This window comes from Macrotis lagotis, chromosome X, assembly GCF_037893015.1.
Source record: "Macrotis lagotis isolate mMagLag1 chromosome X, bilby.v1.9.chrom.fasta, whole genome shotgun sequence".
NCBI classification, from domain to species: Eukaryota; Metazoa; Chordata; class Mammalia; order Peramelemorphia; family Peramelidae; genus Macrotis; species Macrotis lagotis.
This window is the reverse complement of record NC_133666.1, coordinates 276,698,696-276,842,874: the sequence shown is the minus strand read 5'-3', so window position 1 is coordinate 276,842,874 and position 144,179 is coordinate 276,698,696.

Here is a 144,179-nt window from a genome sequence, read left to right as displayed (position 1 = left end):
ATATCAAGATTAAGGATCATTAAGTGAAATACTGGTGCAGAGGTAAAGATTTTCTCATAGATTTTGAGCTACAAAGACTTAAAATCTATCCAGTCTAAACCCCTAGTGCTCTCTTTCTTTCTTTCTTTCTTTCCTTCTTTCTTTCTTTCTTTCTTTCTTTCTTTCTCTTTACCCTTCTTTCTTTCTTTCTTTCTTTCTTTCTTTCTTTCTCTCTCTCTCTCTCTCTCTCTCTCTTTCTTTCTTTCTTTCTTTCTTTCTTTCTCTTTCCTTCTTCTTTCTCTTCTTCCTTTCCTTCCTTCCTTCCTTCCTTCCTTCCTTCCTTCCTTCCTTCCTTCCTTCCTTCCTTCCTTCCTTTCTTCCTTCCTTCCTTCCTTCTTTCTGGTTCCTTCCTTTCTTCTTTTCTGGTTCTTTCCTTCCAATCTATTTTAAGATTTTCTCTTTCCTGTATAACTACTTTTTCTCGGTTTTCCTTGCTGGAATTTCAATTTTGTTCTATCCACTAGCCATGAGTATCCTCCAAGGCTCTAGACTAGACCCTCCCTTTTTATTATTTCTATGTAGATAATTCCTAGATTTAAATATTTCTAGTCTCTCTCCTGAGCTTGTCTCAATAAACTACGGCCTTTTTCAGAATCCCAATCAATCTGTTAAATTTTAAATATCTGCAGTAAAATTAATCTTCCTCTGCCCCCCTCCCAGCTCAAACCATTATGCTTTCTAATTTTTTTTATTACTATTAAGAAAACTACTATCCTCCTAATTTACTAAAATCTACAATCTCTGGATTATCATCTGATCTTCATTCTTATTCACCACAGAAATCCTAACTATTGTCAAATTGTTTCTGCCTTAAAACATCTCTCATAGATGTCTCCTCTCTTCTTATAGGACCACTTCCCAATGAAGATTTTCCCTTCTTTATATTTTCTTTTTTAATATTTTGTTTTTCCCAATTATATAGTGAAACAATTTTGGCATTCATTTTTGCAAGATTTTGCCTTTGAAATTTTATTCACTCCCTCTCTCACTTTCCCTCTTCCAAAAATGGTAGGCAGTTAGATATAGATAATGCATATTCTGTCATCTAAAACATTTTCATAATAGTCACAGTTGTGAAAGAGCAAAATGGGGGAAAAACAATAAAAGAATAAATGCATTCAGAGTCCATTAATTTTTTTATCTGGATGTGGATGGCAATTTCCTGGATAAGTCCTTTGTGCTTGTCCTGAATCATTGTGGTTGCTAAGAAAAACTGAGTCTTTTGTAGTTAATCATGACACAATGTTTCTGGTCTCTGTACAATGTTTTCCTGGTTTTGCTAATTTCACCTTGAATTAGTTCATACAAATCTTTCTAGTATTTTCTGAAATCTACCTGTTCACCATTTCTTATAGCACAATAGTATACAAATATATTCATATGTAGCTTTTTCAACCACGAATGGGTATTCCCTTAATTTCCAATATTTTGCCATTACAAAAAGAGAGATGCACATGTAGGTCCTTTTTCCTTTTTATGACCTCTTTGGGGTATAAACCTAGTAGTGGTATTGTTTGATCCAAGAATATGCACAGTTTTATAGACCTTTGGCCATAATTCTAAATTGCTCTTCAGAATGGCTGGATCAGTTCACAACTTCACCAATACTGTACTAGTGTTTGTGATAGTGATAGATATGAGGTAGCACTTCAGAGTTGTTTTTAGTTTGCATTTTTCTAATCAAAAGTTATTTAAAATCTTTCTTCATATGCCTATAGATAGATTAGATTTATTCATCTGAAAAATGCCTTTTGATACTCTTTCCTTTAATCTTGGTTATATTGGTTTTGTTTGTGCAAAAGCTTTTTAATTTCATATAATCAAAATTATGTATTTTACATTTCATAATGCTTTCTATCTCTTTTTTGGTCAAGATGGTATATCTGTCATATAAAAGAAGCATATCTATATTTATTTATATCTATATTCATATCTACATCTTTATCTATATCTTCATATTTTTTGGACAATTTCCTAAGAATAGGAACCCAAATGTAGGCTTTCAAACTACTGTGCTATTCTAGAATGAAGTGGATTGTGTTGTAAGCTAGAGGGCTTTCCAGTACTGATGATGCAAAAGCAGAAACTGAATGTCTACCTAGTGAGAATGTTGAAAAAGATTCCTCCATGAAGTGAGACATAAAATATATATGAGTTTAAAGATCATTTCTAATACTGAGACCATAATTTTATAATACAGAATATAAAATAGTCACTTGGTTTGTGAGTTGATTTTTTTGTTTTAAAACATAAATGTACAAAAAACAAAATGTTTTCTCATATTATGAAAAATTCCTTTTTCCAAACATTAATACATCCCTGCATACCTAAATCATGCAGTATATTATGCTATCATTAACATAACTTTACTTCATCTTTAATCTCTGCTTTTTTGCCCAGCTCATTTCTAAAATAACAAACAGCTGTTTCTCCTCTCTTTTACTTAAGAGTCTGTCAGGTTTACAATGCTGCATGAAAGAAAGTCAAACCATTAAGAAGAGGGGAAATTGAATTGTACCAAGACAAAATATATGTATGTTTCTACTACAAATCTAGTTGCTAACAATGTAATTCTTTGCTACTTTGAAGAAAATATCAGTAATCTCCTAAAGCTCTTATTCTTCCTTTAGACAAAAGGCATAGGAAGTCACATCATTAGAAAACAACTATAGAATGGACAAATAGAGGGATATCTCATCAGAAATTAAAATTGTTATGGCTTTTTGAAAAGGAAAGTTCAGTAATCACAGCAATGACAATTCTGTTTCACAGTTTAATTACATACACTGCCCGAGTATCATCTTCTTCCTTGTTTACTTTTATTTTCAGGCTGAGGAAGGTCACACAAGTCTCCAGACAGTCAACCCTCTGAAGGTTTATTCATTTAAAATTTTGGCTTTCATGGTGGTGAAAATGAATGCACTATCTGTCATATCTCAGGCACTAAACAAGACCCTGATTACCTATTCGGGGGGGGGGGGGGGGGAAGCAAAGAGGCCAAAGAGTAGAGTTACATAATCACTTATATAATATATTTGTGGAACAGAAACAAAGTAGCCAAAGGGGAGTGGAGAAGGACATCTCCTCAAGGACAAGAACCCATGAAATCATTATAAAGTAATTTAGACACTATTAAGATATTATATACATTGGGCATCGTTTTTTCAATCATCAGGATAATTTTGATAGCATTTTTTTCTGGACATTTTTATAAAACTTTTTCTAATTTGAGTCATTTATGTATTCACCTAAAGATTCATTTCCTATAAGCTTAGATGATTAAAATGTCTTCCTTTCAGATAGTAAACATTTGAAGCCATTAAGAATGATTTAACACATTCCAAAATCCTGTCACTCTCTCTTAGCTCAGATGAACAGACCTCTAACATGGGGAAGCTCGTGTGTGTGTGTGTGTGTGTGTGTGTGTGTGTGTGTGTGTGTGTTTGTGTGTGTGTGTTTGTGTGTGTGTGTGTGTGTATTTTAGCCTTTATTTTTAAAGGGGAAGGTATAGCTTATTAATGCAAGATCAGTATGGAGGGTTAAAAAGACCAAAGGTGCATCATAATCTTCACCATATTCAGCCTAAGTGAAATACATCTTTGGATTAGCAATTAAAAGACTTGTTAATTTTGGTGTCTATCTCAAGATGGGCACAATGTTCTGGAACAGTTTCTTTCTTTGTAGTGGCAAGATAGACTGCTTAGAAACCTATAATCCCAATCATCCATGTCAACTAAATTATCCTGTTTCATTGAATGTTTTTTTAATTATATTTAAGGCAATGGGGTTAAGTGAGTTTTCAAAGGTCACACAGCTAGGCAATTATTAAATGTCTGAGGCTGGATTTGAACTCGGGACCTCCTGAGTTCAGGACCTCCAGGGCAGTTCTCTATCTACTGGGCCACCTAGCTGTCCCTTAATTGAATCTTTTTCTTTTTTTTTTCTTTTTTTTTTTTTAGTTTTTACAAGGCAATAGGGTTAACTGACTTACCCAAGGTTACACAGCTAGGTAATTATTATGTGCCCTTCATTGAATCTTAAGGAATTTCTTGTACCCCTCCTCATTGCAATCATGCTACTTCATTTTGTTTTTACACAGCTTTATGCATTCTACACATGAGCCTTCTTGGTGGTCCTTGTACATGAAGCTATTTTTCCCATTTCTGTGCATTTGTACTCACTGGAACCTGCTTTTTCTTTATTTATCCATCTCATTGTCCCTAGTTTTAGTTAAAACACATCTAAATTATCATCATAAGCATTTGGTTTTGTTGATTCTTACCTTATTTCTGCCTGTTAATTCACTACCACCAACTACCACCGACATATATTTTATATTTTATATGTGTGTGTATGTTATTTCCTTCAATAGAAAATAGGCACATTGAAGGCAGAGAAAATTTCATATTTATCTTTGAATCCTTAGTAGTTCACACAGTAATCAATATATAACAAGTACTTAAAATCTTGATTGCTCATTTTTTACATACATTCATCTCAGAATAGTTGTTTCTTGTTATGTATTACTTCAGTGCCAATAGGCTGGATATCTCCTGTGGTTAAATAATTCATCTTATTATAACATTTATATGTTCTATCAAGTGTGACATAGCACTGAAACAAAATGCAGAAGGAACTGAATGAATTTGTTTAACTTATAATGCTTTGGATTTGGGACAGTTTCTAAATTTTGTGAAACTTCATTTTATAAATGAGGAGATTGAGCCTTAGAGAAATTAACAGATTTAACTAATATTTTAGCAGGAGGATAGACTATGATAACTATTTTCTAAAACATCTTTAATTTTATTTAGAAATTATTACTATAGCAAATCCAATTTCCATTAGTCTCCTGAAGTCTCTTGGTATAGAAGAGAAGACTGGGGGGACTAGAATAAGGAGTAAAATGACTTTTCCAGGTAGATACCAATAATTAATTAATGACTTTTCTTTGTTTAAGTCTCAGGGTTCAAGACTTCAGAAGCCATTGATTGTGAGAACTTGAGAATAGTTTTGTTTATCTTTATTGAGTCTCAAATGATGATATGAATTATGTTGTTCATTCCCTCAAATCACTATCCAATAGATTGTCAACAAAAAATCATTACCAAAAAAAGTCAATTTGTGAATGAAATTATACAGATGGAAAAAACAGAATGTATACTGATTCATTAGAGAAATTAGGATGACTCCTCAGGTTATCTTTAGAGGGTAAATACTTTTCTCAGTAATATCTATAACCTCACTCTGATGCTAAGGAAGATTCTTTTATTGAGATTTTTATGCTCTCTAGACTGGATATACATTTATTTACAAGGATTTATTTGCAAAGGAGGCTTTACTACTGATCCTCCTTTGTAAGAAAAAATAAATCTTTCCATCAATGTTGATGTTTTCTCAATCCCCATTTCCTAAAAGGTAGATGTCTCTCTTATGGTTAAATCTTTGAAATGCAGCTCCAGTTTCCCTACGAAATAATAATTATTAGTTTTTTATTATTAGATGCTAGGGGAGGCTAGGTGGTGCAGTGGATAGAGTACCAGTCCTGAAGTCAGGAGGACCCGAGTCCAATTCCAGCCTTAGACACTTAATAATTACCTAGCTGTGTGACCTTGGGCAAGCCACTTCACCCATTGCCTTGCAAAAACCTAAAATATAATAATAAAATAAATAAATACAGAGGCTAAAATTCAGATATGAATTCATAAACTAAAAGTGCTGAGAACAGAGGCAAGATAAATTTTTGATTCATTTTAGGATATATATATATATATTATATATATTATCTTAATATCTGTTGCTAATACTTTCCCTAACAGAAAACATGTAAATAGTTTTAGTGTATGTTTCTTAAAATCATATAACTAATTGACCCATCTTCAAAATTTAAAGTTTGAGGAGAATCCATTTCAGAAATTTATTTTATTAAATAGGCATGTATACATATATAGGTGTGACACCCATTATTTTCTCTCTTTTACACATGACTGGACTAAGGGTGACAGAGGAGTAAAAATATTTGTCTGGATTTGTGCAATTATTAAATGATTGTGTGGGGGGGGATTCAGATCCATGTCCTTCTGAGCCAGTCCATTCACATTCTACTAGCTATCTGTCTCTACAACTTCTAAAAAAGGAAGACTCTTCTCAAATGGAATTCCAAATCAGATTTGATCTTTTTGCTGATAGATCTGGATATTCTGAGTGCTGCAACTAGAAAGTTGCAAGGATCATCATCCAATTTTTGGAGAGCTGAAATTTGAAATCATTTTTAGCTCATTTTATAGACATGGGTCAGAGCCTAATTGAAGCAAACGAATGTCTAAATATGTCACATTTAACTCAGAAATATTGCTGTTTTATAACAGTCTATGCATAAAATGACTCTTCATGGATTGGAGATTTTATTACTGTATTTGGGTGGTGGGGCACTTCTCTCATAGCAGACAGTTTTAATTATATGATCATAAAACACACAGTAGGCATTTTTGTTGCCACCAAGAAGGGGAAGTTCTCAGACTTTGTTCAAAGTCAAGAAATAAGATATAAAATAGCTAAATGTCCCTGATTGCAATGTCAGCTACTGCGCTTAGGTAATATGTACTTAATCCATTTAAGAAAAGACACTAATCATCTTTAAAAAACACCAAAAACTCTACACGTCTGACTGGAGTAAGTAACCAATATTTTATTCAGGAACACACGGTTCTCTTTTCAGTAGAATTAAATTGAATACACTAAGCATTTATACGATTGAGCATTCAGATTCTGAGGTTTTCTGGGATCCTTTTATTCAGTCACTCAAAAAAAGCATTTATGACATGTTTGCTATGTAGCAGTCACTGTGTTAAGGACTAAAGATATAAGCCATTTTTACAGAATGCAAAAGATAGTCTCTTCTGTCAAGATCGTTGCTTAATAGGAAGGATAATATGCAAGCAGCTATATACAAATGAAATAGATAAAAGATAAATTGGAAATAATCAACAGAGGAATGGAGCTAGAATCAAAGAGGATCACAAAAGGCTCCCTAGCAGTTGGAATTTTAGCTGAGACTTGATGTAAACCCGGAGACAATGATAAGGAAGGAAAGCTTACCAAGATGCCCTGAATGGAGACTAGATTTTCTTGTTTGAGAAACAAAAAGTAAACAAATATAATTTGATGTCAGAATTTGCAGAGGATGTTGGGGAGGGATCAGAGTGTAAAGTATACAGATATTGGAAAGGAGAGGCAAGTAAGGTTGCCCCCTGAATGCCAAATATAGAATTTTATAATTTATTCTCTAGGTGATGGTTAGCTTATGGGGATTATTGAAGAGATCAATGACATGTTTAGAGATTCAGAAAGAGCATTTTGATGATCGAGTGAAGGATATGGGTATAGGCTTGTAGGCAAAAGAAATAGTTATCTATTTCAATATTTGAGATATGCTGTGATGAGCACTTGCACCAGGATGGTGGCAGTGGCCGAAGATAGAATAGAGAATGTATGACATGTTCAAAGGGCGAGGTTCATAGGCCTTAGCAACAGATTAGTTATGTTGAATGATAGAGAGAGGGGAGTCAAAGATGTCCTAGGTAGAATGCTGGTTGACTAGAAGGAGGAAAGTCTTCTGAACAGAAGCAGGTAGTTCTGGGTCATGTGATCAACAAAGATGAAGGACTAATTTTCTCTAATCCTCAGAGATTACCTCTCCAAAGTAGAAATTATTTTCCAAAGATAATACAGCTTCAGCTATCTCCATGATCTAGAAAACCAAGAACCTAAAAGAAGGTTAAAAACACATGTATAAACTCAAACTAATACCTACTTTGAGCTTACTTGGTATTCAAGTGGGTTAATAGAGAAATGAAAATTGTGGGAGAATTTGTGGCCTGTACAGCAGAAATAATTAATAGGACATGATCTTAAATCTTAAATAGCAAGTCTCATCAAAGAAATAAGAAATTTTAGCTAGTTATAAATACAAATACATAAACATGTAAAACAGTCTAGATTTTTAAAAAAATCAAAATAACAAATGAAAACACTCTCAAATCAAGTAAAATGCATTGGTCTTATAGACAGTATTAGTAGAAATAACTCAAGAATTGTAGGTCTCCAAGAATATCATAATAGGAAAAAAAACAGAACACTGCAATGTAAGAAATAACACAATAAGACTGCCCAGAACTTTTGAACATTAAAAGGAATTACCTATTAAAAGAATGCATAGATTGCCTCCAGGAAAAAAAAAAGACCTATGCTATAAAGTCCAAGACACATAATGATTAAACTTGACAATTCAATTTAGAAACTCCAATTTTTTCTAAGTATTAGAGAAAGACCTTCAAATACAGAGGAAATTGTAATTTTATGAGATCATCCTGTACTTACTAGAAAATGAAATAATGTGTTTTGAAGAGCAATCCATGGTGATCTACCTTGTAAATCTGAAGTTAAGCATACATGAAAAAGATAAATGCTGAACAATAAAAAAGATATTCAAAACACTCTTCGAAAGAAAACCAGAGCTAAAGAGATTATTTACTTCTCAAATACCCTCAGTGTGGGAGTGAATGGATACAACAATCAAGGATAGCAAAAGCAAAAGAATGAAAGTAGAGAGATTATTTAAGAGACTTCTTTCTAAATTACATAAGGTAACAGGAGTTAGAAGTCAGAAGTCAGAGAGATGGGTCTGAAGTTTTAGGGATGAAATCTAATTACATCCAGGCTACAGATATTTTGTGAGACTACATTTTAAAATGGGAAGATACAAGCAGGGAGATTTGGAACAGAATAGAAGAAATGTCTGATGTGCTTGAGTTGAATCTAGGACTAGCAATATGTGTAATTCTCTCAGGAGAGGAAAACATAGGAAGATAGGGGAAAGGGTTAAAAGGAGGGAAAGGATGAAACAGATTTTCTTTTTGGTGATGTGATGAGAAATTCCTAAAGCTGGAGATGGAGTGTCTTATACTTGGAACAGCCAGAGGCTAGTGTTACTGGATCAAAGAGTACCTATTGGGTAGTAAAGTTAAAAAAAAACTGAAAAGGTAGAAGATAGCTACTTTATGGGAGCCTTTGAAAAGACTCAATTAGTGGGTTTATAACCCAAGGAAAGCACTGATTGGATGAAAATCTCCTTATAAACTAACAAATTTATAGCAGCACTTTTTGTGATAGCAAAGATTTAGGAAAACAAAGTAAATTCCTGGGTACATGACTAAACATATTGTGCTCTACACACACACACACACACACACACACACACACATACACACACATATGTGTAAAGGGATATTTCTATTCTATAAAGAATGATGTTGGGGCAGCTAGGTGGTACAGTGAATAGAGCACCGGCTTTGGAGTCAGGAGTACCTGGGTTCAAATCCGACCTCAGACACTTGATAATTACCTAGCCATGTGGCCTTAGGCAAGCCACTTAACCCCATTGCCTTGAAAAATCTAAAAAAAAAAAATGAAATGATGCTATTAATTCAAATAAGCATAGAAAGATTTGCAAGAAGTGAAGCAAAACCAAGAAAATAATACACATAATTAATCCAACAACGTAAATTGAAAGCACAGCCATATGCCAAAAATATTTGAATATAAGAAAATTATAAAGATCAAGAGAGCAAATGACAAATATAAGAAGATATCAGCAACCAACCCCTTCATTGAAGGTGGAAGATCCATAGGTGGTACACATTGGATATATATTTTTAGACGTTTTAAATGGAGAGTTCCTTTGTGCTGATTTTTTTTCCTTCTTCTTTTTGGATTAAAATATTAGTTTTCCTGATGACTCCTTGAGGAGGAGAAAGGAAAAAGATATTGGCAATAACAATGATGATACTAGAGAAGACCCCAAACTACATCAACAATCTTATTTAAAATAGTAAAACAAAAGTTAGAAAGTGGTGGGGGGAGATTTAGGGTGAAACATAATGAGCTTAGTTTGACATGTTGAAACAGTTTAAGATTTCTATGGTATATCCAATATGTAGTTAAAGATGAAATACTAGAAGTCAGCAGAGAGGTTAGGACTAAATGAGTAGTTGGAGGATCATCAGCAACTATATGTTGATATAAAATCTATGGAAGATGAAATCATTTAGAGAAATAATATGTAAAGAGAAGAGAAAATGAAACAGAGGCCTATGGGAAACTCACAGTTAATAAATATCAACTGGATGGTAATCCAACATAAAAGACAGAAATTATCAAATAGGTAGAAAAACAAGGAAAGAGTAAAGTCACAAAAACCTAGAGAGAAGAATGTATCAAGGAGAATGTGATTGATAATGATAACAAGAAAGATGAGAATTCAGAAAAACTATTGCATTTGAAAATTAACAGAGCCTTAGTAGTTTTGGTGTAAGCAATTTTGATTGAATGATAGAGACTGAAGTCATACTATACGGAGATAATAAAGAAGTGATAGGAAAGAAAGTCAGCATACCTTTTACAGATGACCTTCTCAATTCATTTAGCCACAAAATAGAGGAAAGAAATTAGGTGATATTTTTCAAGAACTGATGAATCAAATGAAGTTTATGAGAAGATTGAGGAGAGGACATGAACATTTTTTATTTTTAGTAAGGAAACAGTAAGCAGGACAAAATTGAAAATAAATGAGGGAGTAGAGATACTGAAGTTGTCAATCTACTGGAGACAAAGGGATGGATTGGATTCCCTTATGCCTGTAAAAAGAGGTTCACCTTTTCTTGATATAACTATTACAATAATCTCCTTTTTGATATCCCTGCTCCAAACTGTTTTCTATTCAGGTCATTTCCACTGTCCCCTTTATGAGTTCTAGGTTCTCCCTACTACCTCTAGGATTAAAATAACTTTCTATCTTTTTTTAATTTTAGAAGCAATTTGGAATTGCTATAGAAATTTGGGAAAAGAAATTATCTAATTATAATGATTGTCAATAAAAGATGATTCCAAGAAAAGAATGGAAAGGGCCCTATAACAAGGAAACTAATACAGAATTATTAGTGTAATTTGAGATGTTAATATCTACATTATAGCAATGGTTGTGATAATTGGGAGAGTTAAGATTAACAAAGTAAATCAATCCTACTGAAGGCCTTACAAAGCCCAAAGTACTTCTGTACTAATAAAATAATAAATTCAAAGAGGAATAAAATTGATCTAGAAATAAAGGTTGAACAAAATTCACTTCAGGTTACTAGTGGAGAAAGTAGAACAATGTCTCTGAAACTGAAACAAATGAGGAATTCTTCAATGTAACATACTATTCCTTTTATTTGATTACCTTTTAAATTTATAAAACTTTCCATTAGGGAAAGGCACTTTGTTCCTTCCCTCAAATAGATCATCAAAGACTTCACTCTTGAATAAATACAGATGCTCAAACTGATTATATCTAAACTCCAATAATGTTACTGATTACCTTTGTTTCTTGGAGGATAACATATCTGGTTCATATTTTATGAATGCTCGTTATTGTTGTTGCTAACTTATAAAAAGAACTCACTGCTGTCTCTTTGAGCATGTGTTTATTAGATATATGCCTAGAGTCTATTTATATCTTGCTTTGTATCCTGCCAGCATGATCAAAAAATGCAGAGCTCTTTCTAACGTCATCAAATCAGCTCTATGGAGACAAGAAGAAAAGCAAGTAGCAAGTTCTTCCTTTCCTTTCTAGAATTCTTTTTTTCCTGACCTGATGCCTCCCTCTCTGAAATTGTAGATTGGAAACTTCTGGAGAACTAAAAGAAAATTTGGGTTTCAAACAGAACTTCTCTACCCAATCCACTCTCATGGTATAGATGGAATTTTTTCGCATTCATGATGCATATTGATTTATATATGTTTTTAATTTGTGATTTCTGTTAGTAAAGGAACTCCCTCCTAAAAAGCAGAATATCATGTTAATTAAGATAAATGGTGGTTGTGTCATATCCAGAGTCATAGAGCAAGTAAGTATGAGAAATGGACTTGTGATCACATGTTTCTGACTCCAAGAATAATGCTGTATCTACTAGGTCAAGCTGCTTCTCCCTCATTTATTGAGCCAAATATTGGGAACAACAAAGGCTGAAAAATTGACATTCATCATGATGTACGATAGAGGTCAGGCTTAGTAGTCAGAAAGATTAACTTTCAAATTGTGCCTCTGATTCATCCTTGTTTTGTGTTTATCATCAAATCACTTATTCTTTCAGTGCTCCCAAACAATTCTCTAAAACTATATTTTATAGATTTGTTCCTACTCTGCATCAGTATAGGGTAGTCTGGCTATAAAGAAGGGCCATGAAAATAATTATAAATAATAAAGAATTAGTAGGAAGCAATGTTTATGAAAACTTACGAATAAGGTAATTAGACAAATTATTGTCAATGAATTAAACAGAAGATATATTTTTAATTCACTTCTTTTTTAGGTCTTGCCCCCCTAATAGATCATTAAATTTCTTTTCAGTAAGGTATTTCATGTTAATGATTCCTATTGAAGATCTAGAGTTAACTTTCTCCCTGAATAGATAATATTCTAAATAGTAGGTTCCCTTTCAAGAAGATCAAAGCCTGGGCTACTTTCTAAATAACAGGTCATTTTACACACTCAGAATCTAAAGTCATTTGTTCCACTAATGGAATACAAGAGCATTAGCAGCACTTAGACTACCATAGAGAGTTAAAAGCCATCCAAGGTTCTGGGCCTTAGGAAATTGAATCTGATAGCATCCTTAAAACAGAGCAATTTCTCTCCATCCTGATATGAGACAAGACAAACTGGATTGAATCAAGGAACTATTCAACCCAAGTGAAAGTTTCTGACAATGGCACGTTATGCCAAAATGAAGGGCAACTTAACCACATGATGAAAAGATTGGGCATCCTGCTCCTGTGAACCCCAAGGTTTCTACTTGGGTCCTAACAGTTCTTCTATATTTCTTCTTTTCACTGTAATCGAGTCCAACTTTCTCCACCCCCCCTCCACCTCATTTTACAGATAAGGAAACCTAAGGTCCAGGCTATTTTGTGATTTGCCCAAGATTATAAATACATTATCCAATGGGAGACAAAATTTGATCTCAGGGCCTCTAGTCTTCCATGGATAGGTTGGATTTAAAGTTCTATGTTAAGAGTAGTATTATCAAGGAAACTCAGAGATCCAGGCTTGTCTTTATATTTCAAAAATGATCAGAGACAGCTACTAAGATTTTTAAAGACAAGATTTCCATACTTATTTTCACTCCTTAAGTGCTCCCAATGATATATGAGCAATGAGATCCTTTAGAAAAATTTAAAAATGCTATACAAGGGGAAGCTAGGTGGCACAGTGAATAGAGCACTGGCCCTGGAGTCAGGAGGACTTGAGTTGAAATCTTACCTCAGACACTTAATAATTGCCTAGCTGTGTGACCTTGGACAAGTCACTTAACTTCATTGCCAAAAATAAAAAAAATAGAAATGCTATGAAATTGCTTTAGGGACAAGGCAATAAAATAGGAGAGTGTGGGATAATATGAGACTATCATTTGGTAGTCAGTCTAGGAGAGAATATACAGATTAAGAACTGAGAGATGACAGTGAACTGGCGAACTTAAAGACTACCTGCATTCTAGTCATCATTTTCATCTTTCTTCCACCATAGTTTTAGACTTTATCCCTGAGTTCAATGGCTCTTATAGAATAGATTTCACCTTGCCATATTGTCCTTTGGAAAAAAGCCCAAGTGAAAAAAAAGACTATGCACTGTATCTGCACTGCTATGGTACCACAAGAAGGGAGAGAGTTAGGACTGAACCTTTGATTTTATTTATATAGATAATGCCTTCATAAGGAAACTCCTTTTATTAATTCAGAATGCATCTTCTCTCAAACATATAGATGTAGATTGTTGTCCAGGATACTGAGAAATTAAATGTTGCCTAGCAACAGAGTCATTTTGTGTGTTAGAGTTTGGATTTGATTTCAGTTCTAATTGGTTCCCCTGGCCAACTCTTTATCCACAGCTTCTCAGGACCACTATTGTTGTTGCAAACCACTGTAAATGATATTCTGCAATGGAACATCTAGACCTCTTACTTTTCAGCCTTTCTTTCCATTATACTATAGCTCTTAGTCCCTCCTGTGTATATGCAAATTTGTATATATGAGCACATGCATAAGTATAGATGTTTCTTCCTTCAACTAACTTATAATAAAATAGTCCTCTTATTTCACATCTCTTAGTTATTGTTGTTGTTACAGTTATTTTATTGTCTGTTATGCTTGACTCTTCATGACTCCATTTGGAGTTTTCTTGGCAAAGATACTACTAGAATGATTTGCCATTTCTTTCTTCATTTTACAGACGAGGAACTGAGACAAACAGGTTTAAGTGACTTGCCTGGGGTCACATGGTTAGGATTTGTCTGAGGCTTGGATTTGAACTTAGAAAGTTGACTCCACACCCAGCACTTTATCTCCGGTGCCACCCAGCTGCCCCTTCATCATCTAGGTGCCAATTCTCTTCACATAAAAGGATTTTACTGAATGTCAGAGAAAATACTATGGAGGAATTAAATTGAAGGATGAGAAAAAACATTTATTACATATGGTAGAGATGTATTAGAAATAGGGTCACATGTTTATGTTTTCACAACATTGGCATCATTCTAAACTTTTGATGAATTTAATCTGCTTCCCTTGGCAAATACTTAGTTTACTACTGCTTAATATACCTAGTTCAATTGCAATGAAGTTGAAAGATACACTTCAGAGGATTAGTCTATGGGTTTGCCTTTTTATGAATAACAATTGGTGCATAGCTTAAAATGATATTATATAATCATTACTCTATATGGATTTCTACAGAGAAATTCCATAAAATCAACATTATTTTTCTTCTTATTTATCTCTATTAAGCAAAATTGACATTTAAAATAAATATTACTCAAAAGATCTATACTTATCATGTATCAATCCCCTAAAATGTAATTGTATTTTTAAAAATGTTAACTCACTTGTGTGAGAACAATTTTACAAATAGGAAAATCTCAGACTCTCTAATCAAAAATTATGAGAATTCTTTTCCCTGGGGTTTAAGTCTATTATAATAGCCTGACATTGTAAGTTTGTTTTTGATTCAGTTTGATAAAGCACAGATTCACGGAATTCCAGGGTTGAATGGGAGCTTGTTAATCACCTAGTCTAAAGAGTATCTGAAAAAAGAATAACATCTATTAAAATTTTGACAAGTCAAGTTTCATTTATAGACCTTTATTGAGAGGTAAATTACTATTCCCCAAGGAAACCTATTCCATTTTTGGAAAATTTTAGTTATAAAGTTTATTTTTATTCTTTTCCTTATATTAATATGAATTGGCCTTTCTACAATTTACCTCTCATCTTTGAGGTCATGCAGGAAAATGTAATGATTCTTTCCCATGGTTGTCATTGCAATACTTAAAGACTCATTTAATAATATCACTCCAAATCCTCTCTGTTCTAGATTAAATCATTCCCAGTTCTTTTAAATGGTATTAGTTTAGACATCTTGCCTTTTTAAGTCTTTTTTCTCTTGGAACTAATATGATATCTTTCACAAAGGAAATTCTTTTTTTTAAAGTTTTATTTAAGGCAATGGTGTTAAGTGAAAAAGGAAATTCTTAATGAATGTTGGTTAATTGATTCTTCTTTTGGCCAACAACTGGTGTTAGAAAGGGTTTGTTACTTCAAAATTTCACAGAGAGAAAATAGCTTTAGTTGTAAGAAAACCGATTAAGCAGGAACAAGATTCATAACATATAACCCATTGAATCATGATTAAAAACTATTGGAGAAGGGACGGCTAGGTGGCGTAGTGGATAAAGCACCAGCCCTGGAGTCAGGAGTACCTGCATTCAAATCCAGTCTAGCTGTGTGGCCTTGGGCAAGCCACTTAATCCTGTTTGCCTTGCAAAAACCTAAAAAAAAAAAAAAAACTATTGGAGCTACAGTATTGTATTGCTCCTGCTAATAGATATCTTAATTTTTAAAAATGTATATTGGATGAAATGACAAGAGATGATTAGATCTAGAAAGAACATCTACTGATGATAGAAACAAGGTTTGTAGAAAACAAATGACAACAAATCAGAAAAAAATATAACAGTATCTTGAGAGACATCCAAATTTCTCACTATTCTTTAAATGTTTGTATCTTTCGTAAATTTGGAAGTTTTTTTTTTTAAATAAAAGAACATGCACAGAATTAAACCAATCCAAAAAAAGGAAAGAAAGAAGGAAGGAAAGACAAAAGGAAGGGAGGCAAGGAGAAATGAGGATGAAGTTACAGAAGAATCTGTCACAGGAACTTGAGGAGAAGTATTGAAAACATTGTAGAAGGGCTAAAAATCTTTTTTGGTTGGAGCTCTGGGAGTAAGAAGCAATAAGCTAATAAAAGACTTTAGTTGAGAGATTCCTGATTGGTCAGAGTAATGGCTTCATTTGCCAAGGACTCCAGTGACTGCTATTGTTGAAAAAATGAAAGTTTTAAAGGGTTTCTTGCTCTCTGTTGCCATCTTTCTTAACAGTTCTGCATCTGCTTTAGTATCCTTGTGAGCTGGGTTAAAGAGTCAACATGAGCTGTGTTGCTGGGAGCTTCATTTTGATTGACATTTAAGCACCTGCGTGAGTGAACAACAATGCATTATTTAGTCTGTATAAACCAAAGATATCTGATATATATATATATATATATATATATATATATATATATATATATATATATATACTAAAAGACCATATATTTCTTAAATGACCATTTAACGATGATGATTAATTGAGCTTATAAATGCTTTGTATAAATAAAGAATAGAATTTCCCTAACTGGAGAGCACTAAGGTCCAGCTGTCAGTTAGTGAGAAGGAAAACAACTTTGTGTAACCAGATGTTCCTAATTGCCCCAAACTGCACTTAACTTGCAATCCAGAATTCTGAGTTACCTTAGAAGTATTGGTTTTCCTTCCTTATGTAAGCTTCCTTTAAGTACTTACCTACTATTCACTATAAATATTAAATACACTGGTGGGAAGGTTTAATCTGGATTTATGTATGTTTTCTATCATTTATATATTTGTATATTAAACATAACCATTTATTTAGCAATGTGGCCAAACAAATTATACTCTAGATAATACAGTATAGCATAGCATAACCACATAGTATAGTATAATGTGAAATATAATATCATATCATGTCATATTTAATTTAATATGACTGATACTATAGGATATTACTTATTTTATATCATTGTTATATAAATGGTTATGTTTAAGATCTGAAAGTTATTTTTCTATTTTATTAAAGTGCCTGGTAGTAGAGAAGAACACAATGTATGAGATCTCAAGAGAGAGAATGATGAGTAGAAGTGTATTTCTCTTGACCTTGGTTACCTATAGGCACCAAATTGAGCTTTAATGTAACTGTGTAGTAATGGTCTATTTCTGGGAACCTAGACCTGCCAGTATGAGAGCAAGTTAAAGTGAGTCAACCAACCCAGAAATTATATATATATATATATATATATATATATATATATATGTGTGTGTGTATACTAGGCATTGAACAGTCCCCCATACTCTAATGATTTCACTTTTGCTGTATTATATTAAAATAATGAGATGATAGATTATTTATGGAAAATACTTTAGAGGTCATCATATCTTATCCTTGAACTTTATAGAATCCAAAGATTGAAGAAACTGAAACACAAGCCATAAAGCAATTTGCCTAAAGTTAAATAGGTGATATGTGTTAAAGATTTACACCTATGTCCTCAGATTTAAATCTGACTATCTTTCACATACATCACATTGCCTTTTCATAAAGTGAGGTCTCAAGTTATTCACATTCCTGTTCAAACTTCTCTGGCTGTGTTTCCACTTGTAAATATTCTTCCTTGAAATATGGCACTCATAATTAAATCCCCTAGTCCAAATGTGATCTGATCAAGGCAAAGAAAGGTAATAATCACCTATCTTATCTAGATATAATTTCTTAATAGGAAGTACTCTGGTCTTTTCTACTATTACTATGCCTCATAATCTTCAGCTGGAAAATCATACCATGCATGAAATTTATTTCACAGAAGTGTTTTTTCCTTCTACAAATTTTTCTTGTTCTTGTTTCTTCTTATTCTCCTCCTCCTCCTTTTTCCTCCTCCTCCTCCTCTCTCTCTCTCTCTCTCTCTCTCTCTCTCTCTCTCTCTCTCTCTCTCTCTCTCTCTCTCTCTCTCTCTCTCTCCCTCCCTCCCTCCCTCCCTCCTCCCCTCTTTTTCAGTCTTGCTCTCTGTTAAATCCTAGAACCTCTCTTTAAGAAAATCACCCAGATAAGCCATGTCTTCATTTTTCATCAGTCAGCACTTAGACATTTCTACCATGACCTTGTGCTTTTATTTCCCCACCTCTCTTCCTAACTTCCTTTTATTGACTGCTTTCCTCCTTTAGAATAGTGAGCACTATATATTATATTTTAAACACACATGTGCTTTAGGGATTATTAAATAAAACATTTGCATTTTACAAATGAGCAGACTGAAGTCTAGCAAGGTGAAAAGTCTTTCCCTATGTCACAAAGTGAAATTGCTGACTTGTGCTTCATTTGTGGTAACTGGAGAAGATAGAATGTTCATTCTCATAAATAAAGGTATTTGACCTCCTAACAATTATTGCTTGCAAATGACAAAAAGACAGATAAAATAAATTGAAGCTTCTATAGCAGATGCATTATGATTGTTCTCTTGTGATGATACTGAGTGATGGAAGTTAAAGAAGTTATCTCTTGATCACATCAGTGAAAAAGTATATTAGAGCAGAAAGCCTAAGTATATTTTTGGAAAAGGTCAGTATTTCAATAAGAGATATATCTGTTGAATATTTTCTTATGCAATACATATATAAGTGAAGAAAGGGTAGAAAGATCAATAACATGATCCCTGGGAACATAGAGTTTATTGTCTATGAGGAAGACATTAAAGTTTTGCTTAGGAATATAATTTAGAATGGTAATGTGAAAGTACATAGTACAAATTATTTTCCTTAACATTAAGGAAGGTGAGGACACTTCCAGCTCAGAAAATTAGGAAAAACTATGTGGAGGCTAACAAAATCATAGATTTTTGGTAAAAGATTTCAGGGACCACCTCATCCAATCTCCTCATTTTATAGATGAGGAAACTGAGATTAAATAAGTGATTTTCCATAGTTAAGAAATGTCAGAAACAGGGTTCAAACCCATGACCTTCAACTTCAGATGCAATATTATTTCCATGGCAAAAAAAGTATGTATATGCATGCAAAAAACCCATTTATTAAGTATCTTTTATATGTCACTTTGATAAGCACTGAGGAAACAAATAAAAAAGTAAGTCACTCATGTTCTCTGGGAGATAATAAATATGGGAGATTTCAGTTGTCTCCTATCAGAATATGACGGAAGAAGGTGATCAAGACTGTAGTGTTAGTCTCACTGCCACCCTCCTCTTCATCAAAGTCAACCTGTTAGGTTGTCTTGCCTACCTTGTTGTGGAAGTTGGTTGACAGATGGTAGAGATAACTAACCTCTTCTTAACAGAATAGAGAATGAATCGGACTTTGGTTTAGAAGATGTATTGGGCAAGGACATTATTTTTAGGAATGGGGAACAGGGTGAGAAAAGGTGAAAAGAAGGCTCAAAGCATGCTGATTTGTGAAAGAAGCATTACAGAAAAATGTATCTGTAGGTTATTGTCAGTGGAGAACTGAAACAATTACTTCTTGTAACTGAAGGAGTTTGTTTTCTAATCGCAACAGAAGACATAACAGACATTCACAGGTTGATTGGTTTCTCTGGATTTGACCCTAGTAGCCCATTCTTTCCCACAATTGTCTCAATAGGAACTTAAGTAAAATAGAGTTGAATGATTTGTTAATGCTTGGCCTAGATTTGGGAAGTACTAACTAAGGAAGAATACAAATTCCCATCTCCTGAGAACTGGCTCCTAATCTCTCAATTATAGACTCTCTTCTTTCTCTCTGACTTCATTAAAAAAACTACATTATAATATTTTGATATATAAATAGATAGTATTTTGTGTAATGATAATGTAATAAGATCAAGCAATTCCTTGAGTATTTCCCTTGTTAGATCATCAAAATGACTAGAAATCATTAAAAATAAGAGGTAATTAAGTGCCAGAAGTTGTGGATTCTCACACAGCATCCAATATGAGATCAAGCTTTTCTCTCCTTTCACCAGCTTTCCCCAAAGAGTTAATTTGAGGGGGACAGATAGGTGGTGCACTGGATAGAGCACCAGCCCTGAGTCAGGAAGACCTAAGTTCAATTCCGGCTTCAGACACTTAATAATTACCTAGCTGTGTGACCTTGGGCACTTAACCCCGTTGCCTTAAATAAAAAAAAGCATTTAAAAAAGAGTTAATTTGGGTTTCAAACTCCAAATCCAATGATGCACCGGAGTAAAGTAAACAAAAAGGAAAATCCTCAACAGTGGAATGAAAATCTGTGACTTTTTAAGTTCTCACAGGGTGAAATTATTTGTAATATTTACATCAATTCTAACTTTTGAAAAAAAAAACATTAATATCAGAAATAAAGCTTTAAAGTCATATCACAAAGAATTCAGCTGCAATATAGTTGGAGATAGAACCTGTAATTTGAACCTTAAACTTTTAAAGGGATATAAGGATAGAGAATGTGTTAATTAGGATTTTTGTTCTGGTAAAGCAACTTTTTCACTTATTTTGCAGCACTTCAAAATAATTCCAAGGTAGGGTATTTAATTCCTCAGTCTTTTGCCTTTAAACCTTTCTTTTTTTTACAAGTTCTAATGGAGATATCTGGGGGAAGGGAATACCCTTTTTTCTCCAAAGATGTTGTCAAGATGCTTGTCACACCAATTTGTCTGAACTCTCTCTGATAAATCTTAAGTTCTGTGTATTGGTGAAAGTACTAGGCATGTTATTAACTAGTGGATTTCAAGTAAATTTATTAGTTGTTCATAGAGGGCCTACTGTGTATATTTTAAAAGACCTGTATTGAAAGCCTCTTTGAGGTTTACTAGTTCTGTGACCTTGGGAAAAACATTAAATGTCCCTCACCCTGAGTCAAATTTCTTAATTTTCTCTACTGGATGAATTGTAATTAGTTATGCTTTTTAAAATCTATTCTATCTAGCTGAAGCAGCATTGCTCCCTTAGGGAAAGACAAGAAATGTTGAGTTTTTAAGCTTACATCAGCCCAGGACTCTGAACCCCTGGGAAATAGAAGTGTATGTAAAATAGAGGTGTCAAACACACTGAATGTGACCTTAAACAATTCCAAGTACCACCATCCCAATTAAATATGATTGGCAAATATTTAACAAATATTTAGCAAATTTAACAAATAATGCATGCCTTTTAATTCCTTCATTTCCTCACTTAGTGCCTTTATATCAATCAATCAACAGGGATTTAATAAGGGCTTTCCATGTTCCAGACACTGTGCTGGGGACTGGGTATACAAACAAAAAAACAAAAAACAAATAATTCTTGCCCTCAAGGAACTCTTGCCCTCTATCAGAAAGAAAGCAAATTGACTCTTAAGCTAAATTTTAAATGAATGTAGAGATTCTAACTGATAAAGCTGGGGAAAGGGTGTATTTCAGGCTAGGGATCAGTCAGTTTGAAACTATAGATAAAGGAAATTGGGTGTATAGTGTGACAGGAAAAGGAAAAAAAAAGAAGTTTGAATGGTTTGTAGAGTTCATGAAGGGGAAATAAAAACATTCGGGTTCCATCAGTTCCTTCTCTGGAGGTGTATAGGATTCTCATCATGAGTCCTTTGAAATTGTCTAGAATCATTGTTATTTTGAGGATGGCTAAGTCATTCATTGTTCATTATCATATAGTGTTGCTGTTACTGTATACAGTGTTCTCCTGATTCTACTCACTTCACTCTGTATTAGTTCATGTAAGTCTTTCCAGGTTTTTCTGAAACCATCCTGTTTATCATTTCTTATAGCACACATTCCATTATACTTATGTGCCAAAACTTGCTCAGTCACTGACCAATTGATGGTATTGTCTCAATTTCTAATTAATTGATAGCATCAAAAGTTCTGCTATATTTTTGTACAAATAGATCCCTTTCCTTTTTAAAATAATAATTTGTTTGGAATACAGACCTAGTAGTATTACTGTTCTGTTAAAGAGTATTCACAGTTTCAAAGCCCTTTGGGCATAGTTCCAAATTGCTCTCCAAAAATGATTTGATCATTTCTTAATTTGACATATAGTGTGTTAGTGTCCCAATTTTCTATATCACCTCCAACATTTATCATTTTCCTTTTCTGCTATGTTAACCAATTTGATAGGTGTGAGAATTGCTTTATTTTGTGTTTCCTCTTTTGAATAATAATCTGGAGCATTTTTAATATGACTTCTGGCTCTTTGAGCCAGAGATGAGTTTTTAGTGACAAGGGTAGTTGAACAGCCCTAAAAAGGGTTTGACAAGGCCTCACATCAGAGTAAGAGGCATTGCAAGATGTAGCATATCTGTCAGACTATGTTGATTTACTTCTCTTTCATTAGCATAAACTATGAGATGGAAAGATAGGTTCTTTATTTTTTTTTAAGGCAATGGCATTGTTTCTTCCCAAATTCAGTTCTCATGTTTCTCCAGTTCCACAGTTTCAGGTCTTGCTTCTCTACCTAGACCTTTCCTTCCTTTTCCCTTAGGAATGAGAGGAACAAAGTTATTGGTCTCAGAAGCTCTTCAAAGGAATGAGTAGGGGTACATTGGAAGTTTCCGTCTAATATCCAAGATATATTATCTTCACTGTCATGTTAAACAAAGAAAAAATTCATTAAACATATCCATTGACAGTTGTTGCTCTTCAGTTTCCCACCTATTGTAATACATGCTAAACCACAGAGAATGAATAATTTGGCAGAACCATCTTTCTCAGCGGTGCTTTACAATAAATTAATCAAAAAGTGGACATTAGACTACTTAGCCTGTCCATGTTCTAAGACTCCTTGATTATAGTCTATATATACACTTTAAATTACTAATCAAATATAATTAAACCATTCCCTTAGGGCCAAAGACCTAAAGGTAATGAGAAAAATCTCAACAAAGAAATTATTGCAATAGTTTAACTGAAAGATATGATAGATAACATTCAAAATTAGATTGATAATCCTATAAGAATAGAGAAAGGTATCAATATTAGAGTTATGTTGGAGGTTTAATAGACAATATAGAAGAACTGCTTTAATTGTGAGGCATCAATGATAACTCTAGGTTTTGAACCTAACACATACTCCATATATTCATATTTTATTTGTCTATACCTAGAGACTTGGAAGGTAAGAAATATATGATAAATTCATTGTCCTTATGGTCTTTATGGTCTAGATGGTAAAAGGAAATATTTTTGCATATTTAAACAACAAATCAATAAGCCTTTTAAATAAACATGCTATAACTTACTTCGCCAAAGCACTGTTAATGCATTCAGAATAGTCACTTTAATAGACTGTTAATTCAACCACAATGTTTTTGCTCAGAAGATTTTTGAAGCTCCTCCCTTAGAATTGCTTTCAGGGCCCAGTCCATTCTTTTACATATTGTAGAGGTGGCAAAACAAATGGTCTGAACTTTCTGGACTTTGTTTTTTATCTACCCTCCTTTTCAGATATTTCTATGGTTCTGATCCAAGAGTCTCTTTGGGGTCTTTATTTTAAACCAAAATTTTGGAAGCTAGGATTCATTTATTTTTGATAAACTGACAAAATTATACAAATAAAATAATCAAATGTTTAGATTTAGTATAACTAATTTCTTTTACTTTTGGAAGTACAATCTTCTATTTTTAGAAATTCAACAGTTTTGTTTTATATACTTTCACAAAATGAAAAAAAAATCTTTAAAAAATCAGCACTGGTTTTTAGCTAAGTAGTAGAGTTGCCATTCAGTTTTGATTTCCTTTCCTACCACTATAGACACATATGTAGTTACATTTCCATTAAAGTTTTATTATTTTTAAGCTATGAAAATTGGCAATAATCATTTCATATTATGTCAGTCACTAAGTTGAAAAGATTGAAATATTTTTCAACCTGACAGATTGTTTCTCTGCTTGTGTAACTGTATGTGTGTTTATTTTCCAAAAGCTGTAGAGAATATTATTTTTCTTTTTGTACCTCTGTCCCATATGTTGGGAAAAAAAACACATTTAAGCTTTAAATGTGATCACATTTTGGAATACATCATTGAGTATTTTTAGCAAAGATTCTTACTGATATATATGAATGCAAATGATTGGACAATGACCGAGGATATGATCATTACTTCTCTCTTCCAAAAGATGACAATTACAAAAATGTTTTCACTATAACATTATTATTTTTGAATATGGCTAAAATAATCACAGTGGGTGTCTTGCTGTACATATCAATGATTTTGTAGAGCTATTTTGGTCTTTATCTCATATTACTAATTTATTCTTATCAATGAAAATACTAGTCAAAGATTATTGGTTCCTTTCCCTGATTTTCCCTAAGTTATTCTCTCCTTGAATTTCTTTGGATAATATGACATCTACTACACACACACACACACACACACACACACATATGTATATATACATATGTGTGTATTAAATGCATTATATACATTTTTTACTTATTTTTGTGTATAAGTCATAGTTCTCTCTATTGCTTTAGATTATGAGCTCTTTGAGGGTGAGAACTGTGTCATTTTTCATATTTGCATTCCATTGTCTAGCACAGTAGCTTACTCTGTTTAGGTGATAAGCAAGACAAACTTTATTGTCTTGATTTCAGTTCTTCCCAAACTACAAAGGCTATAAAAGAGAGATTTTCTTTGTAATAAGAAAGTTTCTTTGCTTAAATTATGTGAAGAAAAAATAAGAAGCAGATGTAGCCTAATGCTGGCATGTGCTTTGTAATAAATGATTATTAATTATCAGGTCATTAAGTCCTATTTTTTCTCTTCCAAAGCAATTTTGTTTTCAAGTACTAAAATTTGATATGTATTTGTTGGCAAAGTGAGCCAGTTAAACATGTTGACCATATCTATTATATTTACTCCAACTGAACAGAATTATCTGTTGAATTGAATTTGACTAGTCAATGATGATTGACTTAAATTTGTTTTTTAAACTTGGAAGTCTTTTTTAATACTTATCTTTATAAACCACAGAGGGGATTTGAAGTTGATCTAATAATAAATGATTTGTATTCTTTTAATAATCTTTTATCTAAAAGTTCAAAATGGTTTGAATCCTTTATATTCTTTATAAATACTATATAATAAACTAAATATTAAATATAAATATTATATAATATTAAATATAAATATTTAATTCAGAATCTGTTCCTTCCTTGTTTCCCACACAATGAGTCTTTGGTTGTAACAAGAAATTCAAAAGAAAAAATTCAACAAATGCAACTATCATATCAATTACCAGATATATATAAACACCAGAACATATAAACACAAAATAAGATACCTATAGCCCCCTTCTTTTAGATGAGAGTCATATTTTTGAGTCCAAGATTGGTAATTATAATCATATAGTATTTACGATGTTAAAATCATAATACATATTATTTTACTGGTTTCACTTATTCATTATCTACAAATTCATCTGTCTTTCCCTGTTTCTATAAATTCTTTATACTTTTTTTGTACCTGAAAGCACAATTATATTTCATTACTTTATCAAAATTTATTTATTCTCTGATCATGGAGCACCTATTTTTCTAGTTCTTTACTTCCACAAAAAGTCTTACTATGAATATTTTGATTTGTATTGATGCTTTTAGACTTTCCCCCCCTTAGTATGTGTGCCTAAAACTAAAATTCTGGAGTCAAAGGATATTTTGTCACTTTTCTATAATATAGTTAGAGATGGCTTTTCAAAATGGTGGGATTAATCATAGCTCTGTTACTAGAATATTTATCTGTCTTTCTTTCTATATCGCTTCCAACACTGACTTCTCCATAGTTAGGCATCTTTACCCATTTACTGAGTATAAGATGAAGTCCCAGAGTGTCTTGATTTACATTAACCTTATTTTTGATGTTGCTGAGATGTCATGGTACCATATATTCTTTATGTCACTAGTCTATCAAAAATATCATGTACTGATTCTTTGCCCATGTTGATGGAGCATCAAGATTGTCTAACTGGTATGAGAGGAAAAATATCATACTCAAGGGACAAGAATTTCTGTAGCACCAGCCCATCACCAGAATTCCTGTCTCCTATCAAATCAGGCCATGGGTGAAGTGATTCTGGTAAAGGCAAGTAAGAAAGAATTTTTGCATAACACTCATCTCACTATAACAAACATAATTGTACAAGTAGGATCATCAATGCAAATGACAATATGATCCTCTTTGAATTACAAAGAAGGACCATAATGATCACAATATAATATTTAGTTCTTAATAAATTTTAATTCTTATTTAGTGAACTGTTTGTTTATTTTTTATCTTTTATCTATTAGAGAATGGGTCTTGATCTTCCATATTTGCATTAATTCACACTATGTTTTGGGCATCATACTCTCATTAAGATATCTAATATACTATTGTACTATTAAAAATAATGAGCAAATTTGTTTCAGAAAAAACTTGGGAAGACACATTAACTCATGCAAAATGAAATGAGCTGAATTAGAAGAATATTGTTTATGGTAACAGCAATATTGTAAAGATACCCAGTGAAAGATTTAGTTAGTCTAATCAAGACAGTGATGCATGACATTTCCAAAGGACCTATGATAAAAATATTATCCACCTCTAGAGAAAGAAAGAAATTATCAATTCTGAATGCAAGCTGAAGTTTTTTTAACTTTCTATATATTTCTTTGTATATGTATTTCTTTTACAACATGACTAATATGTTTCATATGACTTCACACATTTACATTGATATCAAATTGCTTGACTTCTAAAGGAGGGGAAGGGGCAGAAGAAAGAAAGAATTTGGAATCTCAAAACTTTAAAAATGTCAATTTTTTATATAGGATAAGCAAATATTTAATTAAATCAAAAATATTTTTTAAAAATTAATTTTTGACTGATTTTGGTTTAATGATATCTAGAAAACTAGATGTTAGCATTTCTGAACTATAATAAATTAAAATATAAATATTCAAATGGCATATTATATTGCAAATATTATTTTAAGGATTTGCTACAAATCAAGAAAAATAATCTATTTTGTTTCTAAAATGATAAAAATTAAGTTTCTAACAATAATCTCATCAAATATTTTTTTAAATTTTAGTTATTTAAGGCAATGGGGTTAAGTGGCTTGCCCAAGGTCATACAGCTAGTTAAATATTAAATATCTGAGGTTGGATCCTCCAGACTTCAGGGTCCATGTTCTATCAACTATGCCACCTGGCTGCCCCCATCAAATAAAATTTTAATGGTTGAGCAAACTGCATGGTATACTGTTGCCAAAAAATTTTGGCAATATTATGCTTCATTTTTTTTCATTGTGTAAAAATAAGAGAATCACCTTTAGACAGTTCAACAACATTTTTATTTAGCGATCATGGGTTCATAAATTTCCTGCTTGGAAGGGTCCTAAGTGGCCATCTAGTCATTTTACTGATGGATTAATTGGTATTCAAAAAAAAGTTAAGTGATTTTTTCAAGGTAACCAGAAATTTTTTTTAATAAAAATTAAAAAATGCATAGGATTTGAAACCAGGTTATCTGATTGCTAATTTGAGAATCATTCTACCCCTCTGGTTACCATAGACTGACATAATCTGATATGAAAAATAACATTGATATTTTATATTTCTATTTATCAACACCAGTTTTCAATTCAAGTGTTTTTCTGAGCTTTGCCCAAATGCTCAGAAATATTTAATTTATTTATCAATGAATTATATTTTATTCACTAATTTTCCCTCTTCCCTACTCTAGAGATTACTACCATTAGACTTAAAGATTATATATGTATATCTATATACGTATATATAGATATACATATAATATAAAATTATTGTGCATATTTTTATATATCAGTTCTCTTTCTGAATGCAGATTGTGTCTTTCTTCATCTGTTTTTTAATAGTTGCCTTGGGTATTTATAATAGCAAAATAATTTGTATGCTTAAAGTCATTCTTAAAACATTACTATTACTGAGGAGAATATTCTATTATTTCTACTTATTTTAGTCTTCATTATTTTTTCCAAGTCTTTCCACATTTTTCTCAAATCATTGAGCTCATTATTTCTTATGGTATAGTAATATTCCATCACCCTCAAATTACCCCAATTTATTCATTTGATTGATTGGTATCTGCAATTTCTAGTTCTTTGCCACTACAAAGGGAGCTTCTATAAACATTTTAGACCATGTAGGTTCTTTTCTTTTTTCCCTAATCATCCTTGGAAATAGACCTTCCAGTAGTATTGCTGGGTCAAAGGTATAGGTAATTTAATAATTCTATGAACATAATTCCAGATTACTCTTCAAAATGTTTAGATCATTTTACAATTCTGAATTAGTTTCCCACTCTATTCACATCACACCCCCCTCAACATTTGTCACTTTCTCTTTCTACTATTTTAAACTATCTGGAAGGTATAAAATGATACTTCAAGGTTATTTTAATCTGCATTTCTCTAATCAATAATCATTTAGAGCATTTTATATGACTCTAAATGTTTTGATTTCATTGAAAAACTGTCTGGGCATAGCCTTTGTCCATTTATCAAGAATATGAGCCATTTCAGTCTTAGACCACTTTATCCAAGAAATTAAATGGAGCAAAGAATATCTGTAAAGTCATAAAGACTGAAGATTCCATTAGACAAATTCCCATTGTATGTAGACCTTTTTAGATTGTCACATTGTCCTTACATTAAAAACCTAAGAGATCATAATTAGCAAAAATTCATTTTTTTTTTGCCAGCAGTTTGTGATTATTTTAATAAAAAATACAGGTAACTCCACAGCAGAGATGCCCTGATACACTATCCTTTGAGTAAAATATAATCAACTGGAGTTAAATCTACCAATTATAAACTTCGCCAGCTCTAGCCATTATAGGTGATTGAACCTAAGGCATTACTCTCCCCATTTTATAGATGAAAGTGAGGTACTAGGAGATCAAAGGATCCAAATCAAGAACAGGAATTTTAATTTAATTTAATTCACTTAATTCCATAGTCAGTCCTTTTTTTCCCCATTACATCATGCTACCTAGTACCATTGCTTGATATAAATGATTTTTTTTTAATGTATCCTTCACTGAGGAAGCAAAATCAGTTTATTTTTCATTAATCATTGTCTTTCCATCTGATTTCACCTTTTCTAGGAGATATTTCAGGTTGAAGAGAGAGTTAGAGAATGATATAAAAGGGAGTTGTGAGGGAGAAAAAATTCTCAAAATTGTTCAGAAATCTACTTAGCAGAAGGTTGAGAGAAATCTTTCTGAAAGTGCCTATTGGCTATAGAAATTTTGTTTTAGCATAATCTTAAATGGAAGCAGCCCGTAGATAGTATTAGTGACCTCTGATCTAGATACCAGTGATGGTGAAGCCTCCACTCAGTCTTTCAGTTACAAGAATTGGTTAGTTATTAAAGTGATAAAGAATTGGACTATTTTCACACAGTCAATCTGCTTCTTCAATTTCCCAAGGGATAATTTGGTCCCTTTTCAAGAAGATATTTTGCTTGTGTGCCTTGTTTACTTCAAGATACAGCTAGTAACATCATGCAAATGAGATTTAATTTACTCTCTTCTCGCTTTCCTTAATTAAAATAGAGGGAGGATGAATTTCCTTACATCTGTCTATAAATAATTCCTTCATAAACAGTGTTATAAAAAATGCTGGATCAGTAAGGAGAGTTGGGGGTCTATTCAGAAACATGAAGTCAGAGAAAGATTCATTCATAGACTCATTAGAAGCAATATTATAGACATCCTGTTAAGTTTAAAAATAATAATCATCCCTCATAAGTTAGTCAGAGCGTGGGATCAATTCTCTCTTGTTAAACCAGAAAAGTGGAACTTTAACTTCCCAATCCTTTCCTGTATCTACCTTGCATGATTCCAAAGCTATTAATACTCCATGCTCCAGGCTGAGGGAAAAATTCTTTCTTTACATAATTTAAATTATTTTTGTTCTTCTTTATAATAAAGCTAATTAGCAAAGAGTAATGATTCTTTACTTTAGATATAGGATAAATAAAGATATAGGAGCAATATAGATTGAGCTAAGCTTTCCTAGAACCTACAACTGTGAAGGCTAGGCTCAATTTTCCTTAGAAGACACTGAAACTTTCCTACATACTTAATTGATGCATGCAACTGAATTTCAAACCCTTGACATAGCTTCTTAGTAGGTGTAAGTGCCACAGAAATTTAATGATTCTGGTTAAGATAGCTCTATGATAGATTACTGAGAACCTGCAGTTTTCCATTATGTTATCCAGCAAAGATGAAAATTATACCAGACAAAAATTAATCTGACCATATTTGGGGAGGGGAGTTGGTAAGGATTGTAGGAAGGAACAGTCAAAAAAAAAAACCCAACAACAAACCTGGTATACTTAAGAGGCCCATGAAGCCTTCAGACCTCCGTAATGGGGAGATTTTAGCAAAGGCAAAAAGGAATGAGAAATTTGGATGAGAAAGTTAAAAACGGTCAGAAAGCTGCTATATTCTGCTCAGTCTGACCATGAATGGAGACCTGGGAACTAGAGGTGCTCTATTCATTTTTCTTACCTATGTGACCTAAAATATTCCAGGGGCTTAGAAGAGTATTATGAGGCTTAAAAGAACAAAAATTTTTAAAAAGATATTGAAAAAGCCATAAATAAAATTTAAAGAATAAAAGTCTGGGAACAGATGGATTTGCAAGTGAATTCTATCATGGATTCAATGAGTAATTATTTCCAAAACTATATAAACTCTTTGCAAGAGTAGAAGAAGAAGGAAACCTTCCAAATTCTTCCTATGAGACAAATATTACTTTATACCTAAATCAGGAAGAGAAAAGACAGAGAGAGAAAGAAGGGAAAATCATAACTATATAATTATTGGATATCCAAACAACAATATTTAATAACTTATTATGAAAGATGCTACAACAACATATTTTAAAACTATGACAGGGCAGCTAGGTGATTCAGTGAATAGAGCACTGGCCCTGGAGTCAGGAGTGCTTGAGTTCAAATCCAGTCTCAGACACTTAATAATTACCTAGCTGTGTGGCCTTGGGCAAAAGACAACCTCATTGCCTTGCAAAAAACCCTAAAAATATAAAAAAACTCTCTATGTTCAGGTTATATTTACACCAAATGTACTGCAATAAATTATATTAAAAACAAAATTTTAACATATTGTATGGTTGTTTAAACAAATGCAGAAAAATACTGTTTGTTCAAATATGCCTATTTCAGTGAAAAAAATAACTTTGAAAAAAGATTTACCTAAAAAGAGTAACTAGTGACTATGCAAATCCAATAGCAAAATTACATGTAATGGGAAAACATCAATGGCCTTTATAACAAGATCAGGGATAAAGCAAGGATTTAGTATTAAATGCTCCTTTTTAAACTCATAAAAGAAAAAAAATATCTAGGAAAGACTCAGGCATTCACTTGAAGCTTATTTTTGGTATGTGTATGAGATCTTGATCTAAACTTAATTTAGAAAGTTATTTTATAGTTTTTTCCAGCATTTATTGTTTTTACTATTTGATTGTTATTGCTATTTTGATTGTTGATACAAACCAAAGAATGTACTAAAATATTAAAATAATAACTATAGCAGGATAAAAATGAATCCATAAAACATTAGTTTTTCTATATATTTAAATATATATCTACAAAACCAACCAGAAGAAGACAAAAAAAGAAATCTATTCAAATTGATTACCAAATATATAAAATATATAAAAAAATGTGGGGGCAACTAGGTGGCGTAGTGGATAAAGCACCAGCCTTGGAGTCAGGAATACCTGGGTTCAAATCCGGTCTCAGACACTTAATAATTACCTAGCTGTGTGGCCTTGAACAAGCCACTTAACCCCATTTGCCTTGCAAAAACCTAAAAAAAAATTTGAAAATCCACTTACCAAAACTAGAGCAATTAAATGAGTATATCTGAAAACTCTCATGTTAGAAATAAAGATAAGATTAAATTATTGGAAAGACTAGTTTACATGGTTGGGTCATACCACTTTAATAGCAATGACAATGTAATGTAAATTTATTTATTCAGAACTGTACCAATCAAACTTCAAAGGGGTTATTTAAAAGAAGTAGGAAAAATTTTTATTAGCACTAGGTTAAAAATTTCAAGGGAAATGAGGTTACAACAATTTTTACAATATTTTAAAGAATTCTCAAATAAATCTAGTACTTGTTAAAAAGTGATCAGTAGAACAAATTAGTTATATAATATGTGGAAACAAAGTAACATCATATCATAGTATCTGATAAACTCAAAGACTAGCTTTTGGGGAATTTAATTCCTTCTGAGATTCTGTTTGTCATGTGACTTGTTCATGTTGCAAAGCGAATTTTCTCAAAGGAAATAATGTAAAGTCCGATGATCATTACCACATTCCCAGAAAATTCATATAAAAGTAATCATTTATAATTTTAACTAAGTTTAATTGTTCTTACTGTACCTGAACTATAATAGGAATTTGTATACACCATAAATCCAAAATAAAACAGATTAACATGCACTTTACTTTTGAGAAGAGTTGTTACTGGAGTGAGGAAGATGAGAGGGAGGAAGAGGAAGGGTTATTGTTTGGAAAAAGAATCTCCTTCCATGAGAACATTGGGGATTTCAATGTCAGATATGTTCTCTCTCATGCTACTTTCACTGAAAATAAGACTAACACTACTACCTTCACTTATTTTGCATTTTTAAAAATCACTTTCATGTTTTTATTCACTGATTATTTTTTCTTCACTTTCACTTCTTAGGGAATTGGAGAGGGAGGTATTTGAAACAGCTAGACCAAGTAGAAGGCTATGCAACAGTCTAGGTAGGAGGAATGAGGGAATGAACAAAGGGGATAATTGTGAAGAGTGAGAAGAGGCTGTCCAGGGAGATGATGGTGAAGTAGAAATGGACAATGTGTGTTGAGTGAGGTTCCTTTGTTTGACATATGAAAACAAAAAAATAAAAACCAATATCCTAGTTGAGCATCATCCTTTCAGAACCATTCAAGTCCCCAGATGATGCTTGTATTGAAATTTTTTGTTCCTTCTGCAAAACAAATCTTGTGAAAAATTTTTCCTTGTTCAATAAAGCAAATGTAAACCAGATTATTCATAAACTGATGTTCTACTGTATTTAATAAAAAGATGCTTAGAAAATTGGAGAGAAGCAGAAAGAAATTATGTTTATAGAATTTTCATGCCATTTATGAAAATAAGATCCAACTGTATACATAATGTAAACATAAAAGATCATATAAATAGAGGAGAATGGAAGTAGATTTTTTACAACTATGGATAAAGTTCTTTTTTTAAATAAATGAAAATTATTGACCATTTTAAATTTATGAGTCAAGTATTATTATTTCATTGGTATAGGGTATCTCCTGTCATTAAGGAGTTCCCCAAACAATGGAAATCAACATCTTCATCCAGCTTCTAGTCAAAGGCATTGTATGGAGTTGTAGCTCTCTATCTACTATGCAACACTACCACTTACACAAAATGACTACAGCAACATAAAATCAATTTGGGGAGACAAGAAAAGTTTGATAATGTTAGATCCATGCTATCAAAGTTAAATAACACATCCCTCCTTTCTGTTAAAAGTCAATAAATGAATTGTCTGTTGTAGGAGAGTTTGATTGAGCATTTGTTGGAAGATGCCAATACAATTTTTAAAATATATTTTTTAAAGTTCTTAAAAGCTAGAGTATATTTCATATTCCTGCGAGGATGTGACTTTCTCTTCAATTGTATATCTCTTCTTTTTGGGAGATGATCAGGGTTAAGTAACTTGCCCACACAACTAGGAAGTATCTGTGATTAACTTTGAACTTGGATCTTCCTGACTCCAGGGCCCATGTTCCATCCACTGTACAACCTAAACTGCCTCCAAAGTCTGTTTAATAAATAGGACTGTATTTGTTTTGTTCTCAGTTGTGAAAAATAGTACTTTGCCCATGTTGGTAGAGATCCACTAGTAAATATTTAACAACCAACTCTCTGAAAAAAATGCAAAATACATTTTAAGTTTGATTTGCATTACTGGAATTTCCTCCCTCCTTTTCATATGTGTGTGTTTCTGTGTGTTTGTGTGTGTGTGTGTGTGTGTGTGTGTATGTGTTTTCTAACTATATACAATAGTAGTTTCTACCAATCATTTTCGCAAGGTTTTGAATTTTAAAATTTCCCACCTGCCCCTCAACAGAAGGTAGTTTGATAGACTTTATGTTTCTATGATATGCATATATAAAATTGAATGTGTTTAGAGGGAAAAAAAACTTGTCCTTAAGGAAGAAAGAAAATATTAGAGATAGTAAAATAATGTAATACAATTTTTTTTAAGAAATGAAGATGATATCTTTGATCTTAGTTTTAAATACCATAGTTCTTTCTCTGGATATAGATTGTATTCTCCAACAAAAATCCCCTAAAATTATCCTTGATTATTGCACTGATAGAATGAGCAAGTCCATCAAGGTTGATCATCACCCCATGTTGTTGTTAAATTGTACAATGTTCTTCTGGTTCTGCTCATCTCTCTTAGCATCAATTCATGCAAGTCTTTCCAGACTTCTCTCAAATCCCATCCCTACTGATTTCTAATAGAACAATAGTGTTCCATCACATAGAATTCATTAGTGTCCAAGATTTCTCACATCTCTCTGAACATTGATCATTGTCCTTTCTGGTTATATTGGCCAATTTGAAAGGTGTGAGTCGGTACCTCAGAGATGTTTTAATTTGCATTTCTCTAATCAGCAATGATGTAGAGCATTTTTTCATATGACTATAGGTAGCTTTGATTTCCCCATCTGAAAATTGCCTTTGCATATCCTTTGACCATTTGTCATTTGGGAAATGGCTTATTTTTTATAAATTTGCCTAAGTTCTCCATGTATTTTTAGAAATAAATCCTTTGTCAGAAACAGTAGTAAAATTGTTTTCCAATTTACTACATTTCTTTGGACTTGGGTTACAGAAGTTTTGTTTGTGCAAAATCTTTTAAATGTAATATATTCAAAATTATTCAGTTCGGTTTTTATAACCTTCTCTATCTCTTCCTTGGTCATAAACTGCTCCCCTTTCCATAGATCTGTCAGGCAAACTGTTCTTTGTTCTCCTAATTTGCTTATAATATTGTCTTTTTTTAAATTTCTTTCTTTTTTAATTTATTTTTTATTCTCATTTTGTACAAGTGGTTTTTTCCATTAATAAAATATTCTTGTTTACAAGTAAACAAAATATCCCTCCCCCCCATGAATATAGATAGACTTGCTTGGGAGAAAAAAAGTAAAGAAGAGAAAAAAATTAAAATTAAAAAAATAATAGTAATAAGTGTAGGTATGGCCAGGTGGTGCAATGGATGAAGCACCAGCCCTGGAGCCACGAGCACCCAAGTCCATATCCAGCCTCATAAACCCAACAATCACACAGCCATGTGACATGCAAGCCACCCAATCCCCACTGCCCTGCAAAAACCAAAAAGAAGAAAAAAAAGACCCAAAATAAAATAAAATAGTAATAATAGTAGGGGTGGCTTGGTGACAACAGAGCATTGGCCCTTGAGGCAGGAGCACCTGGGTCCAAATCCGGCCACAGACACCCAAAGATCACCCTGCTATGTGGCCCCAGGCAGGCCACCCAGTCCCACTTGCCCTGCACCCTCCCCCAAATAATAGTAACAAAAAATGTGCTTCAGTCCTTATTCCAACACCAACAACTCTGTCATGGGTGGATCACATTCTTTATGATAAGCCCATCACAAAAGTTACTTCCATATTTTTCTAACGTTGCCATTGCTGATCGCAACTCCCTCCTTTCTTATTTCTCCACTACCATGTACTATATTTTCTCTCTCCTTTCACTCTGACTCTGCTGTAGGGTCTCTGAGTGGTGCAGCAGACAGATCTCTGGTCCTGGGGCCAAGAAGCCCTGAGCCCCCATACTACCCCTTAGGGCCAGAATCCACCTGGCCCTATGGTCCTGGGCAGGCCTTCCAATCCCAGCCCCTTGCAAGAAGTAAAAAAGAAAATGTGTTATATCTGACCACTCTCCCCCATGGTCCATCCTCTCCTCCTTTATTCACATCCCCACCCCTTCCCCCTGCTCCCCCCTCCTTCTTACTCCAGATGTCTATACCCCATTGAGTATATTTGCTGTTTCCTCTCCTAGCCATCTCTGATGAGAGCAAAGGTTCCCTCATTGCCCCTTGCCTCCCCCCTCCCATATCATTGCAATAGCTCATTGTAATAAAAAAAATCTCATTATGTGAAATATCTTGGACTACTCCCCCTCTCCTTTTTCTTTCTCCCATTCCATTTCCCTTTTTTTCCTATTGACTCCATTTTTACACCATATTTTATCTTCGAATTCAGCTTTCTTCTGTGCTTCAACTATAAAAGCTCCCTCTACCTGCTCTATTAACTGAGATGGTTCATATGAATATTATCAGTATCATTTTTGTATACATGCAGTTCATCCTCATTAAGTCCCTCATATTTCCCCCTTCTCCTCCAATCTCCATGCTTCACCTGAGTCCTGTATCTGAAGATCAAATCTTCTGTTCAGCTCTGGCCATTCCAAAAGGAACCTTTGAAATTCCCCTGGTTCATTGAAAGTCCATCTTTTTCCCTGGAAGAGGACATTCAGCCTTGCTGGCTAGTTCATTTTTGGCTGCATTCTAAGCTCTTTTGCCTTCCGGTAGCCTTCCGGAAGCCCTACGAGCTTCCAATGTAGCTGCTGCTAAGTCCTGTGTCATCCTGACTTCAGCTCCACGATATTTGAACTGTGTCCTTCTGGCTGCTTGTAATATTTTCTCTTTGACTTAAGGGTTCTGGAACTTGGCTATAATATTCCTAGGGGTTGGTTTTTTGGGATCTCTTTCTTGGGGCGATTGGTGGATTCTTTCCATTTCTATTTTTGCCCTCTGCTTTTAGAATATCAGGGCAATTTTCCTGTAGTAATTCTTTGAAAATGATGTCAAGGCTCTTTTCCTGATCATGACTTTCAGGTATTCCAATAATTTTTAAATTATCTTTCCTAAGTCTGTTTTCTATATCAGTTGTTTTTTCAATGAGATATTTCACATTTTCTTCTAATTTTTCATTTTTTGGGTTTTGAAGTATTGATTCCTGATTTCTGGTAAATTCATCAATCTCCCTGAATTCTATTCTTTGTCTGAAGGATTTGTTCTCCTCAGAGAGTTTTCTTATCTCTTTTTCCATCTGGCCAATTTTGCTTTTTAAAGCATTCTTCTACTCAATAACTTTTTGAACTGTTTATCCATTTGACCTAAGCTGGTTTTTAGCATGCTATTTTCTTCAGCATTTTTTTGGCTTTCCTTGACTAAGCTGCTGACTTCATTTTCATGTTTTTCCTGCATCTCTCTCCTTTCTTTTCCCAGTTTTTCTTCCAATTCCCTCATTTGATTTTCAAAGTCTTTTTTGAGCTCTGTCATAGCCTGAGCCCAATTTCTGTTTTTCTCGGAGTCTTTAGATGCAGGAGCTTGTGCTTCCTCATCTTCAGACTGAGTATTTTGATCCTTCTTGGGCTCATTTGCAAAATATTTCTCAATAGTCTTCTTTTTGTTTCTCTGCTGGCTCATTTTCCCAGCCTGGGCCTGGTTTGGAGGTGCTTCCTGTGCTTTTGGGACACTCCCACAAGGATCTCAGTGTGTGAGGCTCTGTCCTCCCTGCTGCTCTGTGAATGACCACGGGGCTGAGGTGGGGGGGGCCCTGCTGTTCTATGGGGGGGGCCTAGACTGCAATCAGGATCTGAATGTGGTCAGAGCCCCAGAGTCCTGTTCCAGGGTCAGGGGACCGAGCTCTCAGTTTCTCTGCACTAACCTCCCTCAGCTCAATGGGCTCATGCCCTGGAGGCTCCTGCTTACTGGCTCTGCCTGCTTCTGTTTCCAGGTCTGGACTGTCAAAAGACCAAGCTGCTTGCTGTGTGCCCTGAGAGCTGGGTTCCACGTGCTAGCTATGGCAGAGGTTCCCTGATGTTTCCCCACTTTGTGTTCGGTGCTCCCCGGGGTGCAACTCAGGAGATTCCCCCACTGCTGTGAGCCACTGCTCCCAGCGCCCTGGGGCTGCCTCCTGGAGGCTGAAGTTCTTTTGCTCTGGTGGGCCACCCCTCTGGCGGGCCGCCTCTCCAATCCCGGGGAGCAGAGCCTTTCTGCTCTTTTCCAGGTTACCTTGAGTAGGAGAACTGCCTCACTGGGTCCCTTTGTGGGTTTTGTCTCTCAAAAGTTTAGTTAGAGTCCTTAGTTTATGAGTTTTATCAGAGAGCTCATAAGACTTGATACCTTCTTGTCTCCATCTTTGCTCCACCCCCCAATATTGTCTTTTATATTTAAATTCTGCAATCATTTTGATCTTGTCTTGGTATAGGATATGAGATTTTGATCTAATCCCAGTTTCTCTCATACTATATTCTAGTTTTCCCAGAAGTTTTTATCAAAGAATGAGTTCTTATTCCAGAAGCTTGATTCTGCATTTATTAAACAGCAGATTATTATAATCATCTCCTGATAACTCTTTTGCACCTAATCTATTGCACTGATCCACCACTCTATTTCTTAGGCAGTACTTGACAGTTTTGATGACTGATCCTTTATAATATAATGTTAGATCTGGTAAGACTCCACCAGCTTATTATTTTGCATTTTTTTCATTAAAACCTTTGATATTCTTGACTTTTGTTTCTCCATATGATTTTAGTTACAATTTTTCTAGGTCACTAAAATAATTTTTTGGAAGTCTGATTGGTTTGGCACTAAATTAAGTAGTTTAATTCGAGTAGAATTTACATTTTTATTATATTAGTTCAGCTTGTCCATGAACAATTGTTATTTCCTCAGTCATTTAGATCTGATTTTATTTGTGTGACAAGTGTTTTATAGTTGTTTTCAGCGAGTTTCTGAGTCTGCCATAGCAGGTAGACTCCCAAGTATTTTATGTTGTCTGAGTTTAATTTTAAATGGAATTTCTCTTTCTAATTCTTGCTACTGTATCTTGTTAATAATAAATAGAAATGCTGAGGAATTATGTGGGTTTATTTTATATCCTGCAACTTTACTAAAGTTGCTAATTATTTACAGTAATTTTATAGATTATTTTTTAGGGTTCTCTAGGTATACCATCATGTCATCTGCAAAGAATAAGAGTTTTGTTCCTTTCTTCCCAATTCTAATACCTTAAATTTCTATTTTTTTCCTCTTATTGCCTAAGTTCACATTTCTACTATGATACTGAATAGTAGTGGTGATAATGGACATCTTTATTTCACCCCTGATCTTATTGGAAATGCTTCTAGCTTATCCCTATTGCATATAATGCTTGCTGATGATTTCAGATAGATACGGCTTATCAATTTAAGGAACAATCTTTTTTTCCCCCATTATCCCTGGTGTTTTTAGTAGGAATGGGTGCTGTATTTTCTCAAAGGCTTTTTCAGCATCTATTGAGATAATCATATGATTTCTTAGGTTTATTATTGATATAATCAATTATGCTGACAGTTTTCCTAATATTGAACCATTCCTGCTTATCTGGAATAAATCTTACTTAGTCATAGTGTATTGTCCTAATGATAATTTTGTTGAAATTGCTTTGCTAATACTTTGTTTATGATTTTTGCATCCATATTCATTAGGGAAATTGATCTATAATTTTGTTTCTCTGTTTTGACTCTTCCTGGTTTAGGTATCAGCACCATATTGGTGCCATAGAAAGAGTTAGGCAGAGTTCCATCTTCATTTATTTTTCCAAATAGTTCATATAGAATTGGAAACAATTGTTCCTTGAATGTCTGATAGAATTCACTAGTGAATCCATCTGGCCCTAAAGATTTTTCTTAGGGAGTTCATTGTTGGCTTTTTGACTTTATTTTTATGAGGTAGGGCTATTTAGGTTTTTACTTTCCTCTTCATTTAACCTGAGCAATTTATATTTTTGAAAATGTTCTTTCAGTTCAAATTTATTGGCATACAGTTGGGAAAAAATAGTTCTGAATTATTACTTTAATTTCCTCCTCATTGGTGGTGTGTTCACCTTTTTTCATTTGTGACACTAGTAATTTGGTTTTCTTTCTTTTGTAAATCAAATTAACCAAAGCTTTATCTATATTATTTTTTCATAAAACCAACTCTTGGTTTCATTTATTAATTCAATAATTTTCTAGCTTTCAATTTTATTAATTTCTCATTTATTTATTTTTTGCAGGCAATAAGTTTAAGTAACTTGCCCAAGGATACACAGCTAGGTAATTACTAAGTATCTGAGACCAGATTTGAATTCAGATCCTCCTGACTCCAGAGCCAGTGCACTATCCACTGCACCACCTAGCTGCCCCTACTTTTATTTTTAAGATTTCTAATTTGGTATATAATTGGGGTTGTTTAATTTGATCTTTCACTAATTTTTTTAGTTGCATGATCTGTTTATTTCCTCTTTATTTTATTCATGTTAGCATTTAGAGATATAATATGTCCCCTAATGATTGCTTTGGCTATATCTCATAAGTTTTGTTATGATTTTAATTATTGTCATTGGATAAAATAACTAATTCTTTATATAATTTGTTGTTTTATCCATTAATTATTTAAATGAGAATATTTAGTTTTTAAATAGTTTTAAGTTTATTTCTCCATGGCTCATTATTACAAGTAATTTTTTATTGCATCATGGTTAGAAAAGGTTACATTCAATATTTCTGCCTTTTTGCCTTTGATTATGAGATTTTTATGCCCTATTACATGGTCAGTTTTTCTGAAGGTTTCATGTACTGAAGAAAAAAAGTATATTTATCTATCCCCATTTAATTTTCTCCACAAGTCTGTCACGTCTGTTTTCTAACACTCTATTTATCTCCTTAACTTCCTTCTTATTTATTTCATGGTTATATTTATCTAATTCTGAGAGAAAGAGTTTGAGGTCTCCCATAAGTACAGTTTTGCTGCCCATGTCTTCCTGTAACTCATTCTGTTTCTCCTCTAAGAATTTATATATTATATTGCTTGATGAATACATATTTAGTGTTGAAATTGCTTCATTGATTGTGGTACCTTTTAGGAGGATATATTTTCCATCCTTTTCTCTTTTAATGAGGTCTATTTTTGTAGCTGCTTTGTTTGAGATAAGGATGCTCCCCCACACCTTTTTCACTCTAGCTAACGTAAAATATATTCTGCTCCAGTCTTTTACCATATGTACACACACACACATACACACACACATACACAAACACACAAACACACACACACACACACACACACACACACACACACACACACATATATATATATATATATATATATATATATATATATATATATAATCTGCTTCAAATGAGTTTCTTGTAAGCAGAATATTGTGGGATTCAGGTTTTTAATCCACTCTGCTTCCTTTTTTTTATGGGAGCGTTCATCCCATTTGCATTCAACTATTGCCTTCCGTGCTATCTTCCCTCCATTTGTATTTGTCCCCTCTTCCTTATTCCCCAGGATTTTGTTACTGAATATCACCTCATTCTCTATGCTTTCCCCCTTCTGTCACATCCCCTCCCTTTACTTCCCCCTTTCCCTTTACCCCATCTTCCTTCCCTTCCTTCTGTCAGCCCCTTCTTCCCTGTCCCTCCCCCTTTCCCCTCTTAATACTTCAAAGGTAAGACCAATTTCTAAACTCCATCTAGTATGAGTATTAATCCCTCTTTGATCCAAATCTAATATGACTAAGATTCAGGCTATTCTCACCTCCTTCCCTCCTTCCCCTCTTTTGCAATAGGTCCTTTGAACCTCTTCATGTGACATAATTTACCCCATTTAATCTCCTCTTTCTACCCATTTCTTTACTGTTCCCCCTTTTCAGGGAGATATTATTTTTGACTCATTCCATCAGTTACAGACAAGTCATGAGTGTCCATTTCTTCTGACTAAGTATATTCCCTTTAATAGAATTACAATTCTCAAGAGCTATGAGAATCTTTCTCCCAGGTGGGGATAGAGCCAGCTTCATCTTGTTAATTGATAGTTTCTTTTTCCTTTTCCTCTCTACTTTTTCATGTATCTCTTGAGTCTCCTACTTGGAGACTAAATTTTCTGTTTAGCTCTGGTCTATTAATCAGGAAAAGTTGAAAGTCTCCTATTTTATTAAATGTCCATCTTTTCCAGTGGAAGAGAAAGCTGAGTTTTGTTGGATAGCTAATTTTTGGCTACATTTGAAGCTCCCTTTCTCTCAGGAATATCATATTCCAGTCCCTTCAATCTTTTAATGTTGATGAAGCCAGGTCCTGCATAACCCTGCCTATGGCTCCAAGGTATTTAAATTGTTTCTTTCTTGCTGCTTGCAGGATTTTCTTCTTTATCTGATAGTTCTGGAGGTTGACTATAATATTACTTGATGTTTTCATTTTGGGATCTCTTTTAGGAGGGGATCAATGTATTTTTTTCAATGATTATTTTAGCCTCCAGGATATCAGGGCAGTTCTCCTTCAATATATCCTGAAGTATGGAGTCCAGAATTATTTTCTCTTCTAGGTGTTCAGGAAGACCTATAAATTTTTAAATTGACTCTTCTGGATCTATTTTCCAGTTCTGTTGTTTTTGCCAATGAGGTATTTTATATTTTCTTCTTTTTTTGTTTTTGTTCAACAGATTCTCAGTGTCTCATGAAGTCATTATTTTCCACAGATTCAAATCTGTTTTAGAGAAGTTTTCTTCATATACCTTTTGCATCTCCTTTTCCAGTTGGTCAATTCTATTTTTGAAGGAGTCTTACATTTGCCCAATTGTGCTTTTGAGAGAATTATTTTCTTTTTGCACGTGTCCAATTGTATTTTCAAAGGATTTGGTTTCTTGTTGTAAGATGTTAATTTTCTCTTGCTTTTCTTTTCCCAAATTTTCTATTTGATTTTTAACCTCCTTTATGATCTCTTCTAAGAAGTCTTTCTGAACTGGAGACCAATTCATATTCTTGTGTGAAACTCTGTTCTTCTCTGAATTAGGATCTTTGGATTCAAGGTAATATTCAATGGACCCCACTTTAAGCTGGCCTTTCTTCATTTTGAATCTTTTTCCTTGGGACTTATGCTGGGGAAGGGGCTGGTTTATAGATCTTCAGTGTTGAGATACCTAGAGACTTTGCCCACTTCAGGGGTTATTTAGTAGATCAGCCTGTAGGGGATATCAGATACATCCTCTTTCTTTGACTTGTCTGTGATTAGTGTCCCATTCCCTAGGCCTGTGGGGGTGGAGAGGGAGCCCTGCAGGATCTAGGCTGCCCACCAACAATGCTGACTGCATCTTGGGGTATATAGTTAATCTATTTAATCCCCATTGGGCCCTGAGAGAGATCTGCCACCCACACGTGAGCCTCAGTGCAAGATGCAAACACCAGGGTGAAGCTATTTGTTCTAGAGAAAGTTTTGTTCTCCCACAGGAATGGAGGGGGGACTCAGCTGGCAACACTGGGACTCCATTGAAAACACAGGGTCTCAGGACCTGGACCTTACAGACCAGCCAAGCTGACCAGATAAATGTTTGGCCACCATACACACACAGAACAAATGCTTCTACCACTGTTCTTAGGTCACTACCCAGGCCTCACCCCACCACATCTGCACTGGGTCTCTGCTCTCTGCCCTTGGCTTGCTCACACTCCCTTGTTGCAGACCTTGTTGGTAGATGTTCTTCTCTGGGTTCTATAGTTCAAAAGTCTGTTAACAGGCTTAGTTTATGTAAGTTCTGAGGGAAATCCAGGAGAGCTTAAAGCAGTGTCTGGCTTCTCTCCATCATCTTGGCCAGAATCTCTGGAGAAATTTCTTTAGTAAGGAATATAGAAGATAAAAGGACATAAAATGATTAATTCTGATTACAAATAATAAAAACTTTTTCAGAAACAATTGAAATGCATTTCAAATTATAGGGGAATTCAAATTAGGAAAAATATTGATGTTTCTTAAATAAATAATATTCTACTGGCAAATCTGGAATTTATCTAACTATTCTGGAAAATAATTCAGAATAACTAATCTGTGCCTACCTATTCACCAAGTGATGCTTCCACTAGGCATACACTAAACAAGAGATTAAAAAAATGTCAAGGACATATATATATATATATATATATATATATATATATATATATATATATATATATTTCATTCTTGCATTAAAAAATTATGATAGATGAATGTAAAGAAATAATATTATTATTAAAATAACTAAAGGAATAGTTATAGAATTTTGAAAATTCTTTGCAAATGAAGTGGTCAAATCCTGAACTTCATAAAAGAAAGCAATTTTGAAAGATTTGAGAACTATAATCAATGCAATGGTCAGTCACAATTTCATAGAATTAATGATTAAATATTCAAGAAAGAAATAATGTAATAGTGGTACAGAATGACAAGTACGTTTTTGCACATATCTAATGGAGGAATTTCTTTTTTTTGCTTCCAAATATTTATTATTGCAAAAAATTGTTGCTGAATCTCAGTTATTGGATCTGGTTAATGTGAATAATTATATTTATACTGTCAGGCTTTTTCTTTAAAATCTTTTTTTAGAGCGATTTTTTTTTATTTTGAGTTTTACAGTTTTCTCCCCATTCTTGCTTCCCTCCCCCCACCCCCACAGAAAGCATTCTGTTAGTCTTTACATTGTTTTCTTGTGATACATTGATCTCAGTTGAATGTGTTGACAGAGAAATAATATCCTTAAGGAATAAAAATAAAGTATGAGATAGAAAATTACATAATAAGATAACGGCTTTTTGTTTTCTGATTTGAAGGTAATAGTCTGGTCTTTGTTCAAAGTCCATAATTCTTTCTCTGGATACAGATAGTATTCTCCATTGCAGATATCTCAGTATTGTCTCTGATTATTGCACTGGGGGAATGAGCAAGTCTATCAAGGTTGATCATCACCCCCATGTTGCTGTTAGGGTGTACAATGTTTTTCTGGTTCTGCTCATCTCGCTCAGCATCAGTTCATGCAAATCACAATGACTGAATGTCTTTTGTTTGACTGTGCTTTTTTCTTATAATGTAAGTTTAAACAATTTGAAAGGGGGGAAAAGGCCTAGAAATACGAATGATATAAAGTTAGAAGATAAGAGTGTAACTCAAGCAATTTAAAATATATATTTATGAATACAGAAGAAAGCTCATATGGAGACAAGTATAAGCATACAAGCTGTGAAAATGTGAATTTATTATGTATTTTAAAACCATTTCCTTCTGAATGGACATTTTCACTTCATTTATAATTGACTCCTCTTTGAACATAAACGTATCATGTTTTCATGTTTGTCAAGTTCAAAATAAAATATAAATTTGGAAAAAATGCCAGTTGAAGAAGTTAGAAGTTCCTCCCACCATCAGACAAAACAATCAGGGAAGTTATATCTAACTGAATCAAAACTGAATTCTTTCTATTTCAAACTTTCATTAACTAGTGTTTTTTTGTTTAAGTTTTAAATTATATATGGGTATCTCTTTTTATTCCATTTCAGAACCTAAAGTACCAAACTAGCAAGGCCAATCAACCTTATTTTTTATTAATATGTATGTATATTAATGATAGTGAAGAGGGAACAGTGATTTGGAAGTAGTTGAAGAAATTTTGGTCAAAATTGAGAATACCTATTCTGACTTCTTTATTCTTCCTAAGTAACTCTCCAGCATCATCTGTATGCCTTTAATGTTAGCCGCCAAGAGTATAAGAGCTGAAGGGCATTTACTCATACTGAATCAAATCAAATAAGTAAATAAATACAAATAAACTAAATTAATAAAAATACAAATAAAATAAAGCAAATGTAGACTTAGGAAATTTTCATGTGAGGGAGAAACATAGTTAAAAAGACAGAATTGGTTTGTACTGTTAGGGTGTGACTATGAGTCTGAGTCTCAAAAGAACTGAAATAATCATAGGGCTTTTGGGCATACCCATAAAAATGCTTTAAACATTCTCTTGCAGAAAAAAGATAATTTATTTAAATCTGAATACAAAAATGCCAGGAACAGTTCAATGATAAAGCATAGCATAGAAAACTGCCTAACAAAGTACAGTGGTTCTTCTACTGGAGAACAGCAAGTAACAGAATTGGAAACACATATATATTCATCCTGAAATGCATCCCTAGTTCCCTGGACATTAGATCTTTTCCCATCTGCATTTCCTCTTCAATAGTTGGCATAGGAACCTGTGGAAATGTGTACCTCTGTGTATATAGGTTAGAGGACATTTCTTTTTTTGTTTACTTTGTAAATCTACCTATTTTTTTTCTTTAAGTTAATGTGACTATTGCTAGGCTGTCATTTTATAAAACTGATGAGCCATACTCTACCTTGAAATGATGAAACATTCAGGGCTCCACAAAGCTACCTAGAACATAATACATAACAGCTGCAGGCATGCATACTCAATATATCTAACAAACAGAGTTAAAAGAGTTCTCAGTGATCATCTAATCTAAACTAAGTTCTATATACATCCTCACTGAAACTTCCATGGATGGGAAAAAAACTCACTATCCACAGAGATATCTAGTTCCTCTTTGAATGGTTCTAAATATGAAAGTCCTTCCTTATTTTGAGGGATAATTGCATTAAATATAGGTACATTTCAATATAGCACTAATAATTAACTTGGCCCCTTTTAAAGATTGTAATTATTTTCCGTTTTCTTTTATTTTTCCTGGTTACATGCAAGAACAAGTTTCAACATTCACCTTTAAAACTTCAAAATTCTGAATTCTCTTCCTTCTACCAACCTCACTGCCCCTCATTAAGAAAACAAATTATTTAAAATAAGTTAAATGTGTATTCCTGAAAAACATCACCACGCTAGTCTGTAAAATAACCATGATCTCCTCCCCCCAAAAAGAGAGAAACCTCAAGAAAAATAAAATTTTTAAAAATGTATAAATCTGTATTCAGACCCATTGATCTACCTTTGGGATGAATAGTATTCTTTTCCTTCCTGTTTTTCATCTCTTTGAATTGTATACCTAGTAGGGGCATTGCTAGGTCAAAGGGTAAGTGTGGTTTTCTAGTCCTTTGGTCATAGTTCCAAATTGTTCTACAGAATTGTTGAATCCTTTAATCACTCATCCAATAGTGCATTAATGTCTCATTTTATTCTATATCCCCTCCAATATTTGAGAAATGATATCATTATCAGAGAAACTTGTATCAATATTTTTCCCCCAGTTGCTTTTGCTTACTGCATTTCCCTCCATCCCATTCCCCCCATCCCATTTATTATAGTCTCTTCTTTCACCCATTCCATTCTGAAAAGTGTTTTGCATTTCATTACTCCCTCCCACAATCTTCCCTCCCTTCTAATACCTATGCCCTCTCCCCATTCCCTTTCCCCTCCTCCTCTCTAGGGTAAGATAGATTTCTATACTCAATTGAATATGTGTATTTTTCTTTCTCTGAGACAATTTCAATGAAAGCAAGGCTCACTTACTCTCCCTCATATCCCCCTTCTTCCACTCCACTGCAAAAAACGTTTTCTTGCTTTTATGTGTAATAAATTACTCCACTCTACCTCCCCCTCTCTCTTTCTTCCAAGACATTCTTTTCTAATCCATTATCTCCATCTTTTTAATATATAATCTCTTCAAATTCAACTCCCAGCTGTGCTTTGTCTGTGCCTGTGTCCTCCTTCTAACTTCCTAATAAATGAGAGAATTAATATGGGTTATCAGCATCATCTTCTCATTCAGAAATATTAGTTCAACATCATTAAGTCCTTTATGATTTGCTTTCCTTATTTATGCTTCACTTGAGTCTTACATTTGAAGATGAAAGTTTCTGTTCAGTTCTAGTCATTTCATCAGGCAAGTCTGAAAGTCCCCTCTTTCATTTAATGTCTGTCTTTTGCCCAGAAAGTGTATTTCAGTTTTGCTGGGTAGTTGCTTTTTGGTTACAATCCAAACTCTTTCACCTTCTGGAATATCATATTCCAAGTCCTTTGATTCCTTAATGTAGCAGCTGCTAAATCTTGTGCTATCCTGACTGTGGCTCCATAATAGCTGAATTATTTCTTTCTGTCTGCTTGCATTATTTTCTCCTTGATTTGGAAGCTCTGATATTCCTGACAGTTTTCATTTTGGGATCTCTTTTACGAGGTTATCAGTGAATTCTTTCCATTTCTATTTTACCCTCTTATTTCTAGAATATCAGGTCATTTTTCATTAATAATTTCTTTTACAAAAATGATGTCTAAGCTATTTTTTCTTTTGGTCATGGCTTTCAGGCAGTCCAATAATTTTTACATTATCTCTTCTGGAACTGTTTTCTAGGTCACTTGCTTTTCCAATGGGATATTTCACATTTTCTTCCAGTTTTTATTTTTTTTTATTTCATTTCATTGTTTCTTGATTTCTCACAAACTCATCAGTTTCCTTTTGCTCAGTTCTTCATTTTAAGGAATTATTTTCTTCATAGAAATTTTGTATCTCTTTTCCATGTGATCAAGTTTGTTTTTTAAGATTTTCTTCTCCTCCCTGATTCTTTTGGACCTCTATTTTCATTTAGCCCAGTCTGGTTTATGAAATGCTATTTTCCTCAGTGTTTTTGTATCTCTCTTACTAAGCTTATAAAATACTTTTCATGATTTTCTTGCATCCTCATTTCTCTTCCCATTTTTTCCTCTATCTCCTTTACTTTTTTTTTCTTTTTTGTTATTTGCAAGGTAACAAGGTTGTAATGTGCTCAAGGTCACACAGCTAGGTAATTATTAAATGTCTAAGGTCATATTTAAACTCAGGTCCTCCTGAATCTACGGCCAGTGCTCTATATCCACTGTGCCACCTAGCTACCCCCCCACACACATTTGATTTTCTAAGTCCTTTTTGAACTCTTTGATCTCTTCCATAGACTGAACCCAATCCATATTTTTCTTGGAGGTTTAGGATAGAGAAGTTTTGAGTCTGTTATCTTCTTCTGGGTGTGTATTTGGATTTTCCATATGACCATAGTAACTGTCTATAGTAAGACATTTTTTCCTTCAGTTGCTTGCTCATTTCCTGAGTGTATGCCTTAATTTTAATTCTTTGTTAAGGGGATTTTGCTAAGTGGAGGATATGCTAGCCCAAACTTTTGAAGGACATACAAGTTTTCAATTATTCCAAAATCTTATAATTTAAGGAAAGGGTTGTACAACCCTCCTGTCCTGTGTTCTGGTCTGTGGGAAACCATAAGAACTCCTTTCTGCGCTGAAACTGTGAGGAGCTTCCCTACTTGGCAATGGCAATAAATTCTGTTGAGCTTCTCCTCTTCTCCCAGACTGCAGTCCAGATCTGGAGCAAAGCAACAGAAAATTGTCTCAGGGATACCAAAGGAACCCCTGTAATCTCCTTCTAATCTCCATTACTATCCCTGGGCTGCCTCTGCTTATCCATTGGTTCCATAGACCTGCTTCTGGTCTGCTGTTCTGGTCTTCACTATTGTGGCTTGCCCTGGACTGTGCAATCTCACCCCAGTAAAGCAGTTTTCCTTTTGATCTTCCAAGTTGTTCTTGGCAATCCCTGGATTCAGAGGTCTGGAAGCCACCACTGCTGCCATTGACCAAGTCTCCCTGCTTCCTGCTCCTGGATTGGTGGGTCTACTTCACTCTGGTGTGCCCCTGTTGCCCTGCTGGGCCTTTCTAACCACAGTGCACCAGATCCTTCCTGCCTAACTTCGAAGTTGTCTTCTGTTGGAAAATTGTTTCATTCAGCCTTTTTGTGGGTTTTACTTCTCTATAATTTTGTTAAAGTTATTATTTAAAGGTATTTGGAGTGGTTTGGGGAGAGCTTGAGGGAGTCCCTAACTTTACTCTGCCATCTTGACTTCTCCTTCCAGCTTACACTTATTTAGAAAAAAATAAAAAATTATCCCATTTTCTAGTTTTATTTTTTACTACTCACTTTTATGTTCTATATGCATTGTGCAGCATGCAAACTAATCTGTTCTTGGTCTCTCTTCTATCCTTCACCCTGCTCCCAACACATACTGTTTTTTTCAGCTTTGTACCTTTATTCAAATTTTCCCTATTCATGGAATGCTTTTTTTCTCCTTTATTATTTTTTCTTTCCTATTTATACTTCAAAAACAAATTTTAATTCTTTCCTCTCCAAAAATCCTTCTTTAATCTCCCCCTCTACAATGTTGGTAATCATTTTTCCTCTCCTCCACAAATTTCACATAACAGTTTGTATTTACCTTTCAGACGTACTTATTTTGAATTGTAGTTATTAATGTATGTCAGATATTATAAAACTGTTACCTATAATACCTTGTAGAATGTTCTGAATATATTAGATCCTTAAATATTTGTTGGATTTAGGGAACTTTGATAGCTTTCAAAATACTTCAATGGGCAAAATGACCATTATGTTAAAAAATAGGTTTTAGTTATTTAGTAAGCTAAAAGAAGGAACAAACTAAACATGTTTGATTATTTGTCATTCTTCTTCTTCACATCCATGGCTACTGAGGCCACAGAGAGGTCCCTTATCAGGACACAATTGATCATGCTTCATACCTTTACCTGGTTCAATTATGTTCCTTTTTTATTCTTCTAAGTGTTTAGTTCCTCTCAAAATGATACTCTGTAATAAAATTTAAAATAGCAAAAGTCAGGTACTTTGTCAAACAGGAACAACACACATCTATAAAATGGAACTTGATCTTATATTTATGCTTAGCAAAATTTCATTGTGATTTTTTTTCTTCCTCCAAATGTGCTAAATTGACCTGGATCATTTCCTGGGAAATAAAGAAATATCTATCCTGTCACTTTATGAAGGCATGGAGAGATGAATAGCAGCCAAATAGAAAGAGATACTTTAGACATTCCACTGTATATAAGCACTCGGTATCACTGTGGTAATTCTGACTTTCAAGCAGGATTAATGAACTATTTATCATATAAGCATAGGTTCATAGATTTAGAATTACAGGAGATAATCAGATCCAACCCTTTCATTTTACAGGTGAAGAAACTAAGGCATAAAACTTCGTGGACCTGGCTATTTGCATTTGAATCTTGAATTAAATTCTTACTTCATATTATTTATAAATATGGACAGATATGTTCAAAAAGCTCACCATTTGAGGATTGTTATCTATGATTATAATTCAGATATTATCAAAGTTATTGTTCAGATAGAAACAACTTGTTATTACCATTTATTTATCTGTTTTTCTTTTTAATTTCTTTGTTTATTTCTACTTGCTTATGGTGGTGAAAAGAAAAAAAGACAGAGGGGAAAATGTTTGATTTTGGATCTATAATTCAAGTTAATTGGACCTATAATTCATGTGGGAGCTATACCAAAGCTGAAGATCAACAGAGAGAAATGGAAAGTATCAGAAACTGCATGGGAAAAATAGTAATAGACCTGAGATCAGCAGAGAAAGCAGTCCATCTGATAGCAGCACCAAAGGACAGCATCACTCTACAAGGGAACATGCAGAATCATTTCAGTAATGAGTTGTTTTCTACAGATATATTCTTTACCCATTTATGCACCATAAAGATTGTGCCATCTGCACTGATGACATAGAAAAGTACAACTTGTACATTTAAAATATCTTCTTGTCATTTGTACTATTCTATTTAAATAATTATCATTTGCTTGAAACTAATGTGCCTTCTGCTTGAAAACTGCTGAGGGCTCATTAATTACAGTTTTGAGTGGATGTTACTTCATAGAATACCTCAAATCTGTGGTAACGTACTGGAACCCCATGAAGGAGAAGGACCCAGTATTATATTCATATATATATATATATACATATATATATATGTATATATATATATATATATAATAGAACTATCAAATTAGCTAGTTGTTCAAGATAGAAATTGAATCAAGGTACATAATATTAGAGGTGTCATGGACTTATAACATCCCAGAGAGATAACAGAGGCTAGCTATATAAATAAATAACTGACCAAGGGCATCTTCCTTGCCATTATCTTGCCTTTGCCTAAAAATTTATTGAGGAGAAATTCATAACTTTTCAAGGTAGTAAATTCAACATTAAGATACCTTTGATTGTCACAGGAAGATTTTCCTGACACCTGTTTCTCTTCAGTATTAACCCATTGTTTTCCTTAACTATCTCTGTGGTCAAATATAATAAGTTTTCCAAATGAAATTCCTTGAAAAGACTATAAAGACTATCATATGTTACTTTAGTACATATAGTACACATATATAGTTACATATAGTACATACCCCCAATTTCCTTCATTTTATTCTCATTGAGAATTGTCTTCAGATTTTTCAATATTTTGATGATGTTTCAAAAAAAGCTGACTTTGTGGAATAGTCATGGAGGAAGAGGAATTCATTTAATATGTGTTTAGAACTTAGTATTCAAAGCACAGTGTCTGCCACATAAGAGATGTTTAATAAATGCTTGTTAATTGATAAGTGCCCTTAACATGGCTAAGATGCTTAATATTCAAAACAATGAATATTACAAAATGGATTATTCAAAGAATGAATAGATCAATCAAAAATTACATATTATCTACTGTGTTCTAGGCAGTATGCTAAGTGCAGAGAATACATATTCAAAAAAAGACAGATTCTGCTGTCCAGGATTTATAATCTAATAGGAAAGACAACACACAAATGGAAATTGTAAAACATTTAGGGGAGGACAATATTGGTGAGGGAGTATTATGGAGTACCACTCAAAAGATTGCCTCTGGTAAAGAAAAAAATGAGGAGATGGCTATCCTGAAAGCCCTCTTCAAAGGGACACTTTGGGAGGACTTTTTGTTTCTGCCTGCCATTCTTTTAATCAGGTTAGAAAGTACTGAGGGAACTGATGAGTTGTGAGTACTAAGGTTGATGTAATCTCAAGGGGCAGCTAGGTGGCGCAGTGGATAAAGCACTGGCCTTGGAGTCAGGAGTACCTGGGTTCAAATCCGGTCTCAGACACTTAATAATTACCTAGCTGTGTGGCCTTGGGCAAGCCACTTAACCCCATTTGCCTTGCAAAAACAAACAAACAAACAAACAAAAAACAGAATAGGTTATGCTAAGGGGCAGCTAGGTGGCACAGTGGATAGAACACCAGCCCTGGAGTCAGCAGGACCTGAGTTCAAATGTGACCTCAGACACTTAAAAATTGCCTAGCTATGTGACCTTGGGCAAGTCACTTTTTTAAAGTTTTTTTTTTTTTGCAAGGCAAATGGTGTTAAGTGTTTTAGATGTTCCTGTTGAAACAAATGAAGCAGAACAGAAAGTTTGATCTTCAAATACAGGACTCAGGTGAAGCGTAGAGAGTGGAGGAGAAGGGTAAAATATGAGGGACATAATGATGATTAACTACATGTATTCCTGCATAGAAAAATGATAATGATAATACTCATAGGAAACTTCTCATTTATTAAAGCAGTTAGAAGGAGCTTTTATTGATGAAGTACAGGAGAGAGCTGAATTTGAAGCTATAATATATTGTAAAAATGGAGTCAATGGCTAGAAGGGGAATGTATTGGGAGAAAGAAAAAGGAGAGGTGGAATAGGCTAAGATATTTCATATAAGATTTTTTCATTACAATGAGCTATTGCAATGATATGGAAGGGGGGAAGACAAGGGGAAATAAAGGAACCTTTCCTCTCATCAAAGGTGGCTTGGAGAGGAAACAGCATATATACTTAATGGGGTATAGATATCTAGAGTAAGGAGAGAAGGAGAAAGGGGGTGGATGTCAGTGATGGAGGAGAGGGTAGACCATGGGGGGGAGAGTGGTCATATATAACACATTTTCTTTTTCACACCTTGCAAGGGGCTGGCATTGGATGGCCTGTCCAGGACCATAGGGCAAGGTGGATGCTGGACCTAAGGGGTAGTATGTGGGTTCCGGGCCTCTTGGCCCAGGGCTGGGGAATCTGTCTGCTGCACCACTCAACTACCCTACAGCACACATAAGAAGAGAGATAGAGTGAAAGAAGTGAGAAAAATATAGTATATGGTAGTGGGGAATTATGAATGGAGGGAGTGGCAATCAGCAATGGCAACAGTGGAAAAATATGGAAGTAGCTTTTGTGATGGATTTATCATAAAGAATGTGATCCACCCACAACAGAGCTGGAGGTGTTGGAACACAGACTGAAGCACATTTATTATTATTATTATTATTATTTTGGGGGGGAGGGTTGCAGGGCAAATGGGGCTGGGTGGCTTGCCTGGGGCCATACAGCTGGGTGAATGTTGGGTGTCTAAGCCCAGATTTGGATCCAGGTGTTCCTGGCTCCAGGACCAGTGTTCTGTCTGCTGCTCCACCTGGCCTCCCTTATTATTATTAATTTTATTTTTTTCTCTTTCCTTTACTTTATTGCTCATGCAGGTCAATATTTTTTGGGGGAGGGAGTATTATGTTTACTCTTAACCAAAAATATTTTAGTAATGTATAAAAAATGCATCATTTATACAAAAATAAGAATGAATAAATAAATAAATAAAACAGTAGGAAGACAACCTTCAGTAAGAAGCAATACTTCTGCACCCTCAGGGAAAACTATAATATTAACAAACTTCCACCCCGAAAATATGTTTAATCAAAGCCTAAACTTTGACATGAGTAGACATGTTATGAGAAAAATGGGAATAGAGTCAGAAATGTTATCTCAGTCATGAAGCAAAGTTCAGTCTTGGGGAATTGATCTTTATTAGCTGGTTCACTACTGGGTTTTTTATTTTGTTTTAGGGAGTGTGTGTGTGTGTGTGTGTGTGTGTGTGTGTGTGTGTGTGTGTGTTGGAATTTCCAAATACAAAACCTTGTTAAAGACATACCACATGAAACAAAGAGGCAGCACATAGACAGCCCAGTTTGTTTTGCTTCCTGTGGTCAATTTTCATGGTCAACATAGACCATAATTACAGGAAAAGTGGGTTATGCTATTGAAATCTTGGAAGGATTATAGCAATAATCAGGATTCCTACTATTGCACCAGATGGGATGTTAGCTGCCTGCAGTGCCTACACTGCATAGAATTCAAATGATTTCATTAAGTAGCTAATTTTATCAATAAAAGCAGTGGTTTTAGTCATATATGTTGATTAGATTAATAGATAACATTTATACTGCACTCTCAACATTTTATCAGTTCTTGTCGATCCAGCAAAAACAATCAATTTATTTATATTATATTGAGTTTTATTTTATTTCTTTATAACTGAAACACTAAGTTGAAGTATACATGATTTGTCCAGAGATGTTTGTCATTTATCAGTTGCTGATTTAATTGCATTCTATTTAACCTGATCAGTTGTATAGAAATTGGTCACTAAAATACAACCTAAATAGCATACAGATGTGAGAATACATAAATATAAATTAGTCATGACTCCAGTTTCATTTTTGGCTTTCACTGTCATCCAGATTCTTTCCCTTAGCCACCAATTCATCCATGCTCACCAGAATAATAATTGTTTTAGATGGCTGCCCGCTTAGATGCTAAACAAATCAAACTCTTGGAACTATTGATGTCTGTTTCTGTAACATCTGATTAATGATTCATTTGTAAATTGCAGCCTGAGCTAAAGTAAAGATAGGGGAAGAAGAGGGTCTATCAGAAATATATGTCTTAGAGGATAATCTGAAGCTTTCTATAGATGAAAATAAAGGATTTATTTGACAATAGTTATCAGGGTCCCCATAATTTTATTCATCATCATCATAGGATTTTTATAGAGTTTTAAGATTTTCAATGTCTTTTACAAATATTATCTCATTTTATCCTTACTACAGCCATGAAAGGTTAAGATTAGTAATATTCCCCTTTTGTAGATTAAAAAAACAGAGATTAAGAGACTTGCAAGGATTATGAAATTAGCAAGTATTCAGAGTGGATTTAAATTTAGATCTTCCTCACTTATCCTCCTTTTATCTATTATGCCACCTGTGTGTTAGCATAAACATATTACAAAACATGTAGAGTGTCTGTACAACCTTCACAGGGAACTTGGAAAGGGAATAGAGAACAAGTGAATAAGCAATTAGAATATGTCGCATCCAGAAGTTTTGAGATGAACAGATCAGAGGTAATCTAATAAAATTTCATTTTAGAAATGAGGTCACTGAGACCTGAATATATAAAATAATATACCTAATGCCCCAGACAGAGTAAGTAATATGTGTGAGATCCAAACTAGGTCCTCTAACTCCAAATCCAATACTGTTTTCATGAAGCTGTCTTGCATATTATCTCTGGGTATCTTTATTATGGTAAAAATAAAACAAAGTACAATGTGAGAAAAAAAAAATATGGGTACTTCTTCCCTCCTGGGAAAAGAGCAGCATGCTCTCTCCACCTGGACCTCATCTTGTAACTCACTCATATTCTTATTTTCTCATTTGTTCGGCTGTTGTATCTCTTGTCTTGTGTTTATAGGGTGGAATGACTAGGCATTTGCATGATTCCATTGTAAGACTATAATTCTGAAAAGGAGCTTTCCCATCAAGATAAGTTCTTTTCATAATAGCTGGCCATATTTGTTAAACTCTAATTGCTGTCTAATAATTTATTTGCTTATTAAGTTTAGATGATATATAAAAATGTATGTGAATTTTTGTTTTTATTTGGGTGGGGGGTTCAGCCTATGATTAATTTTCAAATATCAAAGCTTCATAAGCTTATAAACAATTAACTCTTAGGAGAAAGCTGGAATCTGTCATTCTCAAGAATACTTCAAGTAACTTAGAAAGATATTGTCAGGGGGGCTAGGTGGCATAGTGGATAAAGCACCGGCCTTGGAGTCAGGAGTACCTAAGAAAATGATACTATTGCTTTTTTTCAAATTATATGATAATCTCAAAAAAATCAACAAAAATTAACCAAAAGGATTAGCAAGTGAATCAAATGCATGATATAAAATAGATACAAATAAACAGTTTTCTATATCCTACCCACAATATCCAACAGTCCCAGCATCTTGCAAAAAGTAAAAAAAGAAAATGTGTTAAATCCGACAATCCTCTTCCATGTTCTACCCTCTCTTCTATCACCCACCTTGCCCCTCCCTTCTTCTAGATGTCTATATCCTATTGAGTGTGTATGCTGTTTCCTCTCTGAGACATTTCCAATGAGAATGAAGGTTCTCTCATTCCCCCTCACTTTCTACCCTTCCATACCACTGCAAAAGCTACATAAAATATGTTAGCCTATTCTACCTCTTCTGTCTCTTACTCCCAGTACATTTCCCTTTCACCCACTGACTCCATTTTTACAATATATTATCTTCAAATTCAGCTCTCTCCTGTGCCTCATCTGCTCTATTAAATGAGAAGATTCATATTATCAGTACCATATTTCCATGCAGAGATACACACAGTTCATCATCATTAAGTCCCTCATAATTTACCCTTCTTGTCCATTATCTATGAATCACCTGAGTTCTGTACTAGAGGATCAAACTTTTTGTTCAGCTCTGGTCATTTCAACAGGAAGACCTGAAAGTTCCCTGTTTCATTGATAGTCCATCTTTTCCCCTGGAAGAGGATGTTCAGTTTTGTTGGGTAATTGATTCTTGGTTGCATTCCAAGTGCTTTTACCTTCCAGAATATTATATTCCAAGCCCTATGAGCCCTTAATGTAGTTGCTGCTAAGTCCTGTGTGATCCTGACTGCAGATCCACAAGATTTGAATGGTGTCCTTCTGGCTGCTTGTAATATTTTCTCTTTGACTTGGGAGTTCTGGAATTGGCTATAATATTCCTGAGGGGTTATTTTTTTTAACTCTTTCCAGAGAAGATCAGTGGATTCTCTCAATTTCTATTTCACCCTCTGCTTCTAAGATATCAGGGCAATTTTCCTGTAGAAATTCTTTAAAAATGATGTCAAGGATCTTTTCCTGGTTATAATTTTCAGGGACCCCAATAATTTAAGAATCATCTTTTCTGGATCTGTTTTGCAGATCAGTTGTTTTTTCAATTAAATATTTCACATTTTTCTTCTAACTTTTCATTCTTTTGGTGTTGAACTATTGTGTTTTGATTTCTTGCAAAGTCATCAGCTTCCTTTAGCTCCATTCTCCATCAGAAGGATGTTTGCCTCAGAGAGCTTTCTTATCTTCTTTCCATCTAGCCAATTCTGCTTTTTAAAGTATTCTTCTCCTCAGTATCTTTTTGAAGTGTTTTATCCATTTGACCTAAGCTGATGTTTAACATGTCATTTCCTTCTGCATTTTTTTGGATCTCCTTCACTAAACTGCTCACTTTGTTTTCATGCTTTTCTTGCATCTCTCTTATTACTTTTCCCAATTTTTCTTCTATCTCCCTTATTTCATTTTCAAAATCTTTTTTGAGCTCTGTCATAGCCTGAGACCAAGTTCTATATTTCTTGGAATCTTTAGATGCAGAAGCTTAAACTTTCTCATCTTCAGATTCAGTATTTTTGTCCTTGATGGGACCAAAATAATTGTCTTTGGTCAAGTTCCTTTTGTTTTTCTGTTTACTCATTTCCCCAGCCTCTGTCTGGTTTGGGCATGCTTCCTGAGCTTTTGACTATTATTGGACCACTCACCCCCCCCCCACCCACACACACACACAAAGACCTCAGTGTGTGAGGCTCTGACTGTTCTCCTGATCTTTGAATGACCACAAAAACACCCCCTCTGACCTGGGGCTGTGAGGGGGTGGGTCCCTGTTTTATGGCGGGGCCTAGACTTCAACCAGGGTCTGAATGTGGTCAAAGTCCTGTTTCAGGGACAGAGGATAGACTTGACAGTCTCCCTCTACCTCTACTCCCTTACCTTCGGTAAGTTGAGTACTCAGGGAACAGCTGTCTGGAGGCTGCTGCTGGGTGCCTCCACAGGCTTGATTCTGTTTTCTGAGATCTGGGATGTGTGGCCATGCTGAGTGCTGTGGCTGTGCTGAGGGCCCGGGCTTCATGTTCGCTCTGTTAGAGGTTTCCCTACTGATCTTCCAAGTTGAGTTTGGTGCTCTCTGAGTTGCTGGTTAGGGAACTGCTTCTGCTGCCTGGAGCTGGAGCTCCCAGGCAATGATTGGTATTCTTATAGATTTGACTCAGCAATCTATACATTTTAAAAACAAGGTCTTTATCAGAAGCACACATTAAAAATTGTTTCCCAACTTTCTGCTTTCCTACAAGTCTTAGTACATTTGTTTTGTTTGTGCAAAAACATTTTTTTTCATTTAATGCCATCAAAATCATCCATTTTGCATTTTATGATGTTGAATATCTTTTGGTTTTTCATAGTCTTCCCCTCTTCATAGACCTGATAGATTAATAATCTATTCCTTGTTTTCCAAATTGACATATCTAAATCATGTAATTTTTCTTGATATATAGAACAGGAAATGTTGGTCTTAGCCTAATTTCTGCCTTACTATTTTCCAGTTTTTCTCAGCACTTTTTTTTTCAAATGGTCAGTTCTTATCTCAAGAAGCTGGAGATCTGAGTAACAGTTGATTATTATAGTCATTTAGTACTATTTCTCTTGTGTCTAATCTATTCCACTCATCCATCATGATTTCTTGGCCAGTACCAAATAGTTTAGATGACTTCTGCTTTATAATATAATTTTAAATCTGGTACAGCTAGAGCCTAACTTTTTTCTTAAACTCCCTTACTAAATAATATAAATAATTCCAAATTAGTTAAAATATAAATAAATTCCAAATTAGTAAAATATGAATAATTCCAAATTAGTTAAAAATGCAAAGTTCTGAAGTAGGATATACAGCACATTAAAGCAAATGAACATGAGTTTTGATAAACACAAAGACATTGTCCTTAAATAAGATTTTACTGCTTAATTTATACTTCATTAAGTGTAAATGCTGGAAAAAACTATAAAATAACTTTCTAAATTAAGTTTAGATCAAGATCTCATACACATACCAAAATAAGCTTCAAGTGAATGCATGACCTACTTGTAAAAGAATATATCATGAAGTAATTAGAGGAAATAGGAAGAAAATACTCTTTTTCCAAATATGAGAAGAATTCATGAATACATAACAGAAAAAGAGAATGATAATAGAAGATAAATTAAATAATTTCCCCTTTTTTATTTTCCAGTAATACACATTTATGAAACAAACATTTTCATAATATAATACAATAAGATGATTGTACATGAAACTATGAATCTGTTAAACACAACTTGCAATTTGTTTAAAATATACAACAAAATTGTCATGTAAAGTTCTTTTTTTTACTCATGCTCATCCTACAAACTTAAGCATATATATGTATATATCTGTATATTTATAATATGTAAACATACTCATGCTATATATGTATATTTAAATTTTTCTATATATATCAATTCATCAGTTCTTTCTTTGAAATTTATTCTTTGAATATTTATAATATAATAACTGAATATTTGATTAATAAAAATCAAAATAACATAACTTAAAGTTATTATTAAAACAACATTGCCTTTACCATATAGAACATCCTCTTGATTCTGCTCTTTTCACTCTTCCTTATTTCATACAAGTCCAAGTTTTTGTAAGATCACTGAGATCATCATTTCTTCTAGAACAGTAGTATTCTGTCCCTATTATATATCATAATGTGTTCAGTCATTCCCCAACGGATAGGCATCCCTGTAGTTTTGAATTCATTGCCACCACAAATGGAGCTATTATAAGTATTTTAGAACATAGATTCTTTTCTTTTTCTTTAATCATCTTTGAAAAGGTAGTATTGCTGGGTCAAAGGAAATATACTTGTAATATTTTTCTAATTTTACATTCATGAAATTGAATTTTATTTTTTTCATAAGAAAACCAATACAAGCAAAATAAAAAGGGAAATAGTGATCTGGGGGAAGTACTTTTGTAGAAAATTTCTGTGAGGAAGATCATTTATTTATTTGTTTCTTTGTTTTATTTATGTATTTATTCATTTATTCAGTCATTCCTTTGTTTGTTTGCTTGTTTATTCATTCATTTATTCATTTGTTTGTTTTATTTTAGGATTTTTTGCAAGGCAAGTGGGGTATAGTGACTTGCCCGAGGCCACACAGCTAGATAATAATTATTAAGTGTATGAGGCAGGATTTGAACTCAGGTACACCTGACTCCAGGGCTGGTGCTCTATCCACTGTGCCATCTAGATGCCCCTGAAACAAACCTCTTAACAGAAATCCAATTGACAAAACCCAGAAAGAGAAGCTAGGAAAAGACCATCTACCTTAAGTTTTGTTTTCTAAGATCATGGGTGAGCCCAGGCACAGAGGGCACACTCTGCCAGGAACACAGGACAGGGTGAGAGCCTGAGAGCAGGATTGGCCTGATCTGCCTCAGAGGTATGGGGCAACTGCGGAGCAGAGATATTGGTGGTGGCATTGACTGTCTGGAGCTTACCAGCAGGGCTGGATTGTGAGTTCCAGTGTGGGAGAGTTGCAGCCATCTGTCCCTGGGCTCCTGTGGAACTTAGATTCCATACCTTTATTTCAACTGAAGCCTCTTCCCAGAAAAAACAAAATTACAGCCCACTTCTGCCCTAGGCTCAAGTGTGAGCAGCAGGGTTCCCTCATCTGTGAATAGGGACAGAAATTAACTAGCCCTAGGGCAAAGCAAACCATTTTTCAAAGATAAAAGCATTCAGCAGCTTTATCCACCCCCTACAGGCCAAGAGATAGGGCCTTAAATCAGGTCACAGACACTACATCAAAAGAAACCAATGCCCCCTAATGGCCGGCCCACATGGAGTTACTAAACCCAGTGAGTAAAGCCTCTAGGGATCCCAACACCAAACCTCTGAGAACCAGCCCTCCCCAACACAAGGTCTTAGGAAAATGAAGAAAGGCCAGTGAAAGGAGGATCCATTGAAAAATTTCTAGAAGAAAAAGACCCTAATTCAGAGAGGCCTAGAACCTCTGAGGAGAATATGATCTGGTCTCCAGTACAGAAAGACTTCCTTGAAGATATAAGGAAGGAGTTTAAAAAACAATTGAAAAATTTGGGAGAGAAAATTATAACACCTTGCAACAAGAAAACAAATCCTTGGAAAATACAATTGGACAAATACAAAATGAGAATAATTCTCTTAGATCCTCAATTGGGCAAACGCTAAAAGAAAATAATTCTCTCAAAACCTCACTTGGTCAAATGGAAAACTCTTCCAAAAATAGAATTGACCAATTGAAAAAGTAGTTGCAAAAGCTAAATGAAGAAAATTCTTCTCTTAAAAAAAGAACTGAGTCTGTAGAAACTAATGACTTCACAAGACAGTAAAATACTGTTAAACAAAACAGTCAAAAATATAGAAGAAAATGTAAAATACCTCATCAGCAAAACCACTGACCTCGAGAATAGATTGAGAAGTAAAAAACTGAGAATTATTAATCTTCCTGAAAACATTGAAGAGAAAAAAGGTCTGTACATAATATTACAGGATTGAGTGATTGAAAACTGCCCTCATATCATGGAACCAGAGGGAAAAATAGTTATTGAAAGAATACACCAATACACCAATCCCCTCCGGAAAGAAATCCTAAAATAGAAACAAAAAGGAATGCTGTGGCCAAATTCCAGAACTCTCAGATAAAAGAGAAAATCCTGCAAGTAGCCAGAAGGAAACAATTTAGATACCAGGGAGCCACAGAAAGGGGTGGGGTGATATAGGTGGGCAAACATACTGAAGGTGGCAGTATTCAGAAACAAAACACTGTGGAATATGGATAAGGGGGAAAATGGGGAAAAATACAAACATAGGCAAGATAGCATGGACAGCAATAAAGAGTTAGTATTTATAACTTTGAATGTGAATGGGATGAACACTCCCTTAAGACATAAGTGAATAACAGAGTGGATTGAAAAACAGAATCCTACAAGATTCTGTTTACAAGAAACTCATTTGAAGCAGAGAGATACATATAAAGTAAAAATAAAAGGTTGGAGCAAAATATATTTTGTTTCAGCTGAAGTGAAAAAAAAGCAGGAGTTGCAATCCTTATCTCAGAGAAGGCAGAACAAATAAATAGCATTAAGAGATAAGGAAGGACTCTATATAGTCCTAAAAGGTACCATAGATAATAAAGTAATTTAATTACTAAATATGTATGCACCCAGTGGTATAGCATCCAAAATCTTAGAAAAGAAGTCAAAAGAGCTACAGGAAGACATAGACTGCAAAACTCTACTAGTGGGAATAGCTTAACAAACTATGGTATATGTATGTCTTGGAACACTGTTGTTCTATTAGAAACCAGGAGAGATGGGCATTTAGGGAAGCATGGAAGGATTTGCGTGAAGTGATGTGAGATGAGCAGAACCAGAGAAACATTGTACACCCTGACGGCAGAATGGGGGTGATGATCAACCTTGATGTACTTGCTCATTCCATCAGTGCAACAATTGGGGACAAACTTTGGGCTCTCTGTGGTAGAGAATAACATCTATGTCTAGAAAAAGAATTGTGGAGTTTAAAAAAAGACCAAGGACTATTACCTTTAATTTTGAAAAAAAAAGTGTTATGTTACTATGTAATTTTGCTATCCATTATACTATATTTTTCTACCTTAATAATATGATTTCTCTCTCTTCTCATTCAACTTAGATCAATATATACCATGGAAGCAATGTAAAGGCTAACAGGCTGCTTTCTGAGGGAGTTGGGGGGAGGGAAGCAAGATTAGGGGGAAAATTGTAAAACTCAAAATAAATAAAATCTTTTTTTAAAAGTCATAAAAAAATTTAGTAATTATAACTTTGAATATGAATGCGGTGAACTCTCCCTTAAAGCATAAGCAAATAGCAGAGTAGATTAAAATGAGGATCCTACAATATGCTGCTTACAAGAAACTCATTTGAAGCAGAGAGATACATATAGAGTAAAGGTAAAATGTTGGAGCAAAATATATTTTGCTTCAGCTGAAGTAGAAAAGAAGCAGGCATTGCAATCCTTATCTGAGACAAAGCAGATGCAAAAATAGTGTCACAAAAGATAAAGAAGGACTCTATATTGTCCTAAAAGGAACCATAGACAATAAGTAATTTCAATACTAAATATGTATGTACCCAATGGTATAGCACCCAAATTCTCAGAGAAGTTGAAAGAGCTACAGGAAGACATAGACAGCAAAACTCTATTAGTGGTAGAGGTCAAGTTCCCACTTTCATATTTAGATAAATCTAATCACAAAATAAACAAGAAGGAAGTTAAAGAAGTAAAAAAAATTGTTAGAAAACCTAGTTATTATAGACTATGGAGGAAATTGTATGGGGATAGAAAGCAATATATTTTTTTTCTGCAGTACATGGCACTTACACAAAAATTGACCATGTACTAGGGCACAAAAACCTAATGATCAATTGCAGTAAGGCAGAAAGAGTGAATATATCTTTCTTAGATCATAATTCAATAATAATCACATGCAATATTAGTCCAGGATGGAATAGACCCAAAACTAATTGGAAACTAAATAACCCCATTTTAAAAAGTGAGTGAATCAAGCAAAAAATTATAGAAAGAATTAATTATTTCATCCTATATAATGACAATAATGAAACAAAACCTATGTAATTCACTCAAGGTGGCTATCAGGGATATATTATATCTTTAAATGCTTACATGAATAAATTAGAGAAAGAGGAAATCAAAATCAATGAACTAACTATGCAACTAAAAAAATTAGAGGAATAACAATTTAAAAACCCTCAATTAAATACCAAATTAGAAATTCTAAAAGCTAAAGGAGAGATTAATAAAATTGAAAGCAAGAAAATTATTGAAATAATAAATTAAACCAAGAGTTGGTTTTATGAAAAAAGTAAATAAAACTGATAAACCTTAGGTCAATTTGATTTAAAAAAATAAAAAAGAAAACCAAATTGCTAGTATCATAAATGAAAAAAGATGAACTCACCACCAATGAAGAGGAACTTAAATTAATAATTCAGAATTATTTTGTCCAACTCCATGCCCATAAATTTGACAATCTAAATGAAATGGATGAATATTTACAAAAATATAAGTTCCCAGGTCAAATATATAACATCCCTATCTCAGAAAAAGAATTTCAACAAGCCATTAATGAACTCCTAAGAAAAAATCTCCAGGGCCTGATGGATTCACAAGTGAATTCTCTCAAACATTTAAAGAACAATTAGTTCCAATTCTATATAAGCTTTTTGGAATAATAGGTGAAGATAGAACTCTGCCTAACTCTTTCTATGACACCAATATGGTGCTGATACCTAAACCAGGAAGAGTTAAAACAGAAAAAGAAAATTATAAGCCCTTCTCTCTGTTGGATATATATACAAATATCTTAAATAAATTCTTAGCAAAATGATTACAAAGTTATCACTAGGATAATACACTATGACCAAATAGGATTTATCCCAGGAATGCAGGGTTTGTTCAACATTAGGAAAACTATTAGTATAATTAATTATATCAATAAAAAACCTATCAGAAATCATATCATCATATTAATAGATGCTAAAAAAGCTTTTGACACAATACAGCACCCATTCCTACTAAAAACCCTAGAGAGTGTAGGAATAAATGTATTGTTCCTTTGAATAATAAGCAGTATCTATCTGGAAACATCAACTACCATTATATGCAATGGGGATAAGCTAGAGGCATTCCCAGTAAGATCAGGGGTTAAACAATGATGCCCACTATCACCACTACTATTCAATATTGTATTAGAAATATTAGCTTCAGCAATAAGAGAAGAAAACAAAATTGAAGGAATTAGAATTGGGAAGAAAGAGACAAAATTCTCACTCTCTGCAGATGAGATGATGGTATGTTGCGTTCCTCCCAGCTAACTTTTCCATTACTCATTCCTAATACTTACCTCAGAATAATGTTGAAGAGGTGGGAGACAAAGATGACAAGTTTTATGTTTATTTTTCAGAATGCAAGAGCTTAAATATACTCTTGATCCCTGGTTTACTTCCAATTCACCTGGTGTTCTCCAATTGGCAAATTAAACAAATGCCTCCATGCTCATGGATAGCAGTTGATAATGTTTACTTTCTCAGGCTAGTACTTCTCACACAATGTTTCTATCACCAGTTTAATGTTTACACACAATGTTCCAGGAAGTGCCAAAATGTAAGGGACAGATGAGAAGATCCAGAGAGCCAAGGAGAGCAGGCCTTTAAGCCTTAAGCAGACTTTTATGTCATTCCCAGTTATGCAATGACCTTCCTGTGACCCTCAACAGTCTCTTACAAATCCCCCTTTTTGTAATTTGAGGCAAATTTCCTGTAAGCCATTCACAAGAGGGCAGATTATTTTCAGAAAACAGGAGAAGTACTATGATCACAAACATTACCATCACCGATACACTATGCACGGGGAGGTTCCAAATCATTGTAGGACTTGTAAGTTTATCTTGTGCAGCATGATCAGGAGTTTTGAAGCATATCAGTTTTCACTTGCTATATTTCCCCAAGTCAATTAAATTCAAAACCCAAACCAAAAGGATTAACATTTAATGTAACAAAGTTATTTGCTATTTTCCTCAACACTGTGTAATTGCAACGAGTTATGTACATTATTCATTGCAGCAATAGCTTTCCATCCCACCATTATAACTGTCATTATGCCATGACTGAATCACAAAATCATCAATGGTCTTATAATAAGTTCTTACATTAGGATAAAAATCTAAGAAAGGTGGAAAAACATGTTCTTTTCCAATGTCCCATGTAACATGATATTGACAAGGTTTTTGCGTACTGCTCTGAATATTTCCATTGTCTCATTACATACAGACCCCAATATCCCTGACTTCGATATGGTGAAAGTTCTTCTTTTGTATCTGAAGCATCATTTGGATTACTTCCAAGGGTCTGTTCCTATATCTCCTTCTCTTGCATTCCCACAGCCTGCGCTTTTTCCTCCTCATGTTGGTTCTCTCTTTCAATGATAATGCAGACATTCCTTTCAGGGCCCTAGATTTTTTCATTTCCTGCAGAAATACAAACATATCCTGGCTCTCAGATTATTACATAGTAGGGTCCTATCCACTTTCATTTCATATCTTTTCACACTACTTCTTCTTGAAATTATATAATTGAATCTACTGGCAGGCACATCATATATCCGCCCCCTTTTTTGTTTTAGAAGGAGTTTTTTAATATTCCTATGCTTTCCTAAATTCAAATACCTATAGACCTTTCAATGGCTTCTAGTAGCAGAGAAATAAATCTGTAAAACTTACTGAACTATTTTGTATACTTATAACAAGCAAAAGCCAGAGATATTGTAATAGAATTTCTTTGAATTTACAAAAGAATATCACTTAACTGATAAATACATATATATATTCCCTTCCATAAACATATGATAAATGATGAGACAAAGATTACAAACTTTCTTCCTTTACCAACAAAAGATTTTGTGAGATTGTTGACAACTATCAATATTGATTTAACATCAAAACAAATCAGATTACAAAATTTATTGCAATATCTCTTCCCCAAAAGAAAAATCAGCAAATTATATGATTCAATATTCCCAAATTCATTGACATACTATTTATCCCAAATATATTTTCCTTAATAGCACACACAAATTCTCAATACTTGTTACAAAACTTCGGTGCCTAAATTACTCTCAGATAGTTTCTTTTTTCTTTAAACACAAGGTGGTGACCTTTTCCTATCGGGGCCTTACAACCCTCTTTTCAAAGCCTCTCTGGAGCAGAGAGTCTACATTTTCTAAACGTTAAAATCTCAATTAACTTAAGTTGAATACAGCTGTCAATCAATATTACATTAGCAAAAGCTTAGCTCAAAGATCATTTCACAAACTTTACAACTTACAAGCTTTCAAATGGTTTAAGTGGATAGGCTTAGATCCCAACTACATTAATTACTTAAATTAGACCTTTTTAAGTCATTAAATTCAAAACTCAAACAAAAAGGAGTAATATCTAACCTTACCTATTTCAGATCCAAATTACACACATGCGCACACACACACACACACACACACACACACACACACACACAGGAATTCAGACACAAATACAGAAACAATTCTTTTGTATTTCAAACTTATCAAAGTGAGATTATTGGACACCCTGGCTGCCACCAAAATCTCAAAATATAGAAACATTTTCCACCTCTACAGGCCAGTGGAGAGATGTAAAATGTCCTATTGATGGTTAAATACACATAGACTCACATATATTTAATTATGTATTTTCGAACACACCAATTAAGACCGGTCAAAAAATAACTTTTTGGAATCAATCAGGATTTCTTGAAGAACCTCATACATATTCATGAAAATCTTGAAATAGTCAATCAAACCAATTGAATGCATTCTTAAACAATTTCACAAAATGTATGAATTTTCTGATGATAAAGAAAGGATGAATTCTGTCTAAAAGATTTCCCACATATATTACATTCATAAGGATTCTCTCCAGTATGAATTCTTTGGTGATCAGTAAGCTGTGTACTCCATTTGAAGATTTTCCCACATTCACCATTCATAAGATTTCTCTAGTGTGAATTTTTTGATGGGAATTGATCTGTGTATTTGTCCTGAAGACCATCCCACATCCATAACATTTGTAAGGTTTCTCACCTGTATGAATTTTCTGGTGGTAGGTAAAGGCCAAGTTGCAGTTAACAGTTTTTTTCCCATAAACATTATATTTATAAGGTTTCCTCCCCCCCCATATGAATTCTCTGGTGGGATTTGAGATGTTTTTGATGAATGAAAGCTTTTCCACATTCATTACATTTATGAGGCTTCTCTCCAGTATGAGTTTTGTGATGGTACTGAAGGGATGAGCTGAAGACAAATGTTTTACCACATTCCTTACATATAAAAGGTTTCTCTATAGGATGAATTTTTTGATGATCAAAATAGTGTTTACCCTGGATGAAGTGTTTTCCAAACTCATGGTACCCATGCCTATGATTTATATTACATGTCTTATGACACTCAAAAAGATTCAAAGTACTCTTGAAGGATTCCCTACAATCATTATCTTAGAAGGTTTCTCAACAGCCTAATTCCTTCTTTCTTCCAATGTTGCATATAGGTTAATCTCTTGGGGATGATTTGTCCATAACAATATTAGTCTTTGAAAGGTATTTGTTTTCTCCTGAAAGGGGCCACTTTCTACCCATATAGGTTGTGGCCTTCCTAACTCAACAGCAGTCCCAATAAAAGAATCTGTACTAATTTTTTGCCCCTAATTGACACACTATATAACTTTCCCATAATACTGTAGGGAGTCCTTCAACTATGAATGGAGTTACAGTTTCTGCTTTATCTTCTTTTCTCCACTTCAAGGTTTGACAAGAAATTTCTGTTTCCTGTTGACCTCCATTGTCTACTAGGTTAGCATAGGCAGCTTGTTTATGTTACCCCTGTGGTCAGTTCTGTATGGGGAACACAGTCCAATCTGCCCCGGTGTCAATTAAGCCTAGGAAAGCAAGTCCTTCTACTTGGATAATACAAAGTGGTTTTTATGAAGAAATCATAGTAGTAAACCTAGTTTCATTTTTGTTTCTCAGTTTTGGCCCCTTGATGAGCTCCTTTTCCTTCCAATTTATACAAGATCCTGAGAAAATATGTTACTGACCTATACATTGGTTCTTATTTATGTAGCCATCATCATCATTAGCATTCACTATTGCAATAGAGAAAATTTCCCCACTCACGTGCCTTACTAAAGGTATACTGTAAGTATTTTCTGGATTTGGTGGAGTCAAAATAATTGCAAACTCCTTATCCATTAATCATAAAGGAGGGTGAATAAACACTTCAGTACAAGTATGTGGAGGTATCCTAAATTTCCCATTACATTTAACCATCAATGTTTTTGTATTGGTTGGCTTGCTGCCAATGTTGCATACTGGTTTTTCCATTCCATCTCCTGCTGGTCCTGAACTGTCAGACTCCAGGATTGTTTTTGATAGCCCCTGAGGAGGGCCCCTTTCCCCATTTAAATTTCCTTGTCTACATTCTGATGCCCAGTGTCCTACCATTTCACAATTTGGGCATGGAGTTTTAGGAGGATGTACCTTGACCTTTCTGAGCTTAATTCCTTGTGTACTCCATCAATTTTTCTTTAAATGTACAGGCTGTCCACAAGAAAAAGCAAGTCTGATTCTCTTTGTTTCCCATGTGTATATTAGCAAATGCCTCTGCCATTAATTCTATATGACCCTACTCTGCCACATCTTTGAATCATTTCCTCAATGGTGGTATCTTTTCTTAAGCCAATTATTTCCAACAATCAGCATTAGCATTAGCCCATGCTATTTTTTTTATTAATACATCTATTCCTTCCACATCTCCCAAAATTCTTCCCACTGCCTCCTGCAATCAGGCAAAGAAATCTACAAAAGTCTCATCATTTCTTTGTCTGATAAGTGTGAATGGTTATTTCTTTTGATTTTGTATTGGAATATGTCCCCAAACATTCTTTGCACAGGTAGGAATTCTTTCATATGTTTCTACCCCATAATTTATTTGGTCTGCATTGTTGTGAAACTAACCTGTACCACTTAATTGTTCAAAATATGTGGTGGCACTGGGACCTTGTACATGCTTCAAAACCATCTGCCTACACTTTTCTACAAACTCCGTCATCCTAAAGGCAGATTGTCCAAGTGACAAACATGCCCTATCTGCTTCCAATCATTTGGTATTAATATGGAGTATTCAAGATAATCCAGTTGTAACTGGACAAAAAGTGATCTTGCCCCGTATTCCCCCACCACCTTCTTTAAATCTGTCTGCTTTTATATTTACTGACTCTTGTCTTCGCCTAAATTTCCTGTATTAAAAGGATCTGGCTCCTCAATAACAGGATATGACTGATACTCAGCTCCTAAATTTTCCAAACTTTCTCCCAAATTCCTGACCCTCTTGATGGCCACCTGCAATGCTGGAGTTTTTTCCCTAAATGTTGCTGTAGGACCACTCCTAGGCCCCTTTTGATAATATTCATTTATTTCTTCCTTCTCTATCCACTTTTGATTTCCTTCATACCTCCTTGTTCCAACTTCCTTTCAAATATCCCTAATATATGCCCCATGATAAACTTGTTGCCTCGCAAAGTCTTCTGCTCCAGGGTGTCACCTGGAAGCTTTATCCTCACTTGTATGACAGGTCAAAGTCTCAGTCCTTTGATACATGGTTCTGCTTGGTCTTTCTCCTGGATTCTGATCAGATGGCCCCAAACATGCCTTCATGCCCCATGCTTGAACATCATTTGTCATGTACCTTCCAGCTAACTTAGCTGTTACTCATAACTAATATTTGCCTCAGACAAATGTTGAAGAGGTGGGAGACAAAGATGACAAGTTCTCCATTTATCTTACAGAATTCAAGAGCTTAAATATCCCCTTAGTCCTTGGTTTATTCCCAATTCACTTGGAGTTCTCCAATTAGCAAATTAAACAAAGTATCCATACTCAGGACAGCAGGTGATAAAGTTTACTTCCTCAGGCTGGTACTTCTCATACAATGTTTCTATCACCAGCTTAATGTTTACATACAATGCTCCATGAAGTGCCAAAACATAAGGAACAAATGAAGGGATCTGGAGAGCCAACCCAAGTGAACAAGCCTTTGATATATACATGGGTATGAGTATGTTTATGCAATTCCCAGTCACGCAATGACCTTCCTGTGACCCTCAACAGTCTTTTGTAATGGTATATCTAGAGAATCCCAAAAACATCATCTAAAAAACTACGGGAAATAATTATCAACTTTAGCAAAGTTGCAGGATATAAAATAAACCCTCATAAATACTCAACCTTTCTATATATGACTAGCAAGATACAGCAGAATGGTTTAGAAAGAAAAATCCCATTCAAAGTAACTTTAGACAATCTAAAATACCTGGGAGTCTATATGCCAAGGCAGACTCAAAAACTATTTGAAAACAATTACAAAACACTTCTAACAAAAATCTAAAATACCTGGGAGTCTATCTGCCAAGGAAGACTCAAAAACGTTTCGAAAACAATTACAAAACACTTCTCACAAAAATAAAATCAGATTTAAATACCTGGGCAAACATCAATTGCTCATCGATAGGTGGAGCTAATATAATAAAAATGACAATTCTACCAAAACTAAACTACTTGTTTAGTACCCTACCAATCAAAATTCCAAAAATTAATGTGTTAGAAAAAGTTGTAAGTAAATTCATATGGAGAAATAAAAAGTCAAGAATTTCCAGGGATTCAATGAGGAAAGAATACAAAAGAAAGTAAATTAGACTTACCAGATCTAAAGTTATATTATAAAGCATCAATCATCAAAACTGTCTGGTATTGGCTAGGAAATAGAGTAGTGGATCAGTGGAATAGACTAGGTGCAATACCAGGAAATGATTATAGTAATGTACTATTTGATAAAAACCAAAGAGTCCAGCTATTTGGATAAAAACTCTCTCTTCAATAAACACTAATGGGAAATTGGAAGTTAGGGACTTTTGTGTATGGGAGTACTGTAAATTATCATCACCTGGTGTCCTTGAGTACAAGAGCCCTATCTGAAGAGATGAAAAAGGGTAAAAACATCACTTGAACAGAAATATTCATAACAGCCCTGTTTGGTTGCTATGACAAAGAACTGGAAATTGTAAATGTCCTTCACGTGGGGAATGCCTTAACAAACTGTGATAGATAGATAGATAGATAGATAGATAGATAGATAGATAGATATAAATATAGTTAGATATAGATGTAAAGCTATAGGTATATATATATAGATATCAATATCGATATATATGTATATATATATATATATATATATATATATATATATATATGATGGAAATTCATGGATTCATGGAAGTCTGGAAGGATTGGCATGAACTGATGCTGAGTAAGATGAGCAGAAGCATAAAAACATTGTATATCCCAACAGCAACATGGGGGTGATGAACAACCTTGATGGACTTGCTTATTCCATCAGTGCAACAATCAGGGACTATTTGGGGTTATCTGTGATGGAGAATATCATCTGTATCCAGAGAAAGAATTGTGGAATTTAAACAAAGACCAAAGACTATTACCTTCAATTTAGAAAAAAAATGTTATTTTACTATGTAATTTTGCTATATCTCATACTATATGTCTCTTCCTTAAGGATATGATTTCTCTCTCATCACATTCAACTTAGATCAATGTATGCCATGGAAGTAATGCAAAGACCAACTGACTGCCCTCTGTGGGGAATGGGGGGAGGAAGCAAGATTAGGGGAAAAATTGTAAAACTCAAAATAAATAAAATCTTTTTAAAAAAAGAGATTTTATGTATATAAAAGAAAGAAAATTATTGGACTCCCTGAAAGCCAGAGACATCATCTTTCAAAAATTAGGAAAACAACCCTAATATTCTAGAACCAAAGGGTAAAATAGAAGCTGAAAGTATTCACTGACCATTTTCTAAAAGAGATACCAGGGGCAGCTAGGTGGCATAGTGGATAAATCACTGGCCTTAGAATCAGGAGTACCTGGGTTCAAATCTGATCTCAGACACTTAATAATTACCTAGTTGTGTGGCCTTGGGCAGCCACTTAACCCCATTTGCCTTGCAAAAAGCTAAAAAAAAAGAGATACCAAAATAAATACTCCAACGAATATTAGAGCCAAAATCCAGAATAAGAAAGAAACAATTCAAGTGTCATGGAATCAGAATCAGCTTAATACAAGATATAGTAGATTCTATATCAAAGGATCAGAGGGCTGAAAACATGATATTCCTTGATGGCAAATTAATCCTATAATCAAGAATCAATAGCAGCAAAACTGAAAGATACCATGATACCATTTTCTCCTTCATTCTCTCTCACCACCCTACCTCATACATATTAGATTGAGCAAGTAATAATAGGGCAGAAAAGAATAATAATAGAGCAGATAAGAAAAATGACAAATGTTGGAGGGAATGTGGGGAAAATGAGACAATGCATTTTGGTTGAGTTGTGAACCAGTTCAACCATTCTGTAGAATAATTTGGAACTATGCTCAAAGGGCTAAAAAACCATGCATATCCTTTGTCTTAGCAATACCATTTTTGGGTCTATATCCCAAAAGAGATATTTTTAAAGGGAAAAGACCAATTTGTAAAAAAAAATACTTAAAGCAGCTTTTCCTTTTCTGATGGCCAAGTGGAAATTGAGAGAATGTCCATCAGTGGGGGAATGAACAAATTGTGATATGTAATTATTTATAAAATTATCTCTATTTGTCTATAAGAAATGATGAACAGGATGATCTCAGAAAAACCTAGAAAGACTTACATGCAAATTGAATTGTATTATATATAAAGTATTGATCAACTGTGAATGACTTAGCTATTCTCTACAATATAATTCTGAAGGAATTATGTTGAAAAATATTATCTATACCCAGAGAAATAATTAAAAGTGTCTCAATAGAGATTGAAAATATTTTCTGTCTGTCTTTTAATTTTTGGGGGGGGAGGTCTATGTTCTCTTTCATAACATTTTTATCAAATGTTTTATATCACTATACAGGTATAATCTACATCAAATTCCTTGTCTTCTCAGTGAGATGGTAGGGTGGTGAGTGGGAGTGAGGGAGAAAATTTGTAATTCAAACTTTTAAAAATAAATGCTAAAAATTGTTTTACACATAACTGGGAAAAATAAAATGCTAAATAAAAAATAAAAATCCTTCTAGTCATCTATAATCAGATAACTGCAAATTAAAACAACTTTAGGGCTTAACCTCAAAGGCAATTTACAATGTTGACCAAAAAATTGCAAAATTACATGTTAAAGGGGCTATGGGAAAACGGAGTGAATAGTTTACAGAATTGTGAATTGATATAATCATTTTAGTTGTAATTTGCAAGTATGTTCCTAAACTAATCAAAGTAATCATTCTATTACCAGGGCTATGGATCAATGAAAGGAAAGTCCTATGTGTACAAAATATAACAAATAATCTTGCAACAATTTAGGAAAATGTTTTATGTTATGAGAACTGAAAACTAAGGCGTTTATGTTTAATTAAGGAATGAACGAATAAATTGTGGCATCCAATTCTATAAAAAAATTATGAAGGGGAAAGATTTCAGAGAAAACCTAGAAATACTTCTATGAAGAAATGTGAAATGCATTAGGAGAACCAAAACAATTTATTTAAAAACAATAGTATTGTAAAATGTTAAAAATATTAAAAACAATAGGATCCCCATCAGAGTAATGATCAAACCATGATTCCAGAGGACCAAGGAGTAAGCAAGCAGCCTAGCTCTGGACAAAAATGTACTAAACTCATGATGCAGAATCCAACAAATTTCTTGAATATGGACAGTGTGGGAATTTGTTTTCCTTAATTATGAATGTTTTAAAAACTATATTTTGTTTTGTTTTCAGTGTTGGAGAGTGGTGAGAGATAAAAAAAATTGATTTTTATCTAATTGAAAAAATGAAATTTAATTTAAAAAGACAAAAATTTCAATTGATTCAGTAACCAGCCATAATATCAGGGTACTGGTGATAACGTACAATACCAACCTACTCATAGAAAGACATTTCTGGAAACAAACTGTCTGCATTTGTATTCCTTAATTATGCTTATTTGCTGAAGAAATTATCTTTTTATTTGTTTTCTTTTTCTTCTTAGGTTGGGATTGAGAGAAAGAAAGAGCAATGTTAAAAAAAGGAAAGAAAAAACAGTAAATGGAAGAATAGTGTTCAAAGAACTATTATTTTAAATGCATAGAAAAACAGGGCTTTAGCTACCTCTAATCCTGGTTCCTTGGGAATTTGAATCTGGTATATAGCTTATTTTCTGAACTGCAGTGGAATCTGTTTACTGGGTATCTGCACAATTTGATAAGTGAGATCCTAGAACCACCCTAAGGAAGAATAAACAGAGAAGGACAAAGGTCCCTTTTCATTCAGTAGCAGAATCTGAACCCTTGAGTGGTCACTGAACTTCCAATAAAGGTAAGATAGAGACACCCAGCCTTAAAACAGAAACAAATGGGAAAAAAAAGGCAGAGAATTTGAATGGCTTTGAAAGTAATATGCTAAAGTTATACAATTATTTGAAGCACGGTATACAATATGTCATTTTTCCATTTTGCTTTTTATATGAAAATGCTAATTTTGGGAATATTTGTCAATTTCAAAATAAAAAATAAAAATTAAGTGAGAAACTCTCAATGTTCATATTTTTATTGGATTTCTGTTCTCATTTATTCAGAAGTTCTGTCCATTGATGTATATCATTACCAATCTGTATTTACTCATGTCTGAAGAAGCAAAGGGCAGTAATTCTGAAAAAAAGGAGATAGAAGACTTATCTGAAGAGACAAATATGGATATACAGACAAATATAGGTATATTAATGATAGAATGACTAATATTTATATAACATTTTAATACTTGGCAATATTAATCGGTAAATTAATTATTTTTTTGTAATTTGTAAATATTATCTAATTTTAGCCTCACAACTACTCTGGATATCAGATGCCATCATTATCTTCATTTTCAGAAGAAGAAGAAACAAAGACTGAAAAAGGTGAAATGAATTGTCCAAGGTCACAAAATTAGTGTTTGAGGTTTTATTTGAACTCAAATCTTCCTGACTCCCAGGCTTGTACTTAATCCACTGTACCACTTGTCACCAAAAATGACTTTTTAAAAAAAAAAAGATATAAACATGACCGAATTAAGCATAGGAAACAATGAATTCAAAAGCCTGGTGAAATGTTTTAAGAATCATATCAGTTGTGTTAAGTTCTGGGAATCACAACATAAGAACATGGATAAATAAGCTAAAGCACTCAGTATAGTGAAGAGTTCAGAATTGATGTCATATGTTTAGCATGAAAAAAGTGAAAACTCTGTTAAGACACTACATGTGAGTTCAAATTTTTGGATCACTCTCATGTGGAAGAGGGATTGATTTGTTCTATTTAGCCCCACAAGGAAAAAAAATGGAACAATAAGCAAAGAGGCAAAAACAAGATTGATATCAAAAAGAGCTTCCCAATAGATATAGCTTTCCAAGAGAGGAATGTTTCTTTGAGATGATGATTAGACTTCCCTAGACAGAGACTGTATGATTACTTATGAGGTATGTTGGAGTAGAAACTTGTTTTGTAAGAGGATTGGACTGAATGTTTTCAAGGTCCCATCCAAATCTCAAAAAAGAAATTTATGATTTTATTTCAGAAGGACTAACTCTCAGAATGAACTAAAATTGCTTAGAAAAACTAAGGATTCTAAGAAGTGTTATTTTTTTTGAGTTTGGTTTTTATCATTTATCATTCTTAGCAGTGACTAAATCATGACTTTGAAAAATTTGTAATTGTTTATTAGCTATGTTTGAGGAAGAAAAGGGAATCAAAGGACATTGCTTAGGTGAATGTAATAATGATAACTGATCGATTTGGGCACCCACTTTTTCCTGGCAAGTAGAATGAACTTTGCACGGCAAAGAAAAAGACTGATAATGGAGATGATATAAAATATGAATAAGAAGATTTTAAGAAATAACTCAATTGCTTTAAGTTTAATTCACCTAGCCCAGATGAACTACAGATGTGACAAAAGAACTGACAGATGTGATTGCTGAGACACTTTCAGTGATATTTATAAAACTGGAGAAAGGGGAAGGTACCATTGGATTGGAAAAAGGCAAATGTCCAATATAAAAATGCAAGAATATCAAGTATATAAACTACAGGGCAGAGAGCTTGTGTTCAGTCTGTGATAAAATTCTGGCATATATTGTAAGAAAAATATTGAACATCTGGAATAAGGAATTTCTTTATTTCAAGGGTTCACCATAGATTAAACTTGAACAAATAAAATCAGATTAATATTATTTCCTTTTGCAACGGAACTAACAACTTGTCAAATAAGGGCAATGTTATGGATATAATTTACCTAAATCTTTTCCTTTTTAAATTTTTTAATCACGTAAATATTTTGTTTGTTTTCCATTTATATAAAATAGTAGTTTTTTATCTATCATTTTTGGATAAGGATTTGGATTTTACAGTTCCCCCCTACCCTCTCTTCCCTCCTTCCTCCTGTTTACCTTCCCCCTCTTGTTTACCTAGATTTTTAACTATTATTTTTAATAATTATCTTATGCTATAAAGATGAAAAATTAGATTTTTAGATCTCAGTAATCAAAGTAAAAGAATAGTCATTAACAATTTGATGTCAGATTGAAGGGAGATTTCATTCCATTCTTGCTTAGATGAGTTCAACTTTTACTAAATACCAACTTCATCCAGTTATTGCTCACACTTATTTTTCTTTTTTTTGTTTGTTTGTTTGGTTTTTTTTTGCAAGGCATTCAGGTTAAGTGATTTGTCCAAGGTCACACAGCTAGGTAATTATCAAGTGTCTGAGACTGGATTTGAATTCAGGTTCCCCTGAGGCCAGGGCTAGTGCTTTCTCTATTGTACCACTTAGCTGCCCACATTCTTCCTTTTCAATAGCAGCTAAACATGAAACCGTATTTTCTTTATTTCTTGCCACCTCCACTTCCACTTTAATATTTCCTGATATTGCACTTCTTATTACAATGTAGAGAAACTTCTGTTTCTCAGTAATGTTCAATTCTTCATTACCTCATTTTAGGTTTTCTTGGCAAAGGTGGTATGCTTTAACATTTTTTCTGGCTCATTTTATAGATGAGGAAACTGAGGCAAACAGAATCAAGTGACTTGCCCTGGTTCATACTGCTTGGAATTATTTGAGTTGAGATTTGAAATCCCAAAGAGGAAGCTTTCTATCTCCACATATAGTGCTATATCCACTGTCACTCAGTTGCAAAAATAGATTTTAAGCTTAATGTCAATTGATAAAGTGAGCCAAAATGTACAACTCTAACTGAGGTTGTACTAAGGGAGCAGAGTTAAAAGAAATAAACTCTCTTACCTGTTCATACAATATCTGATTAATTGCTTTTATTTCTGGTCTCCACATTTTAGAAAGGTCATTGATAAATTCTCCAGAGAACATCTAAAAATGAGCAACTAGAGTGAAAATGGATATGTAGTCTGTGTCATATGGTTTAAGGAAATGAATATGTTAATCCAGGAGAAGGAAAAAAAAAGCATTTGAAGGGTTGTCATGTGAAAGAAGGATTGGACTGTTTAGTCCTAAAAAAAGGAAAAATTTGGAGTAATGAATAGAAGCACTAATTCATATATACTGGCCAAGGTACAAACTATGTGGACTTTACTTTTTCTCTCTGTGTCTCTGTCTCTGTCTCTCTGTGTCTCTGTGTCTCTGTGTCTCTGTCTCTGTCTCTGTCTCTGTCTCTGTCTCTCTCTCTCTCTCTCTCTCTCTCTCTCTCTCTCTCTCTCTCTCTCTCTCTCCCTCCCTCCCTCCCTCCCTGAATCTGTGTGTGTCCATGTTTGATTCTCACACTTACTCTTACACTCAGACTATTGTCTATCAATCAGTTACTCTAGAGATATTTTAGTATTCACAAACCCAATTGGAGTAAGAAGTTGCAGAATTAGTTCATGAATGCCCAAGTGATGAAACCACAAGTCAAATAAAAAATACACCCATGTGAGAGATAACATTCTAACTATATTTAGTGAAAAGTTTTTTAATGCATAAATATCCTTTAGGGTGAGTGCTGTATCTAGTACTTAAAATAATATCCAATTAATAATTCAAGTAAAATGAGATGGAGTCCAGTAATGAGAGATGCAGGCTATTTAAATGCAATGGGAGATGAAAGAACAGGGCCTTTCTCACATAAACAAATCATGAATGTCCCCAAAAGCTATCAAACAGTTTAATGAGTATCACCTTTTCTTGAAAATGGGGTTCTAATAATAATTTATAATCCATGTAGGAGGTAAAATCCATTGGACAAAGCCAATTCACCTTCCTCAATTTATGGAGGCAATCAGAAAAGGTGGTATTTCATAGTGAAAGCCATTGGCTGGCTGACAGACATGATTGGATGGCTATATTCAGAGGACAAAAGACATGTCCACAAACAACTTACTTTAGGTAGAAGCAAAATGGATTTGTCAGTTCTCTTTATTCTGTTGACAGAGTGAATTTTCTCAAATGCCTATTGTCCTTTGGTCAACAAGGGAAAAAAATAATTTTATTAAGTGCTTGGATTCTTTCTGAGAACAAAATGTACTTTATCCTTTCTCTGTCAATAGAATACTTAGGTCCTGTGACAACAGAAAGGAGTCATTTCACATTATTTTGTTGCCAACATTCTTTTAGAAGTTTTATTCTTTCTGCATAATATGGATTAATTTCCTCCCCCAGGAACCAGGGAAAGCTTCCCATGCTGTGAGTAAGAATGTGGGTGGGAACATTTGGGAGCTGCCTAGGCAACACCTAAGAAATCTAGAAGTAGAATCCCAATTTACACAATGCCCCAGGTGGAGATAATGTTCCACAGTAATTAGCTACAGTCACCAAGTATAACACTGAGTATTTTGCTTATAGTCAAAGTTAGCTTTTTCTTGTACTGACCAATAATTGTAGCATACAACCTTCTTTGATTAAATCTCTGCCCCCTCACCCACCCACTTTCTTTCTCTGATTTCTCCAGGTATTTCAATTTTTTTTTCTTGCTGAAATACAGGTTTCTGTAATTATTCTTTATCCTATTGGGAAATGATTTCTTTTAATTGCAGAGACAGTTTCTTTTTGTTTCATTTCACTTCAACAAGAATAGAGCTACATATCAAATAATACTTAAATGCTTATTGACTTATAACTAGGGAAATCATTCTACAGTGGAGCTATATAAATAAATTACTATGAATAGATGGATCAATAGATGATAGATTGTTTATATCTGTTGTATATCTGTTGCATAGTGGCAAGAAACAGAAATAATCTTCTGAGAAAGATCTGGGTTCAAATCTATCTACTAGCAAATATTGACTGGTAAAGTTATTTAAACTCTCATGCTTCCAATTATTAATTGCAGGAAAATGACTGCACACACACACACACACACACACATACATATATATATATATATATATATATATATATATATATATATATATAGTCGAGTATATACTAATGTATAAAAATGCTACTAATTCAACATATATATTCAAGTATAAATATTCAAATATTCAATATTAATACTTATATTAAAAATACTACTAATTCAACAAGTAGAAACTGAACTCAATCAGTTAATTAATAAGCACTTGAGTGATATTCAGTCAGGCTAAGATCTAGGAATACAATGAAATAGAAAAGGAAAGCAGTCTCTGCTCCCTGGGAGATTACATTCCAATGGGAGCAAGGTCAATTTATACATAAATATATATGCAAGTTGGATGCAAAGTAGAACATAGTGACTTGAAAATGAAAAAGAAAAATATGAGGAAGGGAGGAGCTGTAAAAATATCTCCTTCAGGAAGTGATGCTGAAGTTCTCTTGATTTGTTTAATATTGCAAAAAATTGAGTTTACAGTAAGGAGTAATAGATTGTACAGATAGTTTACTTCCATTCACTTCACAAATAATTATTCAAAATAGTGTTGTTCCCCAACACTAAAATAACAACAAAAAGTATGACCTTAAGGTTTGAAAAGTACTTTATATACATTATCTCATTTGATGCTCAAAATAATTCTGGGAAATAGGTAATGTTATTATCCTTATTTCACAGATGGTGAAACTGAGGTAAAGAGAAATCAAGTAACTTGTCCAGAGTCATACAACTGGCACTTGTCTAAGATTTCAAACTTGGGTCTTCTTGACTCCAAGTCCAATACTATCCATTGAGCTGTCTAGCTATATTTTCTTTTCTCTGCTTTTACTCTCTCTTATAGCTATTAACTATTACTATAATTACAAATAGGCAAATGATTCTAAAATCTTTATTTTCAGCCCTGACTTCTGAAATGTTATTGTTGTATTTTCAGTTCCATGCTGTGATTTTATCAGGTACACAAAACTGAAAGTGTTCAAAATAGAACTCCTCACTTGTTATAGAATAAGCCACTCTTCCTCCCTATTTTTGTTCATAGACTCTGTTTTTCATGTTGCAGAATCTCAGATTTTGAAGGGACTTCCAAGGAAAGCCTTGCTCAAACCATAAGTAATCTGCAGCTACAAATCAAAGTTCTAGGATTACAAAAATTTGTTTCAGTATTGAAAACTTTTTTTAAAAAAATAATATTTATTTTGCCCCCAATTACAAGCCTCGTCTAAAACAATATAAATGTATCTTATGCTTAGGATTCTATACAAAGGGTTGAACTCATGAAAAGTACCAAGAAAAGAGAATATTGAATATAATACAGATATTATTTCATGCAATCAGAAATGCAAAAATACTAAGGACTAATAATTGAATTCTTTAATGAGTTGAAACAAACTTCTTTCCTTCACCCACGAGGCTCCATGTTCTCTGGCTTTCTCTTTCATTGAGTCTTTTCCCCAAGGAAAAGCCCTTCAGATCATTAAATAGCTGGGCTCTTTTCAGTAAGCCACATTTTCTGAAAGACATTTATAGTTAGAATCCTCCTACAGAAGCACAAAGTGGTAGTAGAGGCAAACATCTGATTTTCTTTGAACTTGTCATAACTCTATTCCTTGCTGATCCTTGATTCTGACTCCAACTCAGTCCAGTGAAACTCTTCCTTTTCTCTGCAGGAAATTGACATCCTGGGATTCTTCAGTTATTTAACCAATACCATCCCAAACCTGCTAATTATTATCTTATATTCTTTTGGATGACACTCTGGCCTAAGACCTGTATTCTTTTTGTTTATGCCTCTGATTGCTGCCATTTTTAGAACCATTTGGGTCCTTTCCTTATGTGACCATGTGACTGCCTGAAAGATTTCATGAAAAATAGAATATATAGAAAAAATTATACCTGTATCACTAATCTGTGGTGTCTCACTTTCAAAAAAAAATCCAAGGGGATGCGTCAGGTCTATGTATTCCATTGTCTATCATGTTCAAATTTTTTTTTAGGTTTTTGCAAGGCAAATGAGGTTAAGTGGCTTGACCAAGACCACACAGCCAGGCAATTATTACGTGTCTGAGGCCAGATTTGAACCCAGGTACTCCTGACTCCAAGGCTGGTGCTCTATCCACTGTGCCACCTAGCTGCCCCTTGGCTTTTTTTTTGAAAGGCGATGAATATCAATGATTTGCCCAAGGTAGGCAATTATTAAGTGTTTGAGGGCAGATTTGAGCTCAGGTCCTCCTAACCCCAGCACGCTATCGAGCTGCCCCTATCACGTTCAAAATTTTTAATAGGGATATTTGCATCTTGGATGTGGAGTTATCTTTATCCCTTGGCAAAGGATTCATGGCAATGTGTTGATCATGAGGTCTGGGCAAACAGTTTCACTGGGTAGACAATTTGAAGACCTAACAAATTACCCCCAGGAAGATCTCAGGTGTATCTGTATACAGTTCCAATTATGGTTATCTTTCTGAGGGCCTGAGAAAGCACCACAGTTATTAGACATTTTACTTTCAAAACATCTTTTTTGAGAATACATTGTTCAATTTCTACTACCTAGCAATCAATGTTCTCCAGGAACCTAGTAGCCCCTAAATTTATATTTCTAGTTTCTTTTCCTCTATGCATTTTATTTCCAAACTGAAAAATCTATACCTTTAGCAGTTTACATAATTCTTTATCTCTTCTCAGTCTCTTCCCTATAAAGATTTCTATCATTAATTCAATCATTATGAAATCCCAAAGCATGGAACCATTTGAGCAAAATCTTCCATTGTCTTCCATTGCTTTCCTCTTTGTGTTCTGAACTCTTAATGAAATTATCAGCCATGAAGATGTATGTCTTTTTTTAATGCACCATAGTGTATTGAGTTCATAATAATCTATAAATATTAATTGAATTGTATAGCCTCCTCTTGGCTTTATGCCCATTCAATGGTAAAATCCTTGAGAGGCCGTCTATCAGTAGTTTCAGAAAGATCTGTGATTATAAGCCTGAATGAGAGGTCACTTTGGATGCCCAGATCATCTAACATGGAGGCACTTTGCTTCTCAGAATTTCCCTAACATGTGGGTAAAGAGAGCTGGCAGTGCCTTTAAGACTGCCAACTTAGGACTCTTATTCTCCTCTAAATTCTTAAACTAAATCATCAAGGGAGTAAACCTTCTTGTCTCTCTCCTTTTAGGTCCTGTGTCATTGGGGTGTTTCTGATTCTTTTCTATTACAATTATCCTCATTTTCAGCTACCCATAGTAATTGCCACCAGACACTGAATTAAGTCATAGTGAACTTGATGCCAAGATTCTAGATCGGTTTTTCAGTCAGTCAGTCCAACAAGGAAGCTATGAGAATTCAAGGTGCCTGAAATTTGAGTCCAAGAAGAAATTTGGTCTCGAAAATGAGACTGTGCTGTTTGAACTTAATAACTTCCTTTTCCCCAAATACTGATGTGGTGGTGGTATTAGGAATCAAGTGCCACTTTTATTTGGAAGCAAATATTTCTTTTTAAAAGATAATATTAATGTCAGATATATGGAACTGGGATTCAAGTTATCCCTCTTACAATTGTTGGGAACACCATTTATGGGGGCTTTAACCCAGCAATACTATACTTTTCAAACAGGTCTTAACAGTGGTAGAATACTTTATGGGGAGAAGTTAAATGTAACACATCTGATTTTCAGTATGTGTAGTCAGTATTATATAATAAAAATGATGTACACAATTTTAACAAATGGAACTTGTACTTCCATGCAATGTAGCATATACAGTATAAGGAAAATGAGGTCACTGAGTACATGTAGTAGCCATATCAGAGATGCCTATCTTTTTAAGAACATTTCCTATTCATGATGGAACAAACTCTTACTTTTCAATAGACAAGGCTCAAACCCTGCTACTATTACTAAGAAACTTTCCCATTTCTTGTGTCACTGTTACTATCATGAATTATGAGACACAGAGAGAAGATATTTTGTTTATTTATATTTTCATTCTTTCCTTTGATGATTTTTTAAAGAATGAGAGGATCTTTGATGTGAAAAGATAATAATAAAGTTTGCCTAAAAATCATTAAGAATGTGGCACCATGAATTTAGATCTATGTTTATCCAGAGTATCGACTTTTCAATTCATCTGTAAGTCGGTGGTTAAGAAATATTTTTAATGTACTTGGCACTTTTCTTTAAGAGCTGAAATAAATGGACACATCAGGAAAGTTCCTTAGACTACTTACAAGGATGATGAAGAATTGCTTTGAATTTAAAGGCTTCTAACATTAGAATCATGGTACAGCACTTCAAAAAGTTCTCGTTGTTTGGAAAGGTGAATAGTAATATAATGATCTCATTTCCCAAGATAGGTTTTCCCCAAACAATAGATATTTTACAAAGGTGAATGAAAGTTTTTGATTCAAATTTTTTTCTGTCCCCCCCCCACTATTTCCAAAGATCTTCATATATGGTATAGATTTTGAAATGTAACAGGTAAAATTTTGCTCTTGTGATAGAATCCTCACATAGGGTAATAGTAATTAAGGTTGGTTGGTTGGTTCTTGTCCTTCGTTATCAAAGAAGACCAAAACATCATCACTATGTTTGAGACAAATTACAATGTGTCCAACTGTGAGTGATAAAACGAATACAAAGTTGTAATGTTCTACCAGAGCTTGGGCACCAAAAAAACTCATGTGAACACCTGGGGTGGGTACTCTAAACTTATGAATGTCACATTTCCTTTGAGCTGCTTCAATTCTGCACTTCTCATAGAGAGCAGCACCCTCACTGATGAGGAGGGTACACCATGCTAGGCAGTTCTGTTCCAGTGTCTCCCATGCTGTAGACTCAATTCTAAAATTCTTCAATGTTACCTTCAGGGTGTCCTGATGCCACTTCTTCTGATACCCTTGTGAGCACTTTCCCTGTATGAGTTCTTCATAAAATAGCTTTTTTGACAAACAGACATCTGGTATTCTAACAATGTTCCCAGTCCATCATAGTTGCATTCTCTGTAGAAATACTGGAGTGCTAAGTAGTTTAACTTGAGAAAGGACCTCAGTGTCTGCTATCTTCTCCTGTCAAGTGAGCTTCAGAATTTTCCTAAGGCAATTTATTATTTTTAGAGAAATTAAGCCTTTATTATAGTGTAATTTGCTTCCCACAGGAGGTCCAACACTTAATAAGAGAAACCCAAGATCTGAATGACATAATTTCAGACTCCCATTTGGTATAGGATTCTTGTCCTGATTATTTCCATGAAGGCCTCAACCTTGTATGGAGGTTAAGAACGAGACTGGATCCAGTTTTTTTTAATTTATTTTTATTAAGATATTATTTGAGTTTTACAATTTCCCCCCCCAATCTTGCTTCCTTCCCCCCACCCCACCCCCCACAGAAAGCACTATGTCAGTCTTTACTTTGTTTCCATGTTGTACCTTGATCCAAATTGGGTGTGATGAGAGAGAAATCATATCCTTAAAGGGAAGAGAAGTCTAAGATCAGACAATATATCACTTTTTTTCTAAATTAAAGGGAATAGTCCTTGTACTTTGTTCAAACTCCACAGCTCCTTATCTGGATACAGATGGTACTCTCCTTTGCAGACAGCCCAAAATTGTTCCCGATTGTTGCACTGATGGAATGAGCGAGTCCTTCAAGGATGAACATCACTCCCATGTTGTTGTTAGGGTGTACAGTGTTTTTCTGGTTCTGCTCATCTTCCTCAGCATCAGTTCATGCAAGTCCCTCCAGGTTTCCCTGAAATCCCGTCCCTCCTGGTTTCTAATAGAACAATAGTGTTCCATGACATACATATACCACAGTTTGCTAAGCCATTCCCCAATTGAAGGACATTTACTAGATTTCCAATTCTTTGCCACTACAAACAGTGCTGCTATAAATATTTTTGTACAAGTAATGTTTTTACCCTTTTTCCTCATCTCTTCAGGGTATAGACCCAGTAGTTGTATTGCTGGGTCAAAGGATATGCACATTTTTGTTGCCCTTTGGCATAGTTCCAAATAACTCTCCAGAAGGGTTAGATGAGTTCACAGCTCCACAAACAGTGTAATAGTGTCCTAGATTTCCCACATCCATTCCAACAAGGATCATTATCCTTCCTGGTCATACTGGCCAATCTGAGAGATGTGAGGTGGTACCTCAGACAAGCTTTAATTTGCATTTCTCTAATAATTAATGATTTAGAGCATTTTTTCATATGGCTATGGATTACTTTGATCTCCTCATCTGTAAATTGCCTTTGCATATCATTTGACCATTTTTCAATTGGGGAATGGCTTTTTTCTTTTAAAAATATGACTCAGTTCTCTGTATATTTTAGAAATGAGTCCTTTGTCAGAATTGTTAGTTGTAAAGATTGTTTCCCAATTTACTACATTTCTTTTGATCTTGGTTATATTGGTTTTATCTATACAAAAGCCTTTTAATTTAATGTAATTGAAATCATCTAATTGGCTTTTGGTGATGTCCTCCAACTCTTCCTTAGTCATAAACTGTTCTCCTTTCCATAGATCTGACAGGTAGACTAGTCCTTGATCTTCTAATTTCCTTATAGTATTGTTTTTTTTATGTCTATGTCCTGTAACCATTAGGATCTTATCTTGGTAAAGGGTGTGAGGTGTTGGTCTAATCTAAGTTTCTTCCATACTAACTTCCAATTATCCCAATAATTTTTATCAAAGAGGGAGTTTTTATCCCAATGGCCAGACTCTTTGGGTTTATCAAACAGCAGATTACTATAATCCTCTCCTGCTTTTACACCTAATCTATTCCACTGTTCCACAACTCTATTTCTTAGCCAATACCAAACAGTTTTGATGACTTATGCTTTATAATATAATTTTAGATCAGGTAGGGCTAAGCCACCTTCTTTTGCACTTTTTTTCATTAAGCTCCTGGTAATTCTTGACTTTTTATTTCTCCATATGAATTTACTTAAAATTTTTTCTAACTTGTTAAAGTAATTCTTTGAAATTTTGATTGGTAGGGCACTAAACAGTTTAGTTTTGGTAGAATTGTCATTTTTATTATATTAGCTCTACCTATCCATGAGCATTTGATATTTGCCCAGTTATTTAAACCTAATTTAGTTTGTGTGAGAAGTGTTTTATAATTGTTTTCAAAAAGATTCTGAGTCAGTCTTGGCAAATAGACTCCCAAATATTTTATATTGTCTGATGTTACTTTGAATGGGATTTTTCTTTCTAGCTCTTCCTGCTGTTTCTTGCTGGAAATATATAGAAAAGTTGAAGATTTATGAGGGTTTATTTTATAACCTGCAACTTTGCTAAAATTGCTAATTGTTTCTAGTAGTTTTTTAGATGATTTCTTGGGATTCTCTAGGTAGACCATCATGTCATCTGCCAAAAGTGAGAGTTTTGCCTCTTCCTTCCCAATTCTAATTAATTCCTTCAATTTCTTTTTCTTCTCTAATTGCTGATGCTAACATTTCTAATACAATATTGAATAGTAGTGGTGATAATGGGCACCCTTGTTTCACCCCTGATCTTATTGGGAATGCCTCTAGCCTCTCTCCATTGAATATAATACTGCTAATTATTTTAAGGAACAGTCCATTTATTCCTACACTCTCTAGTGTTTTTAATAGAAAATGCATGCTGTATTTTGTCAAAAGCTTTTTCAGCATCTATTGATATGATCAAATGATTTCTGATAGGTTTGTTGTTGATATAATCGAGTATACTAACAGTTTTCCTAATATTGAACCAACCCTGCATTCCTGGAATAAATCCTACTTGATCATAATGTATTATCCTAGTGATGACTTGTAATTGTTTTGCTAAGATTTTATTTAGGATTTTTTGCATCTATATTCATCAGGGAGATAGGTCTATAATTTTCTTTCTCTGTTTTAACTTTTCCTGGTATAGGTAACAGTACCATATTGGTTTCATAGAAAGAGTTAGGCAGAGTTCCATCTTTCCCTATTTTTCCAAAGGGTTTATATAGGATTGGAACCAATTGTTCCTTAAATGTTTGGTAGAATTCACTTGTGAATCCATCAGGCCCTGTAGACTTTTTTTTTAGGGAATTCAGTAATGGCTTGTTGAATTTCTTTTTCTGAGATAGGGTTGTTTAGGTATTTAATCTCTTCTTCATTTAATCTGGGCAACTTATATTTTTGTAAATACTCATCCATTTCACTTAGATTATCAAATTTATTGGCATAGAGTTGGGCAAAATAATTTCGAATTATTACTTTAATTTCCTCCTCATTGGTGGTGAGTTCACCTTTTTCATTTATGATACTAGCAATTTGGTTTTCTTCTTTCTTTTTTTTAATCAAATTGACCAGAGGTTTATCAATTTTATTGGTTTTCTCATAATACCAACTTTTGGTTTTATTTATTAATTCAATAATTTTTTGCTTTCAATTTTATTAATTTCTCCTTTAATTTTTAGAATTTCTAATTTGGTATTTGATTGGGGATTTTTGATTTGTTCTTTCTCTAATTTTTTTAGTTACATGTTTAGTTCATTGATTTCCTCTTTCTCCAATTTATTCATATAAGCATTTAGAGCTATAATATATCCCCTGAGAGTTGCTTTGAATGAATCCCATAGGTTTTGGTATGTTGTTTCATTATTTTCTTTATCTAGGATAAAATGGTTTATTCTTTCTATAATTTGCATTTTGGTCCACTCATTTTGTAAAATGAAGTTATTCAGTTTCCAATTTGTTCTGGGTCTATATCTCCTTGGCCCAATATTGCATATGACTTTTATTGCATTGTGATCTGAGAAAGATGTATTCACTATTTCTGTCTTTCTGCAGTTGATCATTAGGTTTTTATGTCCTAGTGTGTGGTCAATTTTTGTGTAACTTCCATGTATTGCAGAGAAAAAGGTATATTCCTTTCTATCCCCATTCAGTTTCCTCCATAAGCCTACCATATCTAATTTTTCTAGCAATCTGTTTACCTCCCTAATTTCTTTTTTGGTTGTTTTATGCTTCGATTTATCTAGATCTGATAGTGGGAGTTTGAGGTCTCCCACTAGTAGTTTTGCTGTCTATGTCTTCCTGTAGTTCTTTCAGATTCTCCTCTAAGAATTTGGGTTCTGTCCCACTGGGTGCATATATATTCAATATTGAAATGACTTTATTGTCTATGGTACCTTTTAGGAGGATAAAGTTTCCTTCCTTGTCTCTTTTAACGATATCTATTTTTGCTGCTGCTTTGTCTGAGATACAGATTGCTACCCCTGCTTTTTTTACTTCAGCTGAAGCAAAATATATTTTGCTCTAACCTTTTACCTTTACTCTATATGTATCTCTCTGCTTCAAATGAGTTTCTTGTAAGCAGCATATTGTAGGATTCTGGTTTTTAATCCACTCTGCTATTTGCTTACATTTTAAGGAAGAGTTCATCCCACTTACATTCAAGGATATGATTACTAATTCTTTATTACCCTCCATGCTATCTTCCCTCTGTTTGGATTTTCCCCCTTTCTTCCCCCTTTTATCCATATTCCCTAGTCTTTTGTTTCTGAAAACCACCCCCGTCAGTGTATTTACCCTCATATATCACACCCTCCTCTTTCTGTCCCCTTTCCCTTTTTCCCTTTTCCCTTCCCTTCCTTTTGTTATTTCCCCTTATTTCCCCCACTCCCCTTCCCTTTCCATGTCCCCCCCTCCCCTTTTCCCCTTTTAATACTTGAAAGGTTAGAAATTTTATAAGTTAACTGAGCATGTGTAGGTTGACTTTAAGCCAAGTCTGATGAGAAGAAGATTCAGGTGTTTCTCCTCTGCTCCCTTCTTCCCCACTATTACCATAGGTTTTTTGTACCTCTTAGTGTAATGAGATTTTCCCCATTCAATCCCCTCCCTCCTCCCGTCTTTTTTCTGTTCCCCTTTTTAGGGAGGTAGTTTTTTTTTAGATCATTCTATCTGAGTCATAGAAAATTCTGAGTGTCTGTCCCTTCTAGTTCTGTATATTCTATTGAATAGAGTCAAAATTCCTGAGAGTTATTAGAGTCTTTGGCCCAAGTGGGGTTAAAGCCAGTTATATCCCATTAGATAGTAGTCTCATGGATAGGTCATGAATGTCCATCATTTCTGGCTAGGTATATTCTCTCTGTTAGAGTTACATTTCTCAATATTTATGAGAATCTTTTCCCCACCATGCTGGGATATAGCCAGTTTCAACTTACTGGATTGCATTTTTTTTCCTTTTACCACCCCCCCTTTTTTTTTACCTTTTCATGTGTCTCTTGAACCTCCTGTTTGATGTCCAAATTTTGTGTTTAGCTCTGGTCTTTTCATCAGAAATTTTTGGAATTCTTCCATTTCCTTTAATGTCCATCTTTTTCCCTGGAAGAGAAGGCTCAGCTTTACAGTTAAGTAGATTCTTGGCTGCATTCCAAGCTCCCGTGCTCTTTGAAATATCTGGTTTCAGGCCCTTCGATCCCTTGATGCAACCAGGTCCTGCGTGATCTTACTGTGGCTCCTTGAGATTTATATTGTTTCTTTCTGGCTGCTTGCAGGATTTTCTCTTTAATCTGATAGTTCTGGAGTTTGGCCACAACATTCATTGTTGTTTTCATTTTAGGATCTTTTTCTGGTGGAGATCGATGTACTCTTTCAATAACTACTTTGCCCTCCGATTCCATAATATCAGGGCAGTTTTCCATCACTAGATCCTGTAATATTAAGTCCAGGATTTTTTTCTCTTCAATGTTTTCAGGAAGTCCTCTAATTTTCAGGTTGCCCCTCCTCCATCTATTCTTGATATCAGTGGTTTTGTTAATGAGGTATTTTGCATTTACTTCTATTTTTTCTATTTTTTGATTTTGTATAACTGACTCTTGCTGTCTCATGGAGTCATTAGTTTCTGTAGACTCCATTCTTTTTTTGGGGGGAGGAGTTTTCTTCATTAACCTTTTGCAATTCCTTTTCCAATTGGTCAATTATAGTTTTGAAAGAGCTTTCCATTTGACCAATTGAGGTTTTGAGAGAATTAATTTCTTTTTGCATTTGCTCATTTGAGGATCTGAGAGAATTATTCTCATTTTGTGTTTGTTCAATTGTGCTTTCTAACATTTTGTTTTCTTGTTGCAAGGTATTAATTGTCTCTCCCAAAGTTTTAAGCTCCTTCCTTATTTCTTCAAGGAAGTCTTTCTGTGCTGAAGACCAGATTGTATTCTCCTCAGAGGTTCCAGGTCTCTCTGAGTTGGGGTCTTTCCCTTCCAGGAATTTTTCTATGGATCCACCTTTCCACTGACCCTTCTTCATTATGCTAAGACCTTGAGCTGGGGAGGCTGGTTCACCTGGGCTTGGGATCGCTAAAGGCTTTACTGAGTGCAGTTTCTCTGTCTGGCCAGTAGGTGGTGCTGGTTGCTTTCTCTGGAGTGTCTGTGACCCTGGTTGGGAGGCCTTCTCCCTTTGCTTGAAGGGAGGAGTTGGAGCTATTGCATTCTTTTGCCTTCAGTCAGTGGTGGGCTTTACCCTGGCCTGAGGTCATTCCTCAGCTGGGCTGGCTCTTCAGCTCACACACCTGGGCCTGAGGCAGAAGTAGTTTGCATTTGTTTGTTTGGGAAGAGGCCTCTGTGCAATGGAGGCGTGGACTTAGAGGTTCTCAGACCAGAGGAGCCCAGGGATGGTGTCCACAGCTCTCCTGCACCAGAACTCTCCCCCCAGCCTGGTCCCCAAGCTCCAGGGGGACAGCACCAACACCGGCGCCTCTGCTTCCCCAAGGACCCAAGCCCCTTTTGTCCAGCCCCACCACTGATCCAGCAGGGCTGGTGAGCTGGCCCTCAGACTCCCAGTTCCAATTCAGCTGTTAATCTGGCTGATCCAGGGCTGATCCTCCCTCTGAGCCCAGACTCACCAGCCCGAATTCGGCCAAAGCTGCTAGGGGAGACAAATCCTGAGGTAGATGGTCTTTCTTCTCTGCTTTTCTTTTTGGGTTTTGTGGGTTGGATTTCTTTTAACAGGTTTGTTTCATGTGATAGATGGGGAAGAGATCAGGAGACTTTAGAACTGTGCCTGTCTTCTCTCTGCCATCTTGACCCGGAAGCTTCCTAAGGCAATTTAAATGGAAGTGATTCAGTTTCCTGACATGGTACTGGTGGATTGTCCAGGTTTCATAGGCATATATCAGTGAGGTCTATACAAAACCTCTATAGACCTTCAGTTTGGCAGTCAGTCTAATTTGTCTTCTTTCCCACACTGAATTAGCTCTGGTAGTGCCAGTGTCAACCTCATTGTCAATGTGCACTCTGCCAAGGTAAGTGAACTGGTGCACAGTACTCAAAAAACTTCTCTGTTTTCTGTAATGCAAGGTTCCACATATGGATGGTGTTGTGCTGACTGATGGAATTCCTGTATTTTCTTGGTGTTAATTGTTAGACCAAAAATTAGCACAAGCAGTTTCAGAGGCTGCATTTAATGCACAGTCATCTGAAAACAGACCATCAATAATTATTTTAAATTGGGCAATTTTAAATTAGAGTTTATATTAGATTTTGATAAACAACACTCCCTTTACTTTGGTCTTGATTTGTAGCCTTTTCAAATTGAAGAATTTACTAACCTGCAGTAGCTGACCTTGAGGTCCTATTCCTCCTCAGTGAAGGTCTTTGATAATATAGCTGAAAACATCATGCTAAAAATATGAGAGGAAAAACACTCCATTGTTGAATGGAAAATCTTGAGGGCATTGCCTATTATCCAGAACCCAGGCATGTATGCCATCATGAAATTGGTGTATAATACTGATGAACTTCTATGGGAAATCACATTTTGACGTAATTTTACATAAACTCTCATGACTAATGGTATCAAAATCCTTGGTCAGATATACAAATGTTGTATACAGATGTCTGTTTTGTTCCTGGATTTTTTCCTGGAGTTCCTTTTTTGAAGCCACACTGACTCTCATTGAGGTGACTATCTTCCAGGTGAGGGATCAATCTATTGAGAAGGACTTGGGCAAGGATCTTACCAGTAACAACTAAAGAGAAAAATATCCCTGTGATTGTCACAGGACAATCTATTCCCTTTATAGAGATGGACAGTGGAGGCATCCTTGAATTCTTGGGGTATAATCTCTTCATATCACATAACCTGGAAAATTTTAGTGAGTTTTTTAATGAGCCATGTCCCCCCCCCTTCCACTTTGAGGATCTCAACTGGAATAGAATCATCACCAGATACCTTGCCACTTGAAAGGAGCCTAATGGCATTCAAAACCTCTTCTTCAGTTGCATCTTTACTTATTGATTGATTGACTTCAACTTGAAGTAAATGGTCAATGACTTCTGCATTGATTGATGATCATCTGTTAAGAACACCATGGAAGTGTTCAGTCATCTCTCTAGGATTATGAAACTATCTTAATCAATATGGATTTAACAGCACTGAGTAATTGATATGCATCATATGTCTTTAGCACATAAATGGCCTTCAGGCCATCATAAAAGGATTTTGGTTTGTTCCTGTCTGCATAAAATTGAATTTCATTGGCATCTATTAGATTACATGATCATAAGGAGAAGAGGCAAGATGTGAGAGTGATAAAGGCAATGTGTGGTACAGAGTGCGGGAATGATCACAGACTCATCTTCTCCAAGCTAAATATTCACATTCAACAAAAGCAGTGGCCCCAAAGCAAAATGAATATTTGAAGAATTAATGTAAACATATTTGTTGCAAACTTGAAAGGAAAACTGAGCCAACACACAATTGACAGCAGTGGAACAGAAAAAGAGTGGGCAACTTTCAGAAATCTGGTGTGTAATATTCCATTTGCTCATCTGGACCAAGACTGATGAAAATGATAGGGAAATACAGAAGCTGCTAAATGAAAAATGAGAATGCCACAGTTTGCCAGCAGGATTTCTAAGAAGGCAGAATTTAATTCCATTAAAACTAATGTATATGCAGAACTTAGAGAGATGCAGGCCTCTTGGCTCAATAAAAAGAAAGATAAACAGCAGTTATATATTTATGGAAATAAAAAAAAACATTTTTGGGATAGGGTATTGTGATAGGGAAAGTTATTGCATATAAATCCCTGTTATTCTGTAGGTAACTTTGAAGTTCTCACTATTCAGCATATAGAACATGGGGTTACAAACCTGTATCCATTATTTGCTGTCTACAGATGGCATTCTATAAAAGTTTCTTTTATTTTATATGTTGCAAATGATAATGTTTATAAGTTTCTGATCCTAAAAAGTTTTGTTTTGCAAATTTATTTTTAAATGTTATAACAGTACTTATGACTATACTAAAAAATCTATTTTAACTATTCTTTTATAGTCTTGGGTGGATTGCCTAAATTCATGTCTAGACTCTGGAAATTCCTATTATCAATAAACTGTCTAAAATTTTAAGGATTTTTGTCTACATGGTTTCATTTCAACAAAACAATTGGTTGTAATTATGCTTCTCAGGCTTTGGAGCAGTGGTTAGCAAACTTCCTGTGGATATTTGTGGCCACTTTTTAGCAGATACAAGATGCTGATTTTATGAAAAGCCTTCCTGCTGAAACAGTGACTTGAAAAGAAAAAAAATCTAGGAAAAAAAAAGAGATTTCAAAATACAAATTGGAAAATGGATTTCATGGACACTCTAAGAGATTTTGCCTTGATCTTCATTGGCTAAAATAGAGGAGAACATGGGAAGACCAATATATTGCTGACAAGTAAGATTTTTTTCTCAAGAAGTCTTTACCTCTGTCATGACTAGAATGTTTCACTTGATTCACCTGTTAATCTAGTGGAAAGAGAGCTACTGTGAAAAATAGGGGTTAAAATATGTTCTTTATCTTGGAGGGAATGTTTTTGAAACCACCTGGAGTTTCTTCTGGTTCAGGATGGGGATAAAGAAAAGTGAGTTTCACCCCATGCTGGAGAAGTATTCAAATCAAAGCAATTGACTCTGCATTTTTTGACCCACTCTGGTAATGATACTGACTTGGTGAAAAGGAATTGATCAAGTTCCAATTAGTTATTGTAAAGACAAGTCATACTATGAATTTATGCAATTTTTTGTTTGTTTGAAGCTCAATTTGAGGGATGGCAACCAATAATAGAAAATTTAGAGAAACTAGGAATTATAAAAAGGAATAGTGCCCATCTTACTGGTAAGAAAAGAATGAAAGCTGGATAAAGCCAATCAACCCTTGTATCAGTCTGTTCAAGATAAAGAATTGTAAATAAATTCATTGTTTCTATGATGCCTGTTAATTCTTAACTCTGTAAGTATGATAATATGTACCTTTGGCCATAGTCCTTTTTAATGATTAAACTGTTCAATTTTTAGGCCTCCTCTTGTTCTAATGAAATATCTCTTCTGTGAATGACTTAATAGAATTTGATTACCATGTAAATTGGAAGTAAACTCACCTAAAAGAAATTAAAATAGAGGGTATTTACAAACTGTTATTAAATTAAAATGGAAACATTTTAACTGATAATATGGGGTACTACCTGAAAACCTTAAATGACCCACTTTGAGCAAAATATAAATTTGTAATTGATTGACATTGTTTAACAAAACTTGTCAATAATTAATAAAAAAGTAAAAAAAGGCCAAAAAGTAGTTAATTAAAGTTGTATAATATCTGACTAGATGAAAAGAATAGGAAGATTTGCATGCCTGTAAAAAAATTGATGTTTCCTCATCAAATAAAATTGATTTTTAGATTCCTCATGTTTCAAGATTAATTGATTAATTGATTGATTTGTTTTACCTTTTTCAATATTCTTTTTGTGGAAAAGAACCACCTGAAATCATGTAGAAATATTTCAAATTGAACAATTTTAAATTAGAGTTTATATTAGATTTTGATAAATTGATTAGAAAAAAATTACTTAAGGAATTGAGTGACATTTTATAACTCTATAGAAATTATTTTAATTACACTGGTCTCTGGATATTTAGTCTGGACTAACAAGATGGATAAAAAGATGAAATTATTTTCTATGTAAAGAAATATGAAAATGCCTTCAACATAATTTTCTATTTGACTGCCAACAATTTTTTCATGTTTCATAATTTGTTTTTATTAAACTGTTTTTTATTTATGATTTTGAGAAACTATCATATGAGAAATACTAATTATTTGGAAAGGATATTTAGAGTATATTGTATTTGTATTATTTGGTGATTAACCTTTTAGAATCTGAATAGTGTGAAATTATGAATTTGAACTTTGATTTATTAGAGGTTTCTGTTATGATTAACAAATTATCCTAAGTATTTAATTAGATGTACTTAATTAGTAGGGGAAGGATAAAGATAGTAGTCTCCTAGAAAGAACATCAGTATGTGTTATTATCCATCTCAGGAAATCTTAGGAAGACAGAAGAGAGAGAGATCTGAAAACATTGTGGCGGGGGGGGGGGGGGGTTGTCCAGTGCCACAGTGTAACAGCAGATATAAGCTGTAGTGGCCTAGGGCAGTAGCAGTGGGAAACTAACCTGTGCCTAGAGAGAGTACAGAGATGGGACATCTTTAACAAAGAAGTTTAAGGAGACTCAACAGGCAGATGTATTGTCCATAACACGGTTTCAGTTCAACATTCCAGGGATAAGAGCAATAATTATACTAATGAGGAAACAGGGTTTTACTTCTTTAAGGAACAAGAAACAAGTCCCCAAAGCATATCTGTTTAGTTCTTAACCAAAAAAAGTAGAGAGAAGACTCAATTCTAGCTTTTAGTACTATACATAAGTCTTACAGTTGAATCATTGAAGATAGCAGACCAAAATCCAAGCAGTTTAGTAGCGCTAAATCTGCAGAACCTCCAAGTAGGTCATGTATACCTGAGTCTACAGGGCAGTCTACAGAAACCCAACCACTCACAAATTCACAGACCCAAAGTGGATCAGGAAGGTATTGAACAGTGCCATATTGGAAGTGAGCAGACCTCTTTCCTATGGCACACTATTTCAGATGTACAGAAAAATTACAGTCACCCAGAATTAGTTGTGGAAACAAAAGAAAATTAGGTCACCCTTTCCCTGGCATGCACCCCAACTACACCCAGATCCCAAAGAGTGCAAAGCCCAAGAATACATATGGTTCAAAATCAAGAGGTAAGCTGGGAAAATGAGCATACAAAGATGGAATCAAACATTTAAAAGCTACCACAGTGATTAGAAAACATGTCAAGACACAAACACATAAGAAGACAATGATTTAGAAGCATCTACATGCAAAACCTCAAAGAAAAATACATATTGGGTATTGGGCAGAAGTCCAAAAAGTATTCCTAGAAGAATGAAAGAGCAAAAATGATGTTAAAACCAAGTAAATAGAAGAAGAAAAGCTGAGAAAAGAAATGAGCACTAACATTATGAACAACTATGAATATGGTAAAAGATGAACAAAACTTCAGTAAAGAAAATAGCCTTTTGGGGTTAGTTAGATAGAATAGTGGATAGAGCACAGGCCCTGAAGTCAGGAGGACCTGAGTTCAAATCCAACCTCAGACACTTAATAATTACCTAGCTGTGTGACCTTGGGCAAGTCACTTAACCCTATTGCCTTAAATAAAAAAAAATTAAAAGAAAATAGCTATTTAAAAATTAGCATTAGCAAAGTAGACGCTAATGACTTTATGGGACATTAAGGAAGAACAAAATATAGGAACAATACTGAAAAATAGAAGAAAAGTTGAAGTATCTCAGGAAAAATATCTGACTTGATAAATATAGATCAAGGAAAGGCAATTCAATTATTGTGGACTGCCCAAAAGACACATATCATATTACAAGAGATTAATAAAGCAAAATTTCCCAGATATCTTAAAACCAGAGGGCAATGTAGAAATAGAAAGGATGCACTTGAAATGAATCTAAACTAAAAGAACTCTCAAAATGAGAAATCCCAGGCATATTATAACCAAAATCCAATGTACCTCGGTCAAGGAAAACATACTGCAAGTAGCCTGTAAGAAATAGTTTAAATACTATGGAGCCATGGTCAGAATCACATAGGATTTAATAAATACTAGTATAGAGAAGTGAAAGATTTGAAACAGTATATTCTGGAAAATAAAGGAAATAAGATTAGAAATAGGAATGGTTTATCCAGCTAAACTGTATAATCCTATTGGGAAGTAACTATACATTTAATAGCAAACTTTCTTTTTTTAGTATATGAAATTTCTTTTTAATGTTACTTTTAATTACATGATAAGATAATTCTAAGTGTTCACCTTTTTGTAAACTTTTATTTCATATTTTTTACCTCTTTTCCTTCCCTCCTCCTCTCCATGATAGTGAATTATCTAATAGAGGTTATACATGTATGATCAAGCTTAACATTTTTCCATCATAACTAATTCTGTTCAGCTACTTGTTCTCAACCAAACCTATATTTAAGATTTATAATTTTACTTCCTGTAACCTACTTTAAAGCATGTCCCTTGTCAACAGTTCACTCACCCTCAGCTTGGGGTGAATATCTCTCATTATTAGGCAAATCTCTGTTTATATTGCAATAATATTTGCATATTCTTTTCCTTTCTCTGTTAGCTATATTGCTTAATAATAATAAAGCTCATGATCATATCCTCTTCCTAAGTGCTAATTATCTAGAAATTCCCAGGTATTTGTGTAAATTTTGTGAAGAAAGAATCAGAATTTAAAGGGGAAAATTATGAGAAAAAGGAAAAAGTAATATAAAACAAGTTTTATAAAGAGGAAATAGTTTGCTTTGATCTGCATTCAAACTCCATAGTTTCACCACCACCCCCCCATTCTGGATATGGATGGCATTTTTCATCACAGACCTTTTAGAATTGATCACTGAAATGATGAGAGGAGCTAAGTCCATCATAGTTGATCATTACACAATGAACAAAATAGACCTTCAAGTCTTTCTGAATTTTTCCATCACAACTAGTTCTGATTAAAAATGCCTCTGTCCTACATCTGACACAGGCTACTTGTTCTCAACCAAATCTATTTTTAAGATTTATAATTTAGTTTCCTGTAACCTAATTTAGGACATGATCCCTGCTGAACATGTCTCCCTCAACCTCAGGTTGGAGTGAATGTCTTTCATAAGTAGATAAATATCTGTTTATAATGCGATAGTGTTTGTATATTCTTTTCCTTTCTCTTTTAGCTATATTGCCTATTAATAAAGCTCAGGATTGTATCTTCTTTTTTAAGTACCAATTGTCTAGAAATTCCCAGGTATTTCTGCACACCTGAACGGTGAGATCAAGAATGGCTAACTTGATTTTTTAAAAAGAAAAACAAATTCACAATATTAAAATTGAAATGGATGAATGCACAGTCAGTGAAAAAGTTATTAGGAATTATTTTGTCAACTTGATTTCCTTAAAAATCACAATCTAAATGAAGCAGATGAATATATGCAAATATTTTCCAGGAAAATAGAAAAAAACAGAATGTTTAAATGACATTAAAGAAAAGGTAATTAATTGAAAGGATGTGGAAAACTAGGACATTAATACACTAGTGGAATTGTGAATGGATCCAACCATTCTAAAGAGAAATTTGGAACTATGTACATACTTTTGTTAACAAAAATAACTAAAGAGAGCATATGCCATAAAAAAAGAAAATTCCCCCAAAAGAGGTCACAGTCAGACACAATTGAAAGGAGTAAACAATAGCATTGATAAAACCAAAAATTAGCATTCTTTGTAATAGTAATAAACTAGAAGCTTTTTCAATAAGATCAAAGGTGAAGCAATGATATTCATGCAATATTCTACAAGAACTGCTAGTTATAGCAGTAAGACAAAAAAATCAAAGAACAAATATAGACAATGAAATGCATTGTAGCAATAACAGATTTTTCAAGTCCTACAAAGCAGGTTAGGAGATGAAAAAGTGATGAGCTCTATGCAAAACTACTTGAATGCCCCTATTTATTATCAATAAAAACAAAAATCTCCCCGATATAATTAACAAATCTTATGAATGTACTGATTGGCCAACAATAAACAGAATTTTTCTAAATCTGGGATGGGTCATGGTGATGTCCAATAATTTCATAAATTTGGAACATATTTATCATACTATCCAAGATTCTTTTGTAAAGGAATCAACAGGGATTCTCTTTGTCCAGTCTTTTGAGTTCTCAGAAATATAAGCAGATTATTTTGTGTTTTTCTTAAATTATTTTATTTATTATTTATTTATTTGTTTGTTTTCATCCATAAGCATATGTATATTTTTAAGTTACAAAATTTTCTTCCACCCTTCCTTCCCATCCCCCTGCCCTCAGCAGTGAACAGTCTGGTTAGCAATGTACATACATATTTTGATAAATATATATACATATTAGCTATTTTCAGTATGAGGAATTAGGATTAAGGGAAAGAAATAATTTTTATAAAGTGATCATCAGATTCTGGTTTTATGTTTTGTTATTCTTCCTCTGATGGGGATAACATAGTACATGGTCAGTCTAATACAGATGTCCTATCTCTCTGAACTGCTGAGAGGAGCTGCTTCCATCAACGTTGTTCATCCCACAATGTTGTTGGTGTTGTGTACATTTTTCTCTTGGTTGTACTCCCTTCACTTAGCATCAGATTCCATAAGCCATTCCATGCTTCTCTAGAGTCCGACCATTTATGGTTTCCTACAGAAAAATAGTATTCCATAGTATTTGTGTGCCATAAATTATTTTACCATTCCCCAATTGATGGACATTCCCTCAATTTCCAGTTCTTTTCCACTACAAAAAGAGCTGCTATGAATATTTTGGAACATATAGGATTTTTCCCATTTTATATAATTTCTTCTGGATATAGACCTGGAATTGGAATTGCTAGGTCAAAGGATAAGAAGTTTTATTGTTCTTTGAGCATAGTTCCATATTGTTTTCCAGAATGATTGGATCCATTCGCAACTACATCAGCAATGCATCAATGTCCCAATCCTCCCACAACTCTCTAACATTGATCATTTTTCCTTTTTCTCATCTTGGCCAATCTGACAGGTGTGAGATGATACTTCATTGTTGTTTTAATTTGTATTTCTCTCTTCAATAATGATTTGGAACATTTTTTCATATGATTATAAAATATATTATTTTGTGTACATATCAAAAGCTCTTAAATATATACAATAATACACAGCTTAGATATATTTCTACCTTATGGATAGAAAATAAACTTTCCTACTTTGTATCCAATGATCTTGTCCTGTCTTTCTTTCAATTTATGAAAAGCAGGGTATGAGTTGGAAGTAGGCTTCTTCCATTGTTGTAGCACCTGAAATATCACTGTTACAAAAGGAGCAACAACACTTTAGGGACTTAGAGAACATACTCAAAAATGTATGTGAATTGTATATCAGGTAGTAAATGGAATATTCCACATCATAAATTGTCCAAATTATTCAGATTGCCTAGAGTTAAAAGACAAAAAGTGAATGCAACAAGATTGTGACTAGCAGAGTTAAGACTCCCAAAGTAATAAGTAAGTAATTTTGACCATAAAAGTTATCTAATATCTCATATAGATATACTAATGTAGAGGGAAAATGTTTAGAAAGGATTCAAACTTCTTTGACATTGTAACCCAGGTTTATAATAAACCATCATCTTTCTGTCTCTGTCTCTCTGTCTCTCTGTCTCTCTGTCTCTCTGTCTCTGTCTCTCTCTGTCTCTCTCTGTCTCTCTCTGTCTCTCTCTGTCTCTCTCTCTCTCTCTCTCTCTCTCTCTCTCTCTCTCTCTCTCTCTCTCTCTCTCTCTCTTTCATTTCTCTCCTTTTTAATCTCCTCTACACACATCTACACACATATTAGGAAATTTTACCATACAAAGAAGTGAAGTTCGTGATGAATCACAAGGAACATTCTACTTTAAGGCAACATTGGATACAAGAATGACACAATAAGGGGGAAAAAGAGTTTTCTAGATGGATGGAGAAACCATAATGTATAGCAGAAAGAAATAAGACTTAGGCAACTCTTATTTTGGTTCTTTTTATTTTTTCTCCACTGAGAGATGTACAGATTAGGGAGGAAAGAATTGAAAAGGAAATTGAAATCAAAGATAAGAGAGAAGATTGTAAGAGAGCAATTGATTGCCCTCAAAGATTTCAAGGCACCAGATCAGGAAAAATTACCTCTCTGGCTGCTAAAAGAGCTAGTGTTGTGTGATTGATAAGCCATTGATAAATGATCTTTGGTAAACTGGGAAATTGAAAACATGTCACAGGACTGGAGATGCTGGTATTTCAAATATGGAAGATTTTACTATTTTATAATGAAATTTTATTTATTTTATTTTATTGAAATTTTATTTTGTTTTTATATTGTCTAATTTCCCTGAATTACTCCCTTATAAGATATTTAGCAAACCTTTCATCAAAGAGACTGAAGGAATAGCAAAATATGTATCCTTTCATTCTTAGAAACTAATAGATGTACATGTGTTCTGAAAAGTACTTTAGTGAACTTGTAATTCTTATTTCATGACTGGAAATAAAATCAGCAATATCCTTAAATATTCATGAGGGTGGGGGTCAATAACAAGAGAATTCTAGACATATAGACTTTGTGACCTAGAAAGCTGAAATGACTTGCCCAAATGAATTTTGAACTGAGGCAGATAGAAGGAGCCCTGAATAGAGTGCTAAACCTAGAGTGAAAAATAACTGGGTTCAACTCCAAACTCAGGCACTTGATAGTTGTATAATCCTGGGCAAGTTATATTTGCTGACTGCTTCAGTACCTGCAGTTGTAAAATGAGGACAATAGTACTAACCCCCTTGTATACTGTGAGCATTAAATGAGATGGTATTTTTAATAGGACCACATACACAATAAGCAATGAATAAAAAATTCTTTGTTTCCTTTCAAAGTTATATAGCACAAAAATCCTAAATTCTGATTTTAAATTGAATGATTTTCCCAGTTTCCTGCCTATACATTTGATAGTTCTAGCAAATTCAAGAGATAAAAATATAGTTCCCTCATTCTTAAATAATGATAATAATATAATCTAGAAAGTATTAGACTTGCATAAATATGATCTTGCTTCCTAGCAAACCCCTCAATAATTGTCTTATGAATTTTATAAGATTATAGATTATCCTTGTTACTTAAGAGACAGCGTAGTTAGAGAGTAAGTATAAGAGTCAAAGAGATGAGTTCAAATGCTACTTCTGAAAAATACTGTGGAGATTTCAGAAATTAAATTAATTGCTACCAAAATTTTAAGCTTAAAAGGATCCTCTGGGATGATCTTCCTCCAGAATTCTATGATTGTGTAGGAACAATGGAAGAAGGAAATGAAGGAAGTAAAGTATAGAGCAGGGAAAAAAGGATGGAAAAAAAGAAAGAACTTGCCTCCTTGCAGGATCATTTCTGAAGGAAAGATGGAAGGTCAGTTAGAAAATAAGACAAATGATAATAAAGTTATGCGCATCATACATTTCTGTCCAATAAAGCATGGTTGTGTTTTTATCTGGAGGAGAAGAGCATTCAATTTATGTGGAGGGTCATTCAAATATGTTGTATTGGTGATTGTGATATTGATAGACTATTATGAGCATATATGAAGAAAGTGAATTTCTTGACTACAAAGACTACTTTATTTTTGCTTTTATAACCTTAATTCTTAACAGGGTGTCTTGCACATGGGACATACTTTAAAAAAAAGACATGAATTTAGCAGGAGAGGAGTGGAGGAGAGGAAAGGAGGAAGATCAGGAGGAAAGAGAAGAAAGGAGATGTAAAGGGAAGGGAGGAAAGGAAGGAGAGGGTAGTGGAAGGCAGGGAAGGAACAAAATTAGAGAACAAAGGAGGGGACAGCAGAAGGAAGTATAGGAGAGATGAAGGGAAAAGAAGAAGAGAGGGCAGGAGAGGAGAGGGAAGGAAAAGGGATGGATGGAAAGGAGAAGAAAGAAAAAAAGGTGAAAGCAAAGGGGATCAAAGATAGAACATTTAGGTATATCCATGAAAAGAACATGAAACATGGATAATGATCTTGCAAAGGAAATTGATCTTAATTCCAGGGAGATTCCTGATTTTAGTTTAAATCAAGAAGATAAGCAATAGGATTCAATTCCCTGGCTTGTAAAATTAAGAGCTGGTGGTAGTTTACCATTAATGACTCTTCTTGCTAAAAATCTATAACCCTATGACACAATGCTCTCTGTTATTTTTCATAATTTTGTAGTAAGCCACAAAAAGCAAAGGTAGGGGAAATCTATCTTCAACAGTTTTTATTAGCTATTAGCTTCATTATTATCATGACCACAATATTTTAAGAAACTGTGATTTTAATAATATAGTTATGGCCTTTAATATGTGAATCATAACCCTTATATGGCTTCAAGAATTCCTTGGATGTCTCAGTTACTATGACATATATATATATATATATATATATATATATATATATATATATGTACACACACACATACACATGCATACATACACACAAACACACACTCTCTGTCTAATCAGATGATTAGTGCCTCTGAACTGTTAGGTTGTCATTTCATAATTATCTATTATTGGGTCTATATTCAAAACTTTTTCAGCTTGGTACTGCTTCCTTGAGCTTATGCTTCATTTGTAGAGGCTCCAAGAAACCAAATTCATCTTCAAGTCAAAAGGAGGCTTCAGAGAAAATTTTTCATTAACATCATCATCATCATCATCATCATCATAACATCTTTAGAATGACTAATTTTTCAAGGCATTTTCACATTTTTGGTGTTAGAAAATTTAATATTTTAAGCACACTTTCCATTTCATGACATTCTGTCACTTTACATACAAACAAGTTACATGATTCTTCTTCATTCTCTATATCTGGAAAGATATCTTAATTGCTCTGAAGTTTTTGTTCTCATTGCAACTTGATATAGTAAGGAGAAGGAAATGGCAACCCACTTCAGTACTTTTGCCAAGAGAAAAGCAGATGGGTTCATGAAAAGTCAAGGGATATGGTTGAATGACTAAACAACAATAAAATAGACATGAGATCTGAGTTCTAGTTTCATGTCTGTTACAAATCAATAATAAGTCCTTTATCAAAGCAGCATCCAGAGCCATAGCTTCTTCATGTATAAAATGAGGAGTTGGGCTAGTAATTTTGTATTAACCCTCTAGCTCTAAAATTTAACCCTATTCCTAAAACCGCAAAATGTGTTTCTCTTCCTCTTTATTATTTTACCTTACTTTTTACCTTTACCTTTAAATGATGCTAACAGTTTCTCCTGAATACATTAATCAAGTGGAGAGATGACCACAAAATGAGTCTTACAATCATAATTTAATTTTAACTTTGAAATATAAATAAAAACGTTTTCTATTTTTTTGTCTTCTGTGATTCTTAATAACACAGAATGCACCATATTGTATTTATGGATTCATTAAGATGCATAAACATTATCTTAACATTCCCCCCTTAAAATGAAAAAGATTTTTCAAGGTGCAATTTAAGATATAAAACTATGAGCAAATGAAGCTTATCTCTGTATAATGAATATGAAAAGCAGCATCCATTACTGCCTATTGTACTTTCCCTCAATTCTACAGTCTATAAGTAGCCTAATGCATTTTATTCACAGATTTTTGTATTTGCCCTTTGGCAGAAAGTTGGTGTGTCATGTTGTAAATTCTTGTTTCAATTTGATTTTGTATGTAGAAATCCTTTAAATGTTGGTTTATTGTAGTACTGCTAATAGAAATTGTATTATATTATTTAATGTCAAAAGAATATATATATATATAGGCAGAAAAATGCACAACAGATATATAACTTGTAACATAACAAATGTACAAAAAGAAGATGATATTTCAGTTTTTGTTTTTAAGAAATCATGATAAGTATGAAGGTATGAAGGGGAAAATGGATATGGTTTTGGTAACTTTGAAGGCTCATGCATGATAAAAATAAAACTCCCTAAGTTCTTTAAAAATTAGTTTCCTTGCTCATAGTGATCTAAAAGACTATAAAGTCTAAATTCATTTCCAAGAGTATTTTTTTTTACTTTAAAGGAAAATAACAGCATGTTGTTGATCCCCCCATCATTCTTTCCCTTTTGGATTATCTATGTCTAGGTCATAATCAAAAGTTTATAAAGGCACAAGTATCAAATCTGGAAGGAACCTTGATTATCTATGGTATTTCCTTCACATTGCATGTGAAAAAGCCAAGACTCAGAAATGAATAGATTTTCTAAAGATCAAGCAATGAGCTAGTGGTAAATTAGGTGTCCTGATTTCCAACCTATCAATCTATCAAGAGGAGTCCTTGGAATGTTGCACAATATCTTGGTATGATAATGTCTTGCTCTGCTTCTATTGGTGAGGTTTCCCAACACTGTTTATATTAGCAATTGGGATGAGGCAATCCAATTCTTTTCTTCACTTGTATAATAAATAATTTAAAGAAAACATGACGAAATATAGCTTTAATAATATGGGGAACATTAAATAAATGCATTAGTAGGGAAAACCTGATAACAACTTGCTTAATCAGTGCTTTCTTGGTCTGAAAGCCACAATGTATTTGATCAATTCCCCTTAACATTAGAGGTTTATTAAGCCATAGTAACATTTATATGGAAATTTCAGTCCTCTAACTCAATGATTTCATTTTCTACACAAGGAGTCCTTGATGTTTATGATACTTAATCAGAAGATACAGAAATGTGTATATATATATGTATATATATATATATACACATATATATATATATACATGTATTCATACATAGTTATCTGTCTTACTTCTTTCATACAATTTAATCTGTCTTAGGTGCTAAGGATAAAAAAACCTCTGTCCTCAAGAAATTTATATTTTACTCGAGGAAGTATATATTGGTATGTAGGTGTATTTGCATCTATCTATCTATATATATACTCACATATATACATATTTGGGGATACATATGTGTGTGGACAGATATGCATATATGAAAAGTATATCTATATATGTGTGCATATAGTATAGAATTCTAAATATCTCAAAATATATATGTAATATGAAGAGAAAAAATGATTTAGAGGAGTTTGTTTTAAAAAGCCTTTTCTATAAAGTGGAGCACAATTGGATCATTAAAAGAAATTAAGTATTATATGAAGCAGAGATGAGGGAGTATATTCCAGTCTTGACCACAAAGAATATCCTGAACAAAGCACAGAAGGCAGAAATGGAGTAACAATTTGGGGGGAGAGTAGACAGATAAATCTGAAATGCAGAGCATGCAATGAGGGTATGGAAAATTAATCTAGAAAAAAGTGATCAACTAAGATTAGAAGAGAATAGAAATCTGAGAAAGAATTTTCCCAGTCATTGTTTCTGATAAAGGCTTCATTTATCAAATATATTGAGTATTGAGTAAAATTCTCTTGAGTCATTTCTCGAATGATAAATGGTGAAGGCATATGAACATGGAGTTTTCAGATGAAGAAATTAAAACTATTTATGACTATATAAAATATGATTATATGAAAAAAATTTGACTATATTTTATATTTCCATATGTCTGTTTGAAAAATGCTGTGAATCACTATTGATTAGGAAAATGCAAATTGAATAACTCTGAGATATCACCTCACACCTCTCACATTGGCTAATGTGACAGAAAAGTAAAATGATAAATGTTAGAGCAGACGTGGGAAAATTAGAATTTTAGCTGATGTATATTGGTGATAGACTGGTGAACTGATTTGATCATTCTGGAGAGTAATGGCAAACTATGACCACAGGGCAAAACAATTGTTCTATCCTTTGATCTAGCAATATCCCTGTAAGATCTGTATTCCAAAGAGAGATATAGGGAAAGGGATCCACATATAGAAAAGTATTTATTGCAGTTCTTTCTGTGGTGACAAAGAATTGGAAATTGAGGGAATGCCCATAAATTGGGGGGATAGCTGAACAAGATGTGGTATATGATTTTAATGGAATACTATTATTCTATAAGAAAGATGAATAGGCAGACCAGAAAAAATCTGGAAAGTCTTACATGAACCGATTCTAAATTAAGTGAGTAGAACAAAGAAAACCAATGTGCATATTAATAGTGACATTGAGGGCGGCTAGGTGGCGTAGTGGATAAAGCACCGGCCTTGGAGTCAGGAGTACCTGGGTTCAAATCCGGTCTCAGACACTTAATAATTGCCTAGCCGTGTGGCCTTGGGCAAGCCACTTAACCCCATTTGCCTTGCAAAAAAAAATAGTGACATTGTGCAATAAGTAACTATGAAAGATAACTCTATTCAGCAATACAATGATTCCATAAGATTTGTGATGGAGTGAGGAGAAGTAACTAGTCTGAATGTAGATCAAAGCATATAATTTTCATTTTTTTAAAAAAAAATTCTTTCTCAAGGTTTTTCCTTTTTGCTCTGATTCTAATTTCACAAGATAACGAATATGATTGTACACGTATAACCTATGTCAGATTGCTTGCTGTGGAGAGGGGAGAATAAAGGAAGAGAAAAAACCTGGAATTTAAAATTTACCTTTCCATGTAATTGGGAAAACATAAAATATTAAGTGCAAAAATAAGAAAGTAGTTGGCATTAGATTGTGAGTGATTTTAAATTAAAACCAAACAAAAAAGCTGAGGATTCTATATTTCATTTTGAAAGCAATAGGTTATTATCAAAGGTTCTTGAATAGTACAGTGACATGGTTTCACACGTATTTTAAATGTATTGTTTTGGCAACTATATACACAATTAGCCAGAGAGAGAAGAAGGAATAGAATCTGGGAATTTAATTAGGAGATTGTTACAAAAGTTCAACTAGTTCTGCTGTGGTCTTGAAATAGAATGGAGATGATGGTGATGGAGGAAATGGCATGGATACAAGTTACATAGTAGAGAAAAAATCAACAAGACTTGAGAATCAAAATGATATGAAGAGATGACAAAGGAGTTTAAGATGACTCTGAGGTTCAGCATCTGAATGAATATAAGGATTTTAATGCTTTCATTAGAAGTAGAGGAAGAGTGAGTTTATATGAAAAGATAATGTGTTTCATTTTTCATGAGTTAATTTTGAAATTCTGATAGTATATCTTATTTGGAAATATTCAACAATTATTATCTAATGACAGATTTAAGTTCTTAGAAGAGAATCTAGAACTATATATATATAGAATAATCAGTCATTTGCAACAAGATGGCAATGAAAATCATATGAATTTTCCTTATAGAAAGAGAGAGGTTAGAAAGAGAATAGAAGAGGGCCTAGTGTGGAACCTTAACTTTAGTTAAGGGGCATCAAGAACATCACTATCCCAGACAAGTAAGAAAACCAGAAAGGAATAATGACAAAAACCCTGAAAAGAGAGGGAGTTGTAGTCAGAAATTGTTAGCCAATAATAACATAACATGCCTTGTTATATTATTATTGGTTGCCGATAGTTGCCTTAAGTTTTTTTGATGTATGATTTGAACCCTGTCACAAATTTTTTTGTGTCTCTGATTCTTCATCTGCAAAATTGGAATATGTGGATTTGATGGCCTCTAAAATCACTTCCAAATCTAAATCCATTGTCCTATAATACATTCATGTACAAAATATATACATATATGTACAAATACATACTTATGTATATTTACATATAAATACACACGTGAATTTATTATATATACATATATACATGTATTTTATAGAAAAAAAACATTTCTAGGATAGTTAGGTAAATCTGGAATCTGGAAGACCTGAGTTCAAATATGGCCTCAAAAAATTACTAGTTATGTGACTCTAGGAAAGTCACTTAATTATGTTTGCTCAGTTCCTCATCTATAAAATGAATTGAAGAAGGATATGGCAAAATACTTCAATATATTTCACCAAAATATCTCCAAATGGAGTCCCAAGAAATTGCACATCATTGAAAAAAATGTCCACTTGAAAAATATTCCTAACTGAAGATTTATATCTTTATATATTTATCTCAATAGTGATGAAGATGCCAGCAAAATGAATATTTAAAATAAACTGTCTAAAATTATGAAAAATATAATATGAATTGCATATAATTAATGAATAAAAATCTTTTCCAGCTTCGAAAGGCATAGCAGCATATTGCTTGGTCACAATGGGAGAGACTAATAAACAAACATCTTTCCTTTGAACTTCTTCAGAGCTTATGAGTCTCTCAGTTTTGACGAAAGAAATGTTCTTTATCTACAAGATTTTCCCTCTGAAACTACTGAGATACTATGAGCTTAGGGGCTGCCCTCTGTTCCAGCTAAGCTTTGGAATTCAGTCTATCAATACCCTGTGAACTTGTATTAGAAAGTCCAAGTGGGAGAAATCCCTCAATTTCTGAGGGAATGAGTCCTTTTTATTTTAAACTTTCTCATCTCTACAAATACCTACTAAGGGCAAGTGTCAAAGGGCTAACATAGATTATTCCTTAATTTGATGGAAAATTGGGCTGTATAATGAAAAATATTGACAGATTTTTAAAAAAACATTAAGATATATATATGTATACATATATATATATGTATATATATATATATACATATATATATATATATATGGCATCCTTGCAATGTTTCTAGTTTCAATAATGGAGTATTATCTTCTGCTAAGAGGATTGATTGCAGACTTGTATGACAGCTCAAATTATATTAGGCTGAATGTTTATAAGTCCCTTCAAGGTTACCTCAGCTTAAATTAAAGCAATCTTTATGACCTATTCTTATGCTAGCTTTACTATCTTCAGTGTAGGGATAGGGGTGGGGAAGCTGAATAATTTTGTATTATGTGTGATTTGAGCAAAAGAGACTACCTTACCTCTTAAGAAAGTTTAGCCTTTCAATAATATATTAAATGTTGTGGAGATCAGATTGGCAGAGGAGGAAGAGGAGCATGGGTGAAGTACTTCAATTAAAACAATCTTTACCAAATATTCTGTACAGTTAGCAAGAATTCACTTTCCAAAATAAGTTTTTTCAACAATGCAGGAAGCAGGGTTCCCAGGTTCCTGCGAGCACTTAGTCTATGGCAGCAGACACAGGCTCAAAGCTAGGGATGGTTAATGGAATGCCTTAATGGATCCTGACATGGTAGAGGACTCTAAGAGAGAGAGGTCACTTGAGCACATCCCTTGGTAGTAGTAAACAGAATACAATGGTAGCCAGATAAACTAATATGATACTGTTATTTCCCCTGGAATCCCAGAATACTTTTCTTAGCTCCCAATCTTTTATAGCAACTGAGATCAATTGGAATAATAGCTATAAAAGCTAAAACTGGCTCTTTTCCTCTCTACTGCCAAATACATTGGACAAAGCCTGGATATACAGATTCTGGATACACAGATTTCTCTAAAGGCTAATTGGGCATGTCCCTAGTGGTCTATGTAGTATCATATATTTTAGCAAACATTTTTATGCAACCATTGCATACTATCCCTGGAAATGTTGCCCAGTGTGTTGGCATCATGGGAATTTGCTCTGTTTGAATTATGGATATTATCCAGCCTTGTGCTTGTGTAGTAGAAATGTAGAATGGAACAATTTGATTTTTTTAAATTTTACTAGATTTGCAAAGTCTTACAGGGAAAATATAAACTAATACATTTTTGGTAATATTGAGGGAGAGAAATTAAGCAAATTGTCTTAATAAGAAAATCCTGATAATCTCCTTGATCAGAGATTTCAAAACCTGGAAGATACTATGAACTTTGAGCAATTCCTTTTAGTACTATAAATCTACTAAGTCCATCATATTATCGATCAAATTTATAGGGTAGTTTCAAGGCCCTGGACATGAGGAATATTGATACTGGTTGCCAAAAGTTCCTATAAGTCATTTCTCTTCCAGCTTAGGAACAACAATTAGTTATCATAGGAAATGCTATAACATCACTCTTGACTGTATACTGAAGGTCACAGCAAATAGGTACTATATCTAAGAATAAAACTGCCTAGTGCACATTCTCAGCCACCCAGACAAATGTTAAAATCATGTGATGTCATTGAAATTAACTGATACATCCAAATCTTAGAGATATCATGAATACCATCTTTGTAAAATTCAGTCCAGGGTTTTATTAACAGAAAATACTATGAAAGTATATTTTCATTCACTTTATAGAGTGCCAAAGTAGACTAAGGGTAATTTCTCATTAGATTATTTCTTTGGAGTGAGAAAAGTTCAGGGCCCAGATCACTTTGCCTGTTTCTTTAAGCTGACTACTATATCATTTTTGCCCAGAAAATACAGTTCCCTAACAAAGATTGCTCTGTGTAGAACAGGGCTAAAGAAAGGCAACTAAGTCAACTGAGTGATGCTGATTCTTAAGTTCCTTCAGTACCTCAACTTTTTCAATATCTGACCCTACTTGGAAATTAGGTATTTTGGGTTTCAGAGTCATATCATTCATCACTGCTGTCTATTGCTACCCACACATAAAAAAAGGATACACCACACAATTAGATATATGTCTAGAGACTAGCAAATCAACTGATGGAGATGGCAATAATTCTAAAGTGTCAGAAGGCCTGTGCACTATTTTTGTCTTTGCTCCTGACATGTAAAATCACTACTATGATCAGTGAAATATTGTTGGTGAATCTTTTTAAGTTCCCCAGTTGAATACGGTATATAGATAAGAGGTTTTGTATTTATGGGGGAATATCCATAGACTGTTCAAAAGTGCAATTGATATAGCATACATTACTGAAGAGTGTTAAATCTTCCCATTTGGTAAGTAATTATAATTAATAACTGAAGCTCAAAATATCATCACCTTTTCTTCTTTGTGTGGGGGGGGTGACTGATTTTTCAGTCTGGAGGTCACTTTAGGGAGAAGATAAACAATATTCCTGGGAGAAGATTTACAGCATTACTGATCCAAAACATATATTTCAGGATGGTAATCAAATTCCAAAAAGCAATTAACTTATTCTTTGGGCAATTTTTCCTTCCAAGTGTTATGTTTAGATTTAAATGACAGAACCCTAAAAAGGTCAAAATGTTTTCATTGCACAAAAATAAAAAAATAAAATTAGAGGGATAAAAACTAGTTTATACAGGGGGTAGAGGCCTGGTTTTAGAGGTAAGAATGTCTTTTGTCATCAATACATACTATCTTTATGCACCAGGACTTACTATCTTTATACAACAGGACAAGTCCATAACCTCTCTTGGATTCCCTTTCCACATCTACAAAATGAGGTGATTGGGCCTGATCAACAGCTCTAAATAAATTCTTCAAATCTTTTCATCATCTGACCTGTCTCAGAATCATTTTCATCTAAGCTCCACCAGACTCAGATGTGAACCAGAGAATGAGAATTTTAAAGATAGTAGTAACAACGAAAGGAATCACAGCAATGACCAAGTTGTTGTCCAAGATGGTGGAGGAATGGGGGAGCAGTAAAGGTGGGAAATGGCAGGTCACTATTCAGTGAGGTCTTCAGGTAAAATCCTTTTGAAAAACCTGAAATGCTTGTCAGTCAATTTTCTAGATATCCATGCCTGTGTTAGAACCAGAGGTGTACTGGCAAATATTAAACTCAGCTTAAAAATGTATGCTTACTAATATGAAAATGTTTATATAATTGCACATATTAGAATTATTTGTATTTAATTTTCCACCACTTTAGGAAGAGGAGAGGGAGTAATTTGAAACTCAAAAATCTTGTCAAAATGAATACTAAAATTGTCTTGACATATAATTGATGAAAAAAATAAAATACTTTTACAATCAAAAATATGCTTGGTACATTTAAAGTTTAATTTTCCTTTATTAACATTTTCTCTACTACTTTCTTGTCTAGACAGTTGACAAAAATAAGTCAAGACTTGTAGTGTTTGCAGATTTCTGAGATATAAATGCTCACACTAAAAATTTATTAATTAGCCTATATAAACTAACTCCATCTGACTACTGTTTAATACCCCAGTCACTATAAAATTGCTCCTAAAAGAAGGAGAAAAAGATTACCTGCACATGATTACAGACTGGCCCTACTTGGAAAACCTAGTTCAAATGTCACCTTCTGAGGAGAACTTTCCCAGGACCCCTCTGCTGCTTAGTACCTTCCTTTATAAGGCAACCTTCCCTTATATCCACATATTTCTTGAATAGATTTATAAATTTGTAGTCATATTACACATTTGAATGAAATTCCTTTAGAGTGAAGATGATTTACAGCACTTAATAGATATATGTTGATTAATTAATGAAATGGTCTTAATATATACATTCTTCCATTATACATCATGTAATATCAGGACAAAAATTGGAAATCGATTATATCTGTTATAGACAATGGTTTCAAATTACAATTTGTAAACAGTTCCCTCAATTCCAAATCTCAGAATGTCTTCTACTGTAGAATCTAGAGCAATGGTAAGAAATAGCATTCTCCATCTGTTCAGATTTGATGAAATAGGAGTTGAAATCAAGGAGTTACCAAAGAAAAAGGAAACACTGAAGAACACGGAGACATTGAAAATCTTTACTTAACACAAACTCTAGAAAGTTTATGTCATAGCAAAATGGATGACAAAATCAAAACTTTGGCTCAAGTGATTTTGAAGATAGAGATATCCTTAGGCTATGAACAGCCTTTTTATCAGGTGATGAATAAAGCATTTCTTAAGTGCTTACTATATGTTAGGAATCTACTTTAGAGGTTTATGACATGAATTAGACTAGAGAATTAATGATAACAAAGCAAAGTAATCTTAAAAAATATGGTATGCTGTCTAATACTGGTAAAAGTTTAATAATTGTCTCTCTTGGTAGAAGTCAGTTAGACATGTGTGTACATGATATATTTATGATTAATTTATATTAATACTATTTTCTCCATCACTTTTTTAAGACTAGAGAATTAGTAAAATGACAAAGCAAACTGATTTCTATCATTTTCCAATTTCTGTGTGTTCACTCTCAAAAAAAAGTGAGCTTCAACAAACCTATGGTTACAATCATTATGAAAGAATGCATTCTCTCACAATATGTGATAGAAAATGCAAAGATATTTCAGGATCTGCCCACAACATTATATGTTGTAGCTATTGTCACAATAAGTTACAGAGGAAGAAAGGTGGAGGTATTGGGGCTAACTTCAAACACTATATGGGCAGAAGACACTTGTGAATGCTATTGATTACTTAAATATCTGGCTGTTAATCAACTATTTAGAGGTTTAAAAAAACAGGAATGTGGAAAAGAAACACATACTACAAATTTTAGATTCCTTTAATCAACAAATGAAAGCAAAATTCAAAAGATTTAGGCAATCCTGAGCACTAAAAGTAGCACAAAGCTATAGACATATATATATCTATCTATCTATATATATATGTATGTATCTATCTATATATATATGTATGTATCTATATATATATATATGTATATGTATATATATATGTACATATGTATATGTATATATGTATATATATATTTCCACCACACAAACACCTACACACACATTCCAACCTAAAGCACTGTTATCTATGTATGTGTATATATACTTATATATATATCAAAATAATGACTAAATTGAACAAAAACCTTGTTCATGTTGTATATGTATCTATATGGGTACAGGTGTGGTTGTTAGTATAAGTATAAGCATATATATATATATATATATATATATAAATATATGCATATATGTGTGGATGCATATATATTTACACACACACATATATATGCATATATGTGTATAAATAAAGAAATAGAATAGCTCAATCAAGAAGCATGACTAGACTCTTTTCAAAAGTGGAGAGCTCAGGACACTATTATGTCATGAATTATTTTGACACAAACATTTCACAGAAGCACATGAGTTATTAGCAAAGCATGTTAATAGTATTTTCCCAGACATAATATTTATCTTAGCATAGGGGGCCAATAATTTAAGAAGCCATTTTACAATTATTCCCAAAAACTGAGAAGCCCATCAACACCTTTAACATATGCATCAATTCTGTGCCTGCATACTTTTTCCAAAGTATTTATAGCTTGTAGTGTACAAAAAAATCTATAAACAGAAGAAAACTATTTGTTAAGGAGCAAAAATTTTTATGTCAAAAGTCCAAGGGGGTATGGTTAACAACTTAATATTAAATAAGTTGTTTTTAAATCACTATGGATTTTTGACCACATATAAAATATAAATATATAATATCTATAATCCAATATATAATATGAAAATATGAACCATAATATAATATATAATATAAAACATAACAATCAAATTACCAAATTGTTCATGTTTAAAATATATTTGACTTTTTCTACACCTTGAATCTATTACTTCTTTTTTTTAAGGTTGTTTTTTTTTGCAAGGCAAATGGGATTAAGTGGCTTGCTGAAGGCCACACAGCTAGGTAATTATTAAGTGTCTGAGACTAGATTTAAACCCAGGTGCTCCTAACTCCAGGGCCAGTGCTTTATCCACTGTGCCACCTAGCCGCTCCGAATCTATTACTTCTCTAACAGGTGGTGGGTAGCATGCTTCATCACTTTTCAATGCCCTCTTAAAGGCTGATATATTACTAAGATACTGAAATACTGAACTGATCATGGTAGTCATGAAATCGTGATAATCACAAGCTTGTTTTGGGGGTCAAGATAGATAATATACATTACTCATAAGCTTTAAAGTACCATATAAATCCTAGTTAGGGATAATGGAATCATGATATTCATAGGATTGTTGTGGGAATCAAATTTGATGACATATACATATATATAATCTATAATTATCAATTTAAAGTACCACATGAATTGTAGCTATTATGATTATAATTACACTCAGTCCTACCACTTAGTGAATACCTGCTTACCCTTGAGTACATTTTCAACCTATTTCTTTTACTTTTTTTATATACTTAATGATTAGCACAGTGTTTGACACACACAGTAGATAAATATTTATTGCCTTGTTTAGCTAAATGATCTCAAAAGATCCTTCCTACTGAAATGAAATATTCAATGAATTTATCAATATTTGTTTCCTGGTGTTAACTTAGTTGAAAAGTAACATAATTTTTTTGTTGTGGCAATTTGTAGATCACTGGTATTCCCCTGCATCTTTTACACTAAGTAGTTTATGTTTTTTTTCTTTTATATATAGTATTTAGAATAACTAATAATAAAAAAGGGGTTGTTGGGAGAGCATTTTGTCCCTCTATACAAAATACACAACACCAATACCAATGACAAATTATGTGCAAGAAAGATGTCCTTTAAGGTATATCTGAGAAAAAAAATAGACAGTATATGGGCTACACTGTTATCTTCATAATGTCAAGAGGTCTTCAGTGTGTTGGACAGTTCCTTTTAGAGGATTTAAGGAAACACATGAGGAAGCAGTATTATAACATTTTTACTATATACTGTGATGATGACAAAATATTTGTCTCAATTCAGCATTCATGGCATATTTAAGGTACTGAAATTATATTTAAAAGAAAGACCTAAATATGCTGAAAATTCTAATTTATTTGAAATATTCTTGTAAAAGTGTTTTCTATTTAAATCATATCTCTAACAATAAATGGTATTAAATGTGGCTTCTTTGAAGAAAACAGTTAAAATATCATTTTCCCCCTAGTATTAAATCCATTAACATTTTTTCCTAAATAGAACACTTCCAAGTTAATGAGTTTATTGCATCTAAATAGCTTAGTGATCATTTGTTATAAATGGATAATTTCATGTTTCATTGTTCCTTAGGAAACTATATTTAGCCACTTTTTCATCTTGTATAAACTTTTCTCAATAATATCAAAATATAATTTGAACTTGATATATTCAAAATTCTTAATTTATGGTAGTGAAAGATGTTGATACTTAATAAATTAATAATTCTATTGCTCCCTATTATCTCCAAGATTAGAAATTAAATGTTCTGTTAGGCATTCAAAGCCCTTCCTAGTCTAGGTCCCCTTCTATCTTATCTATCTTCTTTCTGCTTATACCTTATTCCCCCCACATGATGCTTCAATCTAGTGACACTAGTTTCCTGACTGCTGTATATTCAATATACTCTATCTCTCATCTTGGGACATTTTCTGGTTATCCCCTATGCCTGTAAAACTATGTCTTCTCCTCTCTAATTATAGAGCTACCCGATTCCCTTTAAGTCCTTCCTAAAATCCCATCTTTTACTGAAAGCCCTTCCCAAATCCCTCTAAATTTTAGAGCTTTCACTTCAAAAATTATTTCCTACTTATCCGATATGTAACCTGCTTTTAAAATATTTGTTTGCATATTGTCTCCCCAATCTGATCATCAGCTCATTGAGGATTTTTATCTCTTTTTTGTATTTCCAGCACTTAGTATAGTGCCAATAAATGTTGGTTAATGCTTACTAAATGTTTATTGGTTTATAGATTACAGTTTGAAGATAGAAGTCAAATTGAATTAATGAACAAAAGGTATATTTACAAATACTTTTGTCTTCTGTCCACAAAAGAAATCAATCATGGGTTTGTCCAGAAGAGATCTGTCCTTATATCTGGCCAAAGACTAGTTGGCAATGTGAGAACTCACTGAAAGTAATTCATGCCCACACAATCCTAGTTTTAAATATACTTTCAGAATTGTAAAATAGGAAATAACATATTAGTAAAGTATCCTAAAAAATTCATAGAATATTAACAAAACACAGTATACAATATCCCAAGACAACTTTGAATTTAAGGAACAATTTCCCCTTGTAAAAAGTATTAGGCTTGGATTAGGAGGACCTAAATTTAAATCATTGCTCTGTCACTTACTATGGCTGTAATCTTTGGCAACTCCATTAATTTCTCTGAGTTTAAAAGCAAGGGGTTCAATTGAATTCTAAATTTATGATATTAAAATAACTGAGAAAACATCAAAAGTGCTTTATAAAACAAATACAAACCTTTGAGACTAGGAGATATCACTTTCTTAAACAGTGGTAATAGCTCAAAAACAGTTACATGCCACTAGTTTAATCACAGTTAATAAAATAAAATAAAATTTACTTTCCAATGAAACGTATGTAATAACTATGGTTCAATAATAGTTGCCTTTCATTCTTGAAGAAGACCATGACTTCAGGGAGTTCATGCCATGACAAAGACATGAATTGTATTTGAGTGGAGGGTGGGGACTTGGCTAAATCACCAGTCTCATTTTCTCCTCCAGAGTCATCTGTGTCCAATGGCCAGATAGGATTAGAACAACTGGAGATAGCCCTGGATGGGAGGGAATCAGGGTTAAGTGACTTGCCCAAGATCACTCAAATAGTAAATATCTGAAGCTGGATTCAAACTCCTGTCCTCCTGATTCCAAGACCAGTCAGTGCTCTTTCCACTGCAACATCTATCTGCTCTACAATGCAATAATGGAATTAAAAGATCCTCTATCTGTAATATTCACCTGAACTCAAAACACAATACACTGACAAAGAAATATTGAACAAAGGTCTGAGTCATTCACATCTGTTTATAGAAATGGAAGGGTATATGAGGACAATTCAAAGACAGGTCATCATCTTGGATAATTACAGATGATTTATCCTTAAGAAGAATGGAAATAAGCAACTTAGGGAAACAAATATTAGAAATTATACAGTATTTCCCTGTAGATGGCAAAAATTCATTACCTATAAAATACCTAAGAAAACGTGACCTGTTTAAAATATATATATATATGTATATATATATATATATATATATTTAAAACCTGCTACCATTCTTAAACTATTAGATAACAAATATACATAGCATGAGTATAGACCTCAAAATATACTTGAGAGCTTAACTAATAAATAGTGCCTGAATCAGACCTTTATCACAGACCTGTACTATACACAGACCTGTTGTCCAAAATCACCTGGACATAAATTTCCTCCATTCAAATATAAGAACAATCTAATAAATGTTGCCATTTCAAATACTAAGGTCTTGGGCTATATGTAATGAAAAACTTTCAAAATATAGTGAACTAACTGAAGGAAATAAAACTACATGGGAACATGAATGAGGATAAGATACTTGTCATCCCCATCATCTGTCCATCACTAGATTTGTCTCAAAGATGTTTCCAACAAGCCTATAAAAATAAGATTTCATCTCAATACTTTTATTCAATTTTAAAAGTACTTGTTTTGTAAACTTGTGAAAGAGTATGCAAAACATTAAATACATCCAACAGTGTTTCTATCTGAAGTACATTGAAAAAGATTAAAGTGTGACATAAATAGCAATCATTTCCAGCACTTATTTTCACTTCATGATGAGGCACAGGAAATTCAATTAGAAGAAATGTTGAAATCTGCTGATTACTCATATTTACACACTTTTTCCCTTTACAATGTAAAGTTAACATCACTGATTATTTAAAGTGTGAAGCTATTCTAAGGTCTGAGAAAGTAATTACTTATCCTGGAACTCCTTTTTTTTTTAATTATAAAGATTTTATTTGAATTTTACAATTTTTTCCCCTAATCTTACTTCCCTGCCCCCATCCCCACCACAGAAGGCAATTTGATCAATTTACATTGATCCAAATTGAATGTGATGAGAGAGAAATCATATCCTTAAGGAAGAAACCTCAAGTATAAGAGGTAGCAATATCAGACAATAAGATCAGGTTTTTTTTTCCCTAAATTAAAGGTAATAGTCCTTGGTCTTTGTTCAAACTCCACAGTCTTTCTCTGGATATAGATGGTATTCTCCATCACAGACAGCCCCAAATTGTACCTGACTGTTGCACTGATGTAATGAGCAAGTCCATTAATATTGATCATCACCCCCATGTTGCTGTTAGGTTGTAGAATGTTCTTCTGGTTCTGCTCATCTCACTCAGTATCAGTTCATGCAAATCTCTCCAGGCTTTCCTGAATTCCCATCCCTCCTGGTTTATAATAGAACAATAGTGTTCCAGGACATACATATACCACAGTTTGCTAATCCATTCCCCAATTGAGGGATATTTACTTGATTATGGAACTCCTTTTCTAATTCCCACGTTAAAAAAAAAAAAAAACTTTTACATTATTTTTTCTTGATTTTTTGTCATATTGATCAATTGGATATGAGGTAGTACCTCGGAGTTGTTTTAATTTGAATTAATCTAATCAATAATGGTTTAGAGAATTTTTTCATATGATTAGAGATAGCTTTAATTTCTTCAACCGAAAACTGCCTGTTCTTATCCTTTGGCCATTTATCAATTGGGGAATGACTTGTGTTCTTAAATATTTGACTCAGTTTTCTCTATATTTTAAAAATAAATTCTTTATAAGAAATAGTAGTTGTAAAATTTGTTTCCCAACTTTCTGTATTCTTTCTAATCTTGGTTACATCAATTTTATTTGTGTAAAAATCTTTTAATTCAATGTAATCAAAATTAACCATTTTATAATATTCTCTATCTCTTATTTGGTTATAAACTCCTCCCCTTTCCCAAGATTTGACAAAGTATACTATTTCCTGTTCCTCATTAGTTTATGGTATCATTTTTTTTATTCCTGAATCATGTACCCATTCAAAAATATCCATTTTACTTGGATTATCAAAATTATTGGCATACACTTAGGAAAAATACTTCTGAATTGTTATTTTAATTACTTCCACATTGCTAGTGAATTGACTGTTTTGATTTTTGATGCTGGTAATTTGGTTTTCTTCCTTCTTTTTGTTAATCCTATTCACCAAAGGTTTGTTTATGTTATTGGTTTTATCATAAAACTAATTCTTTGCTTTATATTTTAGTTCAATAATTTTCTTTTAATTTTACTACTTTCCTTTAATTTTCAGAATTTCCAATTTGCCATTTAATTGTGGATTTTTAATTTATTCGTTTCTCTCTCTCTCTCTCTCTCTCTCTCTCTCTCTCTCTCTCTCTCTCAGTTTTTGCAAGGCAATAGGATTAAGTGAATTGCCCAAGGTCACAGAGCTAGGCAATTATTAAATGTCCAAGTTCAAATTTGAACTCATGTTCTCCTGACACCAAGGCCAGTGTTCTATCCCCTGTGCGCCTAGCTGCCCCTTTTTAATTTATTCTTTATGAGTTTCTGGAACTCTGAAGAGGAACTAGAGCATGTCTTGAGAAAGGCAAATAGAATGAGGATGGGTGAGGTACCTAAGATCTGATTATTTCAAAAGTAGGATATTTGGCCTAGCTAAGAAAAGATATAGGTCATAAAATCACTACTTCGTAATATTTAGATATATCTTGTCAAAGGTAAATAAGTTAATTTTACAGCATTCCAGGGAAAAAAGTAATACCATGGGGCAGAAATGAAAAGCTTTCAATTTTGGGGTCAATTAAAAAGATTTTTCCATTAATTGGAATTGTCAAAAAAAAAAAGAAATAAGATGCTTTTGAAGTGATGAGCTTCCCATTAATAGAGGTGTTTCAAACATAGACTAGACAACCATATATTAACATTTCTTGAATCAATGATCCCTTTTTTTCTCTTTGAATCACAATTTTAATGTGTTTCTCTCTGTGATACATCCTTTTTTATTTCACTTATACTTTCTACTCCTACTTTCCAGCTTTCCTTGATTTGTATAACAATTAATGATTTGCTTTTTCTCTTCTTCTGATCTGCTTTTCACACTCCAGTCTATTAAATAATATTTCTTCTTCCCTTTTATACAACCTTTCTCCATATCTTTTATTAGAGACCTATGGACAAGCCATATTTATTGTACAATCAGTATAAAATTGCATAATGGAAAATTGAAAAAGGAAAAAAAAAAGTGATTATCAACTTTCCAGCAAAAGTGTTAATGGATTCCAGTAATAATGCTGCAAGACATTTTCTGGTATAAAGTGCACTGTGTCTAATATATACAAAATTCAGTGTAATAGTTTCATCAGAATTTTTGATTTGTGTCATCCCCAGCATGCAATGCGGAAACAAATTATACAGAAGTGAATAGAACCCTTGAGTAGTGCTTTTGTCTAGTTACCTCCAGGCAAGGTTACAGGACTTCCTGGGAAGGAATTCTCATTACCTCTCTTAGCAATCAAATCTAATGTTTAATGCTCTACCTCTAAAATATAGGAGAGTAACTAGGTGAAAAAGATGTCACAAGTAATGTGTTATAATTGTAACCAAAATGAGTACAGAAACAGCTGGATATGAGGAAATCAGATTACTTCACAATTTTCATGAATACATTTCCAGATATTATTTTTTTTTGCCCTTCACTAAGAAGAGTCTAAAGACCAACATAGATCAAATGTTAATAGTGTTCTCTGAAGATTTCGCTCTTTCACTTAAGTTTTATTTCATTAACGGGTCTATTTTTTTCCTTGAAGTATGTAGAGAAAAACTGATTTGAAACTGACTAAAGTTTCTAGGCTTACAAGGAACAAAAAAGAAACAAAATTGTATTTTATTTCTAATCAATCACCAAACATTTATTGAGCCCCTATTTCATGTCAGTCATAGTTCTAAACAGAAAGAATATAAAGTCAAGAAAAAACAGTCTGTATTCTCTAGGAGCTTACATTCTTAAAAAAAATACATTAAACAATTCCTTAAAATATCATGTATATTTCCATCCATTGGGCAGCTTACTATTCATATTCATATATCCAATTTGACTTGTATGCATGATACAATATCAAATAAAGGTAAATTTCCACTCTTAATACTTGAGCTTCCTTGAGGTATGTCAAAAAACTAAAAATATAAATAATTTTTCTAAAAAGATCCATTTCTCCCTTTCCAGACTATTTACAAAATAGATGGCATCCATCAAGAGGGTGATGCTATTTGGCACCGAGACCAGCATGGTTGGTGCATATGCTATTTGAAAATGTCATTTCAAACTTATGAATAATATGACCTCAGATGAACTTCTAAATACTGAACTGAGCTTGTTCTCAATATAACTGCCTGGCTAAGCAGCTCAAGTAGCCTAGAATTATCTAAGAGCAATCAGTAAAGAAGCTGGAGCTGAGAGTGAGTCAGTGACCTCTATATTGTCTATATATCATCAATGCATTTTTTTTTAGAAGTCAATCAGGGATGAAGTATAAGGTTAATAAGTTAGTATCTTGTTTGTTCCAAAAAATATCTTAAATTGATTTCTCTGAATTTGCCTTTCTTCTTCCAAATACTCTTTTTTTATTGTCCCCGTATTGCTATTTAGCTGAATGATGACAATGAATGCATTATTTTAATTAAAAGCTTTGACTAAATACTAAAAAAAGGCAAAAATCCAATTACTCTTAATAAATAAGTCCTGGGGACTTATGTGTCAAACACAAACTAAATGACTTATCTAGTATCACAGGCACAAGTTGGGCCCTTATCTTGCAAACTCTAAAACTAGCACACTAGCCACCATGCACAATATTCTGGATCATCACTAGTGGCATAATAGTTATTGAAATCTAAAAACGTTGTAATCTTTAACTGGACCTGATCTATTTATTCTAGACTATTTGACTTCCCAATAATCATGGAAGATGTCTTTTTTTTTTTTTACCAGTAAATCAAAAACCTTGAGGTCTTTTAGTATCACATCTATTTTTTGTTGCTCTAGAAGCTGTTTGGGATGGGGCAGACTTATGGTTTTATTTATACAGAGATACCCCAGTGAAGAAACTCTCTCTCACATTGTGGATTCTGCAACTCATAGTCCTAAAAATTAATAGGGACCCGAATAATTTAGTGACTATACCAGGGTGAGACATCAAGTATGAATCAATCAGAACTTGAACCAATGACTTCACAACTCTGAGAAGAGTTCTTTATTCTCTACCTCATGCTTCCTTTCATATGTCAATTTAGGAGATCCAATTTTTACTGCTAGGGTAGAATGGACAATAAAAACAAGGTGTCAACCAAAAAAATTTTTTTCACAAAAAAAATTGTATATTTGAATATGTGTTGGATCTTTTGCAAATACTTTCATCCGCTGTAATAACATGTCTGAGTCATCTATTATATTGCCATAATTTCTAGATAATATGTAAACTTTCCATAAAATATTTTAAAGGGCCTCTATACAAATAAAAAAGGAACTCCTTTCCAATATTTTGCCGTCATTCATTCATACAGACACTTATAAACATCCCAATATCCAGGTCATCTTTTGCATTCTGGGGCAAATACAAACTAGACACAGAACCTCTAAGATCTTTCAACAGTCACTCAGACTATGGATACAAATATTTTCACTCCCCTACAGCAAGGAATCTCTGCTCTAATCAAGAAGGGAGATTACCACAGGGCATATTTGTAGTATTAATTCTCCCTTTGTTCAGGGCCTTTCCATGCCTTATTCACTATTCTCAGAAAGGGTCATACCATTACTATGTTCAAAATCTTTCAACTACTACCTACTGACAAATCAATGAAGGGTGGGGGTGTTGCTGTGCTGTCACTAGTCTCATTAGAGAAATTGAAACTAGTGACAGCACAGCACCACCAACCCCACTCAAATTCAGTTCATTTGCTTGCCATGGCATCACTTCTCATTTCTTTTTGATTCCTTCAAGAACGATGGACAAACAACATTAATATTCTCCACAACTGGGTATTTGCCTATCTTTCTGGCTTTGCATTATGTTATTACTCCCTATCATATTCAAATTCTAGATAAACTGAACTATTAATTCTCATCTAGTCATATCCCACTCTTCCCTACTTTTATCTAGACTAATAGTTGAGAATCTGTAGGAAGACAGGAAAAAGAATTTGAAAGCATTATAGAAATGGAAGGGTTTTGACTCTTACTAATGAAGTAAGCACATATGCCCATGAGATTATAGACTATTGAGGTAATGAATAATTTTTAAATAAAATATTTCAGTCCCTAATTAGATTAACTCCATCAATAAATAAATATGATTGTCTTCCTCTTTATAATATATAGATACGAATATGAATATGTGGATATAAACATATATAGTAATGTACATTATACATGCATATGTGTCAATATATGCCTACATATCATACAATTGAGTTCATACATACACATACTAAAAGTAAGTGGCATAATAGATAGCACACTAGTTTTAGAGTCTGTCTGGAAGACCTGAGCTCAGATGTCTTCTATTTATATGACCTTGAACAAATCAATTAACCACTATCTAAAATAGTTTTTTCCATGCATAGAATGGTCACAGAAATAACATCAACCTCTTGGAATTATTATAAGAATCAAATGAAATAATATTTTTGTAAAGTGCTTTGCAAATCTTAAAGTGCTATTTAATGTCAGATAGGAGGCAGGGAGCAAATGTTGGCTCAATAAAGAGCGCTTCACTTGGAATCAAGGAAGATCTGAGTTCATAGCCAGTCTCACATACTTCTTAGCTCTGTGACCCTGAGCAAGACACTAAATCTCTGATTGTCAGAGAAAATGAATCTACTGGAAAAGAAATGACAAACCACCCCACTATATTTGCCTAAATGGGGTAACAAAGGTTAGACTCGATGAACAACAATTATTATGCACATGTATATATATATATATATATATATATATACACACACACACATAATATATGCACATGTATATTATATATATTTATCATGTTATATGTTTGTGTGTTTACTAACTTTTGTTGTTATTGCTATCTTTATTAAAAATATTCCCAAGAGCCTATATTAGGGTATCTTAGGGGAAAAAAGGGCTTTTAAAGTCTTCTTGAATTCTTCTTGCATCTCCTAAAAGGAGAAGTAAGACTTTGGATTAGCACTTTGAAAAGGTGTGAAATCACCTTGACTTTGGTAATCCCTTTGTTTTTTTAACTCATTATGAAATATTATTCCTGGATTTTATTCTTGGAATTTTCCTGTGAAAGGAAGAATGGACAGAGATCAAAGGTCTGTTAATGGGAAGCTGAGCAAACACTATCTTTGCAGGAATACTGCTCAGCTGTTTCAGCTGGACAAATGACACCAAGAGAAGCATCTGGAGAAAGCAACAAAATGATAGAAGAGTCTCTTGCCCAAGCCTCCTGAACGCAGTAGAGTTACTCTTATACCAAGTCTTATATATGGTTATCAACTAATTAAGAAGCACTTATTAAATGTTACTTACTTACACCAGGTACTGTGCCAAACTCTATGGGCACAAAAAAATGGTCTTTACCCTCCAAGAGCCTACAGTTTAATGAAGACCAGGTAAGACCTCCCTGAACCCAGGAGTAGTGATTGTTTGCCAACTGAGTAAATCCTAATCTTGGCTTGAGCTGCACAAACCTACTATCAGCTGACACACAGGAAATAAAGGACAAATCCAGAATAACAAGAAAGATTATCTGGATTTTGTTTTTTGTTTTTCCTTTTCTGATCCCAGAATTTCTCATTATTACATATTGCTCCTAAGAATTTTTGTTTCTTCAGTCATTTTTCAGGCACATCATACTCTTCATGACTCCATTTGGGGTTTTATTGGGGAAAATACTGGAGTGGTTTCTCATAAAATTCTTTGGACTTTCTACAGATGAGGAAACTGAGGCAAACAGGATTTAAATTACTTGCTCAAAGCCACATAGTTAATAAGTATCTGAGATCAGATTTGAATTCAGGAAGATGAGCCCAGACTCCAGACCTTCTACTCCATATTTGCTGTGCCATCCAACTACCATTCCTAATAATTGGAAATCCTAATAAAGTCTCTTGGGGAATTTTTTTTTAATAAAGGTAGCAATAACAACAAAATCTAGCATATATCTAATACCCGTAATATACCAGATACTGGCTAAACAGTTTGCAAATATTATCTCATGTTATCCTAAGAACAAACCCTGAAATTAGGTGCATTTGTTATGATTTTATAGTTTAGCCAAGTGAGGTATACAGAGATAATGTGACTTGCCCAAAGTCACATAACTGTTAAGTGTCTGAGGTCAAATCTGAACTCATTTCTTTTTGATTCCTATCCCTGGACACCTAATAGTCTGGATTTTGTGAGGAATAGAAACTAGTGAAACTTGGATTGTATAGCATGAAACAATATAAAATATAGGACAATGGCCTCAAATCTGGTATTAGGGGGGCTTGTCCAGGAATTGATGGGTGAGAAAGACAAAAGTAAATTTGGAAGACTTCAGCAAGTAATCGGTCAACAAACAATGTCCGAGTCAAAACTTGTAATAACAGAATTAAGAAACAAAATGAAAATATTAAAATGTACAAAAAATTAAGGGAAGGTTTAAATCTAAGGAAAAATATTTGCTAGATAACATGGGGTTATTAAAGTTTTTTGTATTCCCCTACATTTTGGCTTTCCACTTTGCAAAACATTTTACATACATCGCCATGCCTTATACTCAACAACTTTGCAAAGTCCAAAGCAATATTTTTATTTTCTTTAACTTAAAGATGAAGAAATTGAGGCTTATATATTTAAGTATTTCAGAACAGGCACACAGCTGTGTCAATTCTCCTGATTTGAAAAAAAAAAAGAAAACATAATTCATCCTTACCCTTACAAATTCAAATCCCTGAACTGTGCTTTTCTTAAACCCTATCCTGATCCATGCTCATGAACATATTTTATCCTGCATAAAACAGATATAAATTTATGGAAGAAAAATCAGTTTTTGCTCAAGGTTTACCAATTCCATCTACATGAAATACAACTAGTTCTAAAATTTAATGATTTTTCCTATGATTCATGAAGATAGCTTAATAGATGTCAGATGAATAATTTTTATTACCCAGAGCTCTGTCCCAGGATCCCGGATACGAAGAAGGTGATGAAACATATTAGAGTACATTTATTTCACAGCCCGGATAACCTTACAAATGAATATTGAAATTTATTGTTGTTCTTCAATTGTTTCAGTCACATGCAATGCTTTTGATCCTTGTTAGGATTTTCTTGGCAAAGATGCAGGAGTTCACCATTTTCTACTCCTGCTAATTCTTACAGATAACGAAACAGAAATATAAAGTTAATTGGTTCAGGGTTGCATAACTCATGTGTCCTGACTCCAAATCCAGCATTATATCTACTATGCCACCTATTTGTTTAAATGTCCATATGTGGGGGCAGCTAGGTGGCACAGTGGATAGAGAACTGGCCCTGGAGTCAGGAGGACCTGAGTTCAAATTTGACCTCAGATACTAAATAATTACCTAGCTGTGTGACCTTGGGCAAGTCACTTAACCCCATCTTACAAAAACCTAAAAAAAAGTCCATGTGTGTATATATGCATGCATTTGTGTATGTACCTATATCATACACACACACACACACACACACACACACACATATAAATATATATGGGTATATGGATATGTATGGGTGTGGATGTGGGGGGTATGAGTTTGTGTATATGTGTGTATTTATTTGTGTAAGTGTATAGATCTCTGTATATATATATATATATATATTTATTCTTACAGATAGATGCTTGTATTGGTATGTATATATGTTTGTGTGTTTACATATATTTTATATAATTAAATATATATACATGTGCATATCTGTCTACTTATCTATGTATAAAATATATATATAGTAGAAAAAGTTACCCAAGGTTACAGATGAGTGATAATCACTCTTACTATTAGTGTTTACACACATTGATCTTTTGAATGGTAATGAAGTGATTATGAATCTTTCAAAACTGAATTTATCTGGGGGAAAGCCAATTGGTAGCATCACGTGAAATACTTTTCATTACAAATCCATTTTTAGAAATAGGAAAACTTCATTGTAATTTGTTTATTATTGCAGAAGTTAAATATATTAAGAAATCATATCATGCTCACTGAAATCTATCTCCACACAGGAGAAGCTCATTAGAGAATGGTTATTAAAGATTATTTGCTTAGTGTTTTTTTTTCCTGATATCTGTTGCCCCATTTTATTAGAAGTGTGGGAGACATGAGTTCCCATGAGTCATTCTTAGCTCTTCACTCTCCCTCCTACTTTATGGCCAATCAGTTATTAAGTTTTATTGATAAGTCTAGCCCATCTCATCTGTTCATTCCTCTGTACTCACTTGAGCACCCTTCTCATTCAGGCCTCCCTCACCTTTCACCTGGATAGTTTTAATACCTTGCTAATTGATCTATTTGCATCAATCCAATCATTCCTTGACACCCCTTCCCATCTCTAGCTACTCAAATAATCTTCCTCCACAACAGGTTCAATTCTGTCACTTATTCCTCTGGTCAAAACTCATCAGATTTTTCCTAAAGTCTCTAAGATAAATAATTACAAAATTTTAAAATTAATTTTGAGTTTTAAATAAGCAGAAACTGAGAGTCAGAAAGATTATTAGATGACTTACTCAGAATCACACATCCTTCATGTTTGAGGGAGATTTTGGACTCTGACCTTCCTGACTATGCATTGATCCAATTCATCACTGTCATTTTTAGCTGCATAATTGATAAAATTAAAAATCTCTGTTTAGTAATTGAGCTTTCCACAATGTAACTCTAACCCATATTTGCAGCCCAGTTTCATTTTGTATCACTTCTTCTTAGGCAATGTTCCTTCTAAACTAACTCAATCAATGATTCTCATAAGTGCCATTCTATCTCTTACTTTTGTCTTCTTCATTATTCTTATCTCTTGGAATCCCTAGGCTCAGTTCAAGTACAGCCTCTTATACAGTGTCCCAGTCTCCCACTTGTAAGAAATTTACTCATATGAGCTTGGTATATTATTTGTATTATCAGATTATAAGTTTATGACCCCTTCCTTTAGGGTAAAAGTTTTATTTTTCTTTCTTCATATCCCTAATGCTTAGCATATAGTATGTACTTACTTATAGCACTTACATATAGTAAGTGCTTAATAAATGATCTTAAAACTGAATTTAAGAATTGGTACAATATGAAAGTAAAAGGGACAACCCCAGAAATTTTATAATATTGACTGAATTAAGTTTTTACTTTTAAAACAGTAGTCAATATTGACTTATTTACCAAGATATGAGATGATAGTCTGTCAGTTGACTTGTTTCCTCTTTATGAGGCTTTAGTTGACTCATACCTTCCTCCTTGGGAATGTTCTGGAGTAATGACCTTCTTTGTACCTAGTCTGTGATTCTTCCTGCCAACCAGGTTAGGCAAGTTGATATAACTCGAAAGCAGCCCATTCCCTTAAACACAAATAACTTAAAGAAGAGAAAAGGCATGCTAAGTACATGTACCTTTCTTCTCCTCCTTCCACACCCTCACTCCACTGTCTCTTTTCTCCCTCCTTCTCCCTTCTCAACACTCCCCTCTCCCCAATACCAGAATGATCATTTGGTTGCAACTGGGTGTGAAATATTTACCCTGCCCTGACCCCCTTATGCTTTTCATCATCCTCTCTTTGGTGAAACATTAATCACAATCTTCAGTTTCAGTGGCATTTGAGAACTTAGTAAAATTCTGGAATTGTATTCTGGAATGGTGAGGGAGGAAACTGTTTTTGTCAGATGTCATGCAAACTCACACCCACCAACATTGGCAGCAAATTCAGTAAAAAATTGTCCTCAGCAAAGCAATGTCCCAAGGGGTTCCCAGGTTGAGTCTGGAGTGAGCTGCAGTAGGGACAAGGAGATAATACCATTTGTATTTCTTATTTCTCCCTAAATCTCTTCTCTGTTCATCTCCCATAATGCTGAGTAATTCATGCACAAAATAGGCTAAGGGAGACTTCTTTTCAATAGTTGCAGCTCTGTGGAAACTAGCAGAATTGGTGTTTGCAAATGGAAGGACCACAAATTAAACAGATCTCAAATCTTTCATCATCTTTCTTGATGTAAGCACTGGGTGTGGATGTAGATGAAATACTTTGCAATCAATAAGGTATAATAGGAATGTCAGGTTTTCTTTTTATTTCCCCAGAGAAAAATTAATAAACAGATACAACCTAAGACAAACAATATCAACCCTGAGCATGCTGTTGCAGGAGTTTTCAGTTATCTCTTTTCCATTAAATCAGTTATATTGTCTTCATTATGTTTACTTTATTTGGTTTTCCTCTATGTATTATGCTGTGAGACACTTGGGCCCCTTCCCCAACCTAGTTTCTAGATATTGCTCTATATTCAGTTCAGAAGGAAAAAAAATGTGCATGCTTTGTGTGGCTAAACTTACACAGAAGGAAAACAGTCTTTTACCCAAAGAACCCATTTAATAACAAACACAAACACAAAATAAGCAGGGCTTCCAGAGTTACTTTGACTATTTCATGACTTTCTAGTTATAAATGTTAATTAACTTAAATTTCCCTTTTTACTTCAATATATATGTCATCTTGGGGTGAATAAGGTAGGGGAAAAGAAGGCTAAACCAAAGGCAATGCTCTAGGTACTTTGGGTATTCAATGTTTACTCATTCCTTAATCAATTCTGTATTTTGTATCCATTTTAAAGAAGCTGTTACAAGCAAAACACTTTACTAGGAGGGTGTAGAAAGAGATGATTAATGGAGATTAGTTTCTAACCTCACAAGTCTCTAGCTAACAAAGAACTCTCTCTCTCTCTCTCTCTCTCTCTCTCTCTCTCTCTCTCTCTCTCTCTCTCTCACACACACACACACACACACACACACACACTATAATAATGAAATCACTGATTAATAGTACCAATTCAGAATAAATATGCTGAGTTGAAATGTTATAAGAAGTCATAGGAAGGGAAGAAGTTCTAATGAACAGGCTAAGGAAGGCTTTCTGGAAGAATTCCATTAGAGACTTGAAGAGCAGGTTAGAGAGGTAGAGATATTGGAAGTGGGGAGAATTGAAAAGGAATTTCAGGCATAGTGGAAAACACTGGATAGTTTCAAGTAATGGTGAATGATATATTTTGAGTGGAACATGAAAGGAAGAATATCTGATGAATGCCATCTGTAGTCCTGTAGAATACTGGTATGTTCAAGACTACATTTTGTGGAAATCTTTGCTTGCATATGTTCCAATACTCTAGTAAACATTACAGGCTTTTGAAAATTCTACCAAATATATAAGCAGAAAGAAGTCAATATCTTATACAGACACAGGTATTTCCTTAAAAGAATATATATTATCTTTGCTACAGAATTAAACTATATATTGGTCATTTTAGAGTAACTTTAAGTCAACAAAATATGCAAATCATTACATATCAAAACTGTGAATTTTTATTTTTATTTCAATTCGATATGAGAAGCTGAAGAAGAAAGTAAGACTGAGAAATTTTAATAGATTTTTCACCAGTCAGTGTTAGAGATGTAATTCAAACCAAAATCTAGCCCATTTTACCAGAGTTCCTGGGCATGAACTTTGTGTTCCAAGTTGAGGTTGGAAACTTCACCACTGGCTTGCTGCACCACTGGGTTGCCAAGCTTGGACCTGAGCTGTGCTGTGGTTAAGAACCTCCAATCATCTTTCCAGCTCTCCTGACTACACTGAGTTAAACTGCCCTTTTACCCACATGAGACAAGCCATTACTGAAGTTCCTCCAAGATATATTGAGTTGAGAACTTGCATCACTCTGGTTTTTTGGTGGGTTTTGTGGGTTTGTTTAAAGGCTTCATTTAAACTTGTTCCAGGAAAAGCTCCATGAACTTCCTAACTTCATGCTGACATCTTGTCTCTACTCCCAGAAATCTTTGATGATCTTTTGAAAATTATCGTCCAAACTCTTTTTTTTTGGATCATGACTTTCAGGTAATTCATTAATTTTTAGATTGTCTCTCTTGGGTCTATTTTCCAGATCAGTTGCTTTTTCCTGTGAAGTATTTTACATTTTCTTCCATTTTTTCAGTTTTTAAAAAATTTTGCTTATTCTTGATGTCTTCTAGAGTCATTAGATTCCACTTACTTAAGTCTATTTTTAAAGGAATTGTTTTCTTAGTTAGCTTTTGTATCTCTCTTTCTATTTGCTCAATCTTATTTTTTAGATTGTTTCTTTGTCCATTTGCTAAATTGCATTTTTAAAGTATTTATTTTCTTCAGTCAATTTTTGTGCTTTCTTTTGCAAGATATTGATTTTTTCTTGAAATTTACACCCAATTTTTCTACTTGATTTTCAAAATACTTTTTGAACTCTTCCAAGAAGATATTTTTAGCTTGGAGATCAATTTGTATTCCCCTCTGAGGCTTCATATGTAAGTGCTTTTTATCCACTGTCCTTTTCTGAGATTGTGTTTTGCTTTTCATTACCTTTAAAGTAACTTTCTATGGATATGATTTTTCTCCCAACTTTTCTTTTTATACATTTTGGCCTTTGCTGTCCCAAAATTCCTTTGTTGAGGGAGGGCCCAGTTGACAGATTTCTGCTTTGGCAATGTTAGTTATTTTCTTCCATCTAGTAAGGACCTGAAGTCCTTTCCATATATCTTAATGCTAGAAAGTGCTCTTGTATGTTCTTTTTGGGTCTGTCATTCCAGAATTCATTTAGGGTTGGGATGAAGAGGATCCAGCCCAGAAGATAATTTGGTCTGGTTCTACCATAGTAATAGCAGGTATACCTCGAGATTCAATAAATTTAGCAACTATTTTGGTCTGAATTAATTAAATTTTATAGCAAAATATAGCAGGTTAATTTTAAGTTGATAATTTTGTATGATTTAGAATGATATTATAAAGATCCAAATGCCACTTGGCAGATAAAAAATCGTTCCTGGCTCCTCGTTTGGAGGTTTGATTACTATTGTTTCTGAGGGAAGACTGGGAGAACCTAGGAAAGTTTCTGCCTTTTTTCTGCCATCATGACTCTGCTAGTCTTTCGAAAATGCAAATTTGTTCCAATGCAAATGATATATGGTATCTTGATGTACTTTACACAAGTAAGTGTAGTAAGGTTAAGTGGATCAGAAGAGAAAGCTCAGAAGAGAAAGTAATATATGTTCCTGTGCTGTCTGCATTAAATAAATAGGGACAAAACTGCAAATCAAACATATTAGAAATCTAGCAGAAAAGTCTGGTAATCTATCAATTTATCTTGCAGTGAAGATACCTATCGGACAGAGATCATCTTTTATAAAATCACTGATAACTCTTTGTACTTACATCCAGACACCTCACATGGTGGAAATTCTTAGGAAGAAGAAAAAGAAAATCCCAACAACCCACCATTGACTGTACTTTAAATAACTTCTAGTAATAACTGCAGGTTAGGCTCACTGAGATTACAAGTGTCATGCTGAAAAAAGGGATGGACTCCCTAAGGTTGACTGACAAGAAGCAAGCTACCCAAGCGGTTATGAATCATTTTTAAAGTTGTTGCTGCTTTTAGGAGATGAAAGAAATCTACCGGGCTCTCAGTCATGCAGGGAAAAGACTCAGCAGGCATAATAAGAGGTTTTACTGGTGAATGAAAGTGGGAATTATTAAAAATAAAAAATAAAACATGTTCAAAGATGTAGCAAACCTGTCAAGTTGAATGAGAAAGGAAGGGGGAATTTAAATTAAAATCATCTTGGTCAAAGAAAAATAATGTGATAACAGATTTGAAAAGTCACCAACTGAGAAATGGACTATTTTCTCATCTAGGATAAAAATTTGTGGAGGAAAGGGTTCAGGGGATTGACTAGGTACATTTATCTATGTATTTAGGCATGAATATATGAAACAATAGACTTGTCCTCTGGGGAAAAATATGTATTAGCATTAATTATCTATTTTTTAGCTTTTAAAAGAAATTGAGTTCCAAATTCTCTCCCTTCCAGCAATCCCTACTCACCCATTCAAAAGGCAAGTAATATGATACCCCTTAATTCATGTGATGACAAACATATTCCATATTAGCCAGTCACACAAATACATCTAGAAACTAAAATAAGAAAATTTTACTTCAATTTATGCTTGGGGATCATCAGCTCTCTTTTTTGGAGGTGGATGACAATTTTCATCATGAATCTTTTGAATTATTTTGGTTCAATTCAGGGATCAGAGAAACTAAGACTTTCACTGTCAGTCATTCTTAGAATATTACTGTTGCTGTGTACCAGTTCTGCTTTGCATCAGTTCAAATAGATTTTCCAATTTTTTTTGAAACCATCTCTCATTTCATCTTATACATATTAGTATACCATCACAATCATATAGCAGTCATTCCTAAATTGATAGACATTCCCTCAGTTTCTAATCTTTGCCACTACAAAAAGAGAATGTGTGTATGTATTATGAATGTGCGTTTCTATGTATGTATGAATACATGAAATATATATATATATGGTGTGTGTTTGTGAATATGTATATATATATATATATATATATATATATATATATACATACACATACAATGTGTGTATATTATATATAGGTCCTTTTTCTTTTTTCTTCATCTTGTTGGGGTACAGACCTAATAGTGATTTTGTTACATTAAAGGGCGTGTATATATATATATATATATATATATATATATATATATATATATATAATATTATATACAGCATTTTATTAGTTTACCTATATTCTCATATTCCCTTTAGCATTTGTCATTTATGAAAGAGTTAAGATAGTATCTCATATTTTTTAATAAGCATCTGTCTAAATCAATAGTCATTTAGAGCATTTTTCCAGAGGACCATAAATAGCTTTGATTTCTTCTGAAAACTGCCTATTTATATCTTTTGACCATTTATAAATTAGGGAAAATATATTTTACATTGTGTAAATTTTACCCAGTTCCCTATAAATTTGGGAAATGAAGTCTTTATTTGAGAAACTTGCTCTAATTTTTAAAATATTATTTCATTGTGTAGAGTACCTTTATTGAAATACAGTTTTCCTATCTCTTTTGATTACCTCTATTTTCAATTTTGCTTTGTCTGAGATTTTGTTTAAAATTTATTTTTAAACTTCAGGTGAAGCATATTACATTCTGCACTAGTCCCTTATTTCAACCATGTGTGTCTTTCTGTTTTAAATGTGAAACTTAGAATCAATATATTGTTACATTCTGATTTCAAATTCTTTCTATTTGTGATTATTAACTATATCTCCCTTAATTCTATTTTCTTGCTCATCCTTCTCTCTCTCTCTTTTCACTCTGATCCTTCTCAAAAATCTGTTTTGTTTCTGACAATTGCCTCCCTTAATCTGTCCTCCATTTCATTACTATATTTCTCTAATGCCCTTTTCCTAATTCCCTGTTGTGTAAGTTAAATTTTCATACTAACCAAATGTTAGCATTTGTTCTTGCCTTTTTGAACCAATTCTATTGAGAATGAGATTCAAGCATTGCCTGGCACTTCCTCACCATTTCTCAGTCCTGTGTAAAAGCATAATCTTGTCTGCCTCTTTTTTTGTGGGATGATTTTCCCCATTCTTCCTCTCCTTTCCCTGTTCTCTAATGGCATCTCTCTCACCACTTCTTTTTGTTTGAATTCATTCCATTTATAATCTCTATCTATGTAGACTCCTTCTAACTTTCCAAATAATGATCAATTTTCTTAGGAGTTAACATGTATCATCTTCTCATGTAGGAATATTTAAAAAATAAACTTATTGACTATTTATTTTTCATTCATCTTTACCATTATTCCTTCATTTGAGTCATCAGTTTAAATGTCAAATTTTCTTTTCTTTTTTGTTTTTTTGCAAGGCAATGGGGCTAAGTGACTTGCCCAAGGCCACACAGCTAGGTATTATTAAGTGTCTGAGGCCGAATTTGAACTCAGGTACTCCTGACTCCAGGGCCAGTGCTCTATCCACTGCTCCATCTAGCTGCCCCCAATTGACAAATTTTCTATTCAGTTCTGATCTTTTGAGCAGTAAGGCTTGGAAGTCCCCTAGTTCGTTACATATGTATTTTGTCCCCTAAAGACTTATGCTCAGTTTTGCTATGTAGCTTATTCTGAGTTGTAAATCTAGATCTTTTGCCTTCCGTAATATCATGTCCTGAACCCTTCGTTCCTTTAACTTAGAAGTTGTTAAATATTACAGGATGCTGATGGCGGCTCCATTATATTTAAATTGATCCTTTCCATTTGGTTATAATATTTCATCCTCGACTTGGTAGTTCCAGAATTTAGTTATACCATTCTGGGGAATTTTCATTCTGGAATATCTTTCTATTTCTAGTTTAAAATCTTATTCTAAGATGTTAGAAAAGATTTTCTTGCTAATTTTTTGAAATATGATGTCTAGGCTTTATTTGTTTTTCACCATGGCTTTCAGGTAGTACAATAATTCTTGAATAATCTGTCTTCAGACTATTTCCCATCTGCTGTTTTTCTGATAAGATATTTTATTTACCCTTGTTGTTATAATTTTGAATTCCTTGTGATTTCTTGCTGTCTCATGGAGTTATTAGAATCCACATAGTCACAATTTTTAAGCAATTATTTTCTTGAGTAAGTTTTTGTACCTCTTTTATCATTTGACTATTTTAAGGTGTTATTTTATTCAGCATTTTTGTAACTACATTTACTAATCTATTAATTGTTTAAAATTTTTTAGATTACTTGCTGTCTTGGGAAGGAGGGAAGGGAGAGTGAAAAATTTGGAAGTCAAAATCTTTCAAGAATTAATCTTGAAGGGTGGAGGCAAGATGGCAGCATGAAGGCAGCACTTCCCAGGAACTCCTTACCCCCAAAACTCCAAAAGCCAAAAAATTATGACTCTAGCCAAAAATTTAGAGGGGTAGAACACATAGTCCAAGATAACTTAGAAGTTCCATGGAAAAGGTGTGTTTCACCAGGACCAGGGGAAAAAATGCTGTGGCCACAGCTCAGCCCAGCCCAACCCAGCACAGGGATCACCTGCAAACAGCTTGAAGGGGCAGTGAGAGAACTCTGCTACACCAGAATGAGTGTGGAATGAGGAGCACCAGCCACAGAATATGCAGCAAGAATCTGTAGAAAGCAGCCTGCACCTCCAGAGAAGGTAGGAGGATCAGGGAAGACTGCAGAAATTTCTCTGCTCTCCCTCAGGGTAGGACTCTGCTTTTTGCTTACACTCAAATCCTGGTTGCAGTTTGGGCTTAGATACTAAGTAACAAAGCAGGATTCCTCCTTACAGCTCTAGGGCAGAAGGAAGTGAGGTTGTCTTCTATCTATCAAAGCACAGGTGAGAGAGCTTAAGACCTTGGAGGAATAAAGGTCCCAGTGGGATGCCCCCCCCCAAAAAAAAACCCAAAACCCAAAGCCTTGGAAGTGCTGTTTTGGGATGAGGAAATGAGTTAACAACAGAAAAAGAAGAAGCTAATCATAGAGAATTACTTTATTCCCATGGAAGATAAAAACACATATTTAGATGATGACAAAATCTAAACTTCCATATGCAAAACCTCCAAGAGAAATAGAAAATGGGCTCAGGCTATGGATGAGCTCAAAAAAGACTTTGAAAAGCAATTAAGGGAGATGTAGGAAAATTGGGAGGAGAAATGAGAGTGATTCAGTAAAATCATGAAAACCAAATCAACAGCTTGGTGAAAGATATGCAATAAAATCCTGAATAAAATAATATGTTAACAACCAGTTTAGACCTAATGGAAAAAGCAAAGAAAAAAAGCAAATGAGGAGAAGAATGCCTTAAAAACCAGAACTGCCCAGCTGGAAAAAGAGATAAAAAAGCTCTCTTAAGAAAACAACTCCTTCAAATGCAAAGTGGAACAAAAGGAAGTTGATTACTTTGCAAGAAATCAGGAAGAAATAAAACTCTTCCAAAAAAAGCCAAAAATTAGAAGAAAATGTGAAATATCTCATTGGAAAAACAACCGACCTCAGAAACAGATCCAGAAGAAATAATTCAAAAATTATTGGCCTATCCGAAAGCCATGATCAGGAAAAGAGACTAGACTTCATTTTTCAAGAAATAATACAGCAAAATTGCCCTAAGATACTAGAAGCAGAGGGTAAAATAGAAATGGAGAGAATTCATCAGTCACCTCCTGAAAGAGATCCCAAAAGAAAACTTCCAGGAATATTATAGCCAAATTTTAAAGCTCCCAAATCAAAGAGAAAATACTAAAAGCTGCCATAAACAAACAATTAAACTACCGAGGCTCCACACTCAGGATTATACAGGATCTGGCAGCATGTACATTAAGGGCCCATAGAGATTGGAATATGATATTCCAGAAGTCAAAAGATCTTGGTTTTCAACCGAGATTCAACTATCCAGCAATACTGAACATCCTCTTTCAGGGGAAAAGATGGACTTTCAATGAAACAGGGGGCTTTCAAACTTTCCTATTGAAACAACAAAGCTGAACAGAAAGTTTGACCTCCAAGTACAGGACTCTGGTGAACCATAGAGGGGGTGGAAGAGAAGTACTAACTATGAGGAACTTAATGATATTGAACTGTTTGTATTCCTTCATGGGAAGAAGATATGAACTTTCTCATTTATAAGAGCTGTTAGAAGGAGTATAGGAGAGAGAGAATAAAATAAATGAGAGTGGGGAGGAATAGAGTGAAGGTACAGCTAGTAATAGCAACTGTGAGGAAAATATTGAAGCAACTTTTCTGGTGGACTTATGATAAATAAAAACACTCACCCCAGAGATAGAACCATTGGAATCTGAATGCAGACTGAAGTACATTTCTTTTTCTTTCTTTCTCTCTATTCTTGAGGTTTCTCATCTTCTTGGGGGTGGGGGGTAGGGGTTTATGTTTACTCTTATAACATATTCAATTTCTATCAATGTATAGCATGAAAACAATGTGAAGACTATCAAACAGCCTTCTGTGGGTGTGGAGGGAAGGGAGTATGGGGAAAATTGTAAAATTCAAAACCTTACAAAAGTTAAAGTTTAGATTAATAAAAAATGTTTAAATGAATTAATCTTTTTTTTTAGGTTTTTGCAAGGCAAATGGGGTTAAGTGGCTTGCCCAAGACCACACAGCTAGGTAATTATTAAGTGTCTGAGAATGGATTTGAACCCAGGTACTCCTGACTCCAGGGCTGGGGCTTTATCCACTGCTCCACCTAGCCACCCCAAAATGAATTAATCTTGAAATTGATCCTTACATGTAATTTTTAAAAAATGCTATTAAGAAAAAAATAATCATTTTCTTCCATCATTTTTATGTCTTTTCCTGATTTTTTTCTCTCTCTCTACTATTTTATCTCTTCCTTTAACTCTTTCAGTATATTTATTAAGATTACTTCTAATTCTCTTATTTTCTTTGATACTTTCTTGTAGTTTTCTAACATTATTGTATTCTTTTGAGTTTGAATCTTGGACTGCCCTGCCACTATAGTAGTTTTAAGTGAATTGATTGTTCTTGTGTGCTTGCTTGATTGCTTGCTCATTTTCCAGTGCATTTCTTGTCTTTGAACTTTATCTTAAAGTTGAGCTCTGTTCATTGGGAGTTTCAAAGACACCGTGTCTTCTCCTATTATTTTCAGAACTGATTTTGTGGGTATGCAAATTCTGGATGTTTCCAAGTTGGTATGAGCAAGGAGCAGGTCTCCTGGTCTTTTCTTGGTATTATTCAGAATATTTCCCTGCCTCTTTGTAGCTACAAATGCTAGTCTACCTTTCCACTCTGGAACTACAACCCAGAATTGAGTGTGGTCAATGGAGTTGCCAAAGTTCTCCCCTGAGGGTCAGCAAAGAGTTTCCTACAATACCTGTTGTAGTTGCCTCCAAGGCCAACTGCTGGTACTACTCCTGTTCATGTTCTATGCCAGCCTAAATTCCTGAATAAGACACTTCTCTTACCAACCTCCTAAGTTGCCTTAGGTTGGAAACATGTCTCACCTTGATCTTTTATTCATTCTGTCACTCCAGAATTCAATATGACATGTTATTTGAAAGTTGTTTGCTGGGATGTGTTGGGGAAGTTCTCCTGGATTGCTGCCTCAACTCTCCTTTCTTGCCTCTGTCATCTAAGTTTCACTGTCTCTCTTGTAGGGAAGTTAAAAAAATACCATTTGCCTGTATCTCCATGGACTTAATTTCTGAATAGGTAGTCTTGATGAAAAATTTGATTTTTCCATGATCTTTGAGTTTGTCCTACACAATCAAATGACTGGAAGCTATTGATGGTCCCACTGCAGAATAATCCTTAGAAATGAAGACAAATAGGAATGAGTCACTCAAAAATAGGTTATTTTCATGTATGAAAAATGGCCTTTCTGTTTAATGACATTTTATATTTGCAAAACTTTAGTTTATACCACGTGAGACAAATTAGCTTGCTTTGATGTAACAATATTTTCCCCCTTGTGCTCTTCTTCTTTTTGCAATCAGAAAACCTCAGAATGAATAGTGTTGTAAGTCCAAATTTGAAAAATCATTATTTAATACCATTATCTTTTATCTTTATTTCTCAGATATATCAGATTTCTCTTCAGATAAGATATATCAGAGAAATATATAAAAAGTCTAGGGGTACTATGTAATATATTTTTAAAATTTGAATATACAACACCACTCATTCTGAGATCATTGCCTTGTGATCGCAAAATATTTTCTTTCTCCCTTCACTATTCTTCCTTAGAGACCTGTCTACCATGAGCCTCAAGGGAAGAATAATTGTTCTGTATATGATAGTCAACTCAACTGTCAGCTCTCACACTTACCAGGATCTCTAAGTCACATAGGAAAATGACAGAGCAAGTCCATATGGCTGATCACTCACCCACTAGCAAAGTGCCATTGATGGGAGAATAGTGGTTATGTGACAGATTCAGCAACCATGTTATAAATTCATTCATTATTCCTTCTAACCCATCATAACCTTGTCTGAGCAGGATTACCTTCACAGTTTTAGTGGATGGAAAGGTTTTATTCAGAGATTAAAATCGAAAATGAAAAATATTTTTCAAATGAAAAATGGCACCTTAGAAGAAGAAATAGGTGAATTATCATTGATATATAGATAGATAGATAGATAGATAGATAGATAGATAGATAGATAGATAAATTTTTAAACATTCTTATATGATGATCTTATTGTGAGATGATTGCTGATGAAGTTTTTTGGTGTGACCTTGAACAATTTTTAAGACTTTTTTTTAAGATTTTTGCAAGGCAAATAGGATTAAGTGACTTGCCCAAGGCCGCACAGCTAGGTAATTATTAAGTATCTGAGGTTGGAAAAGGAACTCAGTACTTCTGACTCCAGGGCTGGTGCTCTATCCACTGCACCACCTAGCTGCCCC